The sequence below is a fragment of the Vipera berus genome, assembly GCF_964194415.1.
Source record: "Vipera berus genome assembly, chromosome: 13".
NCBI lineage: Eukaryota > Metazoa > Chordata > Lepidosauria > Squamata > Viperidae > Vipera > Vipera berus.
Window position 1 is genome coordinate 9,037,864 of NC_138216.1, and position 143,862 is coordinate 9,181,725.

Genomic DNA, 143,862 nt, shown 5'->3' on the forward strand with positions numbered 1-143,862 from the left:
TTCTTGCAGCCTCCCTTCAATTTTTTTTAAAAAAAAAATGCAAAAAGAGAAAGAGATTATCCTCTTTTCTACATCCAGGGGAAGAAAATTAAATCCATTAAGTCTCTCTAATTTGTACGTAGGATAATGTCTCCCTCTAGTGGTGATGTGTGGTATATCTTTCTTTAATTCTTATTTGGGCAATGTGATAGGCTTAAAAAAAGAGCCTTGGCTAAGAATCAAGGTAACGGCAGCTTACATAATCTGTGCTGCATTTGGGTGCAAATAAAGATAATGTTTCGGCATCACTACACGACTGTTGTTTGGTTTTTACCTAATGGAGCCATTGGGAAAGGTAAATCTGATACTGTGTCACCAGGGGGCAGTATTAGATCAGGTTTGTCTGCACTCAAGCTAAGCAGGGTCAGTCCTGGTTACAACTTGGATGGGTCTCTAAATAATTCTAGGGCTGTAGGGAAACAGTAAAAGAGCTTGCAAAATGTGAAGAAAAATGGTTTCCCCCCCCCCCAATTTACACAGTCCTCAACTTATAATCGGTTACAGCAATGTTTCAAAGTTATGACAGACCCCCTCCCCCCCAAATTTTGCTTATGACCTGGTTCTGAAGTTCCAATGGCCACACACCTTGTTGTACGTGACAAACTGGCCCCCTTTACGGCCATTTGCAGCATCTTCTAGTCACAGGACCGTAATTTATGATGTTTTATTTCCCCCCAGAAATTGTCAATTGCCCACTCAGGCTAGGAAGCTAGTCCTCAAGAACAGTGATATTTGACTAAAGAAAGGATTTTTAAAAAGCTTCGATTGACCTGCGCTGTAACTGGGGAAGAAAGATGGCTTGTTGGTTTAATTAGTCTTAATTTCACCAAGATTGGAGCAGCTGAGAAGGATGTACAGCAGTGGGATGTAGTGATTGCAGATAAATGACAGCTCACACAAAATCAGACGGCAGGTAGACCATTACACGCATTAGCCAGCCCTTGTCCTAGTAAGAGTTCCAATTGTGATGGAAAAATATTTAAAAATAAATTAAGAGCTGGTCTGGATTGAAGATGGGAAATGTAGATTTCCCTTCATTGACCGTTTTCACCCAGCACAATAAACCACGTCACTTACAACCTCGACGTACAACTGCTCATTTATTGACCAAAGTTACAATGGCGCTGAAAAAAAGGGACTTATGACTGTTTTTCACACTGACTCACATTTATGGCGGTCGCAGTGTCCCGGGGTCATGTGACCCTCTCTTGCGACCTGATGAGCAAAGTCAATGGAGAAGCCAGATTCACTTAAACAACCGTGTTGCTAACTGAACGACAGCAGTGATTCGCTTAACAACTGTGATGAGAAAGGTCGTAACATGGGGGCAAAACGCACTTAACAACTGTCTTGCTTAGCAGCATAAATTTTGGGGCTCAGTTGTGGTTGTAAGTCAAGGGCTGCCTGTAGACGCATTCGGTACGCTTGAGGGGAATTAGTTGCTTTTTGTGTTGTGTGAACCCAACCGGTCTGGTTGGTTTGTAGATCCGAGTTATTGAGAAAGACTCAAAAAAAAATAAATCAGTTAGTTCACTGACTGGGTTAAGCGTGTTGTGTGAACACCACCCCTCTGTGGATTGAAAGGGGCAGCAGTTCATCTGTTCATCTTCCCACCCAGTCCTTGGTTTCTATAACAATATAAGGATGGCTGTGCCTTTGAGGAGGGTCTCTCTCTCTCCTCTGCCTGCTTTCCCTCCCCCCTCAGACCCACCCTAGTCCTGAAACCGGTTGAGCAACTCACAAGTCTTCTTCTCCAGCAGCTCGTAAATCTTCTTGACCCGTTTGTCATTGGCAGTCCGGACATAGCTGTTGGGGTCAAGGACAGCCATGCCATCGTGGACTTCCCCCATGATGATGAGAGGCCCGTCCTCCGTGGTCATGTTGGGACAGGGGCAGTTCCAGTCCATGTCCGTCAAGGTGACTTCCAGATACTTGATGTTGAAGAACCTGAGGCCCATCTTCTCGTCCTTGAGAACGTCGTCCAGGGCAAAGCGGGCGATCCCAGAGTCTTGATCCTCGATGATCTCCATCAGTCGGCCCACGATGGCAAAATCGCTGCGGCAGAGGCTCAACACCATCTTGCTTTTCAGGCGGCAGCTTTTGCACAGCAAGGTCTTGGGGAAGGGACAGGTGTCCTCGCAGCTCTCCTTGCTGTCAAAGTTGTTCTCGTTGCCCTCGCAACCGCCGTAGATGAAGGAATGGCACTGCTTCATCAGGTGGTTGTAGGCCCAGCGAGTTTCCCAGTTCTTACAGGGTCCTTGCACCATGGGGAGAGTACACAGGTTGACCATGTGGCTGACGCAGGCCACTTGGCACTCCTGGTAAGTGTCAAAATGGTTCTGGTTTGCCCCACAATTGCCGTAGCGGAAAGTAACGCAGGAGCCCTTTTTGGAGTCAAAGTGCCAGCTGGTTTGGGAGGTCTCACAATCCTGGGTATCTGGTTCCTTCAAGCATTCGTTGGGTGGGAGCTTCAACGTACTAGAAACTCGTGGCTCTCCTCTGGAGTGCTCCTTCTTGACCACGGAGAGCGGGAAGTCAGCTCGCAGGAGACCAGCAGAATTCCTAGCCGTACACGTGTAGATTCCAGCATCTTCAGGCTGGGCATTGTAGATGACCAACTGGCCAATGTTAGTCACCACCACGTTGCCGTACATCTGGTCGGGCCGCATGATGAAGTTCTCCTGATGGTCACTCTGCTTCTCCCAGGTGATGTCAGGGCGAGGACGCCCGCTCACGTCACAGTGGAAGCTCACGGTGCCTCCCATGTAGACAAGCTGGTGGAAAGGATTGTTGTAGAGAGCCGGTGGGATTGGCAGCTCCGGAGATGCCCCAGGGGTGGGGTGAGTAGTGGTCTCCACTGGCACTGGGCTGGTATTGGGCCACGTAAAGATGTACTTGCAAGGCACCACCGCCAGGCTGATGCCCCGGATACAGGCCTCGGCATCCATGTAGCACTTGTTGTAGTAGGTGAGTCCGTCGGAGGCACAGGTGAAGTTGGGCTCCTTCTCACAGCGGTCCTTGCACTTGCAAACAGCTTGCCCATCCCAAATATCGCAGTCTGAGCCCTGCTGGGTGCAGACAAAACTCTCGCAGGTGGCTTCCTGCACCTGTTCCAACGAAGAGACGCTTCCATCAGTGTAGCGGGCAGCCACACAACTCCGCAAGCCGCAAACATTGGTGCAGCACTTCTCAAAGCCTTCGCAATCCTGTCGGGGAAACAAAGACAGGATGTTCAAATGCAGGCGCGCTTCTTCCTGGGGGGTTCATCGCGCAGGTAGAACACACCTTGTCCCCAGTCAGACAAGAGTCTACCTGTTCTAATGGTTGGGGCAAGCCCATTGTGCTAATCCATAACTGACCAGGTTTACAGGATGCATTAGGCCGGTTTGCACAGCATGCTGGATGTTTCAGACAACACAATAAACAGCAGCATGTTTTGACTTAGCATGTTACACCAATGGAAGAGGATGTGAATGTATACAAGCTGATAAATGTATGAATGTATATAAAAATAAGAGCTAATGCCGCTCCCTTCTAGCACCTAAGATGTTTATTAACGAAATGTCTGCAAACCACCAAGCTCAGGAAGAACCAAGGATGATTCCTCCTCCTCCTCCTCCTCCTCCTCCTCCTCCTCCTCCTCCTCCTCCTCCTCTCCACTCCCTTCTAGCACTGATGATATTCCTTAGTTGGGTCATGAAATGTCTGCAAGAAAACCACCAAGCTCAGAGAGCACTTAGGACCCCACAGTCCTTCTCCTCCTCCTCCTCCTCCTCCTCCTCCTCCTCCTCCTCCTCCTCCTCCTCTCCACTCCCTTCTAGCACTGATGATGTTACCTAGTTTAGTCATGAAACGTCTGCAAGAAAACCACCAAGCTCAGACAGCAGCAAGGACCCCCACAATTCAACCCTGAGCTACAAATACTCTCTTCTGTCAGGGTTTACTAGATTTTTTGAAAGAGGGGTGGAAAGGAGAACCAACCATGTTGCATGAAAGACTGAATGTTAAAATAATAAGGACAGGTATAAGCCAAACATTATTGAATAAATGTAAGAATTGTCACTTTTCTCTCACTGATTTGATAAGAATTGTATTAGTTTAAACAGGAGACAGCAAATACTAAGGGGAAAAGAGAGGAAAAACTTAATGGAACAGCTTGAGACTTGCACTAAAGATCCTTGTCTGTCGTTGTATTATCGATTAACCCAGCCGCCACGCGGCTTTTCAAATACTTAAATGTAAAATTAGAAAATCAATAAAACATTTTTTTTAAAAAACAGACCTGCAGAGCTTTGACGGTGCAGGTAGAATTGCAACCATCTGCGTAGTGACCGTTCAAAGTTACAACGGCGCTAAAAAAGCGACCCAGGACCATTTTTCACACTTAGGACCACTGCAACATTCCCCCTAGTCACATGATCAAAATTCAGATGCTTGGCAACTGGTTCCTACTTATGACGGGCACAGTGTGCTGGGGTCACATGATCCCCTTTCGCGACCCTCTGACAAACTGAGTCAATGGGGAAGCCGGATTCATTTTACGACCGTGTTACTAACTTAACAACCGCAGCGATTCGCTGAGCCATTGTGGCAAGAAAGATCCCGAACTGGGACAAAGCTCACTTAACAAACTGTTCCACTTAGCAACAAAACAGTTAGGCTCCACTGTGGTCGTAAGTTGAGGACAGCCTGTAATCTCAAGCAGTCTTGGTCAACTTTGGCAGTTTGAAGATGGGCGGGCTTCAACGCCCAGAGCTGAAGCCGCATGGCGGGCTGGGGGAATTCTGGGAGTTGAAGTCCACAAGTCTTAAAGCTGGCAAGGTTGGAGACCCCTGCTCTGGGATCGCCAGCTCTTCCCCTAAGCAAATGCCAGATGGATAGGCGAAAGCCCGCAGCCCAGTTTACAACCACACGTCTCTTCTCTGCCTTAACACACCGCTGACAAAAGGTGCATTTTCCTCTTGAGCAGCTGCTGTTGATTACAAGGATCCACCTCACCCCCTGCCCTCCAGCATGGACACGCTCACTTTGGCTCTCCTTTAATTCCCCCTTCCCACCCAATTCAACCAGCTAAAAGATCCGAGCAACTTCTTTTACGCCGGAAATTTGTCTTCCTGTAAAGTTGGGGAAAGGGACGCGGTGGCTCAGTGGGTTAGGACGCTGAGCTTGTCGATCAGAAGGTCGGCAGTTTGGCGGGTCGAATCCCGAGCGCCGTGTTAACAGAGTGAGCGCCTGTTACTCGTCCCAGCTTCTGCCAACCTAGCAGTTTGAAAGCACGTAAAAAATGCAAGTAGAAAAATACGGTGGGAAGGTAACAGCGTTCCGTGCGCCTTTGGCGTCTAGTCATGCCGGCCACATGACCACGGAGACGTCCTCGGACAAGCGCTGGCTCTTCAGCTTTGAAACGGAGATGAGCACCGGACCCTAGAGTCGGAAACGATTAGCACGCATGTGCGGGGGAACCTTTACCTTTAAAGTTGGGAAGGGGTGCAATTTCACCCCATTCCACAACTACACTGTGGTTTGTATGTGTCCTCCAGCTTGCTTGTAATCAGTAGTTTGGGGAGAAGGAATGTGGGAGGGAGATGGGGCTGTAGAAGGAAAGAGGACACCTCTTTGGAGTTGATGGCTGATGACCCCAGGGCCATCGCCTTTGGTAAACCTATTGAAGGTTTTTTGCCAGTGTCTTTTTCCAATTTTTTTTATTCCCGCTTCCCTGCATCCATGGGTGCCAGTCCTTGGCTGGGCAGCTTCAGAAACCAGGCAGTGTATAAAAACTGAAGGGAAAAAAAAGCCCTCTTTTTGTTTAAAATATAACTGCACATCTTTTGGCAGCCAAGAAAACCGCCCTAGCCTTCAACCATGCCGATAAGGAAGCCTGTCTCCAGTACGAGGGTTAGAGAAGAACTTACGAAGGTTACCAAATGGGCTGATTCACTCCAGAGTCCCGTTTCTGCCCTGGGAGCAGAATATTTGCCTGAATGGCTAACAGGAAGACCCAGAATGACCTTACTAAAGGTTTACACACCCCTTGTTCTTAAAAAAAAAAACAACGAGGCTGTGAACGCTTTGGAGGAACCTCAGGGGCAGAAGGTCTCTGAACGTCTTCAAAGCTCTGGTCACCGAATCGGAGCTACAGAATCCCGGTTGCCAGTGAACCACAGCAGGCAGTGGGGGAGATCTACCTAAAAGCTCCTGAAAACTGCGTCCTGGGATCTGTTGACGACCCTTTTGAACTAGGGATGCGCGAGGCTCAGCTGTCCACCTGAGGCGCGCCGAGAAACTTAAAATCCCCCCAAGAGGTCCAACTGGCAAACAATATCTTCACCAGCTGGGCCAAGGACCTCAGGGTGAGAAGCTGCCCTGCTCACCCACCCTGTCATCTCTCTTTACCCCCACCCCCCACCCCAGCCCCTGTTTTCTTCTTTCCCCCCCTCCTTTTTTTTCTGAGAACCACCCCCCCCCCCGATCTTCTGTTCCATCCAGGCTGAAGATGCACCTGGGGGGGGGCAATGGCCGCCGCTACGTCTCACCTGATCGGCTTGGCACTCCCGTTCGCAGGTGCTCTGAGCGTCCACCCAGAGGTTGGGGTTCAGCTGGTTGGGACACATCCCCAGGTGTTTGGTTCTGATTGGCTGGAGGCTGGCCCCTTCTGCCAGGACAGAGAACAGAGAGAGGAGAAGTGAAGGCAGCATGGAGTCCCGAGGCAGCCCTGATCTTCCAAGCTTTCTCAAGCAGCCTGCTGCCTCCGGTCGCTTCCCCGTAGGAGCCCAGAAAAGCATCCGGCTGAGGCAGACTCCTGTATCTGTCTTTCTCCCTCACCCTACCAGGAACAGTCTTCCACTCTGTCCTGTGTGATAGACAAAACAATCACATTTGCAAAGAGAGGAAGGGGGGGGGGGAGAGAGAGAGAAAGAGAGAGAGAGAGAGAGAGAGAGAGAGAGAGAGAGAGAGAGAGAGAGAGAGAGAGAGAGAGAGAGAGAGAGAGAGAGAGAGAGAGAGAGAGGGAGGGAGGAGGTGGCAGTCTGGCAGAGGAGACACCCAAATTAAAAAAAGTGCTTCTTTCTTCTCTCTGGAGAATCTTCTCATCTTCTCAGCATCCTTCAGGGTTAGGGTCCAAGCCAGGCAGCTCCCCGAAGCTCGCCAGGCCTTTCCCAGACCAGCATCCTTGACCCAAGGGTCACCTTTCCCAAGACCTGCCCTCCAGCCGGATGCTCCTGTTTCCAACTTCGCCCAGTCGCGATTCCCTTTGTCTTCTCCGTCTCCGCGTCTCTGTCTCCCCTCACTCAAGAGGGTCTTCTCATGTGCAAGTGGGGGACCTCATTGCTTGAAAAATAACAACAAGGGGGGGCGGTGTTTGCCAGGGAGGAAGGAGGGCTCTTGGATCCGGCTCACCAGCAAACCAAGAGTTGTATTTCGGAAAAACGAAAAAGAAACAACAACAACAACAACAAAAACAATCCTCTCTCTCGTTTTTGTGAGTGGAATTTTTGGAAGCATTGAACCAACACATCAGAAGCTTGGCCAGCTGCTAACAGGGTTATAAAGACCGTGTGTGTGTGTGTGTGTGTGTGTGTGTGTGTGTGTGTGTGTGTGTGTAGGGGGAGAGCAAAGCAGGAGGAAGAGGAGGAGGAGGAGGAGGAGGAGGAGGAGGGGGTCTGTAACCTGAATCTTTCCTCCTCACTCCTGTCTAGGATTTGGGAACAGAGAAGAAGCTGACCTCAGATGCTAACCCTGTCTGGGTTGACCGACTGAGCAAACACGAGCAGAAGATCAAAGTCGGGGGTGTGGGGGGAGGAAGGAACCGTACAGAGCCCTCTGGCTTCCCAAAAAGACAGCAAGACACACACACACACACACACACACACACCAGAGGAATGAATTTTTTCAAGATGAGAGAACACCAGAAGGTCACCTGTCCCTGGGAAAGAAGGCTGACCATAGGAAGGTTTGGGCAAGACTAGGCCTTTTGTACACTACCTGGAGGTATTTTTATATGGAGAAGCAGGAGGAAGATGGCTGCTTCTTCACATTGTTCCTTGGAAGCAAAGACGCCCGAGCCGAGTTGGCGAACACCACTTTCCGCTCCGATGAAAGACATTTAGCTGAGATGGTGGCAGGTGACGTAAACAAGGAATGTCAACTTCCTAACCATCAGGCCACAGGAAACCTTGTTATGGACTCTGGTGGTGATGGTTGTGGAGGAAGGAAGGAAGGAAGGAAGGAAGGAAGGAAGGAAGGAAGGAAGGAAGGAAGGAAGGAAGGAGATGAGTGGGGGAAGGGAGGGAGAAGGAGGAGAAGGAGAAGGAGGAGAAGGAAAAGGAGGAGGAGGAGGAGGAGGAGGAGGAGGAGGAGAACAGATTAAAATGTTTAGGATTAGCACACCATAGAGGCAGATAAAACTAGAGAAATACAGCTAGATTCAAATCCTGGAGAGAAGTCATCAGCCAGGTTTCGCCCTAAGCTACAATGTTGACTTTGTCCCATGGTGTGTGAACCCCAAGCCGACTGTGGCTATCATAAACAATGGTTAAGGAAGTTTGCACGCTGTAGGAACCTAATCAATTAATTCTCTGCCTGTGTGGACAGAAGGATTGCAATTTATTGCAAGTACTAGTTGTGTACTACATGTGACAACCTTCATAGATCTGGGCTGTGGGATAGGTTGGCAAGACCAAAGCTTTTTCGTCTAAAGAAAAGCATCCATGGCCGGCTACATTTTGCAAAAACCTACATTAAGTCTGACAGTTTACCGAAATTCTCGGTCATCCAGGTCCTGGTTGTCCCAAAGCTGCTTCTCTTTGAAGATGTTTCGCTTCTCATCCAAGAAGCTTCCTTCAGCTCTGACTGGATTGGTGGCGTCCTTCCATCCAGTCAGAGCTGAAGAAGCTTCTGGTCTAATATCTAAGGGGCTGCCACAAAGAAGAGGGTGGGGGGTCAAGAGGGGCTCACCAAAGGATTGGGAAATCCTCTTGTGAGTTTGGTTAAGCTTTTCAAAAGCTGTCATGGAAAAAAAAAGTCTAGCACCAGTCAGTACACTGAACAGTTGGTGGAGCTAAAATAAATTGTGTTGCTAGGAAGAAGTATCAGCCAGCAAATTTTGGACCCACAAACCTCATACTGGAGAGATTGGTGCCGTCCGTAACCACATCTTTGCCAGGAAGGGCTAGGAACAAGGACATTTCAGAAGTTCCTACGGATTTCCATTTAATTTAATTTAAATTCCTTACCTGGGAAAAAAGAAAGAGCTATGGAATCAAAAAAAACACACGCGCGCGCAAACACAGCCCACTCTTTGCCACCTTAAGAGAAGCAACTGCAGAATCCCAGCGAACCAGAACAACTTGGTGAACCTATTTATCCGTTCATTGATTATTGATTGGTTGAATTAAAACATTTATGTAGCCAGCGGTCTTCGGGCGGTTCCCAAAGATTTTTTTTTAAAAAAAATATCAAATCATTTTAAAAACTATAAAACACAAATTAAAACAGGACACATTAAAAACAACAAAAACCTGCCGCCGGTCCATACTAACAGACCATCATCTAATCTCCCAATTCTGAGTTGGAGTCTCTGTGTGTGTGTGTGTGTGTGTGTGTGTGTGTGTGTGTGTGTGTGTTTGTGTGCATTCAGAACACTGTATACCTTAGACTTTTATTCCCACAGAGGAAGGGAAGCAAAGTTGTTATACATAAAGGGCTGACTGTAGTGTATAACAGAAGGGGGAAAAACACAATGTGAAACTAGGAAAATAGTCTGTGATCTGCTTTAATTACAGCATCCGTTCCTTTTCTCCTTCCTTGCTATTGTGCGTGTTTCTCAAATTCAGCAACTTAAAAGACACGTAGGCTTCAATTCCCACAATTACCCAGCCAGGACTTCAATTCTGGGAGTTGAAATCCAGGTGTCTAATGGTTACCAACTTTGAGAAATTCTGTTCTAATCCATTAATCTAGTCAAATGTCTATCTCTAAATTACTCCTCAACTTAAATGCCAAGGATTGCTCAGGGCCATGGGGCTAAATTGGACCCGTAAACCAGATGTGTGTCAGCTTTAGACTAAATGACACCCCAGGTGAACAGTCCTTTTCGCACCTCTTCTGTTTGTTCAGCTGTTGACTTCTTGGGAACATAAAATCCTTGAGTGGGAAGGGATCTTGAGGTCTTCTAGTCTATCCGCCTTACCCAGGGCAGGAATCCTAATCCCATATAGGACAAATGGCTGTCTAGTCTTTTCTTGAAAATCTCCAGAAGTCACAACTTCAGAAGGCAGGTTGTTCCATTGCTCCAGAGCTGTCACAGTCCAAAAAAAAATTCTTCCTTTTTTAAGTTTGGATCTCTCAAGGTAAGGTTTTTCATCCCGTAGTTCTTGACTTATCTTCAGCTGCTCTTCCATGTAACTTCCCCTTCATCTATCATGTATCCGGCTGAGTTTTGTTGATTTCACCAAAGCGAAGTTCAATCAAATCAGATTAATACTTGCAATAAACCAAAGCTGTGGAAAGTCAGCCCCCCCCCCCACAGAGAAGGAAATATTAAAAGGGCAGAAAAATATATTTCCTCAAAGGATCTTAAAGAGGCAGAAAAGCATGCCCAGTTTTTCTTAATAGCCCCAAGTCTCCCTCCCCCAAGCAGAAACCAGCTCTGTAAAAATGCAGATGTAAATAATCCATTCAGGAAGGTTGGAGGCCCCCAGCTAGAAGATTAAGAAGACAAAGACCCCTAAAATCTACATACCCCACCCAAACTCTAAGACAGGACGTAATAGGATTAATCCACAGATGCCAAAGGGACACAGGAAATTCAAAGCCTCAGACAGGAACAGGAAACAACTCCACGCAAAAGGCTCCAGAGGGTATAAAAAGCCACTCCCTACATGTGCTCACTCTCTTTTCTTCCAGAGCCATCTTCCTGTCTGGATCCCCTCTTCAATAAACTGCAACCTTCTTCCTAAAGCAGTCGCCATGTTGTTTACTCCCGGCTTGGACTGAACCACGATGAAGACTTTTCCTTCAACAATATCTTTTGTCCCAAACATAGAGATGAAGGCATGAAGATGGCTGCAATCCTGATCTTCCTTCTTCTGCATTGACCCAAACTGCATTTAGTCTGCTGTGTGTCTCTTTGTCACCCCACACAATCTGCAACAGATAATCCATTCAGGAAAGTTGGAGCCCTCCAGCTAGAAGCACAAAGACATCTAAAATCTACATACCCCACCCAAATTCTAAGACAGGACATAATAAGATTAAGCCACAGATGCCAAAGGGGCACACTCAGACTCAGGTCAAAATACATGACACAGGAAATACAAAGCCTCAAACAGGAACAGGAAACAACTCCAAGCAAAAGGCTCCAGAGGGTATAAAAACCCACTCCCTACATGTGCTCACTCTCTTTTCTTCCAGAGCCATCTTCCTGTCTGGATCCCCTCTTCAATAAACTGCAACCTTCTTCCTAAAGCAGTCGCCATGTTGTTTACTCCCGGCTTGGACTGAACCACAATGAAGACTTTTCCTTCAACAACAGGATCCAAGAAACCTTTCAGTGATGGGCCCATTAAAAATCTATCTCAACCTGGAGAATTTCCTTTTTAGTGCGTTGCAGGGTCTGGGGTGTTGATGGGTCTCAGGAAAACTTGATTCAGAAAGCACGTGACCCGAACAGTAGAAGCTGAAAACACTTGAAAAATTCAAATCCGTAGGCCTTGGCTGAGAAGAATTGCCCATCTCCTCCTCTTCCTCTCTTTAGAACATAGAATAACAGAGTTGGAAGGGACCTTGGAGGTCTCCTAGCCCAGGGCTTTTCAACCTTTTCACCCATTGTACCACTTTTAGGATATGGCAACATCCGAGGACCACCAGTCACCTAGCAAGGTGTCAAAAAAAAAAGGAAAAAAAGTGATGAAGTACAGGTAGTCCTCGACTTACAACAGTTCTCTTAGTGACTATTTGAATTTACAATGGCACTGGAAAAAGTGCCCCCCAAGCCACAGCCGAGCAAGACACCTGCCTGCCTGCCCGGCGGCGCTCTTCCTCCTGTCCGAGGTTTTCATTGTTGCGACAATTTCTGTTGAGGATTGGCAGCGAGGGTGGGGTGGGGTGGGGGCGTGTTTGGTTTTTATTCCCCCCATCTGCTGGGTGGCTGCAGCAGGTTTTGGTCACTTCACATGACCCTGGGACACTGGGACCGTCATAAATATGAATCAGTTGCCAAGCATCTGACTGTAAATCACAAGACCCTGGAGATGCTGAAACATTCCAGCTGATCGGCGCTTCTTCTGGGCTCAGCAGAAGTGCCGGGATCAGTGCTGAGCTCCAGCTGGAGCCTGGCACTGATCCTGTTGCTTCCGCTGAGCCCTGACAGCCCCGAAGAAGCACTGATCCTGGCGCTTCCGCTGAGCCCTGACAGACCTGCAGCTCCAGCCGTCTCTCGCTCAGGCTTGTCCGGTGCTGCCACCGGTTCAGCTCATTCCCCTCCCCCGCTACCACTTTTCTAGGATGGTTGCGTACCACCTGCCAGGTGCCAATGTACCACAGGTGGTACCCGTACCACTGGTTGAAAAGCCCTGCTCTAGTCTAACCCCCTGCTCAAGCAGGAGACCCTATACCATCAGAATCTTCATCATCTCCTCCTTCTCCTCCTCCTCCAATGGGATAAGACACTTACTTTTATTGGCAAAACAAGGAGAAGGGGTCCAATTTGCCATTTTTTTTAAAGAAAACAAAATTATTGCTATTACATAAAGGATCAGAGGAAAAATTAATACCAATACCAGTACGAATGCAAAGGAATATAAAATATAGATAATAACAGGGTGTTTTTTTTAAAAAAACAAACAAACCCTCCAATGGGGTTCAAAAAAGTCGAGCCACAGTCATGCCATCAAATTCCCCGTCCCTTTCTTACTCCCATGGTGCCAGGTGTCATGACACGCGTGAAAAAAGGCGGGGCTTCAACGACAATAATTGGAGCCACCGTCTTGACTTTTTTTTTTAACCTCTCCCCATGGACACCCTTAAATCTTATGAATGCCCTGGGCTTGTCTCTCAGTGCCAAGCGAGCTGAATTTCAGAAGGGGCCTTGGGGAAAAAAATAAACAAGGATGCTTTGGATCCTGGCTAAGGAATGCGTTTTCAGGAACAGAAATAAACTCTGCGCCTTCATCGCAGAGCCTGGGTGCCTCCACCTCTGCTGGCTTCATTTCAAAGTGTTGGCTGGTTTGAACAGGAAAATCCCTGCCACATGTCGCTATCATGAAACAACTGGGATTAGAAAACCGCGCAGATATTTCATTAGATCTTTCTGCTCTCCGCCCCTCCCTCCGATAATTTTTTTTTTTTTCAGAGTGAGGGGAATATCTGGAGGGCACATACCCCGAAGAAAGAAAGTCCAGGACAAAACTAAATTTATTTATTTTGTTGTAAATTTTTTAAATTATTATTATTTCCATATAATTCAATAGTGCTTAACCAACAAACATGTTGACTGAGTTTATCATTCACTAATACAAATTTAATTCCGTCCTTTATTCTTTTCTCCAGCCATTGATAAAACACACCCCAAATCTGAGACTATTCTGTTTCTTCTTTTCCTTTTGACCTCATAGTAAGTCTGTCCATTTCTGCACATTCTAATATTTTTTTAAAAATTATTTCTTCTTCTGATGGTAATTCTTCCTTTCTTCCAATATTGTGCAGATAGGATTCTTGCCGCGGTTATCACGTGTAAAATCAAATATATACTTGGTTTATCAATCTTTCCTGGCATAATACTTAATAAAAAAAAAGTTCCGGTTTAAAATCTACGTTTTCCCAACATCTTTTCTAGCCAAGTATGTGTTTTTCCCCCAGTACCTCTTAGTTTTTGTCAGGTTTAACGCATAGGTAGTCCCTGCATTAAGAAAACCAAGATCATGGCATCCGGCCCTCTCAATTCCTGGCAAATAGATGGGGAAGAAATGGAGGTAGTGACAGATTTTATTTTCCTGGGCTCCAAGATCACTGCAGATGGGGACTGTAGCCAAGAAATTAAAAGAGGCTTGCTCCTGGGGAGGAAAGCCATGGCAAATCTAGACAGCACACTAAAAAGCAGAGACATCACCCTGCCAACAAAAGTGCGTATAGTCAAGGCTATGGTCTTCCCAGTTGCAATGTATGGCAGTGAAAGTTGGACCATAAGAAAGGCTGAGTGCCAAAGAATTGAGGCCTTTGAACTATGGTGCTGGAGAAGACTCCTGCGAGTCCCTTGGACTGCAAGGCGATCAAACCGGTCAGTCCTAGAGGAGATCAACCCTGACTGCTCTTTAGAAGGCCAGATCCTGAAGCTAAAACTCAAATACTTTGGCCACCTAATGAGAAGGAAGGACTCACTGGAGAAGAGCCTAATGCTGGGAAAGGTTGAGGGCAAGAGAAGAAGGGGACGACGGAGAAGGAGGTGGCTGGATGGAGTCACTGAAGCAGTAGGCGTGAGCCTAAATGGACTCCAGAAGATGGTAGAGGACAGGAAGGCCTGGAGGAAGGTTGTCCATGGGGTCGCGATGGGTCAGACATGACTTTGCAACTAACAACAAGAAGTCCCTGCTTAACGACCAGTTATTTTAGGACAGTTCAAAGTTACAGCAGCTGTGGTGTGGCTGCTTTGCAGCCCATTAAAAAACTCCTGGCCATCAAAAATTGTCATAGTCTCACCTCTCCCCTACAGTCACATGACTACATGTCCGGTGGGTCAACAGCAGTCCACAGTCACATAATTGTGATTCATCATGTTTTCTTGCCAATGAATGGGTTTACTTAATGACCGCAGTGTTTGTTTAATGATTGCTGCTGCTGCTGCTGCTGCAAAAAAAAGTCAGAAAGCGACTTCTGGTCGCACAGGTGTCTCAATTTACAACCTAATGACTTATGACTGTAATTCCAGGCCAGGTTATGGTCGTAAGTCAAGGAACATAATTAAATATAATTAATGTAGTGCAGTGCAAAAGGTTGCCCTCCCTGCATTGAATTACTTTTAACATTCTGGCCTATCAAAAATTGCAATGGGACATCACAATGAAAGGACACACTGTATATGCTTACAGCAGCGAGAATCAATTTTGCCCAGCACAAGAACAAAGACACAATTTCAACAATATCTGATTGGGAACACAACTTGGAGAATCCACAGCAACGCCAAAATGTTATATATACATAATAAACACAGCAGACGTTTAACCAAATTCAAGCAAGAATAGTTCACGAGTGTGTGTCTGTGTATCTCTCTCTCTTTCTGTGTGTATCTCTGTGTGTGTGTGTGTGTGTGTGTGTGTGTATACTTACTTACTTATCTACCTACCTACCTTTCTATCATCTACCTACCTACCTATCTACTTACCTACCTACCAACCAACTTATCTATCATCTATCTATCATCTATCTATCTATCTATCTATCTATCTATCTATCTATCTATCTATCTATCTATCTATCCCTTCTAATCTATCTCTACTAATCTGTCTATCTGTATTTATTTATCTCTTCTAATCTATCTATCTATCATCTATCTATCATCTATCTATCTATCTATCTATCTATCTATCTATCTATCTATCTATCTATCTATCTATCATCTGTCTGTCTGTCTGTCTGTCTATCATCTATATCTATCTATCTATCTATCTATCTATCTATCTATCTATCTATCTATCTATCTATCTATCTATCTATCTATCTATCTATCTATCATCATCATCTATTTATCTTTCTCTATCATCTCTCTATCTGTCTGTATTTCTCTCATCTCTCTCATCTATCCATTTATCTGTCTAACTATATCTATCTATCTATCATCTATCTATCTATCTATCTATCTATCATCTATCTATCTATCTATCTATCTATCTATCTATCTATCTATCTATCTATCTATCTATCTATCTATCTATCTATCTATCCCTTCTAATCTATCTCTACTAATCTGTCTATCTGTATCTATTTATCTCTTCTAATCTATCTATCTATCTACCTACCTATCTAGTGCATCACACAGCATGGCAAATATAATTATTTAGAATCTGGCTTCTAAGGGGCCCTCAATGTCTGCAAATATTGCAAATTTACAGATGTACAAAAGGGGGGTGACAGAAAGCCAATATTCCTTTATTTTCCCTTTTCTCCCCCCCACCTTTTAGGATTTAAAACTTTTGGTTAAATTAGTTGTTTAACTATTTTTTTCATTTCATTCTCTAAATATGTGTATTTGTCTGTCTCTTTCTCTTTGTGTGTGTGTGTGTGTGTATAATAACTCTGTAGAGATTTAGTAACAATATAGTAGAGATTTTTATATTAAGTAATCTAAAACTGAAACCTATACAACAAATACTTTGAAATGCTTTGATGTGAGTCATAATCACTCTTTTTTCTAATGTCATACTCGATTTTGGATTTAAAAAGCCAAATAATTTTATGCTTCCCATTTTGACATCGTAATTTGTAACTAATATTGATATAATATTAGAGCCTTGGTGGAGCAGTGGGCTAATGCCTCCTTAGGTAACACCAGCTGCCTGCAATTAGTGCAGGTTCGAGTCCCACCAGGCTCAAGGTTGACTCAGCCTTCCAGCCTTCCCAGGTAGGTAAAATGAGGACCCAGATTGTTGGGGGCAATAAGCTGACTTTGTAATAATGCCGCTGGGGTGTGTGTGAAAGCCCTAATAAGCAGGCATAGACATAGAATGAAGGCTACTGCTAAGCTTGTAAGCCGCCCTGAGTCTTCGGAGAAGGGCGGGGTATAAATGGAATTAAAATAAATAAAAAATAAATATTTTTCTTTTTCTGATCTCTTCTCAATATCCAAAGCTATCTAAATAATACAGTGTTAATATTCTTTAATCATATTATATAAACATCGCTGTATTGAAACAATGCAATGTATGGAGACTGACAATAGCTTCCCTGTGTTGAAATGCAAAATGTGTACAAGCACTAAAAACTACCCGGACAGCTCTCCCCATTTGCTTACACAACACAGCCCAGGTTTAAGTCAATAACCAAATACCAGATCAAGAGCAGAATCCTTTAAGATTATTGGAGAGGAAAACAGGAGGACGGCCTCCAGTATGCAATTCCATTTTATAAGGTTTAATATTCTAGGTAGAAAAAAAAGGGGGGGAGAGAATCCATTGCAGACTAGAATATCAGAAGAAGAGTAATCTCACTTTGCCCATGTTGAAATCTTTCTCTCTTTTTTTCCTCTTTTTTGGAGAGTAAATTGCTTTACTTGAGACACAGGTTGATCAGAGAGAGACAGAGAGAGAGAGAGAGAGAGAGAGAGAGGGAGGGAGGGAGGGAGGAAGAAAGAAAGAAAGAGAGGGAGGGAGGGAAGGAAGGAGGAAGAAAGAAAGAAAGAAAGAAAGGAAGGAAGGAAGGAAGGAAGGAAGGAAGGAAGGAAGGAAGGAAGGGAGGGAGGGAGGGAGGGAAGGAAGGAGGAAGAAAGAAAGGAAGGAAGGAAGGAAGGAAGGAAGGAGGAAGAAAGAAAGAAAGAAAGAAAGAAAGAAAGAAAGAAAGAAAGAAAGAAAGAAAGAAAGAAAGGAAGGAAGGAAGGAAGGAAGGAAGGAAGAGAGGGAGGGAGGGAGGGAAGGAAGGAGGAAGAAAGAAAGAAAGAAAGAAAGAAAGAAAGAAAGAAAGAAAGAAAGAAAGAAAGAAAGAAAGAAAGAAAGAAAAAGAAAGAAAGAAAGAAAGAAAGAAAGAAAGAAAAAGAAAGGAAGGAAGAAAGAAAGAAAGAAAGAAAGAAAGAAAGAAAGAAAGAGGAAGAAAGAAAGAAAGAAAGAAAGGAGGAAGGAAGGAAGGAAGAAAGAAAGAAAGAAAGAAAGAAAGAAAGAAGAAAGAAAGAAAGAAAGAAAGAAAGAAAGAAAGAAAGAAAGAAAGAAAGAGAGGGAAGGAAGGAAGAAAGGAAGAAAGAAAGAAAGAAAGGAAGAATGGAGGAAGGAAGGAAGGAAGAAAGAAAGTATGGAGAAAGGAAGAATGGAAGAAAGGAAGGAAGGAAGGAAGGAGGGAGGGAGGGAAGAAAGACAGGAAGAAAGAAACAATGGATGAAGGAAGGAAGGAAGGAACGAAGGAAGGAAGAAAGAAAGAAAGAAAGAAAGAGAGAGAGAGAGAGAGAGAGAAAGAAAGAAAGAAAGAAAGAAAGAAAGAAAGAAAGAAAGAAAGAAAGAAAGAAAGAAAGAAAGAAAGAAAGAAAGAAAGAAAGGGAAGCTTGGCATTTTCCAGATTTTTGACCCATGGCCCTCCAAAGCTTCACCAGGACTGAGAGAGACCCAGATACAACTGTGCGTATTAACACACAAGCAGCTCCGTGACATCCGGCTTCTCCCTGGAGGTTTGAGGGGCGATCCTGGGATGCCTCTCGCTCCTGCCTGGAGATCAAAGGAAGCAAGGAAGCCGGGAGTTGTCAAGGGCAACTTTTGTGTGGAACAGCAGCCCCGGCGTCCCTTGGAGAGGCCCTCTGGCTTCAGGAAGCGGCGGCCGGCTCGGGCATTGATCCCCACGGTCCCCGGTCACCCCTGGGGTGACCCCATCACCCCCAAAGCCAGGAGACTCGCCTGCTTCCCCCAAAAGGGAGCCGGCCAGGCCAGGGGTTGGGGGGGGGTTGGGATCCTCCGGGGGTCTGTATGGTTTCCAGATGGGCTGCATCACAACCTCCGCCATCTCCAGCCAGCCCAGCCGAGATGGGCCGGGGCTGATGGGAAGCGGAGTGCAGCTCATCTGGAAGACATGCACAGGTCGCCCTCGACTTACAACAGTTGCTCTAGTGACTGTTTGACGTTACAACGGCACTGGAAAAAGTGACATACGACCGCTTTCCACCCTTACGACCGTTGCAGCCTCCCCCGTCTCCACGGGATCAAAGTTCATGAGCTTGGCAACGGACTCATATTTATGACGGCTGCAGTGTCCAGGGGCCATTTTGATTGCCGGCCATATTTATTTATCTTATCTATTTAATGTCACCAAGGGGCTGGCTACTCTAGGCAGTTTACAAAATAAAAAGGAAGAAACGAAAAGCGTGCCAATGGAAGTAAAATAATAGAACAATAAAATAATGGAAAAGCATGGGAATACATCAATATGATCACAAAATGATAGGGGAGTGAGGGGTCCTTGGTGCTGTCAGAGCTTGTTTTCTTGCAGAGATTTCATTCCCCAACTAATTAACATCCTCAATGCTAGGATTTGTTCTCTGCTTATAGAGGAGGAGGAGGAGGAGGAGGAGGAGGAGGAGGAGGAGGAGGAGGAGGAGGAGGAGGAGGAGGAGGAGAAGGAGAAGGAGGAGGAGGAGGAGGAGAAGGAGAAGGAGAAGAAGGAGGAGAAGGAGAAGGAGAAGAAGGAGAAGGAGAAGGAGGAGGAGGAGAAGAAGAAGAAGAAGAAGAAGAAGAAGAAGAAGAAGAAGAAGAAGAAGAAGAAGAAGAAGAAGAAGAAGAAGAAGAAGAAGAAGAAGAAGAAGAAGAAGAAGAAGAAGAAGAAGAAGAAGAAGAAGAAGAAGAAGAAGAAGAAGAAACAACTGTGGGGTCCTTGGTGCTCTTGGAGCTTGGCTGTTTTCTTGCAGACGTTTCATTACCCAGCAAGGTAACATTATTAGATGGGTGAGTGGAGTGTGTGTGTTTGTGTGTGTGTGTGTGTGTGTGAGAGAGAGAGAGAGAGAGAGAGACAGACAGACAGACAGACAGACAGACAGACAGACTGCCATCCATCTAGCAGTCACCACCTTCAGTATAGATTCCCAATGGGTTGGGTCCCCAGGTCAATTTACAGAGTCAGCTCTGCAGAAGGATAGGCGCTTGGGGGCAAATTATTACCCTAGGTGTGGTTTGTTCCAAAGGGTGGGCACTGCAGCAGCGGAGAAGGATCTTCTTCTGTTTCCCAAGATTCCTTTGACCGACAGGATCCATAGTAGGCCCTCTCTGCTGGCCCTGAGTAGGACGAGATTACGAATGGCCTGTTAAAACTGAGTAGCTTAAGCTTTAAAGGTAAAGGTAAAGGTTCCCCCGCACATGTGTGCTAGTCGTTTCCGACTCTAGGGGCCGGTGCTCATCTCCGTTTCAAAGCCGAAGAGCCGGCGCTTGTCCGAGGACGTCTCCGTGGTCATGTGGCCGGCATGACTAGACGCCAAAGGCGCACGGAACGCTGTTACCTTCCCACCGTAGTGGTCCCTATTTTTCTACTTGCATTTTTACGTGCTTTCGAACTGCTAGGTTGGCAGAAGCTGGGAGCGCTTCCCAAATTTCACTAGACGGCAAACTGTTCCCCTGGAGGCCCTGAACTTCTGAAAATATCCAAGACTGCCAAACCGCTTGCTTTCTGCGGCAGCTTCGATGGCGAATAAATCAGCGCAAGGAACGGCATAATTAGCAATCGATTCAGTTTCTCTCGCCTGTCTCCTTGCTCTTGCCAAGCAACAGGCCATAATTTGGTTTCTTGCAGCTGGCTTTTTGCAGCCGAGGGAAGGGGAAATGGCTGCATCAAGCAAGGTTTGGAGAAGGGGGAAGAGCGAGCATTCAGCAGCAAAGTTCATCTTTAGATTTATTTATTTTTTAGCTTTAGATTTTCCCCAAGCTCACGACCCCCTTGCACACAGAAACACATCTGCCGGGAAACAGAATGTACAACACCCGTCAGTCATTTTTTTTTTCCCCCCCCCTGCAGTTTGTTTCTCAGTTGCACCTGAAATTATAACCAACGCTTGCCTGGTGTGTTTGGGTTTGGGGCACGGAGAGGAGAGGATTCGTCCAGTGGTTTGTTGATCCTTTCCAATTGTTGGGGTGGGTGTTTTTGTTTTGCTTTGAGAGAAAGAAAACAGGCATGGGAGGGTGTGTTTTTCCCCCTGTATTATTCAATCCCCACTTTGACTTTGCTTTGACCTGACTGATTGGTGGTTACTTAACTAGGAAAGACCAGTTTGATGGATAAAATTCTGTCGGAAGGGAACATATCCGGTTGGCTGGCTTGTTCTCCTTGGGACCCAGCTGATGAGCAGGATCAGAAAAGATCCAGAGGGCGTAGATGACTTCTCTAGGAGACAAAGGTTCACCCCAAAATTGAGCTTGTACGGCAGCGTTGTCCTGTGCAACGGCTGAATGTTGGCAAGGTTTGAAATGTTATCTTGCCGGGTGAAGTGATGGGCGATCTGCAGTCCTCAGAGCACACGGTTCTTCTAGATGTCTTTTTATACAAAACAGGACTCCGAAATGGATTCTAGATTTGTTGTTATCCTGGAACTGATCTAACGAACAATCAGGTCTTTTCAGATGCAACCAACTGAAGGACACTGTGATGTACACAAACATCACACGCTCCCATTCTAGTCTAGCCACGAGGAAGAAATGGGATATCACGGGATCCCATCCAGCTTGTAAATTCGCTTCTTTTTTTGGCCATGTATGCATTCAAACTAGACTGTGATGTTTCTGGGTCATATATGTGTGTGTACGTGGGTATATGCATAATGGTACTTTTTTGGGGGGGGAAGAGCTGAATGCAAGGAAATTTCATTTTAATGTATGCTGATTAGTGTACGTTTAAAGTGACAATAGTTTTTATTCTACTCTCCTCTCCTCTCCACTCCATTATCTTCAAGTCTAAATGCCTGAAATATCTTCCCTTTGAAAATAAATTTGGCCATTTCTGTTGACCCTTCTATAAGGCCTTGAAGATTGGCTGTGCTCACATCCAGGCCGCAAGATGGAGTCTGTCTTTTGGTAGTGTTAAATGTTGGACTGATTTTTATGATTTTCCCCAGTTGCTTTATGATGTGTATGTGTGTTCGTGTGCATGTATTATTATTATTATTATTTTTAATCCCATTTATATCCCGCCCTTCTCCGAAGACTCAGGGAGGCTTACAATTTAAGCACAAATCAATGTGCTTAGCAATAGCCTTCATTCTATGTATATGCCTGCTTATTAGGGCTTCCCCCCCCCAGCGGCATTATTACAAAGTCAGCTTAATTGCCCCCAACAATCTGGGTCCTCATTTTACCTGCCTCGGAAGGATGGAAGGCTGAGTCAACCTTGAGCCTGGTGGGATGCGAACCTGCACTAACTGCAGGCAGCTGGTGTTACTTAAGGAGGCATTAGCCCACTGCTCCACCAAGGCATGATAACTATAAGTAAAAATATTTTGATAAATATCTTAACTGATTGTGTTATAACTAGAAATGTATTAACTTCTATCATTCTTGTTAGCCAGCTAGAGTTCTGCATTTGAGATGGGCCGGCATATAAACATCCTAAATAAGTGAGTAAATGAACTAATAAGCAAATAAACAGAAGTTGTGTCTACCATATTAACCCAGTTTGTTATCTGGGTCATTACATTTTCCAACAATAGGAGCACTGAACGTAGAAATTGAGAAACGCTTTTGAACTTTAAGACTTTTATGATGGGCAAGGTACTGGTCTGTTATCTCAGGTAAGGTTGTGAAATAAAACGAATTGCATTAAAAAAAAACCCTTTATATTAAAGATTCTGCCGGCAGTTCAAATGGAAGACTCCTGAGATTAAAGTACTCTCTGCTCCACTTCAAAACCGTGCTGTATGTCAGTACTGACTGGATAAGCTGGGACATTGCAGGAAATTCAAAATTGTTTTTGAAAACTATTATCTGTCCCTCTTGCTTTGTAAGTCACAACGTCACAATCTTCTCCTGTCTACAAGCAAGCTCCAGTTTGGAAGAGTGACAAAAATATTTTCAAAAATTCAACATCTTGTTTGTAAGATGTGTAGTGTCAGCAGCAATAGATGTTTTACTAAGCAGAGAGATTAAATACTTCATAAATAATGATACAAGCCCAGAGACAGCACAATGCTTCACAGTGCTTTACAGCCCTAAGGGATTTACAGAGTCAGCCTATTGCCCCCCAACAATCTGGGTCCTCATTTTACCGACCTCGGAAGGATGGAAGACTGAGTCAACCTTGTGCCGGTCAGGATCGAACTCCTGGCAGTGGGCAGAATTAGCCTGCAATACTGCATTCTAACCACTGCACCACCACCATTCTTGGTGGGGCTAAGAGGGCCCCGATTAGTAGCCAAAAAGAAAAGTATAGGTAGCTCCTATATATGCTTCTATATGTTCCATGAAAAGATACAGATCTAATTACGAAAAAGTTTTTGCTGAGAGAGTTCTTAAATCTAAAGGGCTACTTTGTCTAGTGGTTAAGGCGCAAGGCTTAAAATCAGGAGACAGTGAGTTCCAGTGCCGCTTAGGCATATAAACCATCTGGGGGACTTTAGATCAGGGGTAGGCAACTATGCCTCTTTAATGACTCGTGGACTTCAACTCCCAGAATTCCTGAGCCATCATGGCTCAGCTTGGAAACCTCTCCCTTTCCCCTCAGCTTCGCTGGCTCAGGAATTCTGGAAGTTGAAGTCCACGAGTCATAAAAGAGCCAAGGTTGCCTATCCCTGCTTTAGATCAATCACTAGATGGTGAGTTCTAGCCCTTCCTTGGGCACAAATGCTAGCTGGGTCTCTTTGGGCCACTCGCCAAGGAAACAGCGAGTTCTAATCTTGCTTTAGGCATGAGAGCTGATTGGACAACTTTAGGCCAGTCCTTCTCTGTCAGCCCAACCAACCTCAGAGGATTGTTGTTGTGGGGAAAATAAGACGACGAAGGGGTATTAAATCTATTTTTGTTCATTTCTCAAATCAAGGCTGTGTGTGTGTGTGTGTGTATATAATGTTTTTGTAGCTTCTCACGGGTGCAGGTTGTAGGTCTTGGTGTATTCAGGTCTTTTCCCGTGTAGGATTGAAGGTGTCTTGGCGACGTTTCAGTGAGGTCACACTTGTCATCTTCAGGCTGGTGCAAAGCTCGCACAAGCACGAAGCCAAAGACACCAGCCTGAAGATGACGAGTGTGACCTCACTGAAACGTCGCCAAGACACCTTCAATCCTACACGGGAAACGACCCGAATACACCAAGACCTACATACATACATGTGTGTATATGTATATATATATGTGTGTGTGTATGTATATATATATATATATATATATATATGTGTGTGTGTGTGTGTGTGTGTGTGTGTGTGTACATATATATGTATATATGCGCCTGTCTATATCTATATCTATCTATCTATGTATCTATGTATCTATCTATCTATCTATCTGCCTGTCTTTTCTCTTCATCAACACAGCAGTTGTAGCACTGGAATAGACGACTTTCTAAGCATGCCTAAAACAGAACGATGTGTTGCATAGGGAGATGAAGGTGTTGCTAACTTTCTCAGGATGTTGTTTGCTGAAAGGTTGCAAATAAAATCTATCTGCAGGACCCAGAAGGGAACTGCAGGCTGGTAGGTGCAAACCCGCCTTGCCTTGGCCAAGTGTGAAGACAAAACACTCCCTTTTGATCCGGCTCTTAAGTCTCTGCCCAAAAGCTCCACTGCTTCAAATGAAGTCGTTAATCAGGGGCCTTCCACTGTTCTCTCCTGGGAATATTGCATCCACGCTGCCTTAATCCCTTTAAATCCGCCCTGCCCATCTTTCCCCCCCCTCCTCCTTGGCCCTCGCCCCGTCCTTCAGCGTCACCCTCTGAATAGCAGCTCATCTCCCCCCCCCCGATAGAAATCCCACAGCCGAAAGGATGGTTTCAAAAGAAAATAATATTTTTTTCCCGTGGTTGTGTTTAATTTATATAAAAACCGTCACTTTTAACATTTGACTGTACAAAGCAATTAAAAACAGGAGGAAGAGCGTCCCACAGCAGCAGAGTTTTAGTGTTTTGATCTTGGATGACATTCTTCGAACGTTCATAAAATCAGGTACGAACAAACCCAGATCGGATCAGCAAGCGTGCTGTAAAAAGGCATCTCTTGCAAAAATCTGACATGATTTTTTTTTTAAACGCACCGGGAAAAGGACCGGGGGTGGGTGGGGGGGAATCTGCAGAGGTGAGGTTGAAACAATCCTCAAGTGATTCAAGAAGAAAAATTAAGAGAGATCGGATGCTGACCTTCCATCTGCAGCATCTTTCGAACTTTCTGGACGGGGAAGCAGCCGTGCCTACCTCTCGGGATCAAAGGAAGACCGCGGGGAGTGCTAAGTGCCAAGCCGCTTGGGAGAGGAAGATTCCCTGTAATTCTTCAAAAGAAAACCACACACAATGCGCATTCTCGGGCTGTTTTAGCAAGGAGCTATTTTAAAACCCAGGGTGGAAAGATGGCTGCCTCCTGCATCACCTGTTCCCCAGGGCCCTCCAGAATGCCAGGCCTTTGAGCCAGCGATTGTGACCTGCTCCATTTGGAGCAGACGGCAACAGGTGGCCAGGGCCAGGCGGACATACCCCACAAATCTCCCGGCTTCTGCGGTCCCTGCCCTCGGCTTGGCACTCGCTTTCTTCACAGGCCAGGAAGAGGCCGCCGGAGGCTTGATTCCCCCCCACCCCCGCCCTTGACCCGTCCCCACCACCTGGCTTGAGCTGGTCCGAGCGCTGGGACTCGCTCGGTCCTGGGTGCCAAGCGATCTCCGAGCAGCCGAGGGAGGCATGGGGAGGGTGGGGTGTGCCAACCAGGTTCTTTGTCCAAAAAAATTTCCGGAACAAAACGGGCGATCAGCCGTGCCCTCAGGCACCGAACAGCATCATGCAGCCCGTTCTGTCCGTGGCACAGTGAAGGGCCAATTCCTCTGTCTGGCGGCTGCAGAGAAGCCATGGGGATTGGAGGAGAGGTGGGTATTGGGTTGGGTCAGGGGTAGGGAACCTTGGCTCTTTTATGACTCGTGGACTTCAACTCCCAGAATTCCTGAGCCAGCTTGGCTGGCTCAGGAATTCTGGGAGTTGAAGTCCACGAGTCATAAAAGAGCCAAGGTTCCCTACCCCTGGGGTTGGGTGAACTAGCTAAAAAGCCCCCCGGAGGACCCCTTGCCCTGGTGCCATCAAAATTCAAGTGCTGCCTGGCTGTCGTCGCTTTTCCTGTTTCCTATCGAGTTCTTTCCACGTCGACCCAGGTTAGAAGGCCTTTAGAAACGGTTTTAAAGACTTGTGGACTTCAACTCCCAGAATTCCTCAGCCGTCATGCCTGGCGGGGGAGCGCTTGGGAGTTTGAAGCCCACAAGTCTTAACATTGCCAAGGTTGGAGAGCCCCTTGCTTTAGAAGACCGTCTAGCCCACGTTAGACGTCGGCAGAGGAAACAGCTGGGCTGGTTTGATGAGACATAAAACCAGCCCAAGCCAACCTCTGGCCAGAGGGCACCAGAAACAGCCCAGAAGCCAGACACACACACACACACACACACACACACACACACACACAAACGGAAAGTTGCAACTTGGTTTGAAGGAAGACTCTGCTGTGGAACTCCTAGAGGACAACACTGAAGGAAGTGGCTTAATGGACAGACACGACCTGGTCGATTAGGGGTTTTTAGGCCGCCTAAAGCTTGAGGGAGGGGTGTCTGAGGCACCTCCTTCCGATGTCCCTTCCAGCTTTCAAGGAATTTACACCTATGCCTGTTCTTAGGGGGGGGGGAAACTCCCACCACCCCAGGGCTTCTTGGCAACAAGACGGAGCTTGGAGAACAATTGCGTTCCTCAAGTGCTAAGGTCATCCCGGAGTCTTCTCCAAACAGACCTGGGTCACAACCCCAAGAGGTTGGAAGACCATCAGTGCAAGCTGCAGTTAGTTGACCAAGCCAATGCCAAAGCATTTCAAATATTTCTGCATGGCCTCGAAAATTTTGCGCCGAGGTGGTTGAATCAGGAACTCTGGGTGGTAACCTTGCCCACCACCTCCCAACTATGCTTAGCCACAGAATCGCAAGGCGGGAGAACTTGCTTGTCCCCTCCCGACCACGATCTTTTTCTGACTGGTGAATTCTGATATATCTGACCCTTTTGCCTTCCTTTTCTTGAAGGCAGGGAGGGCTCCAGCCGTGATCTGCCACTAACCAATTCCAGATGTGGACGGCATTAGGACCACCACCACCCCGCCCCCACAAGCAGGTAATCCCATTTGAGCCTAACTTTTTGCTGTCTGTCTGAGCTGTGCACTTGCTACCAGGAATGTCTGGAAAACTTCATTTTTTTTAAAAAAAAAAGGCAAGGCAAGGCAAATCTTCCCTCTTTCTTCATCTATTAATCTTCCATCTATTCTTTCCTAGAAAAAAAAGGAAGAAAGCTAGCTAGCTCAAGGCTCCTAACAACTCTCCAGAGGGTTAGATCATTTCACCTCCTGACCCCTGCCGGCCCGCCCCCCCCAACCCCTCTGACTTCAATTAGCCCCAGAATTCAAGGCTCAGCGCCCGCTATTTACAAGACATTTCCCTTCCCTCCGTGGCCTTGGCTTAAAAAAACAGACTGGAGGTGCAAGAGTTTGGGGTGGGGTGGGGGACAGCAGGCAGATTTCACATCGTGAGCTAATTTCTTTATAAATAAAGCCGAAAGACATCCAGTGGCCTGCTTTTTCAGGAGCCCCAGGCAACCGTAGTCTTCGTCAGGCCAAAGCGGGACTTTGTCTGGGTCACGGCGGTCCAACCGGGGTCCCATTCATGTGGGGTTTCCTTTCATCACGTAGCACCGGCAATCCCCCTTGGAAAAACCAAGGATTAAAGTGGCAGCACGCCGCCCTCCATTATCAACCCCCCCCAAACCCTTTCCCCCACCCCCCAAAAAAAACCCAGAAGAAGGGGGGGGGAAATCACGCCCTGGAGGCTGCTTGTCCTTCTCCTGTCGGAGAAGGACAAGGAATGCACCTATTGCATTCTGGGAAAGCTAGCGTGGTGCTGCGCCCTTGTCTTTTCCTTTCGCCTGGGGTCCCCGCCACACCGAGCCGGTTCTTTGCAAACCCGTGGCCGATGCGGTGGGCGTGCGGCCGTCGAGGTGACAGAGGAACGGGTGACGTGCGTGTCGACATCGATACATCGGCAAGCAGGTGCGGGTGCATGCGGTGGGAGGAGAGCCCCCCCTCCCGGGGGTGCACCCCCCCTCCGCTAAGAGATCTTGCAGTTGTTCCGCGAGCAGTTCTGCGGCGGGCTCTGGGGTGGGCGGATGGACTTGGAGCGCTTCAGGCTGTTGCCTTTGCTCCCGCTGCCCCCTCCGCTGCTCGCCAGGGAGTAGGAGCGGCCGTGCATCATGACGGCGTTCATGCCGTTGGCCATGGAGAAGGATTTCAGATGGCTCTTGATGGTGACCGGAAGAGGCAGCTTATCGATCAGGTGGACCGGCGTGCAGGAGACGATGGCCCGACAACAGAGGTCTTGGAGGCTGAACACTGGAAAGGGGCGGGGAGGCGGAAAAAGGAGGAGAGAAAATGGAGAACAGTCTCATTCTGAAAGGCTGAACACAAGGAGTCAAGAAGAGAGTCTAGGATGGTCTGGTGGTTAAGGCACCAGGCTAGAAACCAGACGACTGGGAATTCTAGTCCTACTTTAGCCATGAAAGCCAGCTGGGTGACTTTGGACCTATCACCAGGAGATGGTGAGTTCTAGTCCCACCTTAGGCATGAAAGCCAGCTGGGTGACTTTGAACCAATCACTAGGAGATCATGAGTTCTAGTCCCACCCTAGGCATGAAAGCAGGCTGGGTGACTCTGAACCAATCACCAGGAGATGGTGGGTTCTAGTCCCACCTTAGGCATGAAAGCAGGCTGGGTGACTTTGAGCCAATCACCAGGAGATTGTGAGTTCTAGTCCCGCTTTAGCCCTGAAAGACAGCTGGGTGACTTTGGACCAATCACCAGGAGACTGGGAGTTCTACTCCCACCTTAGGCATGAAAGCCGACTTGATGACCTTGGGCCAGTCACTCTGTCTCAGCCCAATTCACTTTGCAGGGTTGCTGTGGCGAAAACAGGAGGAAGAAGCCTCTGGAGAGGACCATTAAAATGGCTTCCCTGGCTGGAGATTGTGAGAGGACCAGCCTAGTTTAGAGGTGTCACGTATGTGAGAATGACCTTAAGGGACGGGGGGGAGGGGCATTAGGGAAGGACCAGGTAAGAGAAGGGGGAGCCCTCCATGGCATATTAGTCAGAGGAAGAAAGCTAGGAGGGACCCGGCCTAATTTAGCAGATGTTGGGAGATTTGTACTATTGGGCTTGCAAGGTTCTGTTAGTTTAGCCTCATAATAAAGTAGAATTAGCTCATCCCGTCTTGTTCCCTGCCCGGTTGACTTGGGAGGGTGACAAGAAGTGAGCAAGACATGAGGTGGGAGGACAGCCCGAGCAGAATGTAGTCCAACTGGACAAGCTCTGGCAACCTCGAGCAAACAACTCTGACCTCCGACCTCTTCCCAACAGCTGGACTGGGCTCTACAAGCAGAAGAGGCCCATAACCACAAGAAATGAAGACCTTGCATTTTCTGGTTCACTCAATGAGCTCAAGGGTCTGTTTCATGAAGCTGGCCTCCCCCTTGAGAGATGGGATGTGTGCCCTGGGGCAGACGTTAAAAGGACGGTTTCTGAGCAGGCTTTATGCCAACATCGAATGCATCATTCCCAAACAAATCTAAAGGAGATCAACTGAAGCCAAATTACTACTAGTGGAGTAGAGATAAATTCACTTCCTTCCCTTCCTCCTCTTCTATGCCCCCTGGACATCCACATTCCTGGATTTACACCTGAGCGGCCAACCCACAGCCACTGTCCTGTTCCCCACTCTTCAATGCGTACTTTGGCCTACGGGCCTCAGAACGGAGGACAGGAGAGAACTTTGCAACCTCCCGAAAAACGGAGGTGCTTTTGCGAATAATAGACTTTCCGTGGACAAGAAATCTGTGTCCAGCCCAGACATTAGGCACTGCCACCTTCTGGTCAAAAGATGAGCTGCACCTTATAAGAAGACAAGCAAGCTAATATTAATATTAAGCTAGCTTGCCAAAGGAACTTTGGCAAAAACGTAAGATGGTCAAAAGGATCACCAAGGCCCAACCGTTCTATGGCTTTAGTTATTTATTAATCAAATCTTATTAGTCACAATTCTTCTTTGCTGTGGGGCCTGCCTTTATGGAACATCCTTCCTCCCTGAAATTAGATTAGCTTCATTTCTTTTGATATTCCGGAAGGACCTCAAGAGACGGTTATGATGTCAGGCCTGGGGCAGCAAAGGGAGATGTTCTTAGGAGTTTCCACTGCTGAGCTGGCTATTTTGATGCCCTCTTTGTTTAGGCACATCTCTTGTTTTTATAATATTTACTGAATACTTGAGTGTGTGTCTCGGGGTCTGCTGTCTCCTAGCTGTTAGCCAACTAAGTGACTCTTGATATATGAAAATCGACTGTCAGACCGCAACTGTGTATCACACTAAATAGTATTTACTGTTAATGTGATTTCTGTATTTATTTATTTTTTATATCCGTGCTTTCGGCTTTAACCGTGTTTTCTGCGTGCCTTTGGTGAGATGGGAACTACAAACGTTTAATTAAGGAACAAGTAGGTAGCTAGCTAGTTAAATGGCTTTAATCTCTTGGAATAATTTGAAATCTCACAGGATGGCTCTTTTCACAAAGGATGCTATCCTTCACAGCAGTCTCCCAATTCAGTTCTTTATGTATGAAGGATTAAGAATTTGTTAAGCCAGTTTCTGCAGCTAAGTGAAAGGGTCAACTTTGCTCCAAGGACATATGGGAAGGACACACGACCTATAAGGCGAAGACACAGTTTCGAATACACAATTTGCTACCAACAGAAGAGAATATTTGCAACTTAGGGCTGAACTGTGGGGTCCCTGGTGCTGAGCTAGGTATTTTTCTTGCGGACGTTTCCTGACCCAACTAGGTAACGTCATCAGTGCTTAGAAAGGAGTCAGGTTTGCTCTCTGTTTGTAGACAAGCGACTTGCCCTGTGTACAACACTCCCAGTGACTTAATGGAGGACTTTGATAGAAATAAGATTTAGAAATGGAACTTGTGAAAGATTGTAGGATAATTAAGATCTAATAATGGTGGATATTTGGGGATGGTATTTACAGTAGATCTTAAAAATTAGTATGTATGTATTTAAATTGTTAAGGGACGTGGTGGCTCAGTGGGTTAGGACGCTGAGCTTGTCGATCAGAAGGTCGGCAGTTTGGCGGGTCGAATCCCGAGTGCCGCGTAGCAGAGTGAGCGCCTGTTACTCGTCCCAGCTTCTGCCAACCTAGCAGTTCGAAAGCACGTAAAAATGCAAGTAGAAAAATAGGGACCACTACGGTGGGAAGGTAACAGTGTTCCGTGCGCCTTTGGCGTCTAGTCATGCCGGCCACATGACCACGGAGATGTCCTCGGACAAGCGCCGGATCTTCGGCTTTGAAACGGAGATGAGCACCGGCCCCTAGAGTTGGAAACGACTAGCACGCATGTGCGGGGGAACCTTTACCTTTACCTTATTTAAATTGTTAAGTCTAAATCTTGAAGATGTGGTTGTGATGATGCAATGTATTATTATGTATGGTTGAACTGTAAAAGATTACCATTTTAAAAGTTAACGTAATTTAGTGGAATATGTAAGATCTTTAAGAAAAAGATATTTATAATTAATAGCTATAGTAGAATTTTTGGTACTGTTATATTGGAAGAAGGTTGATTTGTTTATTATAGAAGAATGGATTTTGAAAGTTTTGAATTAGATAGAAATGGTAGAATTTGGAATATGTGAAGCATATTTGTAATGGAGATATATTATGATGTTTAAGGAGAGTTAAAGCGCGACTGGATTTAAAGTGTAATTATAGTTAGATAGTATATTTTAGATTAAGATTGTGAAAATAATACCCTGTATTCTGCTTTGGGAAGTTGGGGGGGGGGCTGGGGGAGGTAGGGGTATTGGGTAGGTTAGGGTATGGGTTAGGGGTAGGGGGGGATGGGGTTTATGTTCAAAAATGTACTTTAAAACTTTTTAATAATAATAATAAAAAAACCACACTCCCAGCGACAATGACAGGGGCAAGCCAGCCACTTGGATATAAACAGAGAGAAAACTCCGCTCTCTTCTTGCCGTGCTGATGCGAGCTAGTTGGTTAATGAAATGTCTGCAACCTGCGCAGAGAGGGAGGGAAATAGACTTGCTCACCTCTGTTGGGCCTCCAGATCTTCTCCATGCCATGCCTCATCAGCACAATGCGGGACAACTCGGTGAAGGACTCAATCACATTGAAGTTGCACAAGGGACTGACTTCGAAGAAAGTCATGCAATTCTTCTCTGCGTAGGATCGGGCCTGCTCTGTGGGCACCTGCCGCTTGAAGGCCAGGTGAAGGCGGTTGCCAACCAAGATCCGGGGCACGCCAGGGGCATGCTTTAAGAAGACACAGAATAAAGTTATGGACCTGGGCGCTCATGTGCCATCCAAGCTTCCGTCTTGAGCACTCTCGTTTGGCAGTCTACTGTACCCGTCCAGCAGCTCTCTGCAATTTTCATTAAACTTTCCAGTTTGAGAGCCTTGGTGGAGCAGTGGGCTAATGCCTCCTTAAGTAACACCAGCTGCCTGCAATTAGTGCAGGTTCGCATCCCACCAGGCTCAAGGTTGACTCAGCCTTCCATCCTTCCGAGGTAGGTAAAATGAGGACCCAGATTGTTGGGGGCAATTAAGCTGACTTTGTAATAATGCCGCTTGGGGGGGGAAGCCCTAATAAGCAGGCATATACATAGAATGAAGGCTACTGCTAAGCACATTTGATTTGTGCTTAGATTGTAAGCCGCCCTGAGTCTTCGGAGAAGGGCGGGATATAAATGGGATTAAAATTAAATAAATAAACAAACAAACAAACAAACTAACTAACTAACTAACTAACTAACTTCCTGGCTTAATGGAAAGAAGCAGTAGGGCTGACACGACAGCAGGTTTTCCGATATTTGAAGGGCTGCCACAAGCTATTCTCCAAAGCGCCCGAAGGCAGGACAAGAAGCAACGGATGGAAAGTAATCAAGGAGAGAAGCAACCTAGAACTAAGGAGGAATTTCCAGACCGGGAGAAGAATTAATCAGTGGAACAGCTTGCCACAAGAGGTTGTGGATGCTCCCAACACTGGAAGTTTTCAAGGGGAGACTGGGCAACCACTTGTCTGAAATGACACAGGGCTTCCTGCCTGAGCAGGGGGCTGGACTAGATGACCTCCCCTCCAAAGTTATTCTGTTATTCCTGAGAACAATTGAAGTTGAAGGCTTGCCTCCAGAAGTGCTGGGGCTCCATCACTGGATGGAGGTTTTCAAAAATCGACTGCACAGCCGTTTTTCTGGAATGGTAGAGGGTCTCGTGTTTGAAGCGGAGGCTGGACTCTATAAGGTCCCTTCCAACTCTTGTTATTTTGTTAACTTTAATTGAATACATGTCTTAAAATTCCAGGTCCCACTGCTTCGCTAAATTAACAGGCGATTAATGTGGGTTCCTTTATTACTTTATTTTACGTGTTTAGTTATTACCTTCTTGGGACAATTCCACCTGTCTTTTTGTAAAAAAAAAAAAAAAGGGACGAGGTGGACTGGAAAAAACTTCAGACAATATTCAGTGCGCCAATTTAAGAAGAGCACACTGGGTGGTGCCCGGAGCTTAATGTGCTGCTGGATTTGGAAAGAAAGAAAGAAAGAAAGAAAGAAAGAAAGAAAGAAAGAAAGAAAGAAAGAAAGAAAGAAAGAAAGAAAGAAAGAAAGAAAGAAAGAAAGAAAGAAAGAAAGAAAGAAAGAAAGAAAGAAAGAAAGAAAGAAAGAAAGAAAGAAAGTCCAGCCACCTTTTGGAAACCACCTTTGGGGTGATCATTTGCCCCTACAAAAAGATACGGATACAGTTAACGGGACGGGCGTCAACCGGTTTAGCTTTTCATTTTTTACTTCTCCCGTGCCTTTCTTTTCCTTTCCTTAGCTCTCTGTTTCTTACTCCTTTTTTTTTTTACACTTTGCATAAGGTTGCTGACCTCGACATGGAATGGCGTGAGCGTACCAAGGTAAGGTCAGCTTTACTGCATTTAAAAGTATTCAAACCCCACCCCGCCACCCTGGGTCGTAATGGCAGCCCCGTATAAACTCTGTCTTGCTCACCTCGTCGATTTCCTTGATCCATCGGTCTATGCCATCAAAAGACCAGCGATTGGTGATGTCGTACACCAAGAGGATGCCCTGGGTGGAACAAAACACTCCAGTCAGTTCGTTTATCAAATTTATACGGCTGCCCACCTCACGGGAAGTGAGTCTGGGTGGCCTACAGCAGTGGGCCCCCAACCTCTGGGGCACCAGGGACTGATTCCGTGGAGAGACATTGTTTTCACGTGCTGCCTGCATCCCACAGATGGGGCTACACTTGTTTGCGTGGCCTGGTCTCTGGCATGCCACAAAGTGCCGGTCCACGGCCCGAGGAGTGTTGACCCCTGGACTACAGGATGACTTTCTCGTTAAAGGACTGCAGAGATATATATTTTTTTTTGCAAAAACGCCACTTTCTTATCACATCAAAGCATTACACAGCTACAGAGCTTCCTGGAACATTGCTGGAAGCAAGAGGGAATGGATTGGGAGCCCCCCCCTAAATTCTGCCTACTGAAAAAATTATTTTATTTATAGTCCAAAACTAGTAAATACATCAAATACTACAGGATTAGATGGCTGAAACAGTGACATGAGGAAGGCATGTAATGACTTCCAGACGCCAAAGCGACAGGTAGAAATTTTGCAAGCTTCTTGGCGGGATCTGGTAATTGATTTATTTTATTTTTATTTATTTTAATCCCATTTATATCCCGCCCTTCTCCGAAGACTCAGGGCGGCTTACAATTTAAGCACAAACCAATGTGCTTAGCAATAGCCTTCATTCTATGTATATGCCTGCTTATTAGGGCTTTCGCCCCCCCCCCCCCCAAGCGGCATTATTACAAAGTCAGCTTATTGCCCCCAACAATCTGGGTCCTCATTTTACCTACCTCGGAAGGATGGAAGGCTGAGTCAACCTTGAGCCTGGTGGGACTCGAACCTGCACTAATTGCAGGCAGCTGGTGTTACTTAAGGAGGCATTAGCCCACTGCTCCACCAAGGCTCATATGTTTTTTAATTGTTTTGTTTTATAATTTTAGAACTGTAATCCGCCTAGAGTCCCTTGGCCAAGTTGGACAGCTATGAGAAACTGAATCAATCGATAAAATGAACAAACCTAGTAATTTAACCTGCAGGGGGTCTGCCCTGCCAAATGGCGTTGTGTCAAAACGTTTTTGCCTTAAGGGCAGGGATAAAAAGGTAAAGGTAAAGGTTCCCCCGCACATGCGTGCTAGTCGTTTCCGACTCTAGGGGCCGGTGCTCATCTCCATTTCAAAGCCGAAGAGCCAGCGCTTGTCCGAGGACGTCTCCGCGGTCATGTGGCCGGCATGACTAGACGCCAGAGGCGCACGGAACACTGTTACCTTCCCACCATAGTGGTCCCTATTTTTCTACTTGCATTTTTACGTGCTTTCGAACTGCTAGGTTGGCAGAAGCTGGGACGAGTAACAGGCGCTCACTCTGCTACGCGGCACTCGGGATTCGACCCGCCAAACTGCCGACCTTCTGATTGACAAGCTCAGCGTCCTAACCCACTGTGTCTCTTTTAAGGGCAGGGATAGAGACTGTCATTTCCCTGTCATGGGACAGAGGCAGTTTCTTTTAGGGGCTACGCAGGGGAAGTGAACTGTTTACTGCAGAAAGCCAGCTTTTCGTTTGGCTCATTCATAAAGCATTTCCTAGGGGATATTTTGCAGAGGAGGAGGAAAATCCGATCGTTTTGAGCTGAAAAATCGGAGGCATGGGAGTTCCCCCTGGGACCTACTCTGTCTCCTGGTTACAAGTCACAACTATTCTGTGGATTCCTGAGATTTGTCAATATGGGTGTGAAACTTATTACCGTGAGTGGGGGGGGGGGGAGACTACTTAATGAAAGAAGAAATTAAAATATTTCAGAAAACCACTGCCACGTGCTCACGACAATCCCTGACTTGATCCTTCAAGTCTTCCAAAGGTGCCTCCATCATCGCTGTAATTGAATTAAATGCCTCCGGCTTGCTCTTTCCTTCTACCTTTCCCGAGGTTACGAACTTTTCAGTATTATGTGGCTTTGCTGAATAAACAATTATTATGTGCAACCAAGTTCTTAGCAAGCGCCATCGCTGGATCTTCTCCAGGAGGACCTGTCTCTAATTTGGTCCTTCAGGTCTTCTAATGGTGCCCCCATGCTGCTGGTCCTCCTCTTCTAATCTTTCCTTCCACCTTTTCCAGATTTTTTTTTTACCATGACTGATTTTTGTGCCATTAAGTTGTTCTCGGCTTCTGGTGACCGCCTAGGTAAATTTTCTCTATGTTGGTCTCTCCCTAACTTGGTCCTTTAGCTCTTTCAAAGGTGTCCCATCATCTGAGTCCTTCCACCTTGCTGCTGGTCACCTTCTCCTTCCTTCTACCTTTCCCAAGATGTAACTTTGCTGGGTATTTTATGGCTTTCCCAGATAGAAATGTATTATGTGCTACCAACTCAGTTTCTTAGCAAGCACCATCGCTGGATCTTCTCCGGGAGGATATGTCCCTACTTTGGTCCTTCAGGTCTTCTAATGGTGCCCACCATAACTGAGTCTCTCCGCCATGCTGCTGGTCCTCTTCTAATCTTTCCTTCCACCTTTCCCAGAATTGCAGCCTTCTCCAGACAGCTGGGTGTGCAAAGGAAGATATTTTGAATGTCGAACGTTGTGCCTCAAGTGTGAACCCTGGCTTGATTTGCTCTAGGACCCATTTGTTCGTTTTCTTGGCTAACCATGTTACACCACTCCTGCGCGAGCTGCATTGGCTTCCGGTTATCCTCCGAGTGCGATTCAAGGTGTTGGTAATAACCTTTAAAGCCCTGCGTGGCTTAGGCCCGGGGTACCTGCGAGACCACCTGCTGCCATTATCATCCTCCCATCGCCCGGTTCGCTCCCACAGAGTCGGCCTCCTCAGGGTTCCATCAGCCAGGCAATGCCGGCTGGCGACCCCCAGGGGGAAAGCCCCCAGGAGGAGAGCCTTCTCTGTGGGCGCGCCGACCCTCTGGAATGAGTTGCCTCCGGAGCTGCGGACGGCCCCTGATCTTCGGTCCTTCCGCCGTGACCTGAAGATGTGGTTGTTCCAACAAGCGGGCCTGGACTGACTACGGTTTTTAATTAGGCTTTTACTGGGTTAAATTGTTTTGTAATTTTGTATTTATTGTTTAATTCTCTTTTAAATTTTTTACTCTATGTTTTTAAATTTTTATTGTTGTGAGCCGCCCTGAGTCCTCAGGGAGAAGGGCGGCATGTAAATTTAATAAAATGAAATGAAATGAAATGAATAACCGTGGTCTTCTCAGGAGTCTTCTGCAACCCCAACACTGGAAAACGTCAACACTTTTTCTCTCCTGCGTCTTCAAAGTCCATTCATTCCAACGCAGCCCTCAAGATTACATCACAATTAGAAACAGTAGGTCAAAACACTCAAGAGGGCACAAAGTTATCTCTTCTACCCTGAGCTGAAGCATTTTGAGGATCTGAGAGGGAGCTGGGTGATTTAGAAATGGTAAAGATAAATAAAATAAAAATTGTCCCGAAAGAGCCGTCTGCCTTTTTCACTCTTTTCCGTAAAATCCCAGGTATCAAGAAGCTCTTAAGCAGTGATTCCAAGAAGCCTTTTCCTTCAAGCTCTTGTCTATTTCTGAGGAAAAATAGCAGTAGGATTTAATGTTGCTAGTGGGACTCACCTGGGCTCCCCTGGAGTAGGACCGGAAAATAGTACAGAATCTGCCTTGGCCAGATGTGTCCCTGGAATAGAGAGAGAGGGGGGGGGGAGAATCAGAAGCAGAGAAGCTTTGAAAGGTTTCCTCACCCGACAGGATGTGTGAGACAGGTGCACAGCTTGTACATTTGGTTGCGCGCTGGCTAACACTAGAACATATTCACTTGAACATTTATTTTCCGCTTCTAAGGGTCGGTAAGCCATATTTCTTGGCCGAGGGTGGGGTGGGGACTTCTTAAGTAGGAGGGTCCCTCGGTGCTCTCTGAGCTTGGCTGTTTTCCTGCAGATGTTTCATGACCCTAACTAGGTAACAGCATCAGTGCTAGAAGGGAATTGGGGGGGAGGAGGAGGAGGAGGAGGGGGAGGAGGAGGAGGAGGAAGAGGGGAGGAGAATGATTATGGGGTCCTTGGTGCTCTCTAAGCTTGGCTGTTTTCTTGCAGATGTTTCATGACCCTAACTAGGTAACAGCATCACTGCTAGAAGGGAATTGGGGGGGAGGAGGAGAAGGAGGAGGGGGAGGAAGAGGAGGAGGAAGAGGGGGAGGAGGAAGAGGGGGAGGGGAGGAGGAGGAGGAAGAAGAGGAGAAGAGGGAGGAGGAGGAAGAGGGGGAGGAGGATGATTATGGGGGCCTTGGTGCTCTCTAAGCTTGGCTGTTTTCTTGCAGATGTTTCATGACCCTAACTAGGTAACAGCATCACTGCTAGAAGGGAATTGGGGGGGAGGAGGAGAAGGAGGAGGGGGAGGAAGAGGAGGAGGAAGAGGGGGAGGAGGAAGAGGGGGAGGGGAGGAGGAGGAGGAAGAAGAGGAGAAGAGGGAGGAGGAGGAAGAGGGGGAGGAGGAGGAGGATGATTATGGGGGCCTTGGTGCTCTCTGAGCTTGCTTGTTTTCTTGCAGATGTTTCATGACCCTAACTAGGTAACAGCATCAGTGCTAGAAGGGAATTGGGGTGAGGAGAAGGAAGGGGAGGAAGGGGAGGAGGAGGAGGAGGAGAAGGAAGGGGAGGAGGAGGAGGAGGAGGAGGAGAATGATTATGGGGTCCTTGGTGCTCTCTGAGCTTGGCTGTTTTCCTGCAGACGTTTCATTAGCCAAACTAGGTAACATCATCAGTGCTATTAAGGGACTGGGGTTTGCTCTAAGTTTATATTCTAGCGGCTTGCCCTGTCAAAGTTGGTGGGGGTGGTCCTGGGGGACTCTGGCAGCAGAATCAAGCTAACAGCAAATGGCCCAACCAACTGCCCTGGGGGCAGCAGAATCCCCAAGAGCACCCCACTAACACGGACAGGGCAAACCCCGCTCTCTTCTAGCATGGATGTTGTTACCTAGCTGGGCAATGAAACATCTGCAAGAAAACTGCTAAGCTCGGAGAGCCCCTAAGGACCCCTCATTTCAACCCTGACTACAAATATTCTCTTTTATCGGCCTCTTAGATATAAGTATGAGGGGGGGGGATAACAAAGGACAACCTAACCCTATAAAAAACCCTATTCTTTCCTCTCTTGTGTTCTTGCTCCAGACACTGTCATTATACAAGGATCGTACACTGAATTAACAAGTATTTCTTTGAAAATATTTTACAATGCCTGAATATGCCTTTGTACCTTCTAGATGATAGATAAATCGACAGATAGATAGATAGATAGATAGATAGATAGATAGATAGATAGATAGATAGATAGATAGATAGATAGATAGATAGAGATAGACAGACAGACAGACAGATGAATGGATGATAGACCGATGGATAGATAAGATAGATAGATAGATAGATAGATAGATAGATAGATAGATAGATAGATAGATAGATAGATAGATAGATAGATAGATAGATAGATAGATAGATAGATACAGGGCTTTTTTTTCTCATAGAACGCTCAGAACGGAGTTCCGGCACCTTTTTTGGATGGAACCTTGTAGGGTAGGCAAGGCGGGTTGTATGACATGTGTGAGTTCCGGCACCTTTTTCTTTTACAAAAAAAGCACTGGATAGATAGATAGATAGATAGATAGATAGATAGATAGATAGATAGATAGATAGATAGATAGATAGATAGATAGAGACAGACAGACAGACAGATAGATAGATAGATGGATGGATGATAGATGGATGATGATAGCCAAGCCTGGAGAACGTGTGTAAAAAATATCCTATCAGCTTTGGGAGACCTTTAATGCCTGTATCTGGCCATCTACATTAAACCAGGTTTCAGAGTCCACTGACATGTCATTGACCAACGCAGATCACGGTCCCCCCTTGTATTCTTGCCCGCCGTTCTTTCCCACTCTGTCAGAAAAGATACTCAGAATCTCTGCTCGCTGCTTCCTTTTGCAGTTAGACTAGAGAAACCAAGGCTTAAGTCATAAATGGTCCCCAAGCTTTTTTTTTTGTGTTTTTCCCTCCCCTGGGCCTCCTTTTGGAGGTTCGGACAGTACAGAAAGTGCTCTCTGCTTTTGTTTTTTTACAAGTTATAAAAACAAATCTCCTTCTGGGCAGAAAATGGTGGGGCCCAGCCATCAAGGGCGACGGGCCGAGGCCGAGAACACATCACGCGGGGCTTGATGTGTTTACTTACAACCGTGTTTACTTAGGAGCGCGGTGTGCTCTGTAGTAAACAGATGCAGGGGACCAGCTGCCTCCACGGCGCACACATCCATGTTTTTGTCCTGCCTTTGAATTTAACTAAGTAGTGGAGCGCACCAAGGGGTATCGCCAGACATCTGTGAGGTGACGGGGAAGGGCTGTGCGTGTGCAACGTAGCAAGTCCCTAATGCTTGAAATGCAAGCCGAGGTCAGGCTCAGCTCGGCTGTAGATCACCACGTGGTGCTTTGAAGCCCGCTGGGTTTTTGAACCATCTTGGGAGGAGTGCGAAACAAGCCCCGGGAAGCCTCATTAGCTGAATTGCCTACATGGGCTTTCTCTGCCGTCGGATTTCCTGTGCCGCAAAACCGGGGGACCCCGCCAAACTTGTTGGATCGGTGCTCGTTACGGTGGAAGGAGGCATTTCGGCGAACGTTTCCCTAGCAAGGCTCTCCTCTCCGCAGAGGCAGCATTGCATGCAAGCGGGCCTTGACTTAGAAGCATTGGCTTAGTGCAGGGGGTCTTCAGACGTGGCCCTTGGATGACTTGTGGGCTTCAACTCCCAGAATTCCTCAGCCAGGCACGCCGGCTGAGGAATTCTGGGAGTTGAAGTCCACAAGTCAAGGGGGTCTTCAAACGTGGCCCTTGGATGACTTGTGGGCTTCAACTCCCAGAATTCCTCAGCCAGGCACACCAGCTGAGGAATTCTGGGAGTTGAAGTCCACAAGTCAAGGGGGTCTTCAAACGTGGCCCTTGGATGACTTGTGGGCTTCAACTCCCAGAATTCCTCAGCCAGGCACACTGGCTGAGGAATTCTGGGAGTTGAAGTCCACAAGTCAAGGGGGTCTTCAAACGTGGCCCTTGGATGACTTGTGGGCTTCAACTCCCAGAATTCCTCAGCCAGGCACACCGGCTGAGGAATTCTGGGAGTTGAAGTCCACAAGTCAAGGGGGTCTTCAAACGTGGCCCTTGGATGACTTGTGGGCTTCAACTCCCAGAATTCCTAAGCCAGGCACGCCGGCTGAGGAATTCTGGGAGTTGAAGTCCACAAGTCAAGGGGGTCTTCAAACTTGGCCCTTGGATGACTTGTGGGCTTCAACTCCCAGAATTTCTCAGCCAGGCACGCCTCTGGCCTCTATTGTTTAAAAACCAGAGAGACTCAGTATTTCTTCTCTTGAAAAGTTTCTCCTTCTTTTCTTTAGATTATTTATTCAGATATTGTTTAGTGAGCCAGTCTGGTTTAATGTCTCGTCTAGTCTAGCACCAGGCTAGAAACCAGGAGACGGTGAGTTCTACCCCTGCCTTAGCCATGAAAGCCAGCTGAGTGGGCCAATCACCAGGAGATTGTGAGTTCTAGTGCCGCCATAGGCATGAAAGACAGCTGTCTGACTCTGGGCCAATCACCAGGAGACGGGGAGTTCTAGTCCCACCTTAGCCATGAAAGCCAGCTGAGTGACTTTGGGCCAACCACCAGGAGATTGTGAGTTCTTGTGCCGCCATAGGCATGAAAGCCAGCTGGGTGACTCTGGGCCAATCACCAGGAGATGGTGAGTTCTAGTCCCATTTTAGCCATGAAAGCCAGCTGGGTGACTCTGGGCCAATCACCAGGAGATGGTGAGTTCTAGTCCCATTTTAGCCATGAAAGCCAGCTGGGTGACTCTGGGCCAATCACCAGGAGATGGGGAGTTCTAGTCCCACCTTAGGCATGAAAGCCAGCTGGGTGACTCTGGGCCAATCACCAGGAGATGGTGAGTTCTAGTCCCATTTTAGCCATGAAAGCCAGCTGGGTGACTCTGGGCCAATCACCAGGAGATGGGGAGTTCTAGTGCCACCTTAGGCATGAAAGCCAGCTGGGTGACCCTGGGCCAATCACCAGATGGTGAGTTCTAGTTCCACCTTAGCCATGAAATCCAGCTGGGTGACTTTGGGCCAATCACCAGGAGACTGGGAGTTCTAGTCCCACCTTAGGCATGAAAGCCAGCTGGGTGACCCTGGGCCAATCACCAGGAGATGGTGAGTTCTAGTTCCACCTTAGCCATGAAATCCAGCTGGGTGACTTTGGGCCAATCACCAGGAGACTGGGAGTTCTAGTCCCGCCTTAGCCATGAAACCCAGCTGGGTGACTTTGGACCAATCACTCAGTCTCAGTCCAACTCACTTTACAGGAAAATAGATGGAGGAAGAAGTATTAGGCCTGTTCGCTGCCTTGAGTTGTTTATAAAAAAAATAAAAAATAAAGGCAGGACATAAAAAAATAAGATTAACTAGTAAACTTGTGGGTGAGGTTTCACAACTTTTAGTATTTGACATTGCACAAAATCTTGCTTTCTTGTAAGACACCATCCATTATAATAATAATAATGATGATGAAGGGGAGATTCGACATAAGCTAATTCACAAGTTAAACCAATATTACTTCATATGAATGACAGCACAAATGAAACAGAATTTAATAACTACATAAAGTTGCAGATTATCTTAGCGAGTTCAGGTTCTCTGCTCAGGTTTTTCCACGACTTTGAAAGATTTATGTAATTTATCTAGACTCACCAGAGCTCCAGTTTGACCCTTCTGCCATCTAACAGAATTGTCGTGGTTTTGTAATCAATTCCTGCAATGAAAAGATTGGAAGTAGGGTTATATAAATAATAGCAAATGGACATATAGGCTATTAAAAAAAGAATATATGCTATTAGAAAAGAAGGACTGGTGGTGTGTGGGGGGGAGACACACGATAGCAGTATTCCAGTATTTGAGAGGCTGCCACAAGGAGGAGCGGGGTTCAATTTATTTTCCAAAGCATCAGAGGGCAACACAAGAAACAAACTGACCAAGGAGAGAAGCAACCTGAAATTAAGGCGAAACTTCCTCACAGTGAGGACAATTAACCAGTGGAACAGCTTGCCTCCGGAAATCGTGGGCGCTCCATCACTGGAGGTTTTTAAGAAGAGACTGGGCAGTCACTTGACTGAGATGGTGTAGGTTCTCCTGCTTGAGCAGGGGGCTAGACTAGAAGACCTCCAGGGTCCCTTCCAGCTCTATTCTGATTGACAGTTAATACCATGGTGTTATCAGTGAGACGGTACTTTAGTGCTAAGAAGAAGAAAAAATTGCCACCTTGAGAGGCTTACTACCTAACATTTTGCCCAGGAGAAAAAAACTGGAAATAAATAAGAAAATGATATGTAGGTTTTCTCAATTATGTGAAGCTATGCTCTGTAATAGTCCTAGCTACGGTGTTTCCCGCGAAAATAAGTGCCAACTGGAATACAAGCCCTACCGTGATTTTTCAGGATGCTTGTAATATAAGCCCCGTCCCCAAAATAAGCCCGTTAAGATTGGCAGCCAGAAGAATGCATTTTGTACCGTGTTTCCCTGAAAATTAGACCTAGCTGAAAAATAAGCCTTCATGCATCTTTTGGAGCAAACATACAAAACCAGGTCTTAGTTGGAGGGAAACAGGGTATTATAAACAGGTTTCCTTCTTCAAAATTTGGAAGAGGGAAATATTTTGAATAAGTTGGAAACAAGGTTAGATGAGAGGAAGAGAGAAATCTTCGCATGTCTGACCTAAATCTTGCTAAAGGTAAAGGTTCCCCCGCACATGCGTGCTAGTCGTTTCCGACTCTAGGGGCCGGTGCTCATCTCCGTTTCAAAGCCGAAGAGCCGGCGCTTGTCCGAGGACGTCTCTGTGGTCATGTGGCCGGCATGACTAGACGCCAAAGGCGCACGGAACGCTGTTACCTTCCCACCGGAGTGGTCCCTATTTTTCTACTTGCATTTTTACGTGCTTTCGAACTGCTAGGTTGGCAGAAGCTGGGACGAGTAACAGGCGCTCACTCTGTTACGCGGCACTCGGGATTCGACCTGCCAAACTGCCGACCTTCTGATCGACAAGCTCAGCGTCCTAACCCACTGAGCCACCGCGTCTTGCTAGTCATATTCTATTACAGCTTTATATTTAGTACAAGAGTTACATCTCTCTCTCTCTCTGCGTGCATGTGTGTATGTGTGTTTAAAAAGCGAAGTTTCCAGCTTCTACCAGATCTTCAAAAATTAGTGTCCAATTCGTAAAAGCAATGCGTGTTTTTTGCAAGGAGCTAAAGTTTACCACTATCATACATACCCAAATATTTAATAAAATGAGAATGAAGTTATCAACACTAAACCAAAACTTTGAAGTGTCCTGCCACAGAACTGTTTCAGCAATGTTAGAAGCCTGCACATTGTACTAATAGTTTCAACTGGTCATCTCTCTTTCTATCCCTCTGAATATTTAATCTGTATAGTTCTTAGTAGAAACAGGTCTTTATTGGACAGATTCAATATTGGGTTAATTGGCTGCCTCACATTCTGCCTTCCAGGAGGATCAAGAACCATTTCTTTTGACAATTTAAACCTTTCATTAGGTAATGTCCAGTTGGATAAACAAATAACATTTACAGACTCGGTGATTTGATTGGCACTTTGCACCATGCCAAGATAGCCGTGGGCTGCATAACGGTTTGAGGGAATTAAAGGACAAATCACATCTGCTAAGCAAAATAAACAGGTTTCAATATTTTGATTTCAAACCTGAGCTTTTCAACTTGGTGACTCTAAGCTCGTCTTAGCATCTTGCTAGTGCAATTCAGGACATGATCTGCTCACGGGACACACTTAAGTTTATTTTCTATTAGTACAACTACTATGCCCATCCCACGTCAGGAGCTACTATTGTTCAGATTACTAGAAATCAGCCTATGCTTCTGGAGAGTTTCTGGCAGTTCTATCTACCAGTAAAATCCAATAACTATTTTCCATAAAAGCAACCTTTAATATTTTTCTCCCCTACCCCAGGAAGTCCCTGAAAAACCAACAGCTAGTCAGAGGAAAGAAGCTAAGACATTCTAAGCTGCGTTACCACATTCCTGATGTCAACGTTGTTTAATCCACGGCAGCTTTCCTTCACAATCGGCTAGCCACGAGGTTGGCTGTTTCACTTAAAAAGACTCAAAAGTGCATGGTGCTGGATTTGAACGAAGTGGTAAATGCTGCCAGAACTGCACACAGGACAAAAATCCAGGCATTTACAGGCAGTCCCTGTTTTGCGACAACCGAGCCCCAAATTTCTGTTGCTAAAGCAAGACCACCTTTCTTGCCACCGTTTTTCAGTGAATCACTGCAGTTGTTAAGTTAGCAACCCGGTTGTTAAGTGAATCTGGCTTCCCCATTGGCTTTGCGCCTCAGGTGGTCTCAAAAGGGGATCACGTGACCCCGGGACGCTGCGACCGTCATAAATAGGAGTCGGTTGCCAAGCGTCCACATTTTGATCATGTGACCATTAGGAATGCCGCAATGGTCGTTAAGGGTGAAAAAAATGTTCATAGGTCGCTTTTTCCAGTGTCGTTAACTTAGAACAGTCACTAAACGAATGGTTGTTAAGTCGATGACTATATTTTAAGAGCTCCCTGATCAATTCACCCACGCAAAGCAAGGGCTCCGTAAAATTCACTGCAACGCTGAATAACCTTTAAAAAAATCACTTTCCTACTGCTGCAGCAATTCCATTAATCTGACGGAAACGAATTCAAAGTTTTTCATTTTGCCAATGCAGATAGCCTTCTGCAGGGGGTTGAAAACTTGGGACGGCTCACTTGCAGAATAACTGTTAAGGAATTTGTTGTGCAGAGGTCTCCTTGTGCTACCAAAGAGTTGCACAGACAAGGAAGGGTACTGAGAGCAGTAAGAGTCACACACAGGAGTACACTGAGTTGTAAAAGCAAAAAGTATTTTACTTTGAGGTGGTGTAAAAACAAAAATGCACAGTCAAAAATAAACAGTCCAGGTCATACACAATAGCAACAGTCCAAGGAGTAATCCAAACTACAAAGTCTTCTTACCAGTCCAGAGGTCAATACACAGTTCAGGTTTACAACAGTAGTAAACCAACAGCAGAGCAAAAACAGTAATAGTAGAGATCAGTGAATTCAGAGAGAGAAAAAGAAGCTACGTTACTAGCTCCCTCTTATGGCCATGAGAACACTTACACACCCATTGGCCAATTAACTTCTTAAAGACATAACATCATGGTTAATATATTTTCAACCCAACATTGTAGGCTAACACCATATGCCTAACAATAACAAATAACAGAGTTGGAAGGGACCTTGGGGGGGGTCTTCTAGTCAACCCCCCCCGCTCAAGCAGGATACCCTGTATTTGTCATTTCAGACAAATGGTTGTCCAATCTTTTTTTTAAAACCTCCAGAGTTGGAGCATCCACAACTTCTGATTTGTTCCGTTTTATTAATTGTTCTCACTGTCAGGAAATTCCTCCTTAGTTCTAGGTTGCTTCTCCCCGATTAGTTTCCATCCGTTGCTTTTTGTCTGCCTTCAAGTGCTTTGGAGAACAGCTTGACACCCCCCCCCCTCTTCTTTGTGGCAGCCCCTGAGATATTGGAAGGCTGCTGCCGTGTCTTAGTCCTTCTTTTCATTAAACTGGAGACATAGGCAGCTATTTATATTTTCCAAATCCGCAGACGCTTGCTGCAGCCATACCATCAACACCCTGTTTAGGTTAGCCCCACGTATCGCAATAACTGGCAGCTGCAGGAAACATCGCAAAGGGTGTGAAAGCAACTCAGACGTTGTCGCTTTGGCAAGTCTGCACAGTGCTAGCAGGAAAAAAAACCTGACACTTTCAAAAGTCAGATCTCAGGGAAATATGGAAGCTGTTATCCCATTTCACTTTATAGTAGCTTTCCCCCCCCCCCCCAGAAACTTTTCTATATAAGGGACTGGTGCATTTCCTCCCCTCCCCCCCCTTTTTTTTCTTTTTGAATCCTTAACTTTGATACAATCTCCCCAGTGCAGGCAACAGCTCTGCGATTCAAGCTCCCTCCCTTGATGGTTTGCACGCCGCTGCAATTTTAAGATTGCACGGTACCTATTTTAATCCTATTACAAATCAGGGAGCACTTTTCGGCACCGAGTCTTTCATTACAGCTGCTGTTTTTATGTTTGAAAGCCTATCAGGCCAGTTCAGGCAAACTGCCAAAGCGGAAAACTGGGCTGTTCAAACATGCTTGATTAATTAAACCTGACATCGAAGCAAACCAGACAGCTTTGACCTGACTACAACGCTAGAGGGCGCTGCAGCACGAAAAACTTTACCCCTGCAAGTTTGGTTGCTAATATGTGATTGTTCGGTATGTTTATCTTTGGTATTTTTAATTTTGTTATCTTCTTTTTTGGGGTGGGTGGGTGTTCAACTAAAACAAGGAGTGTATTTTATTTTATAACTGTATCCACATTGAAGAGAGCTGTAAGTAGCTTTTTTAAAAAATATTATTTCGGACGGGTTCTGTCCCTTTTTCAACTTCCCATATTGTCCCTCTCTCTCTGTTTTTCCCTTTACGTTGTAATTTTGCACAACTTTTTTATTTCTGAAACTTAATAAAACTCTTTTTTAAAAAAAAATCCCATCGCAAAATACCGCTTCTGCGGGAAAACACAATATGTATACAATTAATATCACACCCTCATAACTTCCCTGATTTTACCTAGCAGGCTAGTCTTGCTCAGCCTAATCCACCCCCCCCAAGGATTTTGGGAGAAAAATGCAAAAAAGAGAGTATTGTACACAATACCCAGATGTAAATAAAATTCTAGACATAGACCTAATGAGAGTTCTTAGATCTAGAATTAAGAATGCCAAATAGCCTGTACAGCTGATTTGCATCTAAGGGGCCTCTGATCAGAATCAAAACTGTAATAATGTTCAAATCTTACTAGCCTTCACTCGGGGTGTAAAACCAATCTCCTTTTTATTGCTTATCTTTCCTCTAACACCAGAATTTAATGCTGGAATTGTGCTTTTAGACAAAAAAATATATATATGTTATTTAGCTATTCTAATATGAGCCAGCAGTGTGCTGCAGCTGCCAAAAAAGCCAACACAGTGCTAGGCTGCATTAACAGGGGGATAGAATCAAGATCACGTGAAGTATTAATACCACTTTACAATGCCTTGGTAAGGCCACACTTGGAATACTGCATCCAGTTTGGGTGCCACAATGTAAAAAAGATGTTGAGACTCTGGAAAGAGTACAGAGAAGAGCAACAAAGATGATTAGAGGTCTGGAGGCTAAATCTTACAAGGAACGGTTGCTGGAACTGGGTATGTCCAGTTTAAAGAAAAGAGGGACTAAGGGGTGACATGATAGCAGTCTTCCAATATCTCAGGGGCTGCCCCAAAGAAGAGGGAGTCGAGCTATTCTCCAAAGTGCCCGAAGGCAGGACAAGAAGAAACGGATGGAAACTAGTCAAGGAGAGAAGCAACCTAGAACTAAGGAGAAATTTCCTAACAGTTAGAACAATTAACCAGAGGAACAACCTGCCTCCAGAAGTTGTGAATGCTCCAACACTGGAAGTTTTTAAGAAGAGACTGGACAACCATTTGTCTAAAATGGTATAGGTTCTCCTGCTTGAGCAGGGGGTTGGACTAGAAGACCTCCAAGGTCCCTTCCAACTCTGTTATTCTGTTCAGTGTTCCAATATCTCAGGGGCTGCCCCAAAGAAGAGGGAGTCAAGCTATTCTCCAAAGTGCCTGAAAGCAGGACAAGAAGCAACGGATGGAAACTAGTCAAGGAGAGAAGCAACCTGGAACTAAGGAGAAACTCCCTGACAGTTAGAACAATTAACCAGTGGAACAACCTGCCTCCAGAAGCTGTGAATGCTCCAACACTGGAATTTTTTAAGAAGCGTCTGGACAGCCATTTTGTCTGAAATAGCATAGGGTTTCCTACCGGAGCAGAGGGTTGGACTAGATGACCTCCAAGGTCCCTTCCAACAACAACTTCTTCTTCTTCTTCTTCTTCTTCTTCTTCTTCTTCTTCTTCTTCTTCTTCTTCTTCTTCTTCTTCTTATTATTATTATTATTATTATTAATTATTATTAATTATTATTATCTAAAAGCCATGGGACAGAACTTGGTAAAGTCATCCTGCCCAACGACTCTTACAACCATTCAACTAATAACCATTTCCCACACTTAGCAGCCATGGCAGCATCCCGGGGGTCACGTGATCAAAATTCTGACGTTTGGCGACTGACACATTTAAGGTCACGTGATCCCCTTTTGCGACCTTCTGGACCAGCCAAGTCAATTGGGAAGAAGCCAGATTCACTTAACAACCACGTTACTAATTTAACCACTGCAGTCACTCACTTAAGAACCGTGGCCAGCAAGGTTGTAAAAATGGGCAAAATTCACTTTTAACAACGGTCCTGCTTAGCAACGGAATGGCTCAACTGTGGTCGTAAATCGAGGACAACCTGTATAAAGCAGGGAATACCTTATAGGTTTTGTACTATTCACCTGTTCTAAATCTGGCGAACCAAAATTGTGCCTGAATCGACATTGTGCTGTGGGAAGTCAGCCCCCCCCACCAAGAGAAGGAAATATTAAAAGGGTAGAAAAATATATTTCCTCAAAGGATCTTAAAGAGGCAGGAAAGCACGCCCAGTTTTTTTCTTAATAGCCCCAAGTCTCCCTCCCCCAAGCAGAAACCAGCTCTGTAAAAATGCAGATGTAAACAATCCATTCAGGAAGGTTGGAGGCTCCCAGCTAGAAGATTAACAAGACAAAGACATCTTAAATCTACATACCCCACCCAAACTCTAAGACAGGACATAATAGGATTAACCCACAGATACCAAAGGGGCACACTCAGACTCAGGTCGAAGTTCATGTCACAGGAACAACTCCAAACAAAAGGCTCCAGAGAGTATAAAAACCCACTCCCTACATGTACTCTCTCTCTCTCTCTCTCTCTCTCTCTCTTTTTTCGTCCAGAGCCATCTTCCTGTCTGGCTCTCCTCTTCAATAAACTGCAACCTTCTTCCTAAAGCAGTCGCCATGTTGTTTATTCCTGGCTTGGACTGAACCACGATGAAGACTTTCCCTTCAACAATATCTTTTGTCCCAAACATAGAGATGAAGGCATGAAGATGGCTGCAATCCTGATCTTCCTTCTTCTGCATTGACCCAAACTGCATTTAGTCTGCTGTGTGTCTCTTTGTCACCCCACACAATCTGCAACAGATAATCCATTCAGGAAAGTTGGAGCCCTCCAGCTAGAAGCACAAAGACATCTAAAATCTACATACCCCACCCAAATTCTAAGACAGGACATAATAAGATTAAGCCACAGATGCCAAAGGGGCACACTCAGACTCAGGTCAAAATACATGACACAGGAAATACAAACCCTCAAACAGGAACAGGAAACAACTCCAAGCAAAAGGCTCCAGAGGGTATAAAAACCCACTCCCTACATGTACTCTCTCTCTCTCTCTCTTTTTTCGTTCAGAGCCATCTTCCTGTCTGGCTCTCCTCTTCAATAAACTGCAACCTTCTTCCTAAAGCAGTCGCCATGTTGTTTATTCCTGGCTTGGACTGAACCACGATGAAGACTTTTCCTTCAACAGTGCTATAAAAAACTCTCCTGCCAATGGCAATTTCCTCATCTTAGGTGTTTAAAAAGATGCCAGAAAAGGAAAGTTGGTTCTTAGATAAACATCAAAGTGATAAAAGTGAACGCTTCAAGAACAAATACATGCTTGCAGAGATGATACTCCTCTGCTAAGAGCTGTTCAGTATTTTAAACATATTATTGAAAATGTTGAGAGAGTTATTTATGGGATAGATAGATTTTAAAGGAGTCAATTACAGCATGATCTTCGTAGAAGAATGAAAGAGTAATTTTCCTGATTCCCAACTATACCCGGTTTATATTTTGACCTCAAACAAATGGCACCTAAGTAATTCATTTTAAAAATCATTGTTGCATGAACACAAGTTATTTGACCCTCTTTAAATCTTGGCAGTGCTTCAGCTCCTGTTTTAAGGGCTACAAGACCTACACAAGCAATGATGGGAAGGGGCTTAATTCTGATCCTAATTATCATGAGAAGCAGACATGAAGGACATTATAATCCTGCCCTGAAAACTGCTGATAAATCTTTCTTTTCTGTTCATGGGTAAAAAAAGGGACATTAATACTTTGGATCAACTCACTGTTAATTAGTCTTTTACAACACTGTTAATTAGTTTTGGATATTTTCCAAAAAGATCTGGGATTTCTTAAAATATGTTCTAGCTTGACAATTTGGACATGACACCTTAGCACTTTTAAATTACTAATATTATTGGGAAAAGTTTTTGAGGTGACTAAATTTGAAGTTATTTTTTTATGTGCAGTGGAAAAATAGTACCAAAACAGAAGAAAAAGCTGCAAGCAATTTGGAACAAAGAGATGGAACATCCTGCTTTAATAAACCCAATAGGCTTGTCTTTTAAGGAATGTCAAATTGATATCCTGTTGTCTTAAGATACAATTAATATAACAAATGGCTATATGGACACCCGGATGGGTGGCAAAGGTTGTGTTTTAACTTCTGTATGTTGGAAAGGTAATATTTTAGAAAGCACAATGACTCAATTACTTCTGCTTTGACTTAGAACAACACTGTTTAACTTCCTATTCGTTAAGTTATTAATAGGGCACTAAAAACAAAGCAAACAAGGGTTAAGCATGGGAATGTATCGTTAAATTATATCCTCCAAAATTGGAATCTATTGAAGAAAATTGGAATTACTGTGGAGGACCAAAGCTAAAAAGACGGTTTAACTGCAGCGGAAAGATATTGAAAATCTAAGATTTAAATCTTTGGAGGGAGGATATGTGTTCATTTTCAACACTGATCAGTCTGATGATCATTACTCTATACGGGTCAATATTAAGCATTAGAAATAGCACTTAAGACTTATATACTGCCCCATAGTGCTTTACAGCACCCTCTGGGTGGTTTACAATTTCAGCAAATTGCCCCCCAACAATCTGGGCCCTCATTTTACCGACCTTGGAAGGATGAAAGGGTGAGTCAACCCACTGCCCCACCGGGGATCTGTATAGAATGAAGGCTATTGCTAAGCACATTGATTTGTGCTTTAAATTGTAAGCCGCCCTGAGTCTTCGGAGAAGGACGGGATATAAATGGGATTAAAATAAAAAATAAATAAAATAATCTGTTGTTTAAAACTTGAGCTTCTGGTTTTACATAGCTTCATTTTAATATTTATTTAGGGTTTACTGTTTTGTTTGCATTTTCATTTTTTCCTCTTGCCTTTTTAAAAAGGCTGCTTCAATCTGCATAGCTTAAATAACACGGAATGTACAGTATAATATCCCAAGACAGCTTAGAGAAAAACAGCCACCCACTAAGGAACCAAAATATCCCACAAAAGGGGGATATTCTCGATACACACACACACACACACACACACACACACACACATATATATATACATACACATATACATACACATATACATACATACATACATACATACATACATATATACATATACATATACATATACATATACATATACATATACATATACATATACATATACATATACATATACATATACATATACATATACATATACATATATATATATATATATATATATATATATATATATATATATATATAGGACTCCTTCATGGCCCTCTTATATATTTTTCATATATATATGAAAACGCAGTAAAATAAATAATAGATGTCTGCTAGCTAGAAAACCAGCAGGTTATGACAATTCTATGTGGTCTTTCAGGTAGAATTGCCATAACCTGCTTGTTTTCAGCATATTTTATTTATTTTACTGCTTTATATATATATATATAGGTGGAGGAAACATCAAACGTAAAACGTTACAAAACAAACGCAAAAGGATGTTGACCATGCCCAGCCTGAGATGCAAGGATGGCAAAGGCTGAAAAACCGGTTTGATCTCTTTTCAACGAATTCCAGCTCTGACTCGCCACGCGAGTTCAGTTTATAATGAAAAGAAACTATTTTGCTATTATTGTCCCTTATAAGAAGCTGTCCACAAACACTGTTATTACCAGTACACAGTTTAGACAAAGGAAACAGATAGAGTGGAAAAGCTGTCGACACATGGACAAAAACACTGTCTTGCCATGGAAATTATTATATCCATTAAACGTCAACTCCAAGGATTATTTCTATTTCCAATTTAACAGGCTCCGTTCTTAATAAGCTTTCAGCCAGGTTGAGATGACCCCTCGGAGTGATCCCCTTGCTTGAGCGCTATTCAAAAGAGTTTTTTGTTTTTCTTTTAATCATCCATCAAAATCCACAGCAAATAATCAGCTGGTTTGGTGCTAACATTATGTTTTATACGCTGGAAGCTGCTGCTGTGTTTCCCGAGGAACAAGTTCAAAGAGGCATTCTCTGGAGATGGTTCACCGCAAGGATTGCGCTAGAATGGAAAACACGAGCAGGATAAAAGGCGTTTGTCTCTTCTGTTTTCCCCCCAACAATAAAGGTAAAATTTATTCAGACTCAACAAGGCCACGGGTACAAACCATTTCTAGCTGGAAGGAACTGAACAACAGCTTGACACAGAACATCTCTTCAGACCGCATTACATATTATTTCCAAGGTTCGAAAATGCCCATGTAAAGAGTTGGTCTAAATCAGGGGGGCGGGCAACCTGGGCTCTTTTATGACTTGTGGACTTCAACTCCCAGAATTCCTGAGCCAGCCATGCTGAGGGGAAATTAAAACTAAATTAAATTAAATTAAAAAATTAAATTAAATTAAATTAAATAATTAAATTAAATTAAATTAAAACTCCGAACAAAAATGTGTAAGTTGGGAAAGTGTTCTGATTTGTTGCTACTATAGACTAACATAGAAAGCCAGTTTGGTGTAGAGCAGGGGTAGGCCACCTTGGCTCTTTGATGACTCGTGGACTTCAACTCCCAGAATTCCTGAGCCAGCCATGCTGAGGGGAAAGGGAGAGGTTTCCAAGCTGAGCCATGCTGGCTCAGGAATTCTGGGAGTTGAAGTCCACAAGTCATGAGGGGGCCAAAGTTTCCCCCACGCTGGCTCAGGAATTCTGGGAGTTGAAGTCCGCAAATCATGAAGGGGCCAAAGTTCCCCCACGCTGGCTGAGGAATTCTGGGAGTTGAAGTCCCACGAGTCCTAAAAGAGCCAAGGTTGCCTAGCCTTGGTCTAAATGCAATGTTTTAGGAATCTTATCAAAGTTGATCCTTTCAGGACTGAGTGGGTGTGGCAACCGTAACTGAGACCAGAATTTCCATTGCTAGGCGAAGTGGTTTTAGTGGGTCACGCCAGGTTTTGGACCTTTATGCCATGGTTATTAAGTGAATCACTGCAGTTGATAAATGAATCACACGGCGGTTAAGTAAACCCAGCTTCCTCCATTGACTTGACGAGTCCTATGTCACTTTTTTCCAGCGCTGTTGTAACTCTGAATGGTTGCTAACGCATGGTTGCTAAGTCAAGGATTACCTGTAGCCCAAAAGGCTTTTGTGGAGTGCAAGATGCTAAGGCCGTGGTGGCGAACCTATGGCACGGGTGCCACAGGCGGCACGCAGAGCCCTCTCTGTGGGCCCGTGCACCGACGCCCCAGTCCTAGGCCTTCAGCTGGGTTTTATAAAAACCTTTTCACTTTAGGCCTCCGCCGCTGTGTGCAAAAAAAAAAAAGGCTCAATCAATCAATTTAACTTCTCGTGGGGAAAAAAAAATCTCGCAAAGTTGGAATTGATTGATTGAACACCGTTACCACTGCAGCCACGCCCACCCAATGGGCCATGCCCACCTGGCACCTGACAATACATAAATGGGTTTTGGGTTGCAGTTTGGGCACTCGGTCTCTAAAAGGTTCGCCATCATTGCGCTAGGTAATACTGGACTTCAAGTGACTGTAAGGCAGGGGTCCCCAACCCCTGGTCCGTGGACCGGTACCGGGCCGTGGCATGCCAGCAACCGGTCCGCACGAACAAGCAAAGCCCTATCCGTGGGATGCAGGCAGCACACAAAACCACGCAGCTTCCGGTCCGCGAAAAAACCCGTCTCCACGGAAACGGTTCCTGGTGCCCAAAAGGTTGGGGATAGTTGCAGTTCTTGTTCACTTCTACGTATTTGTTGTTATTGGGTCGGGCAAGAATTCTGATTGTATCCTGAGAAGTAAATAAGTATGAAGCCAGAAGAGATGATACAATCAGGTTAGAAAATTAATATTAGAAGTCTGGGTGACCACACAAAACTTGTATTCCCACCCACCCACTGGAATTCTTTAAGCAAATCAAAATTCATCCTGCTTGCATGACCAAACCAATCCTATATAAGATTTTATGATGTGGGAAATCTAACTTATTAAATAAAATCTCCCAGTCTATTACCGCATTGTAAGAACTTATTTTGGCTCATGGACTAAAAAAAAAACACCCCAAAGCAGCACGTTTGCCATCTCCTGCCCCTACCCCCAATCCTTCTGGCCATCCTTTTCTGGAGTCCACAATTAAGCAGGCATTTTGAAGAGATTTAGGAATACCAAGCCTGAACCAAGAGACAAAAAGAACCAGCCAGCTTTGAAAGTTCAAATGCATAGAAAAATAACGCTCCATAGATGCTGGGTATGTACCGTAAATATACAGACACGCACAGAAATTCGTCCGTGCACAGAGGAGACAGAGGTCTACTTAAGCTTTTAAAAACTAACAGATTGCTCTTCAAATATGAGAGATAATTAGTCCAAGTTTCACCATTCTCAGAGACTGGAGGGAAAGACAGGATTTGCAGATGGCAGAATATAAAACATCAGAGGTTCATCTACAAAGCCTTTAGAGAATAGCTTTAATGCATTGGGATTTCTGCATTCCCATCTCTCTCTAATAGGTAACCCGGGCAGTTTTGCCCTTATATAATTGCTTGTTTGTATTGCTAAGCAAGGAGGCAAAATGGCCGATAAAGTCATAGAAACACCATGGTCATAAGTACAGCTTATTGAAGTGTCAACAGAATGGAGGACATGGGCCACATAGAGCTGAGTAAGAACGTTGGAAAGATCAGCAAATTAAGGCTTTGCGTAAGCCACCAGAGGAATGACACAGCTTGGGCTGAGGTGTAGTGAATCTGGACGCACAAGGTTATTTCTTGGGTCTACTTTAGAATTGTTATGTCTGAAAGTGCCAGCAGTTCTGAGCAACGCCATCGATTAATGGCATTGCTTTTTGCCAATGGAAACTGCATCGCCCTAACTATGGTTCAGGACCTCAGAGTTAAGAATTCATTTCTTATACATTATTGTAAATCTGGATTTCGAATTGACCAGCTGAGTCATAGGAAATGGTGTGGCAATCTTTATTTTTAATATACATTTCAGGGTGTGTCGTACCCATGCATTAATTATTTCAGACGAGGCACTGTCAGTCAACAGGCTGCAAATTCCAGGAAGGGTGACAAAGCTTTATAGATCCCAGGAAAAGATGCCCACTTGCATTTTAGGGATTTTTTTTTAAAAAAAGTTATTTTGATTTTTTAAGGCCAAGACAAACCGTTGTGAATGATATACGGGCGGCTTCTCTGGCTTGATTTCCAGATCTCTTGATGTGTGATCATAAACAAAAATTAAGACCGTGGTAATTTAAAGGAAGTTCTGATTATCAGTAGAGGGGAACAATCCTATCGAATTATCAACAGGGCTGAAGGCACATTTAAAATGGGTGCTGGGATGGAGAAGGAAAAGAAAATGGAACTGTAATGTGAACCTGGAAGAGGGCACCATTATCACTCAGCTTTTCCAAGTAGAGGGTCCCAAAACATGAGAAGGGATGGAAGAGGCCTGCCCAAGAAATTTGAAGAAGGCTGAAAAGGAAAAGGAAGGTTAAGCGGTGCGGAAGAAACTATGGATTAATGCTGCAAGTCAAACAGCGTATAGAAGGAGTGTCCAACCTTGGCAACCTGTGGACTTCATTTCCCAGGATTCCATGCTGGCTGGGGAATTCTGGGAGTTCAAGTCTGCAGGTCTTAAAGTGGCCAAAGTTGGACACCCCTGGTTTATACTATGTTGTGGCTACACTCGTAATCTTAAACTAATCTGCCGCAGACTGGAGTTCAGTACAGGGTAGACCTGTCCTGTCCAACCTGTGTTTGCCAAGCTTGGGACTCAATAAAACTCAATAAATCTACCAAATCTTGCTACTGCTGGGAAGGAACGGCTGCCAGCACCCCTGCTTCCAAGTCCCACTATACCCATTTTTAAAACTGGTACGGTAATTATGTACTATAGGTTGCTTTGAACTTTTGCAGAAAAGGTGGGGCACCAATGTACTGCACTTCAAGAGCTACATCAAGATGCTCTTCTGATACAAATGCAGATGGAAGAAAGAAGTACAAAAACCATACAAAAATGAATTCGCATCTTTATTACGTATTGCTGAATTTATTTTTGCAGGGAGGGAAAAATGTAAAACGCTAACCTTGTCACCACTGCCATGTTCAAGGCCATTTGTCATGCAAAACCGTGGGAAAAATCATGACGTGATAACCCTAAAAACCAAAAAGGTTAACTAGGTATATCCCATGACCATTCTTATATGTTTAAATCATACATGGTTAGGCATGTACTTCTTTATATTAATACCTACTAGCTATGAGCAAGAATTTTAAAAAAGGAAGAAATATTAGATCAATCTTCCCACACAAGTCTGCTTTGCGACTGTATTTTATCCAGCCATCCGGGAGATATTTTCCCACATAATGAGTGCATTTTTATAAGGAAATGGATGCTTGCAACAGATGAACTATTGAAGAATGCTTGATCTCTGTGGAACGTGAAACAGGATTTACTTACAACAACAGGAAGTTGCTTCTATGTGGAATCTGCACAGGGGCAAATCTGCTCCTTCATTCCAGAGGCAGCTTACGGATCCTTCAAAGATTTTAATTACACATGCCAAGAGATGGTTGATTAATTCTCTCCGCAGCTAGCGTCTATTTTCATACAAAACCATTGATTATGACAATCCACCCACCCTCCCCATTTTAATCACTGGCTCACAGTTCTCTCTGTAACTAGGGGCATAATCATACTTTTAAAAAGATGAAGGGGAATGAAACCTCAATGATCTGGGCAAGCTTTTAATTAGCCAAGAGCACTTGTCAATTGCACACTCGGCTATCGTATTAATTAAGCAACCAAAGCAATTCTGTGACAGGGCAGCAGACTGTTGCAAACACACTTACTATCTCAGTTAAGATGTGGGTATGGCCAATAAAGACCAGGTAAAGAAAGGGCCTGCTCCCATAGCAGGGGAAAATGCTTCAGTGATCTTGAGTTCCTGCAAATTACAGGTAGTCCTCAACTTACATCCATTCATTTAGGGACCATTTGAAATTACGACTGCATCGGGGAAAAAGGGCCTTATGACCGTTTTTCACCCCTATGACCATTGCAGCATCCACACGGTCACTTGATTAAGCCTCCTTGCTCAGCAGCAGAAATTGTGGCCATTAAGCCGAGGGCTACCTGTACAGGTACGCAATTCAGGCCCAGTTTTCTATTGCTAAGTGGCTACGTGAATTCTGCCCCATTTTATGACCTTTCTTGCCACAGACGTTAAGTGAACCGCCCCAGTTAAGTTTGTAACTCGGTTGTTCCGTTGAATCTGGCTTCCCCCATCGACTTTGCTTGCCGGGAGATCACGCCAGAGGGGGGATCACGCTGACCCTGGGATGCTGCTACCGTCATAAGGATGAGTCGGTTGCCAAGCATCCTGGTTTTTTTTTTAATTTTATTTTTATTTTAATTCCATTTATATCCCGCCCTTCTCCGAAGACTCAGGGCGGCTTACAAGCTTAGCAGTAGCCTTCATTCTATGTATATGCCTGCTTATTAGGGCTTTCACACACACACACCCAAGCGGCATTATTACAAAGTCAGCTTAATTGCCCCCAACAATCTGGGTCCTCATTTTACCTACCTCGGAAGGATGGAAGGCTGAGTCAACCTTGACTTATTCACGTGACCGCGAGGATGCTGCAACCGTCTTTAGGTGTGAAAAACAGTCGTCGGTCATTTTGCCGTTGTAACTTTGAATGGTCGCTAAAGGGACTGGGGAGATGGCTGCCAAGTCTTTCTCCTTGAACTGAGCTTTTCCTCCAGACCCGTGGTTGCAGGGAAGGAGGAGTTAAACGGCCCCATCTGGAAAGGGCCTTTACATAATGAACCCCAAGGCTTCTCGATCTTCATTCAGCAGTTATCCACCCCATAGGAGTTCTTCTACTCCAAGCTGTGGAGGTGATTTATATTCCCGGTGCCCACAACTCATATTCCAGGCACAAGGTCCATTTCATCTTTCCATTCCTAATCATCCTGTCTCAGGGGTAGGCAACCTTAGCTCTTTTATGACTCATGGACTTCAACTCCCAGAAATCCTGAGCCAGCCATGCTGGCTCAGGAATTCTGGGAGTTGAAGTCCATGAGTCATAAAAGAGTCGTATGCGGAAGCCCAGTAACTTGACTTCTCTCAGTATTAACTCTTCATTTAACAGCATCTGCCCGTCACTTATAACCGTTCATTTGGTCACCATTTGAAGTTACAATGGTACCGTTTTTCACACACTTAACAACCGTCGCAGCAGCCCCAGGTCACACGATCAAAATTTGGAAGCTTGGCAACTGGCTCATGTTTATGACAGTCGCGGGTGTCCATGTCTTCACCTTTAGCGACCCTTCTGACAAGCAAAGTCAACGGGGAAGGCTCACTTCGTAACCGGGTTAGTAACAGCTGCAGCGATCCACTTTGCAACTGCGGCAGGAAAGGTCGTAAAATGGGTCAAAACTCAATAACTGTCTCACTTAGCAATGGACATTTTGGCCTCAATTGTGGTCGTGAGTCGAGGACTATCTGTGCAGGGCTGAGGCAGGACGGTTCCTGACACTCCCCCCCTTTCTCTGGAAAATAAAGTATATAGAGGAGAGAATTTGCAGGGACAAAGTATAGGTCTATAAACTACTCTTTTGCAGCTCGAATGAAGGTTTGGGAAGCACAAAAGACATCAGTGTAAAGAAATTTATATTGTTTCTGCTGGCAGAATTACCTACTTTTCACCAAAAGCGAAGGGAAAGCCAAAATTACAAAAAAAAAAAAAAGTGAACTTGACAGCAGACATTTACAATCTGGAATAAAAGCGTTGGAAATTGCAGCCTTCAAAATTGCAGTGTTTGAAAGTCAACGAATAACCATTAAATCTGCCACATGACCGCAAAGTGTTTTGTTTCCTCCGAGGTATTTCTTGCCCATTCTTCTCCTTTGTTGGTTGTCTTCAAGGATTCCATTTAGTTTAATCTTGACACGGAGCGATTTTGTAATCAGTCAGAGAAGTAACGTACGGAAAGAGCCCATTTTTAGTTTCCAATTCAAAGTGCCACGAGGAAGGTTTAATAAATAAAATCAAATGCGACATAAAGGAAAAAACGAGAGCGACTGCAAATACGCGGTGCTTTTGATGATAAAAATCTGCTCCCTTCGAGGGCAGGATACAGAATTGTCACACACACACACACACACACCACACACAAACACGCTTACTCCCTTTCAGAGTTCTGCAAGCAACGTTAGAAGAATCCTGAAAATCATAGAAAGTTCTCAGACAGTATTTTCAATGCTGCACGGATTTTATGTAGCTATGTTAAGGAGAGTGTCTAATGCAGAGGTCTCCAATCTGTGGGCCGTGGCGCATTACTGGGCTGTAGCCTGCTGGCCACTGGACCATGGAACAGGCTGGCCAGTGCATGCACGTGTGAGTGCATAGTCACCCCCACTCATGCTAGCGCCACTGCTGCTGTGCAAACGGGGCACCACGTGGCACAAACAGGGTGCTGTGCGGCAAAAATGGGGCACCATGAGGCACAAACAAGGCGCCATCGGCAAAACCAGGGTGAGCGTTGCACAGGTGCTAGCACCACCCCATTTGCGTCACGTGTGCTCACAACCCCATTTGTGTGTGCACGTGCACATGTTTCCTCCTCCTTTTCCTTCCGGTCCACCAAGAAAGGTTGGAGACCTCTGCTCTAATGCACAACAGGTAGTCCTCGACTTATGACCATAACCGAGCTGGAATTATGGCCATAAGTTGTGCTGGCACTTAAGCAGATCACCACCCAATTTTACAACCTTTTTTTTTCTGGTGGTCATTAAGCGAATCACCATAGCTGCTATACGAATGATGCAGTCGCTAAGCAAACGTGTCAGTTGTGAAGTGTCTGCAATGAGTGTAATTTGCCAGAATCGGGAAGTAGTTGCTGATTTACTATTACAACCATCTAGCATCAGCGAAACACACAAACCAACTGAAGCCCTCCAAAATATCCTAAGTAAACCAAAAGACAAAGCAGCCTCAGAAAAAAAAACAAAATGGGGGTCATCTACAACAGGGTCCCCAACCCCTGGCTCCGTGGACCGGGACCGGGCCGCTGCATGCCAGCAACCGGTCTGTACAAACAAGTAAAGCCCCATCCGTGGGATGCAGGCAGCACACAAAACCACGTACTCTCCGGTCCGCAGAAAAACCTTTCTCTGCAGAACCGGTCCCTGGTGCCCCAAAGGTTGGGGACCTCTGATCTACAACAGTGTAAAAAGACGGCAACAGCCACTGTGTATGACAAACAGGCAGAAGGCTAAGGGAAAGCATCCATGAACACCAACTAGCAGTCGGAAGACATGAAGAAAACGCCCTAATTTCACAACATACGGACAGACTTAACCATAGTTTCGACTGGGAAATCATGAGCATCTTAAACCAAGCCAAATCCAAAAATGCTAGAGAACTTCTAGAAGCCGGGTACTCTTGACAAATTAGCCGTCAACAGACACAGAACCATAAACAACTACACACTGTGCGGAAGAGACAATCAACAAGTCAAAAAGAAAACCAGAAAAATCCAAAAGTCCTCCCCGCCAGCAATCAACACCCAGATGAACATAGATTTAATACCAAGATTAACATCAGGCCGACAATCAAGAAATGAACAATACCCCAGTCAAGGAAAACGTCCCACAAGCTAGCAGTAAACACCCCAACCAAAGAACCACGAAGGCCCATTCCCACCAGGGTCTAGGACAATTTGCCGTGGCCAATTCGGCACAGCCAACTCCCCACGGCCAACTCACCGTGAGGCGAGAGTTACACTAATATCAAAGTAACGGTGGAATAGGATCATTAAAGAAAGGATGAAAAAGGAGGGACAGAATGAAATGTGAAATGACAAATATTAAAATAATTTTATTTATTTTAAATCAGGGGTCCCTAACCCCCAGTCTGTGGACCGGTACCGGGCCATGGCATGCCAGCAAACCGTCCGCGCAAACAAGCAAAGCCCCATCCGTGGGATGCAGGCAACACACAAAACCACGCGCCCTCCGGTCCGTGGAAAAACCTCTCTCCACGGAACCGGTCCCTGGTGCCCAAAAGGTTGGGGACCTCTGTTTTAAATAATTAAATTGAATTGTTAAATTGTCCCACGACGAGTTGTCCTGTGGCGAGTTGGCTGTGGTGAGTTTTCCCATTCGGCTCCCACCAACAGTCACAGCGCAATCCACTAAAATATAAACTAAAAGCAAACCCCACTCCCTACCGGCACTGATGATGTTACTAGTTTGGGTAATGAAACGTCTGCAAGAAAACCACCAGGCACAGAGAGCACCAAGGACCCCCTCATTTCTGGATTTGTCCCCCAAAATTCTGGAGGGTCTAAAACAAGTCTCCTCTAAGAGCAAATGCATTCTATATAATGCAAATAATAATATGTGCTCGATTTTGCAGAAATTCTGTTTCTACTTATTGCAGAAGAAAAAGAGGCAGGCAGCACAGAGGGGGGGAAAAACAAACGCCTTCCTTGCCACAAGAAATATTATTGTGACATACTTTGGTTTCTGAAAATGCCATCTAAAATGGTAAGGATTCTCTCATATTCCTCCCTTAAACATAATTAAAGCAAACCATTGCTTCCTTCATTCCTTCCTACTACATTCTTTTGGGTTGCAGTGATAACCGCTCCTTTTTTGATAACAAAAAACCAACGGTAAATAAGTGTGTGCAAATGTTAGCATTGGACTGAATCTGTTTCCAAGCCCTTTTGAAAATCAGCAGGCTGATAAGTGTTCCGGTGATTTTTTTTTTACAGCAAACAGTGACTATCAGGGACACACAGAGGTTAAGGATTAGGAAAGAGTTACAAGACGGTCTCAACCAAAACGAGACAAATTGCTGGGTTGCCAGAAGTTCTCATTTGCACCGGTACAAAGAAAGCAAAAAATACATCTTGCAAAAAAATCTAGTGCTGGGTAAGGCTTTACTTTTGGGGTTCTACCACGGAGGTGTATAGATTTTTATACTCTCAATTATGCAAAAAAAATAAAAATAAGGTAGAATTACGTATTTGATTCTAATGTCAGAACGCGACCCTTTCAGTTCTAATTACTGTGTATAAAAGCAAGGTGGTTATCTTGCTTTAAACAACCTCCTTAACTTGCCGAGAAAACATCTATATATATATATATATATATATATATTTTTAAAAAGGGAGCACTTTTATCTCTTGACTAATTGCAGCTTGTTACATACGAGAAGCTAGAAGCACAAATTTTGAAAGTCAGAAAAACCTAAAAATTGGACCTATCGTGTTGATGCTTTACCACACTCGGCTCAGGTCCTAAACAGGAAATTTCCTGGTGGTGTCATAGCTAAATATCAATTGTAGGTTGTCCTCAACTTACAACAGTTCATTTACCGATCATTCAAAATTACGACAGCACTGAAAAAAGTGATTTTTCAACCAGCCACTCACACTTACCACTTTTGCAGCATCAAAATTTGGGCGCTTGGCAACTAGAAAGTCATTTACGATGGGGTTAGGTAATCACCATTTGTGACCTTCCCAGCTGACTTCCCAAAAGTCAAGTCAATGGGGAAAACCAGATTCACTTAATGACAGCATGATTCACTTAAGAGCTGCAGTGATTTGTGTAACCGTGGCAAAAAAAGGTTGTAAAACGGCGCAAATCACTTAACCACAACCTTGCTTAAAAGCGACAATTCTGATCCCAATTAAGGTTAAGTCGAGGGCTACTGTAATAACAACTGCCCAGCTTCTGAGTCCAGACCAGCTCAATGTACTGTCAGCAAACATTTCCTTTAAAAAAGGTAAAGGTAAAGGTTCCCCCGCACATGCGTGCTAGTCGTTTCCGACTCTAGGGGCCGGTGCTCACCTCCGTTTCAAAGCCAAAGATCCGGCGCTTGTCCGAGGACGTCTCCGTGGTCATGTGGCCGGCATGACTAGACGCCAAAAGCGCACGGAACGCTGTTACCTTCCCACCGTAGTGGTCCCTATTTTTCTACTTGCATTTTTACGTGCTTTCGAACTGCTAGGTTGGCAGAAGCTGGGACGAGTAACAGGCGCTCACTCTGCTACGCGGCACTCGGGATTCGACCCGCCAAACTGCCGACCTTCTGATCGACAAGCTCAGCGTCCTAACCCACTGAGCCACCGCGTCCCTAACATTTCCTTAGGGGTACACAAAATATTTTGAATATTTGTTCTGCAAGATTCAGAGTCTAATTCAAAACTTTGGTCTTTTGAGTCCCTATAATGCGGACGTGTATAATACCCCTTAAGAGTTTGCTGTTCAAAAAGAAGAAATTGCTTTCATGTGTCTATTTCAGGGATGGTTTTAGTGGCATGATTCACAACGTTTTATTGAAACTTACTTAAGAGTCACTTTACAGCTGTTCAGGAACATAAGGGAGAAGATTTTACAATCTTTTGCCCCACCAAAACATAACAAAAAGAGATTTGTATCTTTAAACGTATTTTCTTACAGAGAGATACTAGCTACATCTACCAAACATTTATAATGGGAATATTAACCCACTGTAGTTCTCAAAAAGATTTGCAATTACTATTTATTTTAGCAATATAGGATGTTGTTTATAAAAATATAAGCTAGAGGAACTTTAAAGCAAAAGTTTGGCCTATCAGTAAAGCTGTAGATTCACTCTCTTTCCCAACATTGATTTTTTTTACATAGATAAAATAGAAATTTATTTTAAAGACAACTGTGCCGGCCTTGCATTAATTAAGCCCCTTAAATAAAATCTGGATCTGGCTGTTTGAAGGGGTGTATTCCTTTGTATTAACCTGCCCAATCTCTGTTTAATTTGTTGTTGTTAGCTGCGAAGTCGTGTCCGACCCATTGCGACCCTATGGACAATGTTCCTCCAGGCCTTCCTGCCCTCTACCATCTTCTGGAGTCCATTTAAGCTCACGCCTCCTGCTTCAGTGACTCCATCCAGCCACCTCATTCTCTGTTGTCCCCTTCTTCTCTTGCCCTCCATCTTTCCCAGCATTAGGCTCTTCTCCAGTGAGTCCTTCCTTCTCATTAGGTGGCCAAAGTATTTGAGTTTTAGCTTCAGGATCTGGCCTTCTAAAGAGCACTCAGGGTTGATCTCCTCTAGGACTGATCGGTTTGATCGCCTTGCAGTCCAAGGGACTCGCAGGAGTCTTCTCCAGCACCAGAGTTCAAAGGCCTCAATTCTTTGGCGCTCAGCCTTTTTTATGGCCCAACTTTCACTGCCATACATGGCAACTGGGAAGACCATAGCCTTGACTATAGTCCCCCTTCTGTAAAGGGGGACTTTACAGAAACTCATGTAGACATTCTAGTGGGAGCAGAGAGGAACTTTTTCACTGCGACTGACACGCAGTGCCTTTTAAAATCACAATCGACTTTTAGAGTTAACCCCTCGATTTGCAGCCATAATTGAGCTTGCTATCTTTGGTCTGTAAGTGGTGACGGTCGTAAAGAGGGTCATCGCATGGCTGTAAAGAGGGTCATCACCACCTTATTTTTGGAGTGGCTGTTAAGCGAACGCGGCAGTTAAGTGAACCCAGTGTTCGCCAAGTGGTGGTCTTTTGGTTGGAAACCAGAGATAAATGCCAGTTTCCTGCAAAACTGTAAATCACAGTCAAGTGGCTGTTGGGTGCTGCAAATGGTCAAAAAATGCAAGCTGGCTGCCGAATGCAAAATGTGGTGACGTGATCACAGGGGTGGGTGGGGATGGGGGAAAGCTGATTTTGGAACTCTGAATCTGTGTCATAAATCCCTTTTCCAGGGTTCAGCATGACTTTGAACGGTCGCTAAGACAGTAGTCATAAATCAAGAATTACCTATACATACTAAATGCGAAATGCATTTTACTCGTGTATAAAGAGTAACAATTCCACTGGGATTTTTCCCCAGCCCTTTCTCAATTTTATTTCCACTGGAAAAATATGAGTCCTTAGGGAAGAAAAAGTGTGGTTTCCTTCTGCTTCAGGTTTGCCCATGTGCCATCACACCTCTAGATTGTTTTTGCAGCAGTTACTTAAGAATCACAGCTTTTATCTCCTGTCAATAATCTTAACAACCTGCAACCTCTGAAGCTGCTATTTGCAATTACAAAGTGCAACATATCTGTAAACACTCAGGTAAAGTACGCTGATAGCCCAATCATAAAATTTCCCCTTTTGGCCAATGTTCAATACGAATGGATTTATTTTTTCCCCCCCTTCATATTTGCAGAGCCCTCCATTTTCACGGCATTCCCACCTAAACTCATCTTGTGAAAATAAACGAGAAAAAAAGCAAAGATTCTGTGAGAAGCTTCTCTAGTATAAATTTATTCACGTTGATTCTGAAAATTAAACCCCAAACTGTGCACAGCCATAACCGTGGGTACGACTGAAGGAAGTCACACACAGTCATGCTTTTCGCAGTTTTGATTTGGAAGAATTTTATTTCAGGGGCAGAATTTCTAGTTTGAATCCATCAAGGTCTCTTATGCCAGGGCTTTTCAACCAGTGGTACGGGTACCACCTGTGGTACATTGGCACCTGGCAGGTGGTACGCGACCATCCTAGAAAAGTGGTAGTGGGGGAGGGGAATGAGCTGAACCGGTGGCAGCACCACACACAACCTGAGCGAGAGACGGCTGGAGCTGCAGGGCTGTCAGGGCTCAGCGGAAGTGCCAGGATCAGCACCAGGCTCCAGCTGGAGCTCGGCGCTGATCCTGGCGCTTCTGAGCCCAGATGAAGCGCCGATCAGCTGGAATGTTGCAGCATCTCCAGGGTCTTGTGATTTACATTCAGATGCTTGGCAACTGATTCATATTTATGACGGTCCCAGTGTCCCAGGGTCATGTGAAGTGACCAAAACCTGCTGCAACCACCCAGCAGAAGGGGGGGGGGATAAAAACCAAACACCTGCCACCCCCGCTGCCAATCCTCAACAGAAATGCTCACAACAATGAAAACCTTGGACAGGAGGAAGAGCGCCGCCGGGGGGGGGGGGGGCAGGCAGGTGTCTTGCTCAGCTGTGGCTTGGGGGTCACATTTTTCCGTGCCATTGTAACTTCAGTCACTAAGGGAACTGTTGTAAGTCGAGGACTACCTGTACTTCATCACTATTTTTCCTTTTTTTTTGGTCATCAAGTTTTTGACACCTTGCTAGGCGACTCTGTGGTACTCGGACCATATCCTAAAAGTGGTACAATGGGTGAAAAGGTTGAAAAGCCCTGTCTTGTGCAGCTCTGAAAAGATTGGGGTGTGTGTGTGTGGGGGGGGGTGTTGAGGAAGGATGCGTCGAGCCAAACTCGATTCCTGACGATTTCAGGGACCCATTTATATGCAGTTGTATGGGGGACAATGCAAGCCACCTTAGCAGCAATTTCTCACAAGCAAGAGCAGCTTTTGCCACTAATTCAAATAGAGAAAAATATGTTGAATTCTGCACATGGGGGGGGAAGCACGACATATTATGATCCAGCCGGGAGTGAAGTCCTTCCAAGGTCTCTTTCTGTGGTTGTGTGGTCATTTCTATTTGGTGTGCAACAACCCAGAGACTTGGGCAAGGCTTTCACATGACTCATGTCTTCAGAATGCACACCAAACAGAGTGTTAATCCAACAGAAATCAGATGGATATGATTTACTGCAGTGGCCCGTGTTTAAATGAGAGGGTTGGACTTCAGAACACATCTTGCTGTTCTTTATTAGAGGTAACTAGATTCCGATGAAGGCTCCTGAAGGTCCTGCGAAATACATACGCAGGTAGTCCTCGATTTACGACCACAATTGAGCCCCCAAAATTTATGTCGCTACATGAGACATTTGTTAAGCGAGTTTTACCACCACCCCCTTACCACCTTTCTTGACACGGTTGTTATCTCCCGAAGGACTCAGGGCGGCTAACAACAAAACATATAATAAGTACAGAAATTAAGATAAAAATAAAATTAAAATCATCTGTGCAATAAATTACAATTAAAAATTAAAAATAAATTTAAAATTGTAAATATAATTAAAATGCCTGTCAGTCCAGGTCAGCCAGGTGGAAAAGGAGTGTTTTGAGGCCACGGCGAAAGGACTGGAGATTTTGGGCCATCCAAAGCTCAGGGGGGAGCTGATTCCATAGGACTGGCGCTCCCACAGAGAAGGCCCTTCCCCTGGGGGTCGCCAGCCGACATTGTCTAGCCGACGGTACCCTGAGGAGGCCTTCTCTGTGTGAGCGTACTGGGCGATGGGAATTCGTTCCCGGTAGCAGATGGTCCTGCAAGTATCCCGGGCCTAAGCCATGTAGGGCTTTAAAGGTAAGTACCAGCACCTTAAATCTCACCCGGAGGGCAACCGGTAACCAATGCAGCTCATGGAGCAGAGGTGTTATATGGGAGTATCGGGGAGCTCCCATCACAACCCGTGCAGCCGCACTCTGCACCAGTTGAAGCCTCCGGGTGGTTTTCAAGGGCAGCCCCATGTAGAGAGCATTGCAGTAGTCTATACGGGAGGTAACGAGTGCGTGGGTGACTGTCAGAAGGTCACAAAAGGGGACTCGCACGAGTCTGGAACATTGTAGCCGACATAAAGATGAGCCAGTTGCCAAGCACCTTGAATTTTGATCACGTGACCATGGAGACGCTGCAACGGTCGTAACTGTGAAAAGTGGTCGCAAGTCACTTTTTCCAGTGTTGCAGCAACTACAAGCCATCAGTAAATGAACTGTTGTGGAGGGCGACCTGTATTTTTGAGCATGGGCTAGCTGTTTTGAGATGTCTACTGACAAATCTTCCAACCTGTGAATATTTCATCCAGATTATCTAGCACGGATGAAGCAGTTGAACTCAACTGCTGTTTTTCAGTCCTCCGTGAAATGCAATCCTTCACAGACCTGTTCTAGAACTAAATGATGCAAGTCAAGTATTGCAAGTGTTCTTCCTGATACTTGCGACAGAGCAATGGCTTAAAAGCCACGGAAAGCAATGTGAGTCCTAAGCAGAGAAGAAAGATCACACAAAGCTAGCTCAGAAAACTGCTTTAATATGCTAGGTCCGTTCCTCATTACATCCCATGGCCAGATCAAGAGAAATCAAAGATCAGTTCTGTGCAAAGCGTAATCAATCCATTTCCTAAGAGCTTCTATCTTGCCTTCTCTGGACAAATCCTAAAATGCTTTCTACGTCAGCTGTAACCACCAAACTCATGCAGAAAAAAATATATATCAATTATCAGAATTTATTCTTCACTCTCCTTGCAAGTAAATCTCCCGAATATGCCCCCCCCCAAAAAATAACTGAGCTTTTAAGATATTTTTTTACTTGTCCATCAGGAAAGGAAAGGCTTGTTTCATTCTTAAGGACTGAGAAAATGATTAGAAATTTCACGAGCTGTGGACCTTCTACTGTTTTTACACAATGACCACATAACAGACATCGCAAGTTATCGGATACCTGTGAAAACTAAGGTTTGTCTGTCTTTCAAAAAAGAACAGCATCAAGACATAGATTGCTCCCAGTTCATACTTCCAAAATAAACTTTAGGATTATAGCAATTTTATACTGGAAGAGAGCTGTCTTCAAGAGGACAAATAAATGGCACCCTGGAGCATCTGTTTAAAATGGGAACTAGAACTGTTTCAAGTGTGAACTGTAGTGGTTTCCAGGTTTTGCAAAAGACCCTCAGCATAACGTTTCAGTTTTGTGGTCTGGTGGCAACTTCACAGCTTCTCAAGCTCAGAAGAAAATTGAACATTTCACTTTCGGGTTACTTGTTCAAACTCCATGATTATAAATACTGCAAAGCAGTGTTTCTCAACCTTGGCAATTTTAAGATGGGTGGACTTCCTGCTGGCTGGGGCATTCTGGGAACTGAAGCCCACCCATTTTAAAGTTGCCAGGGTTGAGAGACAATGTGATAAAGTCTTAAGGTAAATATTATTATTTAGTAAACTTGTTTGCCAGCCCTCTCACTACAATGCCCCAAACCAGGGTATTTAATTTCTCATGGTGACTAACAACCTGCCCTTAGAAACTCCAATAAAGGGGCATAAGAAAAACTTTCTTCTCAACTATGCCAGGGTTGAGAGACAATGTGATAAAGTCTTAAGGTAAATATTATTATTTAGTAAACTTGTTTGCCAGCCCTCTCACTACAATGCCCCAAACCAGGGTATTTAATTTCTCATGGTGACTAACAACCTGCCCTTAGAAACTCCAATAAAGGGGCATAAGAAAAACTTTCTTCTCAACTATGACCACGCAGAGGCATTGTTTTACCAAATCTGGAGGCAAAGTATATCCAATGTGATTGACGCTATTGACAAGATATTCTGTGCAGCTGGTGAAACGAGCTGCACCAACAAAAGCGTATGACTTTTAACAAAATGTGTGAAGTCAGGAAAAGTGCCATCACGCTTCTCTCCCACTAAGAGTAACAAATGGACAAGTATGAAAAGTCACGCCGTCTCTGCATTTTCACTTTTTCAAGCCAGTTTTTTTTTCTAGAGAATCTAAATTCCGCGGAAAATCTGACTGCCTGAGGCTCAGCCAAATTCAGCTGCCTAATCTGCAGCGTGCTAACCAAATATATATAAATGCGATAAAACGCTTTTGCATCCAAAAATTATTTAAGTGCTCCTTTATCCCAATATGATTCATACTATGGAATGCAAATTTTTAAGATCGTGGAGTCCAAACACATGTCAAGAATGAGGCATTTTTGCTGGCCGGCTGGGAGTAAAGAAAGTAAAGAAACTTTTTGATATGCTAAGTGAAGAATATGAGAATCAAGTCTTGATAAAGACAGTCCTCGACTTCCGACCACAATCGAGCCCAAAATTTATGTTGCTAAATGAGATGTTTGTTAAGCGAATTTTGCCCCATTTCATGACCTTTCTTGCCACAGTTGTTAAGTGAATCACTGTAGTTGTTAAGTTAGTAACACGGTTGTTAAGTGAATCTGGCTTCCTCCATTGACTTTGCTTGTCAGAAGGTCGCAAAAGGGGATCACGTGACCCTCCAGGATGTTGCAACCATTGTAAATATGAACTAGTTGCCGAGCGTCTGAATTTTGATCATGTGACCATGCTGCAACGATTGTCCCTTTTTCACTGCCGTTGTAACTTTGAACTGTCACCAAATGCAGTGTTGTAGGTTGAGGACTACCTGTACATCGACAGTCATAAACAAACAAATCTGCTTCTCTTATATTTAGCTTGAGCTCTCTAACTTTGCTATCAGTGTAGGCAGTGTCAATCAGAATAGAGCTGGAAGGGACCTCGGAGGTCATCTAGTCCAGCCCCCTGCTCAAGCAGGAGACCCTGTACTATTTCAGACAAGTGGCTGTCCAGCCTCTTCTTAAAAACCTCCAGTGATGGAGCACCCACAACGTCTGAAGGCAAGCCGTTCCACTGGTTAATTCTCCTCGGTGTTAGGAAGCGTCTCCTTAATTCCAGGTTGCTTCTCTCCTTGATTAGTTTCCACCCTGCCCTCTGGTGCTTTGGAAAATAAGATGACCCCTTTCCTCTTTCTGGCAGCCCCTCAAATACTGGAATATGGCTATCATGTCCCCCCTCGTCCTTCTTTTCTCTAGACTAGCCAAACCCAACCGTTCTTCGTATGTTTTTGCCTCCAGGCCTTTAAAAGTCAGTTGCCAACCATTCGATCCAAACCTGGTAGAAGAACTGGCGTTTTATCTGTCAAGGGTCCTTACAGCCGTCGCACAGAATTTTAAAGGGCCAGAGCTAGGACAGCTTGCAAAGACACAACACGACACAGCCCCGACTAGACAGCATTTACGTTTTAACTACCGTGGAAAGACACAGGGGAAAGCGCGAGGCTGCGTCTTCGCTCTTAATTACAGTCTCTCCAGCTTTTCATTAAAAAAAAAAAGCTTAGCGGTGCAGAAGGAAACCAGATTTACCTCGGCCCTCCTTGTACCCCCCGACTCTGGAAAAGAAATACAATTGAGCTAATCCTGCTATTATCTGCACGCGCACTTCTGAATTGCATGCACAAGACGCTTACCGTTGCTGTAGGCATAAGGCGATTCCGATGCCCCGTCTTGAAGACTCTCCAGGATTTCTCCTTTGCCCACGTCGCTGTCACCAACCAACAAAAACTTCAGCAGATAATCGTAGCTTTTTACAGGGCTGCCCTGGGTTCCCATTCTCCCTCTCATTAGCGAAGGTGCACAGTTTGCATGCTAAGCACCCGGTCAGACTGATAATGATGCTGGAGACGCCAATCTTGCAAGGGGTGATCTTGAGAGAATTAGCACGATCCTGCTTTTTCCCCAAAAGAGGAAAGAGCAACTCAAAAGAATTGTTCTTCTCACAAGAGTCTCGTCATTCTTTGTCAATGAAGGGCTGCTGTCAAAATATGTCAGGATTCTGTGGGGGGGGGGGAGAGAGAGAGAAGGGAAGAAGATGACCTACTTACTTTGTTCCAAGAGTTGCAAAGTACAAAGCAAGCTTTAAAAAGTCTCTAAGCTACCAAGAAGGATATTAACGACAGCCAGATTGGTAACTCTTCCACATCTGCGTACAAAATAAGAGAGAAGATCCATTCACTGTCACGTTAGCCACAAGCTAATCTAGCAAGAAAAAAAAGGGACTTCTGATAACATGAAATTATTGGATATATAGGCAGCTAGGTAAAGGTAAAGGTTCCCCCGCACATGCGTGCTAGTCGTTTCCAACTCTAGCCGAAGAGCCAGCGCTTGTCTGAGGATGCCTCCGTGGTCATGTGGCCGGCATGACTAGACACCAAAGGCGCACGGAACGCTGTTACCTTCCCACCGGAGTGGTCCCTATTTTTCTACTTGCATTTTTACGTGCTCTGGGACGAGTAACAGGCGCTCACTCTGTTACGCGGCACTCAGGATTCGACCCGCTAAACTGCCGACCTTCTGATCAACAAGCTCAGCGTCCTAACCCAGTGAGCCACCGTGTCCCTTATATCGGCAACTACCCTGTTATAAAGGAAGAGACTGTTCCTAGATCAATTCATTGGATACTATTTATTTACACAAAAACACGCATAGATTTTAGATTTCTTGCCGGGCCCTTCCTTTCTCCCATCCACACACCCAACATCTTTCGACTGTCCTGTAAAAGAAATCAAGTGTGTTTCATTTGACTTGTACAATTACGATTAATACGGTGCCCTGCAATATTCGTATTTTTACAGTGCTGACAATTCCCTTACTCTACCTACTTTTTCTTTAAGGGATATTATTATTTTTTGCCCTTCCTAATCTTTTCCAGGGCTAACTGCAGCTGGATCAGGATATTCTGAAACAAACGGATATTCCAGAAGGAAGCAATAATAAACTATAATCGCTCTCTCTCTTTCGTGTTTATAAACAAGAGTTAATTTGTAATAAAAAAGGAGCAAATTGTTTTTCTTTCAGGATATGCTTCCCCCAGAATTGTGAGCTAATAAATCATGTCAACCGTTGCAATTACAGAAAGAGGGGGGTGGCTGAATATTAATTAACAAGGAACAGAAGGTTGCAAAACCCCGTATGGGGAGAAGTCCAGAAAAGGACAAGAATAACGATGAGATATGAACACAAAGGTATAAAACCATGGTGACTGGAAAGAGTGTAAGGAGGAGAGTGACAGCAAAGGAAGCCAGGATATTAGGCATTAGACAAGAATGGAGAAAAGGGGGAAAATAAATGGGGCAATGAAGAAAGAGGGCCTAAGGGAGTCATACAAGAGATAGTATCTTCAAGTCAGTTAACTATTTATTCACATTATCCACCTACAGAGAAGAAATGTGTGGTCTCTTCCTTCAATTGCATTAGGGTTTTTTTTACAAGAAAGGTCCAGATTAGAGAACTAATATGAACAGAAATTAAACCTCGTGTTAACAGTGACAGCTGACAAAAGATTTAGTCGTGAACAAGCAGGTCTGTGAAAGACAACCCAGGTTGATTTAGGGTCTGTAGAAAGGAAATTCTTCCAGAAAAAATTACATTCCTTTGCATTAAAGAAGTCTAGTTAATAAACAAACATACCAGAAAAGAAAAAATCAAAGCTAGAAGGTGGGCTACCTACAGCCCTTATATTACTTGGCATTCTTTGGTGGCTTTTAAATGTTCAAGCCTAACACCCCCCCCCCCCCCCGTTAAGACTTGGGGATTGGAGGACAACAAGAGCATTTACCATTTTTGACCAAAACACAAGACTGCAGGTACTGTCAAACCTATCAGTCTGTTCAATTTTATTTCTATCAGGGGCGAACGCTGGAACAAAAACGCAGGACTCAAGTTTCCTAGCCAGCCCAGCCCTGATTCAAAGATATGAGACAATGCTAGGTCCAACCCGCAAAATGCCCCAGGTTGGTTTTGGACTGTTCAAATGGACTCTGTTGCGATGTCTGTGGAGATTCTCCATCATCCAGGTCAGGACTGTCCCAAAGGTGCTTTTTCCAAAAGGCAACTGGATGTTTCTTGATTCCCCCCCCCCCCGCACCTTGAACTGAAGAAGCTTCTTGGATGAGAAGCAAAATGTTTTCAAGGGAACCCCCCCACACACACACACACCGGAAAGGCCAGTTGCCTTTTGGAAAAAGCAGCTTTGGGGGACTCTGTTGAGATGCAGACACCAGGCTGGGATGTGCACATCCGAAGAGCGCACCCTCGTGCACATCCGTACCCACACCCCAGCTCCCCCTTGTTTTAGACTCCCCTAGATGTCTGGTCCCTGTCATCTGCCTGTCGATCCTTTCCCCTCCCCAATCCTTCCCTATACAAGCATTGCTCCTGTGTGCATTGTTCGGAGGTGCACATCCCAGCCTGGCGTTTGCATCTCAAGAGAGTCCCAAAGCTGCTTTTTTCCCCCAAAAGGCAACTGGACTTTCTTGGGTGGTTGTTTTTTTTCCTTGAAAAAAAAAACACGTTTTGCTTCTCTTCTCATCCAAGAAGCTTCTTTGGTTTAAGGGGGGGGGGGGGTTTAAAAAATCTTGACTGACACCATAAAAGCAGCGAATCAATCCAATGGACGGCTTGGATGTGGGTGGATGGAGGGGACCAGGAGGAGAAGAAGCCGTAGCAGGATGGGTAAGGCAGGAGAGACCCAGATTGAGGTCCCCTTTCAGACATGGACCCGGAGGGGGTGAATTTGGGCTCTCTCCCTTTCAGAGGAGCCCACCCTACAGGGATGTTGTAGTGGGATAAGATGGGGAGACCTCCCCTCCTCCGCTGACATTGTCCTCAGCTTCCAGAGTAAGGGTTGGGATAGAATAATAATAATAATAATAATAATAATAATAATAATAATAATAATAATAATAATAATAGTATAAATGATGATGGTGGTGGTAATGTATGAGGAGGAGGAGGCAGAGAACTTGGGGAGGCAGCGCATGCCTAAACACGGGTTTCAGATATTATTATTATTATTATTATTATTATTATTATTATTATTATTATTATTATTATTATCTCAAACCCGTGTTTAGGCATGCGCTGCCTCCCCAAGTTCTCTGCCTCCTCCTCCTCATATATTACCACCACCATCATCATCATTTATACTACTACTACTACTACTACTATTATGATGATGATGAAGAAGAAGAAGAACAACAACAAGAAGAAGAACAACAACAGACTAGATAGGTAGACAAAAATGCCAAATCCAGTCTGAACATTTGGCTGACTGTGTGATGATCAATAACAACAACAACAACAACAACAATAGTAATGGTAATGTATGAGGAGGCGGCAGAGGACTTGGGGAGGCAGGGCATGCCTAAACACGGGTTTGAGACAATTCCCACGGTCCAGCCAGCCGCCCTCGCCTCCCAGGGAGGCGAGAGAGGCTAAAGCACGCCCTGCGTAACCATCCGCACGTGTGAAGTGGCCCCGACACGTGTCAAGGGGGACAAGCGGGTTTGAAAAGAGGGTGGGGATGGCAGGGACCCCCGCCCGAGGACCGACTTCGGAGCGAGCCGCGACGGCCACCCCCCCCCTCTGGCCCCGGGTAGCGTGGCCAGCCCAGACTCACCTCCCTCAGGCCGCTGAGGCCGCCTGTCCCGGGCTCGGCAGCCCCGTCAACGCCGCCGCCGCTCGTCGACAAACTGCGCTCCGCCGCCGCCAGCCAGCCAGGCCTCCCGCTCGCCCAGCGACAGCGCCGCCGCCGCGCCACTGGCTCCCCGCCGCGTCAATCCTCCTTCCGCCTCGCCCATTTGCCGCCGCCCCCTCCGTTCTGTCCGCCTCGTCCAGGAGAAGCGACCTATCGGGAGGGAGGGGCGGGGAAAAGCTCTCGGGACGCTTCCTCTCTCTTTTCGAGACCTTTACATAAAGAAAGGGAGGGACCACAGCTCCCGGCGTGCCTTGCGCCGGCTGCCTTCGTCCGCGGCCACGGCCGAGTGGCCGCCGGGGAGGCTGGGAGTGGTAGTTAGAGGCGTGTGGGCGTGGGACTCGTAGCGATGCTGGCTCATTTCTTTTGCATTTGCAGCTAGGTTAATTGGAGAGAAAAAAACGGGGCTGTAAGGATGCGTTATAGGGGACGACGGCACAGGCACAGCGTGAAAAGCTTATGAAAAGTACATAAATTCTGCTTTGATTACTAGAAGAGTCTTGACTGATCCTTCAGTTGTGTCAAGACATTCGGGGATCACTTTCCTGCGCACACTTATATTTGTACATTTAGTTATTTATATTGCTTAGTTAGATTTTCAGATTTAGTTACACGGGGTGGTCTCGATTCGTGCACATAATAAAACCCAGTAATGGGGGCATTATTCGAAATGATCTTTCTACAGAAAACAGGATAATTGGTTCCAGTTCACCAGAAACTGGCAATGAAAATTTTAAAACGTCCATTTGTATGAAATACTGTCAAAGAAAAAGAGACTTATCTCCTGTAGCAGATACAACCCATATCTTAAAACAGATCTGCAATCTCCTGTATTTTGCTAGAGATCTTTAAAAGGAGCATCTCTTTTTTTTATTTCTTTCCTTTTCTCCATTTTGCACGAACAATGATGGGCGTCTCAAATCCAAACAGCAATTGTGCATGCCTTCCTTAATCTCCACCGCACAAGTGCCAGCTTTGCATTAATGTGAGAGCCTTGTGGCTCGTATTAAAACACAACCTGGTATCAGTTTATAAGACTCAAGAAATCGATTTTTACACTATCCGAACCCCGTGCTAATCGCGCCCTATCTGCATCAAATCTCGGAAGAGCCATGAATGTCTAAAAGAACTACAAGTTGTCTGCAACGTACGACCACAATGGAGCCCAAACTTTCTGTTGCTAAGTAAGACGGTTAAGTGAACCTTGCCCCATTTTACCCTCTTTTTTGCCACAGTTGCTAGGTGAATCACTGCTGTCCTTAAGTGAGTAACATGGTTGTTAAGTGAATCTGGCTTCCCCATTGACTTTGCTTCTCAGAAGGTCACAAAAGGGGGATCGCGTGACCTCCGGGACACGGTCACCGTCGTAAATACGAGTCAGTGGGCAAGCGTCTGAATTTGAATCACATGATATGGGGATGCTGCAACTGTGGTAAGTGTGAAAAATGGTCATAAGCAGGGCTTTTTTTCTCATAGAACACTCAGAACGGAGTTCCGGCACCTTTTTTGGATGGGACCTTGTAGGGTAGGCGAGGCGGGTTGTATGACATGTGTGAGTTCCGGCACCTTTTTCTTTTACAAAAAAAAGCACTGGTCATAAGTCACTTTTTCCAAGGCTATTGAAACTTCAGATGGCCACTAAACGAACTGTTGTAGATGGGGGACTTGCTGTAGAGCTGACATTCTCCTCCCCAACTCCTTTTTACCTTTTTCAGATCTCTCCCACCAAACAAGGCAGATGACAGGCAAATCCTGCCTATTGGACGGAAAAGACTCTTGCTTACGGTTTCCAGTCTCCAAGACTCGCATGGCATTGCTGGATAAAGGTGATTAGGACACCAGGAAACACCCCCTGGCAGACGGGTGCCAAATGGCCCTGGCATGTCAAAAGAAAGTCAAAAGAAAGAGGAAGCCATTCATTACGGCCTCTCCCAATTGAGAGGGATCTAAAAGGACCGGGTCCGTCTTCCATGAGGTGTGAAGGTTGATTAAAGTTTTAATAACAATAATAACAACAATAACAATAACAATAATAATAATAATAATAATAATAATAATAATAATAAAAGTTGGAAGGGACCTTGGAGGTCATCTAGTCCAACCCCCTGCTCAGGCAGGAAACCCTATACCATTTCAGGCAAATGGCTGTCCAGTCTCTTCTTAAAAACTTCCAGTGTTGGAGCATTCACCGCTTCTGGAGGCAAGTTGTTCCACTGGTTAATTGTTCTCACTGTCAGGAAGTTTCTCCTTTGTTCCAGGTTGCTTCTCTCCTTGACTAGTTTCCATCTGTTGCTTCTTGTCCTGCCTTCTGGTGCTTTGGAGAATAGCTTGACTCCCTCTTCTTTGGGGCAGCCCCTGAGATTTTGTATAGGTAGAAAATTTCTACCTAGGCTTACTTTTGGACAGGTACTTTTCTCTAAACCAATGGTTCAACAGTCTTGGCAACTTTTAAGTTGTGCAGACTTCAAATTTCCCAGCCAACATTGCTGTTACCTTCCCACCGGAGTGGTCCCTATTTTTCTACTTGCATTTTTACGTTCTTTCGAACTGCTAGGTTGGCAGAAGCTGGGACGAGTAACAGGCGCTCACTCTGTTACGCGGCACTCGGGATTCGACCCGCCAAACTGCCGACCTTCTGATCGACAAGCTCAGCGTCTTAACCCACTGAGCCACCACGTCCCTCATATATACATACACACACACACACACCACACACAGACACACACACATATATATATACTGTACTATGCACAAATAGAATATACAAAATATATTACATCTATCGTAGATAGAATTAAATACAGTAGATTAAAATCATATTAAGAGCATTAAGGGAATCGAGGAGATAATTCTCTCCTATTTGTGCCAGCCTAGATAATTCATTTATGCAAGCTTCTCCTTCCGCCCACTCACTCACAGGGTACGCAATGTTATAATGAGCCTTGATTCTGCATCATTTATGACTAGATAAATACATATTTTTGGAAAAGAAGGAATACCTCTATTAACATGGCCATCTGTGACCTGCTGTGCTGCAAAATACTTTAGAAAATATATTAGACATAATATGTATATTAGATATAACATATAAATATTAAAGCGTTGATTGGTTTTGCATATCGTACGCACTGAGCTATCTCATTAAGCTGTATCTCTGCTTCATTTCTTTGAACATGGCGGGCTATACAAAGATATCGGTTGTATTTTGCTTATGGCTTTGTGCTATCTGCACTAATATACCTAGAGCAGGGCTTTTCAACCTTTTCAGCCATTGTACCACTTTTAGGATACGGCAACATCCGAGGACCACCAGTCGCCTAGCAAGGTGTCAAAAACTTGATGAAAAAAAAAGGAAAAAAGTGATGAAGTACAGGTAGTCCTCGACTTACAACAGTTCGCTTAGTGACTGTTCGAAGTTACCATGGCACTGAAAAAAGTGCCCCCCCCAAGCCACAGCCGAGCAAGACGCCTGCCTGCCGGCACGGCGGCACTCTTCCTCCTGTCCAAGGTTTTCATTGTTGTGAGCGTTTCTGTTGAGGACTGGCAGCGGGGGTGAGGTGGGGGGGTTGGTTTTTATTCCCCCCATCTGCTGGGTGGTTGCAGCCGGTTTCGGTCACTTCACATGACCCTGCAACACTGTGACCGTCATAAATATGAATAAGTTGCCAAGCATCTGGATGTAAATCACAAGACCCTGGAGATGCTGCAATATTCCAGCTGACTGGCGCTTCTTTTGGTCTCAGAAGCGCCAGGATCAGCACCGAGCTCCAGTTGGATCCTGGTGCTAATCCTGGCACTTCCACTGACCCCTGACAGCCCTGTAGCTCCAGCCGTCTCTCCGCTCAGGCTTGTGCGGTGCTGCCACCGGTTCAGCTCATTCCCCTCCCCCACTACCACTTTTCTAGGATGGTCGCCTACCACCTGCCAGGTGCCCATGGACCACGGGTGGTACCCATACCACTGGTTGAAAAGCCCTGGACTAGAGTTGTTGTGATTCAGGGTCAGCCTGTGGGTTCGGCAGTTGGGTCAGACGAATCAGAGGAGGAGGGGGGTGTTGAAGACCTTGCTGATGATAGCCCTCAGCCAGGCCCCTCCCACTTGGTCACCATGGAGACCCAGCTGTGTGAGCCTGACAGTGTAGATGAAGATGACCCAAAGCTGGCCCTGTTCAAGGACGCCCGACGCAGGAGGCAGTCAAGTAGGAGTAAACAGAGGAAGGCTGTGGGACTTCTCGGAAGGAGGCAAAGAGAGGCCACGCCCTGAACTCTTTATAAAGGGAATGTTTGGGGAGGGCTGGTTTGCTGAAAGCAACCGCTCAGATAGTGTTTCAAAGCTCCTGAATCTTGGTTCGTGTCTTGTTTGTTTTTTGTAGTAATAAATTTGGCAGACGTCATTCCAGCCTCTTGCCGTTTATAAAGGGGTTGCCTTTTCTGCAGGGCCGGTAGCAGGCTGGTACAGAACAAGAGTATCCCATGCTTTGCCATCATTCTTCGTCCATTAAAATCTAAAGAGGAGCTGAGAGAAAACCCCAAATACTTCAATTCAGGGGGGGGGGAGTCTAGTAGCAAATTAGAAGTCTTTCCTGACTCACAAATTTTAGTAAAAGGCATCAACTTGCATGAGCTGGAACTCACATCGTTGGATGCATCGAGACAAAAATAGGTTAGAATGGGGCCACTTTATGCATCTAAGGAAGCTACAACTCACCAAATAAAAACATTAAAAAAATAAATTAAAACTCCAAAGAAAAATGTGTAAGTTGGGAAAGTGTTCTGATTTGTTGCTACTATAGACTAACATAGAAAGCCAGTTTGGTGTAGAGCAGGGGTAGGCAACCTTGGCTCTTTGATGACTCGTGGACTTCAACTCCCAGAATTCCTGAGCCAGCCATGCTGAGGGGAAAGAGAGAGGATTCCAAGCTGAGCCATGTTGGCTGAGGAATTCTGGGAGTTGAAGTCCACGAGTCATGAAGGGGCCAAAGTTTCCCTCGTGCTGGCTCAGGAATTCTGGGAGTTGAAGTCCACGAGTCATAAAAGAGCCAAGGTTGCCTACCCCTGGTGTAGAGGTTAAGGCATCAGCCTAGAAACCAGGAGGTCATGAGTTCTAGTCCCACCTTAGGCCAGATCCGTTCTCTCAGCCCTAGGAAAGAGGCAATGGGACATCCCTCCTGAAAAACCTTGCCAAGAAAATTGCAAGACTTGTCCAGGCGTTCCCTGAGAAACAGACATGAACGTAAGAAAAAGAAAATGGACTTTTAACATGGTCTCCTCCTACCATGCCCCAAATGCTGAACTGATTCTTGGGAACATAGGATAACGGATTAATTTCTTGCCTTGATTGTCCTCGTTGCAAATTTGAACCCAAATTTTAGCTAAAGGCTCGTCCGAGACCCAGATTAAAAAAAAAAAAGTTGAGAATCAAATGTCTTCAGAGATTCTCAATCATCCAGGTCACGGTTGTCCCAAAAGTGCTTTTCAAAAGGCAGCGGAACTTTTCTTGTGTTTTTTTTTCCCTTGAAAACATTTTGCTTCTCATCAAAGAAGCTTCTTCTGTTCTGTTCAGTTTAGTTCAGAACCGAAGAAGCTTCTTGGTTGAGAAGTAAAACATTTTCAAGGGGGGGAAAAAAACACCAAGAAATTCCAATTGCCTTTTGGGGAAAAAAGCAGCTTTGGTTCACCGTCTGCAAGCAGAATAGTGACCAAATCATCCAGGAGCCCCAAAGTTTTTCACCACAAGAAGCCAATTGAATTTTAACCGCCAAGCAACGGGACGATTTGGCTTCACTTATGGAAATGCAACAAATGGTTTAACCCCCAAATTTCCCCCTCCTGGAGGAACTCCGCTGGGCAGACAAAACTTCCTGTTCCCAACAGAATGAAGCAGCTCAATTGCTCCTGGGGTCTTGGCCTTCATTTCCATCTCAATATTCAGGCAAGTTGTTTTGCCATCCAAGAATCTCACAGGAAGGCTGTTGTTTCTGTGGCGGTGGGAAGGTCTCTCCATCTGGTGAATGCTGAGAAGGCCTGCATTGTCTCATCTTGGCAAGGCCCAGCTAGAATTCGGGTTGGGATCAGCTGCAACCTGAAGCTGTCCAGAAATCCATGGAGAGTTGTCCGGATGTTTGGAAAGGGGGACCACACATCGGCATAAGAGGCCGTATCCCTCCAGATTGAAGGGATGAAACACCAAGCTGTTTTTCCCTCTTTCGGCTGATGTCCTCATCTCCACGTCTCAATGCCTACTGCAGCTTTTCCCCAGCCTGACCATCTTCAGACAGGCGAGAGCAACCATGCCCCATGACTCCCAGCCTGTGCTGGTGATTGTCTGGATGGCCCAATAGGAACGGTGGCGGACCAGATGGAAGAGACGTTTTCTTTCTTGTTTTGCTTGGCAAGCAAAAGCCAGCATTCAGTGGCTTGGCATGGGACGTTTCCAAAAAGAGCGGAAGACACGCCAGGCTGAAATTTGGGACAACAGCTGTAAGTCAATGTTGACAATTCGGAGTTGGCTGGTGTGACTTACAAGGAGCAGCCAGTTGGGTGGCACTTTTTCAGACTGACACATCTTATTAAAGGCAGAAGGTTTTGTGAGTTGACTTTTGATTTCGGGCTGCTGTAGTTTAACCCACTTTTCCTCCTATGCATGTTGTGCAATATCTCTCTCTCTCTCTCTCTCTCTCTCTCTCTCTCTCTCTCTCTCTCTCTCCTTTCTCATACAATGGTTAGATGGCCTAGACATTGTTTTTGAGCATAGATCTTTTTAACATTTATGTTAGTATATATTGCTAATCCATGTATGATATGCCATACGCTAAATCAATCTATGATAGCAGTGTTCCAATATCTCAGGGGCTGCCCCAAAGCAGAGGCAGTCAAGCTATTCTCCAAAGCACCTGAAAGCAGGACAAGAAGCAACGGATGGAAACTAGTCAAGGAGAGAAGCAACCTAGAACTAAGGAGAAACTTCCTGACAGTTAGAACAACTAACCAGTGGAACAACCTGCCTCCAGAAGCGGTGAATGCTCCAACACTGGAGGTTTTTAAGAAGAGATTGGACAGCCATTTGTCTGAAATGGTATAGGGTTTTCTGCCTGAGCAGGGGGTTGGACTAGATGACCTCCAAGGTCCCTTCCAACTACTACTACTTCTTCTTCTTCTTCTTCTTCTTCTTCTTCTTCTTCTTCTTCTTCTTATTATTATTATTATTATTATTATTATTATTATTATTATTATTATTATTATTAATTATTATTATTATTATTATTATTATTATTATTATTATTATTATTATCTATCTATCTATCTATCTATCTATCTATCTATCTATCTTCTATCTAATCTATCTACTGCTTCTCCCCAGAACAATTCACAAGATAAAGTATTGCAATAAATGGAAACAGCCTTAAAAAGACATGACTTGCAACTTAGCACAAGCCAGTCATATTGTGGTTATTCAACAAACTATATCACTTAAACATTCATGGCTTTGTACTGGACAAAGCTGCCTGCTCCTGGAAATGAATTCAGTGGGAGCCCTACTTACAAGATGCCCCAGAGCAGATGCAGAGGGCTAAAAGAATACGGAGTAATGAAGGAGTAACATTTATTTATATTTACTTGTATCCCACTGTTATTATTTTTACAAATAACTCAAGGCGGCAAACATCTTCCGCTTCCTATTTTCCCCACCACAATCCTGTGAGGTGGGTGACAATGACTGACCCAAAGGCTGGCTTTCACGGCTAAGGCGGGTCTTGAACTCACAGTCTCCCACATTCTAGCCTGGCGCCTTAACCACTAGACCGAACTGCCTCTCAATTTATCTGATTCAACTTTTTGTTTAATTGAGGAACGGTTAGCTATCAAGGAAGGCTCACAGGCCTTTTCAAATTTGATGCAGACAATTTGTTCAGAAATTTTATTTATTTTAATTGCATTTATATCCCGCCCTTCTCCGAAGACTCAGGGCGGCTTACAAACTTAGCAGAAATGCAGAGAGCTTGTATCTAAAGTATATCTCCAAAATCGCTCTGATATGAAGTAAGTGTCATATCACTTTGCATAAAGTATAGGCAATTTTTAAATATATTCTTCCCGTGTGGGACGCACACAGAGAGGGTTGGTGAAAAAAACCAAGGCCCACCCCTATCCTTCAGATGGTCCAAGAAGAGTGGCTGGACTGGGATAGTTGATTTGAAACTGGGTCAAAATCCAGCTGGACCGTCTTCCCCCTCCCAACTCTGCAGCACTCTGTAATATGAAAAATCTGCAGTCTGGTGTCTGGAGCCAAAATGCAAGGACAGCCTCAGTGCAAGACATCTGCACGGCACAAATTTATTCTCACTGCAGCAGGACACAAATTGTGCCCACCCTTCGCGCCGGTGTCCATAACATCACAGCTTATTGAAACAGAATGTATTCTTACGGCAACGCTCCGTCCTACAGCCAGGATCGCGGCCAAGGAAAGACACTGAATTTCACCCCGATAAAATTGAATAGAATACCTTATTTGGCCAAGTGTGATTAAACACACTGGTGCAGAAGCACTCAGTGTACCAGCAAAACAATATAATAATAATAATAACAACAATTGTACAACAACAACAACAATTCTAACAAAGGGAATCCTCGGCTTACAACCACAATTAAGCCCAAAATTTTTGTCTTTAAGTAAGGCAGTTGCTAAGTGACTTTTGCCCCATTTTAAGACCTTTGTTGCCACCATTGTGAAACGAATCACGGCAGTTGTTCAGTTAATATCACAGTTAAGTGCATCTGGCTTCCCCATTGACGTTGCTTGTCAGAAGGTGGCAAAAGCGGATCGCGTGGGACGCTGCAACCGTCATAAATATGAGTCAGCTGCTAAGCGTCTTGAATTTTGATCGCATGACCACAGCGAGGCGACAATGGTCGTTAAGTGTGAAAACCGATCATAAGTCACTTTTTTCAGTGCCATTGTAACTTTGGTCACGAAATGAACTGTTGTAAGTGGAGGACTGGACTAGAAGACCTCCAAGGTCCCTTCCAGCTTCTATTCTATTCTATTCTATTCTATTCTATTCTATTCTATTCTATTCTATTCTATTCTATTCTATTCTATTCTATTCTATTCTATCCTATCCTATCCTATCCTATCCTATCCTATCCTATCCTATCCTATCCTATCCTGATTAAACATTTTCACTGTCAGGAGATTTCTCTTTAGTTCTAGGCTGGATTTGTCTTTAACAAACTTCCACCCATTACTTCTTGTCCTGCCCTCAGATGTTTTGGAGAATAAGTCAACCCCCTCTTCTCTGTGACAGCCCTTCAAATACTGGAAGACAGTTAGAATGTCCCCCCTAAACCTTCTCTTTTTTAGGTTAGACACACCTAGTTCCGCAACCCTTCGTCGTCGTGTGGTTTAGCCCCCAGACCCCTTATCATCTTTGTTAGCTTTCTCTGCACTCTCTCTAGAGTCTAGGCCATGGGTAGGTAACCTTGGCTCTTTTACGACTCATGGACTTCAACTCCCAGAATTCCTGAGCCAGCATGGCTCAGATTGGAAACCTCTCTCTTTCCCCTCAACATGGCTGGCTCAGGAATTCTGGGAGTTGAAGTCCACGAGTCATAAAAGAGCCAAGGTTGCCAACCTCTGGTAGGGTCTCAGCGTCTTTGGTGTACGGTGGGGACCAGAACAGGATGCGGTATTCCAGGTGTGGCCTCAGTAGTGAGGTATAAAGCGATATGATCACTTCTTGTGATCTTGTTGATGCAGAGCGGTTAAAAATAAATAAATAAACCACCATCTCTAGCCAATCCATTTCTCCCACAGCAATCCTTAATTTAACACCTCCCCACACACACACTTTCAAGGGATCCCTGCTTCTTCTTGTCCTAGTCCTCATGATGACCCTCAAATTCTACAAGGCAAGTTTCTGCTGGGGCAACCCCACCCCACTCCCGAATACACACACACACACACACACACACACACACACACACACACACACACGGGGGAGGGTGGGGAGAAATTTAACATGCTTTGAGTTCGGTCTCCTTGAATAATTCAACCCCCTTGAGCTTTTCCACTCTAAGGCTTTCGCTGGAAGATGTCAGCCCCCGTTGGCGTTCAGAACGCCAAGGGAACTATGATCAAACGGGAATCGGGGTTTCGAGGAAGAATTTCTTGCATGGAGGAGAAGGCAAAGAAAGGAAATTGAGCTTCCTGGTTTAGCAATTCTGCCTTGAGGTCTCCATTGAAGATGGAAAGGTAGAGATCAGGAAAATGAGCAAAAAGAGAACTTTCCCTTTAATCTCTGTGTTTTGGTCCCTCCTTTAGGGACTGTGGAGATCTGCTGTCCTACTTTTGCCTCTGTCTGTCTGTCTGTCTGTCTGTCTGTCTGTCTGTCTGTCTGTCCGTCCGTCCGTCCATCCGTCCGTCCATGCATCCATGCATCCATGCATCCATCTCATCTATCTATCTATCTATCTATCTATCTATCTATCTATCTATCTATCTATCTATCTATCTATCTATCTATCTATCTATCTATCTATCTATCTAATCCATCCTTCTATCTATCTATCTATCTATCTATCTATCTATCTATCTATCTATCTATCTATCTATCTATCTATCTATCTATCTATCTATATCTCATCTCTATCTTCTCTCTCATCTATCTGATCTATCCTCTTTCATCTATCTGTCTGTCTGTCTATCTATCTATCATCTATCTATCTATCTATCTATCTATCTATCTATCTATCTATCTAATCCATCCTTCTATCTATCTATCATCTATCTATCTATCTATCTATCTATCTATCATCTATCTATCTATCTATCTATCTATCTATCTATCTATCTATCTATCTATCTATCTATCTATCTAATCCATCCTTCCATCTATCTATCTATCATCTATCTATCTATCTATCTATCTATCTATCTATCTATCTATCTATCTATCTATCTATCTATCTATCTATCTATCTATATCTCATCTCTATCTTCTCTCTCATCTATCTGATCTATCCTCTTTCATCTATCTGTCTGTCTGTCTGTCTGTCTGTCTGTCTATCTATCTATCTATCTATCTATCTATCTATCTATCTATCTATCTAATCCATCCTTCCATCTATCTATCTATCTATCTATCTATCTATCTATCTATCTATCTATCTATCTATCTATCTATCATCTATCTATCTATCTATCTATCTATCTATCTATCTATCTATCTATCTATCTATCTATCTATCTATCTAATCCTTCCATCTATCTATCTATCTATCTATCTATCTATCTATCTATCTATCTCTCATCTCTATCTTCTCTCATCTATCTGATCTATCCTCTTTCATCTGTCTGTCTGTCTGTCTGTCTGTCTGTCTGTCTATCTATCTATATCTATCTATCTATCTATCTATCTATCTATCTATCTATCTATCTATCTATCTATCTATCTATCTAATCCATCCTTCCATCTATCTATCTATCTATCTATCTATCTATCTATCTATCTATCTATCTATCATCTATCTATCTATCTATCTATCTATCTATCTATCTATCTATCTATCTATCATCTATCTATCTATCTAATCCATCCTTCCATCTATCTATCTATCTATCTATCTATCTATCTATCTATCTATCTATCTATCTATCTATCTATCTATCTATCATCTATCTATCTATCTATCTATCTATCTATCTATCTATCTATCTATCTATCTATATCTCATCTCTATCTTCTCTCTCATCTATCTGATCTATCCTCTTTCATCTGTCTGTCTGTCTGTCTGTCTGTCTGTCTGTCTATCTATCTATCTATCTATCTATCTATCTATCTATCTATCTATCTAATCTCTCTCATCTATCTATCAAAGAAGGAGGGAGGGAGGGTAGGAGGGAGGGAAGGAAGGACAAGACAAGGAGGAAGGATGGTGCTGATGTAAGTAAAGAATAAAAGAGTAAAATATAAATGTTAAGTAAATAAACACAGGATCTAAACAAGCATCATTGTGTTTACAGTTTCTGAATATGCCATTACAGTAGTTACTTGTGATAGTATAGCAACCACTAAGGATGCTTAACCTAGTATAATCACAAACTCAAATTGCATGTATATCGCTTATACCCTTAATTAAAACCGTAACACCCAGCCCTATTTTGTCTAGGGGCTCTGCATTTGGGAGGGGGGGGCGTTCCCAAGCTTGGATTTTAAAGTCCTACCTTGATGGCATCATTGCCCCAAAGTTTCTGTGGGGCAGCTTGTGTGATGGTTACATTATGCTGAAATGAACATTCTTCTCCCACAAGCTTCCATTTATTTATTTGTTTGTTTGTTTATCTGTGATAATTGCTTTAATTGCTGGTTGTATGCCACCCAGGTCATGTTCGGGGAGAAAGGTGGGCATATTAAGAGAGAGAGATGATGGGTGGATGGATGGATAGATAGATACATATAGATGGATGGAGAGACAGACAGACAGATACAGATGGATGGACGGATGGACAGACAGACAGACAATGATAGATGGACAGACCTAGACATGAGATAGAGGGAGAGGACAGAGAAACAGAGACTATATGTGTGTGTGTGTGTGTGTGTGTGTGTGTGTGTGTGTGTGTGTGTACTATATATATCACTATATCTATATATCATCTATATCTATCATCTATCTCTATCTATCTATCTATCTATCTATCTATCTATCTATCTATCTATCTATCTATCTATAGAGAGAGACCAATTCAGAAATTGTTACAATAATTTGAATATATCTCAGCATAAAGGGAAGACTGATGACTCAAAAGCCCTTCTCCATCCTGTCCAGACTCTTGATGGATGTTTTCCACGGGCTTCTTCTTAATTAAACAACAGCTGCCACCAGCCACATTAATTCACCTTTGACAGAACTTGTGGGAATTTAGATCTGCAGGGTTATTGTTTGTTGGCAGAGGAGGAAGAAATGTTCCGGCTCTCTTGAAGGAAGCACATAATTTTTCACCCCGGCAACCAGGACGTGAGCAAAACTATAATGACATCCTTTCTTTGGCCAGTTCCAGGTTTCTAATGCAAGAGTTGTACTAAAGAATGCTTGCAACTTCAAATGGGACACTAAATGAATGACTGTAAGTGAAGGACTACCTGTGGCCAGTTGGCTAATGATCTGCCCCATGAATATATTTGTCTCCCCCTCCAGGGGTTGGGGAAAAACAATCCCCCAGAGAAATTGGCTGTAGTATTTATGAAGGTAGGCAAAGAAATATTGATATTAGCTTTTATATTCTCTTTTAGTTTGGATGTAAGAGACTGAAGGTCAGTCGAAGCCCACCTCATTTTAATCTTATCTTAATTTCTGTTATATGTTATTGTTGTTAGCCGCCCCGAGTCCTTCGGGAGATAGGGCGGGATATAAGTCCCCTTAATAAATAAATAAATAAATTTCGGTAGCTTTTTTTTTTCCTTTTTTTTTGGAAAAAAAAGCAAAAGTAATCAGGTTAAGTCCTCTTCTAGGTTTATCATGTACCAAAATGCTTCCTTTCTCCCCCAAGGTGCCACCCTATCAAAGCGTTGCCAAAATGTATAGCTTGACCACTTGGCGCGAGGTCAACTTATCAAAAGCTTTGCTCTCTGCAGATTCTGGAGATTACATTCTGCCATTCCCTGAACTAGAAAAACACCCATGTGAAAAAAAAGTATGATACACCTCCAGAAACGATTATATTGGTATGTTCACGGAGAAGAAGGATTAGCCATAGTTCTGTTCTGGGCTCAAATACGATAACATGTGTGAAATGCTCTCTGTTTTGGGATATTATACTCATTGCTGGTGGAAAGAATCCCACAAAGACACGCTAGGAATGTTGGAAGACACTGCTGCCAAATTTATGCTGCTCCACATAAGCCAGGGGCCCAAATTATCTGCCCTAAAACAACATCAGCTCTGTGGTAGGATTGACAAAAGAAAAATTAAAAAAGAGCAGCTTCCTGGCTGGGATCATCTCCTTTTGCCGTTTCTTTTTGCCCAGCCGCCTTCTTCTTGCTAAAAGCTTTTCTTTCTTGTTAAAAGCTATAGGGTTGTAGAAGAAAAGGCTGCAACGGATAATACTGCCAGTGATGTATGACAGAAGGGAGCAGGGGAGAGCAAGAAGCCCAAAGAATGCAGAAGACAGACAGAGGGAAAGAGAGAGAGAGAGAGAGAGAGAGAGAGAGAGAGAACGAGAGAGAACGAGAGAGAGAGAAAGAGATAGAGACAGAGAGATAGAAAGACAGAGAAATAGACAGAGAAAGAGATAGAGATAGAGAGACAGAGACAGAGAAAAAGAGAGAGAGAAACAGAGAGAGATAGACAGACAGAGAGAGAAAGAAAAAGAGAGAAAGAGATAGAGACAGAGAGAGATAGAAAGAGTCAGAGACAGAGAAAGAGATAGAGACAGAGAACGAGATACACACACACACACACACAGAGACAGAGAGAGAGAGAGAAAGAGACAGAGAAATAGAGAGAGATAGACAGAGAGACAGAGAGAGAGGAGAGATAGAGAGAAACAGAGAAAGAGATAGAAAGAGACAGAGAAAGAGAGAGAGACTGAGAAAGAGAGATAGAGATAGAGACAGAGAAAGAGAGATAGAAACAGACAGAGAAAGAGAGAGAGAGAGAGAGAGAGAGAGAGAGAGAGAGAGAGAGAGAAAGAGAGAGAGAGAGAGAGAGGGAGAGATCTGGGGAAAGCAGTGGAAAAGGAAGAGGGTTTAAAGCAGACACCTTCCCACCCACCTCCCAATATTACGTTAGAGAGCTGGCAATAAAAGGGGAGTGGGAAGACTTTGATCAAGTTGGCAAGATTTCTTTCCTCTTAAAGGATACTGAGAAATTCGGCGTGCAAATCCCGCCCTCCCCACTTGTCCCCCGATGCAAGGAATGGGGATAGAATTTTTACAAGGACAAAGGGAACATCTCCACTTTTCGGTGGGTTGAAGTTGCAAATTTAATGTGTGCTGAAACAAGGTCTGGCTGTGTTCGTATCACATGCCAGTTTACCGTGGACCGAATAAACCACGACTGATTGGGTTCACACAACATGGGCTGGTGATGATAGAGGAAGAGGGGAATTCCTGACCGCGAGAGCAATTAACCAGTGGAAATGCTGGCCTCCAGAAGTTGTGGGTGCTTCAACACTGGAGGTTTTTTATTTTTTAAAGGAGAGACTGGACAGCTATTTCTCTGGCATGGTGTAGGGACTCCTGCTTGGCCAAGAGACTGGATTAGAAGACTTCCAAGCCTTTCCGACTCCGTTATTCTGTATTCTTATATCAGAATACTGATCCTTCTCCTCCGTGAGCCACGCTACGTGTATCGTGACTTCCATGCCGTTTACATAAAAGCAAAGCTGCATGGGTGTTCCAACACGGGGGGGGGGGGTGTCTCCAAGCTTGGCCATTTTAATACCTGTGGACGTCAACTCTCAGCATGTCTGTCTTGGGAATTCTGGGAGTTGGAAGTTCACAAATCTTAAAGCTGCCGAGTTTGGAGACCCCTGTTCAAACGCATGAGGTCACCATGGCTTCTAACACTCATCTCCTTTGGCAGGCCCGATAAGCTTTGTTCCTCTTCCTGTCCTGACTAGCCTGGAGCCTTCGGGGAAGGGAATCTTTTCACATCCCTTGCCAAGGAGACACTTTTCCCAGGAGAGGCCCAGGCCTGGTTTTGCTTGCACGCAAGGCAGGTATCCTGCCCTTCTCTTATTAGAGACCCTTACTGAGCAAGGGAAGGGGCAAATGGAAGGCTAATGCCATTTTCCCCCCCCAAACGGTATTTAAAATTAGCCAAGGGGCGAAGCAAACCCGACTGTGAAACTGGATCCACCTTTGATCCAAGCAAGGAATTCTTTTGACAGCAATGCTCTACGTAGCCCTGAACAGCCCAAGGTTAGGAAATAGGAAGAACATTTAAAATTGCAGTTGGCTCCAGGAGGGGAGGGAAGGGGAAGGGAGGGGAGAAGATGAATGGATGGGGAAGGGGAGAGAAGGAGAGGGGAGGAGAGGAGAGGGAGGTGAAAAGATGGGGAAGAGAAGGAGAGGGGGAAGGAAGAGATAAAGAGAGGTGAATGGATGAGGAAGGGAAGGGGGCATTGTTTATTTTATTTATTTTTATTTATTTTAATTCCATTTATATCCCGCCCTTCTCCGAAGACTCAGGGCGGCTTACAAGCTTAGCAGCTATATATATATGTGTGTGTGTGTATATATATGTGTGTGTGTGTGTGCGCGTGTGTGTGTGTGTGTTTTCTGAGGTTTTCGCGGGTGTTTGTATGTAGATCTTTGGTCATTCGGGTTTTCCCCACGTAGAATTGGAGGTATCAGGGCAACGTTTCGACGAAATCTCATCCGTCATCCTCAGGCTGGTGACTTCAGCTTCGTTCTTCTGGGAGAAGAGCCTTGGTGGAGCAGTGGGCTGATGCCTCCTTAAGTAACACCAGCTGCCTGCAATTAGTGCAGGTTCGCATCCCACCAGGCTCAAGGTTGACTCAGCCTTCCATCCTTCCCAGGTAGGTCAAATGAGGACCCAGATTGTTGGGGGCAATAAGCTGACTTTGTAATAATGCCGCTTGGGGTGTGTGTGTGAAAGCCCTAATAAGCAGGCATAGACATAGAATGAAGGCTACTGCTAAGCTTGTAAGCCGCCCTGAGTCTTCGGAGAAGGGCGGGGTATAAATGGAATTAAAATAAAAAAAAATAAAAAAAATAAAGCTGAAGTCACCAGCCTGAGGAGATGACGGATGAGATTTCGTCGAAACGTTGCCCTGATACCTCCAATTCTACGTGGGGAAAAACTTGAATGACCAAAGATCTACATATATATATATATATATATATATATATATATATATATATATATATATATATATATATATATATATATATATATATATATATATATATATATATATATATATATATATATATATATATATATATATATATATATATATATATATATATATATATATATATATATATATATATATATATATATATATATATATATATATATATATATATATATATATATATATATATATATATATATATATCCATGTCCAGCTGAGAAGTTCCAATCTCTCTAAGTCTGGACCATTCCTGCCATTTTTTTTCCTCCCCTAGCTCCCGTTGTTATCTTACGGGCAATGCTAACTTTCTCAGCCCTTTTCCTCTGTAGCAGAAAAACATCAGGACAATGAACTCCGACCCGTCAGCCAAGATGGAATAGCTCGGTGAACTGTTAAAAGCCAAGTAACACTTTATACCCTGCCTGGGGAAAAAAAAGGTCTCCTCTTTATCTGGCACCGGAGTGACATTTAAAAACAACAACAAACAAACTCCTTTTCATGCCTCCACGAAAGTCTTTAGCTTAAGCCTTGGCAGCTCCGCAGCCATTGAATTGATCGGATGTCACACTGACTGAAGACCGTCCAAAATGGCTCCATTGACAGGGCGGGGTGGGGGGGGAAGACCACTCTTGAGAGACCCAAGGACCACAGAAGAATGAATGAGGGATGACATTGCCATCTCTATTTTTCTCTTCTTCCCAAACCTGGAAGTGTGTAGAGACTCCGGAAGCTTTGTGCATTTCTAGAAAGTATTGGAAAGACACAGTAGGGTGCAAGAAACTGAACTAAGATCTGAATTCAAATTCAACCCAGAGAGAGACAGGCAGGCGGACAAAAGTCTTGGTACTGCTTCCACTGGGGCTGAGCAGGCATTTGCTTGTTGGTTGGTCTCCTGCCTTTATTATTTTTACAAATAACTCAAGGTGGCAAACATATCCAACACACCGTCCTCCTCCTATTTTCCCCACAACAACAACAACCCTGTGAGGTGAGTTGGGCTGAGAGGGTGGCCCAAAGTCACCCAGCCAGTTTTCCTTCCTAAGGCAGGACTAGAACTCACCATCTCCTGGTGATTGGCCCAAAGGCACCTAGCTGCCATTCCTGCAAGGCAGGACTAGAACTCATCATCTCCTGAAGATTGGCCCAAAGACATCTAGCTGCCATTCATGCCTAAGGCGGGCGTAGAACTCGCTATGTCCTGGCGATTGGCCCAAAGGCATCCAGCTGGCTTTCAAGGCTAAGGCAGGACTTGAACTCACAATCTCCCTGTCGTAGCCTGATGGCTTAACCATGAAACCAAACTGGCAAATAACTAGGTAATTAGGTAACTTGCAGGTAGGTATCCAGCCTGCAAGATCTACTTTAAGTTCACTCGTCACTCAAAGATACCAAATGAATTGGGTTCAAGACGGTGGCTGTGTGTGGAAGGGAGATGAAAAAGCTGTTTCGTGACTTGGAACCAGCTAACAACTGCAAAAAGTTAAGGGACAGCCTTTAATGGCCTTAATATATCAGCTCCACAGATACGGTGATGGGGGGGAGAGGGGGAACTCTGCAACATGCCAAGTGCCGAGTATAGCGCACCAGTTTGCACCTGTATTACCTTCCGCGTGATTATTACCTTCGGATAATCCAGAGGAAAATGAAAGATATCGGGCAAAGTTCCCAGTCATACCACAGGGAAGTTTGGGGGCAGGTCCCAGATCCTGTCTCAGTAGAAAAGGTCTTGTAAATAAAGACGGAAGGGGGGAAGAAAAAAAAAAAAAGACAAGAGCCGGGGCTGGGGTTTGGCCAAAGATAATTCAACAATGGGCATTCTGCAGGCTGAGACCGAACCGCGAATTGGCTGCCTCTTTCAATTCTGCAGAGCCAGCTTTGGCACATGGAAGATGTTGCGCTCAGAATGAAAATGCAAGTCGGAAAGCGACATTAGCGGGAGAAAAGCATTTGGTCGTGCCTCCAAATGGCTTTGCCAGTGCGCGGCTCGCCCACAATAGGGCTTTGTCCCCTGGGAAAGATGCTGCGTTGCATCCTCCTGATGGAGCTGTTTCCTCCAGGCCCTTCCCCAAGAAAGAAGCAGGGAGGCCCAATAATCCTATTCACGGTCAAGAAGGCTGAGGGCCTCCTGCATTCAGGAATTCACCCAGCTGGGATGCAGGATCAGGAAGTTTCTTCACCTTTTGTTTTTAACACAGGGTCTCCCCGTGCCGCACCAGCTCAGAAACGTGGTCTGTGCAAGTGTGTGCATCTGATGAATGAAGGCAAATACAATACGTGTCCCAGGATAATGTTGCATGATCCAGTCTGGTTTGGTCTCCGGGACCAGCAATTTAGTCTTCCGAGCTTTCGTGCCAATTATTTTGGGAACATCTCTCTACCAGGTGTGTGCTATATGCTTAGAATTGCCCATAGCACACGTTCTGGCAGAGAGAAGTATTGGATCCTGGGTCAATCTGCTTGTTTGTTTGTTTGTGTGTGTTTGTGTCTGTGTGTGCATGTGCGTGTGTATCACAGACCAGTTTTTTTCCAATGGCGTAGAAGGATGACCTTAAGCGTTCAAATCTAGGTACAAGGACATGAATGCAGAAGCAGAATGCCAAGTCAGAGGTGACGATCTGTGTTTATTGATCGCTTCGTTCGATATGGCATCACCCGATTCCAGAATGGAATACACTGGGCACAATAGAACAAACGGAGTAAAATACATATAAATCATACGAATGGGAAGAGTCAAGGTCATTTGTAAGCGAAAAGCCATCAAGTGGAATACAGGAGAGAAGCAAGACATTAAAAAACTGAGGGCCCATTTCTGAACCCTGCAGCCATTCAGTCCTGTGGGCAGCCAAGACACAAAGAATTGGTTATTTGCGACTTCCCCTAGAATAAAGGTAAAGGTAAAGGTTCCCCCGCACATGCGTGCTAGTCGTTTCTGACTCTAAGGGGCCGGTGCTCATCTCCGTTTCAAAGCCGAAGAGCCAGTGCTTGTCCGAGGACGTCTCCGTGGCCATGTGGCCGGCATGACTAGACGCCAAAGGCGCACGGAACACTGTTACCTTCCCACCATAGTGGTCCCTATTTTTCTACTTGCATTTTTACGTGCTTTCGAACTGCTAGGTTGGCAGAAGCTGGGACGTGTAACAGGCGCTCACTCTTGTTACGCGGCACTCGGGATTCGACCTGCCAAACTGCCGACCTTCTGATCGACAGGCTCAGCGTCCTGAGCCACCGCGTCCCTCCCCTAGAATAGCGGTCCCCAACCTCTCTGGCTTGGCGGACTGGCGGGGGTGGGTGGGGTGGGACGGGACCCCTGCCCTAACACTGATTGCAAACACCATGTTCTTTGTCCAAGCATCGACGCCCAAGCTGTGCACAAGAATGGCTCCCTAATGAAGTGTTTCTCAACCTGGCTGGCTGAGGAATTCTGGGAGTTGAAGTCCACTTGCCGAGCTTGAGAAAAAAAACAGCTCTGGACCGCCAACCACACCTTCACGGAAGGAGCTGCAGAAAACGGCGTGTTAGTGCAGGGCAGGCAGAGGCTCTTGAGAAACAGAACTGTGCGCTGGATACCACAAAGGGCGTGTGTGCGTGCGTGCACCTTGCAGAATCACCCCAGGCCCCCGAACCCTTGAAGGCACAGCTGGCGATTCCGTATCCCGATGTTTCCAGAGAAGCAGTTCTAAGGGCAGGTTAAATCAGATGACGGGATCAAAAAAAAAAAAAAAAGAACGGCTGGCGGTGGCGACGGTGGCAACAGCTGAGTGAGGAATTTGCTTGTCTCTGTAGAAACTTCTCACCCTCCAGTTCTTGCCAACGGAAGTCAAAAACAAGGTACGGTTGGCAAGAGCTGCTTCCAGCCCTGCTGAGCTGCCCAAGTTGGTCTTAGGGCTCTTCGGAGTTTCTCTCGGTCGCGCCCCTCAGTCTTGCTTCTCCTCCTTATGCTTCCAAGGGTAAATGAGTTCTCCGACAAACAGCTTCTTGCACAGTGAAGCCCAGGAGTCTTTGGGGTAGCAGCTGTAGGTGGGAAGCCTGTAGAGCTGCACCACGCGGCCGTACGGGAGAGGGTTGATCTGGCAGGTTGAGAAGACGGAGGAAAAGACATGCACGGTGAGTAAACCAGGAGCGGGCAAAATGGTGTACAGGCAGTCCGCGACTTACCGCAGTCCATTCAGGGACCGTTCCCAGTTACAACGGCACTGAAATAAAGGGTGACTTAACGACCATTTTTCACACCCACGGCTCTTGCAGCATCTCCACGGCCACGCGATCCAAATTCAGACACTTAGCAACGGACTCGTGTTTTATGACAGGGTTGACGTGTCCCTTTTGGCGACCTTTTCTGACGAGCAAAATCGACGGGGAAGCCAGATCCGCTTAACCGCCACGTTACTTCACTTCACAACCGCGGGGATTCATTTAAACCAGAGGTCCCCATCCTTTGGGGCACCAGGGACCGGTTCCGCGGAGAGAGGTTTTTCCGTGGACCAGAGGGTGCGTGCTGCCTGCATCCTGTGGGTGGGGCTTTGCTTGTTTGTGCGGACTGGTTGCTGGTATGCCGTGGCCTGGTACTGGTCCACAGCCCTGGGATTGGGGACCCCTGGTTTAAACCACCTGGGTGAAGAAAGGTGGTAAAATGGGGCAAAATTTTCACTCAACCGATGAAGTGAATTTAGCGGCAGAAAGTTTGGGCTCGAACCGCGGTCCGTAAGTCGGGGACTACCTGTACAACAAAAATCACAATGCAGCTTGTGTGGCTTGATCAAGAGGCGTGATTGTGGTTATGGCCTTTCCTATATAAAGAGGGTCTGCTTTGAGAATCTGCTCCCAAGCCAGCCTTTAAATCAAGATATTTCTTAACCGTTTGATGATTCACCTTCCCACTCTTAGAAAAAGAAGACCAATTGACGCAACAGTACCAAAACGCACAAATAAAAATAGTAACTCAAGTAAGCCTTGTATTATAACTCCGCAAGAAAGAAAGTCTTATGTGTGTCAGCGATAAAAATGTGATTTTTATAGGAGGAGTTTACTAAAAGCAGCCCAAAGAGGCTTCCTTTGAGGACACGGCACTCAGCAGATTAATATCTCTACAAAACCGAAATGTTTACTGTTTGCAGTTCTATTAGCGCCCCCCCCCCCCACACAAACACACAGACACACAATATGGTATATTTTCTGGCCCCAATCCAGCAAACCACTTCCATATAAGCTTGGCTCAGCATTTGAGAACTGAGCTGTGCTCAAATTGAACGCAATCCAAAAATAATGCAGCCGGACCTGTTTCTTCTTGCCTCTCCCAAGCGCGTTGTAACCTAATAATTTATCCAAAGAAGCGGATTTCAGATGGCAGGCCGGTCAAACTGCAGAGAAATCTGGAAATAGCTGCCCGTGCAGTTTCACAGAAGGCCACTTGATCCAATGAAGTATCTCCTCATTCTTTCGGATTAATCTGGCAATTGCCCTGGCAGTGAAACATTTGTGCACGTGTGGCTTCTTTTTAAAGATGTCCGGTTTGAAAGCCAGCAACCAGTTTTGTACATTTATTTTCCAGTTGATTTTTGAATCAGAAAAAAAAAAATAGGTGGAAAATTTTTCAAGGAAATATCTGTTCAACTTGACAGGACCACCTACCACAGGGGTGTCAAACTCAATTTCATTGAGGGCCGCATCAGCATTGCGGTTGCCCTCAGGGGGCCGGGTGGGCGTGGCCAGGGTGGGCGTGGTCTACTGGGTGGGCGTGGCTAGAGTGCGTATGGCCTACTGGGTGAGAGTGGCCAGCTCTACATCGTTGGCATCAAGGGTGCCTATGGGGGCCTGGGCAGGAGTGGGACAGATCTGAGGGTCTCTGGCAGAAGGAGGGTCTCTGGGCCAGGGCCAAGGCAGTGGGGGCCGTTCCCTCACTGTTTCCAGGATGGCTTTGCGGGCCACATGAAACCACTTCGCGGGCCGGATCCGGCCCCCGGGCCTTGTGTTTGACATGTCTGACCTACCGGCTAGACGTCCTTGTTAATATGGTGCCCTCAATGTATAACAGGTAAGAGGAGAAATACCCGTATTGGCTTCAGTAACATACACTACTGTTTAATTAAATACTATGCAACCTATCGATACAATATCTTGAGATTGAGGCAGCGCTTCTCAACCTTGGCAACTTTAAGTAAGGTGTGGACTTCAACTCCCAGAATTCCCCACCATTGCTGGCTCCTTGCTTCTGCCTAACGGTCAGGCAAATTCTTACAGTCCAATTGTGACAGCCCTACTTAATGGAAACAATGCAGCAGTCTTTCCATGATTATTCCACTGAGCCCCAGAAGGATAGCAATAGCAGTAGCACTTAGACTTATATACCGCTTCGCACTGCTTTTACAGCCCTCTCTCAGAAGTTTATTGCCCCGCCAACAGTCTGGCTCCTCATTTTGCCGACCTCAGAAGGATGGAAGGCTGAGTCAAACCTGAACCGGTCAGGGTTGAACTGCTGGCAGTCGGCAGAATTTTGCCTGCAATGCTGCATTTTAACCACTGTGCCACCATGGCTCATATTACTAGGATACTAGTAATAGTAAATGAAGTGTGAGCATGTGTTGATGGTAGGAGAGGGCTGCAAGGTATTCTGAATATGAGCACATTCTCCAAAGAATCCACGAAAAACAACGAGGATTTACCTGCATTAGAAGTCGAAGAGGTTTGCCAGCTTCTTGCTCCAGAACTCTGAATTTGACACCAGCTGAAAACACACAAAATAAAAGCAGGGGTGGGAAGGAACAGGTTTTATTGACTGACCACTGTGATGAGCTGGAGGAATTTTGTAAAAGGAGTCAAATTTGGATTTTAAAAAGACAGAACAACTTGGGAGATAAAAAGCTAGCCACCCCACAGGAGGTTTAGATGCATCAAGGTTTGTTTATATCCCAAATGCTGCTTATATGTTACCTGATCATCAGTGACACGCGACCTATGGGTAGTCCTTGACTTATGACCACAACTGAGCTCCAAATTTCCATCCCCAACGGTGGCAAGGAAGGTTGTAAACTTTCTTAACAACTTAATAACTGTCTCGCTTAGCAAAGGAAAGTTTGGGCTTTATTGCGACCGTAAGTCGAGGACTGCCTATAGCAGTGATGGCGAACCTTTTGGAGACCGAGTGCCCAAACTGCAACCCAAAATCCACTTATGTATCGTCGGGTGCTGGGTTGGCATGGCCCATTGGGTGGGCGTGGCTGCGGTGGTGACGGCAGACTGGGCGGGACTAAAAAGTTCAATCAATAAATTTCAACTTTGCGAGATCTTTTTTTTCCCCGAGTTGAAATTGCTTGATTGATTGAACCCTTTTTTTTTTTTGCACACGGCGGTGGAGGCCTAAAGCAAAACTGTTTTATAAAATCCAGCTGAAGGCCCAGGACTGGGGCAATGGCACGCGTGCCCACAGAGAGGGCTCTGTGTGCCACCTCTGGCACGCGTGCCATAGGTTTGCCACCACAGTGAGTTGGAATTTACAGGACTTACCTGTCAGCCGGTAGCAAGTTAATGCTCTGTCCAATTTATCCTGTATATATTTATGGGCCACCAATTCCTGATTTTAAGTGTAGATGACCAACATAAACAGAAAACTCTGGGCACAATTTACTTGTTACCACAACAATATGGTTTATAGAGCTTACATGCGAGTCTGTAGCCTCGGCAGAGTCGAAGAAAAATGGCATAAAGGGGCAGTGAGTTGATGAGGTCGACCAGCAGATGGATAACGCCTTGCACAAGAACCACCAGGAGACGAAGCTAAGAAGAAAGATTTCTTTCGGTTAGTGGCGGCATTCGTTGGCCAGCACTTGGCCAGTATAAAAGTTGCCATCTGTTCTGTACTTCTTCTACCATGTCTAGATTGTGCTTTAAACTGCCAGAATAAAGCCACCTTTTTGGCTTTGCTCTTGGCCAAAAATTGTTGGTAGATGCTTCTGGTAGTAGCCGACATATCACCAGATGGGCTGGGCTCTGTGTCCGTCCACATTCACACAGCGTGTTGCTATCCATTAAGAGCCTCCACTTGAGCATGTTGGTTTTACATTTAGGCCCTCCAACTCTCAACCTATTCAAGGTCCCCCAAGTAGTATAAAGGAGGTCAGATCCTTCAGCTGTAGTTCTGTACTGCTGATCTAGGTTGCTACCTATCGGCCAGTTTCCCCTCGCGCCCTTAAATTTTGCCTCCTCTCCTCCAGATAGATGCCGTCGTGAAAGACGAGCGAGTTAGGGATTGGAATCTGTTTGCAACCAAACATCACCTCAACACTGCTGGGCAATACTAGATTTGAAACAAGGGGATGTCTAATAAGATGGCGCAACAATTTTGAAAGAACAAAAAAGGTGCTTTTGTGGGCACATGATGGACGTAAAGCATGAGTCTGCAAGTCCTTAAATCAAATCCAATTTTTCCTGGGGTGCAGAGCCCAGTCAGACAAGCCTAGAAAAAAAGATGCCATTTTTCAAAGGAGATGCAGACACACGGTAAACGAATGCTCCAAAGCACCATTTGGGCTTTGAATTCAAGGCCCGCCATGCCTCTGTCAATCATCTGAACGGGCTATTTAATTCCGTTGATGTGACCTTCCTTTTAACCATCCTTCCCAACTTTTTACGTTGCTTTGAACACAAACCATCTTAGTGGGGCATTACTTCAGGAAAAGCAGACTCACCAAAGTAAAAACCAAGTAGTACAATGCAGTTGTGGGCAGCAGAAACAGCAAGATGGTGAACAGCAAAGTGCCAATGAATAGCTAGGGGAGGAGAAAAGACAAGTAAAATTAGCAGAGATTAACAATAAACAGTACTTTTGGAAATGGTAATAGAAATTTACCCACCTGAGTCACATACAAAACCCCTAATATTAAGATTAATTATTTTGACATGGGTATGTTTTGATATGATCTAGATTTAATGCTAAAGGGCTCAGATTCCATGATTGTAATATTATTCACTAAGAGTAACAGATCTTTTTTCCCTCGTTTATCTCTGTTCGCTTCTGTTGCCATTATTCCTTTTGATTGTATGCATGTATTCAAATTTGTTGGCTGCCCAACTCCAGGTTTATCACTGTGTTTTTTAATATGTTTTTTTTTACTGTTTAGTTATGGCTTTTGTTTGGCAAGGGGGAGAAATGATTCTCTATCGGAGGACACCGACCCAGAGTTCTTACTCTGAGGCACAAATGGCCAGCCTCAAAATATCCTATTTTTGGATATATTATGGGAAGCCCAGCTTTCTGGAGAAGGCTCAAATGCTAGGAAAGGTGGAAGAAAAGAAGAGAAGGATTGGTAGCAAGAAGGATGGTCTCAATTACAGGGGTGATGGAAGCATCATTGGAAGAGCTGAAAGACCAACTTAGGGGTAGAGGCTCTTGAAGAACAACCATCTAGGTCCGTGGTGGCCAACCTTTCAGAGACCGAGTGCCCAAACTACAACCCAAAATCCACTTATGTATCGTGGGGTGCCGGGTGGGCGTGGCCCATTGGGTGGGCGTGGCCCATTGGGTGGGTGTGGCTGCGGTGGTAACGGCAGACTGGGTAGGACTAAAAAGTTCAATCAATTCCAACTTTGTGAGATCTTTTTTTTTCCCTGTGAGAAGTTGAAATTGATTGATTGAACTTTTTCTCTTTTTTTGCACACGGCGGCAGAGGCCTAAAGCGAAAAGGTTTTATAAAACCCAGCTGAAGGCCTGGGGCGACGGCGTGCGTGCCCACAGAGAGGGCTCTGCGTGCCACCTGTGGCACGCGTGCCATAGGTTCGCCACCACGGATCTAGGTTATCTCTAGGAATGGAAAATGACTTGATGACACACAGTCAATCAATCAGTCAATGATATGGGAAGTAGTTGGTCAAGAGGGGAAAAAAAGCCCCTTGTTTAGGTGATTTTTTAAAACTGGTAAAGTATTAAATCAATGAATACCCCCAATAGCTATGTATTCTCTCGCAAAAAAAGCCAGAATCTAACCTCTGGTGTAGGGATGCGGTGGCTCAGTGGGTTAGGACACTGAGCTTGTCAATTAGAAGGTCGGCTCTTTGGCGGGTCGAATCCCGAGTGCCGCGTAACAGAGTGAGCGCCTGTTACTCGTCCCAGCTTCTGCCAACCTAGCAGTTCGAAAGCACGTCAAAATGCAAGTAGAAAAATAGGGACCACTACGGTGGGAAGGTAACAGCGTTCCCTGCGCCTTTGGCGTCTAGTCATGCCAGCCACATGACCACGGAGACGTCCTCGGACAAGCGCCGGCTCTTCGGCTTTGAAACGGAGATGAGCACCGGCCCCTAGAGTCGGAAACGACTAGCACGCATGTGCGGGGGAACCTTTACCTTTACCTTTTTAACCTCTGGTAGGAGAAGGGAGTTTTAGCAATGTTATGGTTTTGGAGATGCGACATACGTTGTGGAGACAAGCAAACAAAAGTTTTGCCATCGAAAAAGCCCAGGAGCTTCACGAAGATCACCACAAATGGTCAACAGCTGGGAAATACGTTTCGAATGTAGCTCTGGTGACCCCACTCCTTGGCCAGGGGATTCTCTTTCAGAGAAGATCGATCCAAGCCCCTTGAAAGAGTTGCAGAGAAAAGCTGGAGGAGACCAGATCCCCATCTGCCCGTTTGCTCTTCTCGCGATCTCTGTCTATAGGGTGAGCAAAAGAACAAGAGCCTGGGGCCCGGAGATTCTTCTGAGACTTTGACCTCCCTTCCTTTTTCTTTCGAGAAACTTCACGGAGTTGGGAGCCTAGCTGCTGATCAGGCCCGTTGCCTTGACGTCTCAACACGGGGTGGGGGGAAAAAAAGCCAGGACTTTTGTCAGAAAGAAATGTCATCCTCCCCACCATCCTGTGGGAAACGTGTGTGGGCCCAGCTGCCTTCCAAAAACCCATGAAATGGGGGGGGGGGACTTTTAATAGAAACACAAATCAGCAGGTAACTATGACAACGCTGCTGGGTACGGCTGTAATTATTTGGTGTCTGACTCAAATCGCCTCCTTCCCTGCCGCCAACTCATTACCACGTAGCACGGGGCACCTGCTGCAAGGGGGGGGGTGTCTCTTAAGACTAAGCCCCCCACTTCCGCTACAATTGCCTGAAAATGGGCCAGGAGAGCACAGTGACGTGCAGGGCCTGAACCGGCACATTCCCGACATTCCCAATGCTTAAAAAGATGTTCGATGCCTCCCTCTCACTCATGGAGACCGTACAGGCAGTCCTCCACTTATGGCCACAGTTGAGCCCCCCCCCAAATTTCTCTTGCTAAGCGAGGCACTGATTGAGCGGCTCCCCCCCCCATTGTACACCCTTAGTTGTGAAGTGAATCGCTGCAGTTGTAAAATTAGGAACGCGGTCGTTACGTGAATCTGCCCCCCCCCCACCCACAGACACACTCCCCACTGACTTTGCTTGTCACGACGGTCGCAAAAGGGGATCCCTGTGACCCCCGGAGAGTGTAAACGCCATAAATACGAACCGGTTGGCAAGTGTCTGAACTTTAAATCACGTGGACGGGGGGGGGGGGATGCCACCATGGCTGTAAAGATGGGGGAAACCGTCCCTTTTTTTCCGTCAGGTTGTAACTTTGAACGATCGCTAAATGAACTGTTATAAGTCGAGGACCGCCTACACGGAGATTGTAATTGTGTCTGTTTTTTGTTTTTTGTTTCTCCCAGCCTGGATACATCCGTAACTCTGCAGGTTCACGGTTATCGCTGGCAATAAAAGCAAATTCAAGCTTTTCCCCAATGCACCCGGAAGCGTGTTGGTGAACACCCCGTCGCTCCCGCTCTGCCGGTGTTGCCCCTGCCGCATCTCTACCTGGTCCAGGTCGTAGGAGCAGGAATCTACACGCTGCCTCAAGACATTCCACTTCTTCCCTCGGAACAAGCGCCACAGAGATGACAGGCCGTAAATCTTGAAGCAGTACAGCCTAGGTCCAGAGAAGGAAAAACAGAAAGTCAAGATTGCCCCTGAAATGAAACTCCGGACTTCTAATTCAGACTCGTTTCTAGTGGGGTCCGTTCAAATAACAAGGGCTGCGTCAGGAACGAGCAACCAGAACAGCTATCAGAATGGGTCAGATAGGTTTCTTTACTGTAGACTAGAGACCCCCCAACCTTTTGGGCACCAGGGGCCGGTTCCGTGGAGAGGGGTTTCTCCGTGGACAGGAGGGTGTGTTTGTGTGCTGCCTGCATTTCACGGATGGGGCTTAGCTTGTTTGTGTGGACCGGTTGCTGGCATGCCACGGACCGGTACTGGTCCACGGACCTGGGGGTTGGGGACCCCTGAACTAGGCAATGCCAGGGCGTTAAACCATCCTTCAATTGCTAGCTTAGTGTTAAGGGCAAACGCAGCAAATAGTTACAATAGCCACGCTTGGAAAGCAGAGGTTCCCCAAGCTTTTGGGCACCAGGGACCGGCTGCGTGAAGAGAGGTTTTTCCGTGGACCGGAGGAGGCGTGGTACCGGTCCACGGACCGGGGGTTGGGGACCCCTGTTGTAGACAACCAGTTTACAAGAATCTCGCCAGACCGCCTTGCTCTGGCTTGGGAAACAACAGATATAGCCCAAAGGGTTTGACCTCAAAATTTTCCTCCCCCAAAATGGACTCTTAAGCTGCAATCCTCTCCGCCACAGCCCCCCCCCCTTCGCATTCCTGCAAAATATCACAGGTACTCCTCGACTTAACAGTCGCAACTGAGCCCCAGATTTCTGTTGCTAAGCGAAAAGAGTTGTGAAGTCAGCTTGGCCACATTTTACCACCTTTCTCCCCACAGGTATTATGTGAATCACTGCGCTTAAGTTAGGGACAAGCTTCTGAAGTGAATCTGGCTCCCCGCCCCATTGACTTAGCTTGTCAGAAGGTTGCAAAAGGGGATCACGGAACACCGCAGCCGTCATAAATGTGAGTCAGTTGCCGAGTGCCTGAATTAGGAAGGCCTGACCCTGGGGGGAATGCTGCCCCAGCTGTAAGTGTGAAAAACGGTCGTCGCTTTCTTCAGTGCCGTGGTAACTTTGAACGGTCACTAAATGAACCGTTGTAAGTTGAGGACTGCCTGTATATATGAGGCTGCCTTGGAAGTTGCTCTGGAAATTTCAGTTGGTGCAAGATAACGCAAAAAGCTTCAAAAGGAGCCTGGGTGATAAGAGCATCTGAGGTCAGTCTAAAACAGGCAGACCTCGACTTACGAGCTAATGGAACATGGAACTTCCAACGTAGGTCATGACGGTCATAAGTCAAGGCACCTACGTGACCGACTGGATCTTACTATCTTTTTTTTTTTGCGGCGGTCGTAAGACAAATGTGGCAGCCACAAAGCGAGGGAATGCATTCCTATGGGTGCTTTTTGGTCAGAAATTGGCCAGATAGGTATGAAACTGGCATAAGTCATAATCCCAGTGATGTGTCCGCAGAACCTTAGAAGTTGTGGGTGCCGCATCACTGGCAGTTTTTAAGAAAGAGACTGGGCAGCCATTTGTCCGAAATGGTAATGGGTCTTCTGCTTGAGCAGGGGGTTGGACTAGAAGACCTCCAAGGTCCCTTCCAACTCTGCAATAATTCGGTGAGTCACGTGACCAGTGCCGCTGCTGGAACTCCCGAATTGGGACATGAGTATCTTTTGAGGGGAACCTGTTGTAACCCCCAGATGCCCGGCTGCAGAATTTAGGTGACGCTCTGGATGCCGGCCACATGGGCGATCAGGGTTAGGATCAGCCCACCCTTGTAAGAGGTGGCTGGGTGGGTTCAGTACTTGCAAGAGGATAGGAATGTTTGGCTTAAGAGACCCAGCCACAGTCTGAATAGGATAGCAATAACCTTTCTTATACAAATATATGGAAAATGGGAAAATTGTGTGGGTTGGCTGCTGGACCTAGCGAGGGTAATACGAGATCCTGAGGTCAGGGCAATGGGGAAAAAGACGGTCTGAGAACGGAGAAAAATTCCCACATGTAAAAGTGGCCGAAGAATGCGATTCCTGTGACTTCCTATGCTTTCCCAAAGAGAGGGTCTGGCTTTTTATTTTGGTTCTTGCTACTTGGAAGGAAAAAAAAGAAAGTCTTTTCAAGTGGAAATCAACCCTCAAAGCGCGTTTGCTAACGAAGGGATGGGGAACGGAATGCACTGGCAACTTTTCGCTTGTTTCTTTGCTATTTTTGTATTTTGGTGAGCATAAGCCTGCTGGAGGCACTCAAATGTTTGGGACATTTTAAATTCTGCTAGGGGGCATCTAGGAAATATATCGTCTGGATCTGGTTTTGTCTGTCTGTCTGTCTGCCTGTTTGCTTTGGATTTATCAATAAGTTACAAATGCTATCTTTCATCAGTACTATCCTCCTCACTCATTATCTGTCTGCCCATCTCCCTTAATTTCTTTCTGACCCGCTTTCCATAATAAGAAATTGGGTTGGTTGTTGTTGTTTTTTTTCCAATCTCTTATGATTTATTTTGTGCAAGTTTGTTTTAGTTTTTGGCTATCATTCCGGGAACATTTTTTTTTAAAGGAAACCAGGTTTTGGTTCCTTTCTCTAACGTTTACATCCAAAATACATTTTTTCTAGATCGGAAGTCAAATGGTTTAATCAAACTGAAACTATTAATAACACAATAGCGGAGTGGGAAGGGGTCTTGGAGTCCGGCCCCCTTGCTCAAGCAGGAAACCTTACACCATTTCAAGGCAAGTGGTTGTCCAATCTCTTCTTAATTCTGTTTTTAATAGAATTAACACGGATGTTGTTGTTAGTTGCGAAGTGGTGTCCGACCCATCGTGACCCTATGGACAACGTTCCTCCAGGCTTTCCTGTCCTCTACCATCTTCTGGAGTCCATTTAAGTTCACGCCTCCTGCTTCAGTGACTCCATCCAGCCACCTCCTTCTCTGTCGTCCCCTTCTTCTCTTGCCCTCAACCTTTCCCAGCATTAGGCTCTTCTCCAGTGAGTCCAGACATGTCAAACACAAGGTCCGGGGGCCGGATCCGGCCCGCGAAGTGGTTTCATGCGGCCCGCGAAGCCATCCTGGAAACAGTGAGGGAATGGCCCCCACTGCCTTGGCCCTGGCCCAGAGACCCTCCTTCTGCCAGAGACCCTCAGATCTGTCCCACTCCTGCCCAGGCCCCCATAGGCACCCTTGATGCGAACGATGTAGAGCTGGCCACGCCCACCCAGTAGGCCATACGCACTCTAGCCACGCCCACCCAGTAGGCCACGCCCACCCAGGCCACACCCACCCGGCCCCCTGAGGGCAACCGCAATGCTGATGTGGCCCTCAATGAAATTGAGTTTGACACCCCTGAGTGAGTCCTTCCTTCTCATGAGGTGGCCAAAGTATTTGAGTTTGAACTTCAGGATCTGGCCTTCTAAAGAGCAGTCGGGGTTGATCTCGCAGGAGTCTTGATAGAATCCTTAATTCTACTGAATTAAGGCACAGGAGAGAAGGAGCAGGAGGAGCTGTAATCCGTCTGAGAAACCTTAATTGATGAGACGCAGGCTGATGTCTTGTTTTTGTCCACAGTTACAAAACACAATTATTCCCCCATTTAATACAAGATAAGCAGAAGGTGAGAACTTCTTCAACAGAATAAGAAAGGAGCTTGGAGGTCTTCTACTCCAACTCCTTGCCCAAGCAGGAAAACCTATAGCATTTCAGACAAATGGTTGTCCTATCTCCTCTTAAAAACCTCCAGTGATGGAGCACCCGCAACTTCTGGGAGGCAAGTCGTTCCACTGTTTGTTTGCCTGGTAACCCAGTGAACGTAGCACACCCACCTGGCTCCATAGACATAAAAACAGTAGATGTGGAATGTCAGGAGTGCAATGATGTCGGAGAGGATGGAAAGGGCCACGGTCAAGCCAAGGCAAGCTGACAAGCCAACATACCACAAGATCTTCTCAATGAATGGAGACATCAGATGGATGTAGCCTGAACAAGAAAACACAGCAGCACTTAAAAACAGCAACCATCTCTCTTCAGTGAGAGTTATCACAAATAACAGAACAGAATAATAGAGTTGGAAGGGGACCTTGGAGGTCTTCCAGCTCAACCCCCTCTCAAGCAGGAGACCCTCCACCATTCCAGAGATATGGCTCTCCAGTCAATTCTAAAAAGCCTCCAGTGATGGTGCGCTCACAACGTCTGGAGGCAAGCCGTTCCACTGGCTAATTGTTCCCACTGTCAGGAAATTTCTCCTTAGTCCTAGGTTGCTTCTCTCCTTGATTGGTTTCCATCCGTTGCTTCTTGTTCAGCCTTCAGGTGCTTTGGAGAATAGGTTTCTGGCAGCCCCTCAACCTCCAATTGTTCTTGCAAATAGCCCCCAAACTTTGTGTCCCCACCAACCTAAAGATCAAATCTCTTACAAAACAATAGTGAGAATGATGCCCATCAAGATTGTAGCATGGAATCTGCTATCTGAATAAATCCTTTGCCTGCCTGTCAAGAACAGATTGTTCAGGTGTTGTGACCTCAGGTTGCCTCCTGCAAGCCCTAAACATGAAGCTAAAACCTAGAAATGTTGGGTGCATCATGCCAAGGTAAGAGTCAATGGAGATGATCCCCACGCTTAGTAAATGGAAAAAGAGACGGAGAGAAAAAAGATGGTTGGATACCACCACTGATGACCCATGTCTGAGCCTATAACACTGTAAAGGAACAGTCATACAGACCTGATCAAACAGTGGCCATCAAAAATTTGGAATTACCGAACAATGACAAGAATAAACAAAACAGAGCCTTAAAATGACGACGCCTTTGTACGTATCTCCCCAACAGTCCAAAGAACAAACAAGCATGAGCTCGGTAAGAGCGTCGAGTGTGCTTGTTGGGTATCAAAGACAGTTGCATAGCAACAGGGACAAGGATGGGACACACAACTCTAAGGTGTCGTGTCCTAGTCTCAAATCTCAGGTCCCGGGTTCCAGAACACAGCTTATAGAACCTGTGGAAGAGGTGCATCCTTCAACCACACATTCGGATGTGCGCAGTTCTTGCTTTCTCCAGCCTGGTGCCTGCCAGCCACGAAAGTCAAGGGGGATAGGATTTCTAGTCTAAAATGATCGATGTGGCATCAGCCGGTTTTCTTTGACTGGCACAAAAGAGCTTGTCACGTGTCACACACAAAGGAAGATAAGGGCACTTACTAAGCCAGAGGTGGATGTGGTAAAGGAAAAAGCGACCCAGGACTTGGTCCAAAGCTCTGTTCATTTTTAGACCAGCTGGCACACCCATCAGCCACTGCAGGAGGTTCTGGAGCTGCTGGGCGATATACTGCCAAAAAGGAAGAAATTAGCAGCATCAGTGGAAAATAACTCATAAAGGATAAAGAGTGATTTCCAAAAAAAAAAAAGCTAAGCTATCCTGAATGATTTTATTCCCTTTTTACTCATGGAAAGAAAACGCATTGGAAGCATCAAATACAGTGTTTCTCAACCATGGCAACTTCAAGATAGGCGGACTTCAACTCCCAGAATCCCCCAAACAGCCATATCTTAAAGTTGCGAAGGTTTAAGAAACACTGGCCGATGTTATTTTAAACCCCACTGTGATCTTCGCCGGCCAGATTTTGTTTTCTGCATACGTACATGTATACAGGACTAGCCACCATTAAACCACGATGGCAAATCAGGATGCCGTTTCTCAGCCTGGATTGGGGGAAGAGTGACTTTCGCGCCCAGTGGCTTGGGGCTAAGGAGCGTTAATGGGAACGGAAACTTAAAGAGGCAGGGGGATGGAGAGCAAAGGAATGCAATTTTACACGAGGGATGTAATTTTTTTTTAATATCAGCATTTGGCTACGGATCACAAGTTCTTATGATTTATGGACTGAAAGGTCTTGTATGTATTTGCCACAGGGCTTTTAGCAATCAAAAGCTGCAAGAATTTATTATGGGAATAACAACAAATCTTCTTCTCTCTGGTGGCTGGCCGGGCTCTAAGTTAATTCAATATCATGGCCAACTTCCATCAGAGAGGGGTTTTTTTTGCTTAAAATGGGTAGTGGTGATGCTTTTATAAAACAACGAACAATGTAAAGCGGCTTGAGAGAAGCATTTTTGTGGTAGGATTCAGGGCTTTTTTTCTCATAGAACGCTCAGAACGGAGTTCCGGCATCTTTTTGGGATGGAACCTTGTAGGGTAGGCAAGGCGGGTTGTATGACAGGTTTTGAGTTCCGGCACCTTTTTCTTTTACAAAAAAAGCACTGGGTAGGAACATTCTGAAATTCCTGATGGCTGCGGCTCTGCGTGTTGCTCACGCAGGCTTTGGATGCAATCCAGGAGAAATATTTGGTCCTGGATCAGAGCGAAAGAAATCTGAAGTAGTTCGGGCTTTTATCTGCAATGATGAAGTGGATCTGACGTCGAAAGAAAAGGTCCAAGGTGGAAACCAAATGGAAGTTCCGGCTAATGGGACACAAGCTATTAGAAAGTTCTCCTACCCATGCTCCACTGAAGAGAAGGGCGGGAGGCGGGAAGGAGCCTATGTCTTTGAACCAGCATCCAAGTCATGATTGCTTACTAGATAAGAAAGCTCGTGCGCTCTCCGCTGCACCTCTTCCACCAAGGATAGTCAGAAGGCAGCAAAGACTGGGAGGATGAGTGAGTCAACAACACACCCATCTGGAGTGGACACTAACTGCATGCACATATGTTAAGCCAGGGAGAATTTAAATCAAAATTTGTTAGGCAAGATGCAGTGGCCTAGTTCCTAGGGTCAGACCTACAGTATAACCGAGCCACAGGATGGTTCAGCTGAGTGTGTAAACCAGGCTGCTGCTTCATTTTTAAGAGACCTCCCAACATATAGGTCCGGGGTGGTGAACCTATGGCGCCTGTGCCCTCTCTGCGGGCACGCACGCCATCACCCCAGTCCTATGCCTTCAGCTGGGTTTTATGAAACCTTTTCACTTTAGGCCTCCGCCGCCATGTGCAAAAAAAAAAAAGGTTCAATCAATCTACTTCTACTTCTCGCGAGAAAAAAAAAAGATCTCGCAAAGTTGGAATTGATTGATTGAACTTTTTAGTCCCACCCAGTCTGCCATTCCCACCGCAGCCACGCCCACCCAATGGGTCATGCCCACCCAATGGGCCACGCCCACCCAGCACCCAATGATACATAAGTGGGTTTTGGGTTGTAGTTTGGGCACTCGGTCTCTAAAAGGTTCGCCATCACTGATATAGGTAGTCCTCGACTTAACAATCATTCGTTTCGTGACCGTTCAAAGTTACAACGGCATTGGAAAAAGTGACTTATGACCAGCTTTCACACTTACGGCCATTGCAGCGTCCCCACTATCGCAGGATCCAAATTCAGACGTTTGGCAACTGGCTGATATTTGTGACGGCCGCAGTGTCATGGGGGTGGGGGTCACCTGACCCGCTTTTGCGATCTCCTAGCGATCAAAGTCAATGGGAAAGCCAGATTCACTTAACCACCGTGTTACAAAGTTAACAGCCGCGGTGATTCACTTAAAGAGTGTGGCAAGAACAGTTGTCGAATGGGGAAAAGCTGGCTTAACAGCTGTCTGACTTAGCAATGAAACTTTTGGGCTTGATGATTGTGGCCGTAAGTCGAGGACTACCTGTACACCACCACCCAGTTGAGTTAAACTTCAGCGTTATGACGCTCAAAGAAAACTTACATCTGCCATCGGGAGGAGGCCGCTGGCGAGGTAACCGATCCAGTTCATTTGATATAACCAGGACATGAGCAGGACACCCAGAGCCACATCAACGAGGAGAGAGACAAAGATGTTGGCTTTTCTGCATTGGGAAAACATTGTTTGCCATGTCAGGTAGAGTTAAACGTTCCTCCAAATTCAGACACCACATTCAAGCTTTTCTTGTAGGAGGAGAACCGAGTTTACACGTTACACGCACCATCGGTTTGTTGAGTAAGTGTCAAGCAGCAGGGAAATCATGAGATCCAGGCGGTTCAAATGCATATCAAGGTTTATTTTAAGCTTGAGCTCTCTACAAGAATCTGAACTACTCACAGCCAAGGGAAATTAGCAGGGGATAAAAATAAAAGGAATTCAAAGGGAGCTGGACTTAGATCTCTCGTGGGCGCGCAGGGATTCATGACTGATGATGCGTTTGACTCCTCCATCGGGCTGAGCCGGGTCATCTACAATAAGACGCCATCAGCTAGATTTTTCCAAACATGCCTGACCACAGCTGTGGGGATACTACGATGGCTGCAACTGTAAGGAACAGAGGCAAGTCACCTTTCTCAGTGCCGCTGTAACTCTGAACGTCACTAAACGAATAGTGATAAGTCAAGGGCTACCTGTAAATGGAAAAAGTAGAATCCAGGAGCTTTTCAAAGGCATCTGAGGCTTCTGCAACCATGGAGGGGCAGGTGCTGTACAGCTATTCTCTACAGCCGTGCCAGGGTTGGCATGCCAGCCTGTTTCCTGGGCAACTCTCTCTTGCTAGATAGAAATGGAAGTTGTGTGGGCAGTGGTTGGTACGGGGGCAGCAGCAGCATGGGGGGGAAAAGCCCCCAATTTTCAGTCCAGTGTGAGTCTTTCAGGTGCGGCGTCATAAAATATAAACACAATGGAACAGAATGTTTTCAGAAACAATGAGAAGCGTGCCCACACGCACAACTGTATTTTGGGAAACAGAATGTTCTGTCCTCACTTATAAAAAACCTTCTCACTCCCTCCCTTACACACACACACACACACACACACACACAAAGGCAATACCCCAGGTAGCTCTCTGCATATAAACCTACTGGGACACCAAAATGCCCACTCTGTGTTTTTCTCTCTCTCTCTCTCTCTCTCTCTCTCTCTTTCTCCCTCCCTCCCTCCCTCCCTCCCTCCCTCCCTCCCCCTCCCTCTTTCCCTCCTCTTGTACTAACATAACAAGGAACCTGACATTTTCTCCCTATGGCTTTTTATCCAAACCACCGTTTCTTGTTACAGCTGGAAACAAAGGCATGCAATTTCTTCAAATAAGCCAGGAGCGAATCTTATTTTTAGACGCCAACCGACAGTTTAGCAGTTCCCGCTTGCGTCAGATATGGAGGTCTTTGCAAAGTGGCCTTCACCCTCCCTGCGAGTGGAAAGAAAGGGAGGGGGCACCCCAAACTCAAGACTCATGCCATCAGAGTAAGGTAACGGGAAACCATGGCTTCTCGTGCAACCTGAATTGGCTTATATGGTGAGGAATCCCTGCAAGTTAAGTGTTTCAAAAAAACACATTCCAGTTAGGTTTGGGGTGTGTGTGCTTAACCAGGCTTGTTGCATTTTTTTTTTGAGTTGATGAAACCAAATGTTTCCTTAGCTTGCTGACTAAGAGAATTCTTGGGAACTGAAGTCCACACGTCTTAAAGCTGGCCAGGTTGAGAAGAAACAGCTGCCCTCTCTCAGTTTATTTAAGCCAGGGGTCTTCCAACCTGTCCCTTTGATGACTTGTGGACTTCAACTCCCAGAATTCCTCAGCTGGCTGAGGAATTCTGGGAGTTGAAGTCCACAAGTCATCAAAGGGACAGGTTGGAAGACCCCTGGGTCTAAGCACCCCAAAAAATGGAGGGGTGGGGGAGACGACGGCCCTTTGGATATTTCAGAGTAGCTTTTTGGATCTCCACGGTCCTAATGCTAGCAAGTGGAATAAATAGTGGCCCCTGATGCAAATATCATACAGGTAGTCCTTAAGTTACAACCGTTCATTTAGCGACCGTTCAGCGTTGCAATGGCACTGGAAAAGGGAACTTACGACTGCTCCTTGCACTTAGGATTGGTGCAGCATCCCCGGGACCACGTGATCAAAAGTCAGGCGCTTATTTCCACGGCTGCGGCACCCCAGGGCCACGTGATGGCCACTTGTGACCTTCCCAGCTGCGCAAAGTCAATGGGGGGGGGGAAGATGGATTGGCTTACCGAGCGTGTGATTCACTTAACAACTGCAACGATCCACTTAATAACCCGCAGCAAAAAAAAGACAATAAAACCGGGATGAGTCCCTTGACAATCGCCTTGTTTAGCAATGGAAGTTCGGAGCCCAACCGTGGTTCGTAACTGAAAGGTTACCGGTAATATCTTTGGATATTAGTCGTGCAACCTGCCAGGATGGGGAATTCTTCATTTCGCGCTGAGGAATTTCTTACCTCATCACCTGCGCCTGATCCGAAGCTGCCTTCTCGCTGCTGATGACCTGGAGATGCTGGAAGCGATGCCTCAACTGCTCGTACGTTGAAAGTTTGCTCCAGACGAAAGACAGGGGCCAAAATGTCAGTGCCCTGGAGAAAAGACAGATGGGCACCCCAATAAAACCATCTGGCTGCTAAGGAAACATCAGCCTACCTCTCATAACTTCTGCTTCTCAGAAAGCAACAGAGTAGTAGTAATAATCATAATAAAGTTGGAAGGGACCAACTTGTCACAGATGGAAACTAATCAAAGGGAGAAGCAACCTAGAACTAAGGAGGAATTTCCTGACAATTAACCAGTGGAACAACCTGCCTCCAGAAGTGGTGAATGCTCCAACACTGGAAGTTTCTAAGAAGAGACTGGACAGCCATTTGTCTGAAATGGGATAGGGTTTCCTGCCTGAGCAGGGGGTTGGACTAGATGACCTCCAAGGTCCCTTCCAACAACAACTACTAACTACTAACTACTAACTACTATCTTCTTCTTCTTCTTCTTCTTCTTCTTCTTCTTATTATTATTATTATTATTTATTATTATTATTATTATTATTATTATTATTATTATTATTATTATTATTATTATTATTATTATTATTATTATTATTATCTAGAGCTGGCTGTAACAAACTAATGCCTAAATCAAAACTTTACTCCCCGACATGCTAGCTTTCCACAGGCTGGGAATTTTGGCCCGGAAGACTGATTAAAATATGCCATTGCTCACTTGGACAATAAGCTGGCATAGTTCTGACAGTTCAATTCCATATGACATTTCAAAATTAACGACGCACTTTTACAGGCATCAGGGTGTCATCTCCTGAAGGCTAATTGCAAAGGGGCTATTTCCTCCCAAACCTTTCTAATAAATTATGTCCACAAGTGTAATAAAGAGCAACTGCTGGAGCTAAAATCAGTGCTTGGAAGTGACGAGTGCAGCCTCTTCATTAACACATTTTCAAGGATCTAGTATTTAATATCAGGAGACAGGAACAGAGATGCTGGATAAAACGCTGCGGTCGGTAAAATCAAATTACACAAGATGTATACAAAGCAATTAGAAGATGTACTTTGCTTCCAAAGAACTCAATGGATTGCTGCAGGATATATACACTGCAATAAACACATGTATATAATAAGCTTTGCATGCAAAGGTATCGCCGTCCCTTGTTCAATCCACCCTCCGTATTCTTCAATCCAATTTCAAAGAACAAGGACTGCAACAGTTCCAGAGTCCAGATATTCCCACTGGGATTTTGTGCAGAAAAGAGAACAAAGATGATTAGGGGACTGGGGGTTAAGACATACGAAGAACGGTTGCTGGAATTGAGTTTAACTTGGGTTGAAACTAAACATTAAGAAAACCAAGATCATGGCATCTGGCCCTCTCAATTCCTGGCAAATAGATGGGGAAGAAATGGAGGTAGTGACAGATTTTATTTTCCTGGGCTCCAAGATCACTGCAGATGGGGACTGTAGCCAAGAAATTAAAAGACGCTTGCTCCTCGGGAGGAAAGCCATGGCAAATCTAGACAGCACACTAAAAAGCAGAGACATCACCCTGTCAACAAAAGTGCGTATAGTCAAGGCTATGGTCTTCCCAGTTGCAATGTATGGCTGTGAAAGTTGGATCATAAGAAAGGCTGAGCGCCAAAGAATTGAGGCCTTTGAACTGTGGTGCTGGAGAAGACTCCTGCGAGTTCCTTGGACTGCAAGGCGATCAAACCGGTCAGTCCTAGAGGAGATCAACCCTGACTGCTCTTTAGAAGGCCAGATCCTGAAGCTAAAACTCAAATACTTTGGCCACCTAATGAGAAGGAAGGACTCACTGGAGAAGAGCCTAATGCTGGGAAAGATTGAGGGCAATAGAAGAAGGGGACGACAGAGAATGAGGTGGCTGGATGGAATCACTGAAGCAGGAGGCGTGAGCCTAGATGGACTCCAGAAGATGGTAGAGGACAGGAAGGCCTGGAGGAACATTGTCCATAGGGTCGTGATGGGTCAGACACGACTTCGCAACTAACAACAAACAACAAAGTCTAGAACTAGGGGTGACACGATGGCAGTGTTCCAACAGTTGAGGGGCTGCCACAAAGGAGAGGGGGACAACCTATTTTTCAAAGCACCCGAAGGCAGAACAAGAAGCAATGGATGGAAATTAATCAACCTAGAACTAGGGAGAAATTTCCAGACAGGCGAGAACAATTAACCCGTGGAACGGTTTGCCTTCAGAAGTTGTGGGTGGTCCAACACTGGAGGTTTTTAAGAAGAGACTGGACAGCTGCTTGTCTAGAGTGGCATAGGCAGGGTCTCCTATTTGAGTAGGGGGTTGCACTAGAAGACCCCAAGGTCCCTTCCAACTCTATGATTCTGTTATCTCCTTCTGTTATTACCTATCATTCAACCTACAAAGCCAGGAGCATCCAGATGATAGACTGGTGCAGAGTGCCAACTACTGCAAGTGTCTTCAACAGTCATGCTTTCTAGTTGTCACCTGGTCAGTGCTGCGTCTATCAAAATTAAAGCCAATGGTGGCGCAGTGGTTAGAATGCGGTATTGCGGGCTAACTCTGCATTCCAAACTCCAGGAGTTCTATCCTGACCAGCTCAAGGTTGACTCGGCTTTCTGTCCTTCCACGGTCGATAAAATGAGGACCCAGAGTGTTGGGGGGGGGGGCAACAGGCTGACTCTGCAAACTGCTTAGAGAGGGCTGTAAAGCGCTACGAAGCGATGTGTAAGTCTAAGTGTTACTGCTATTGCTATCACTCGGAAGCATCAGTAATTAAAGGTAAAGGTAAAGGTTCCCCCGCACATGCGTGCTAGTCGTTTCCGACTCTAGGGGCCGGTGCTCATCTCCGTTTCAAAGCCGAAGAGCCAGCGCTTGTCCGAGGATGTCTCCGTGGTCATGTGGCCGGCATGACTAGATGCCAAAGGCACACGGAACGCTGTTACCTTCCCACCGTAGTGGTCCCTATTTTTCTACTTGCATTTTTACGTGCTTTCGAACTGCTAGGTTGGCAGAAGCTGGGACGAGTAACAGGCGCTCACTCTGTTACGCGGCACTCGGGATTCGACCTGCCAAACGGCCGACCTTCTGATCCACGAGCTCAGCGTCCTAACCCACTGAGCCACCGTGTCCCTCATCAGTAATTACCATGCAGTAATAACCATGCAGTTGGTGAAGAATCAGAGAGACCTGTCCAGGCCAGCCCTCTGGGGCTTTATACATTTTATAAAAGGTTGTTTGCAGGTTAAAACCCAATTCCACACAACCTCTCTTCCTCTTATCCAATAAACAATCCTTGTCAAATGCAATGGAGTGACGTTTTTTTTTCCCTCAGCTTAGCAGCTTGTCCGAGTAATCCCAGGAGGTTGCTGGTAACCTCTCAGGAGCAAAATGAACACTCTGCTACGGAACCCAAAGTGACAGAGGAAAGCTCATTTGAGCCAGCAGCCCATCCTGGAAAAGTGAACTAAAGAGACTCGCCGGAGATGCTGTTTCCTTTCATCTCTTATTTTGGAATTCACAAGGGGAATTTATAGGAAGAGAGTTGCGTTAGGTCTACAGTGGCAAGAAATCAGAAAGAATCTGACAGACATGTTTGACTACAAGGCATCAGCTTTTGTAGGCTCGTTCTGACGGTAAATAATGGGACTGTATCTCATTCTAGGGACGCGGTGGCACAGTGGGTTAGGATGCTGAGCTTGTCGATCAGAAGGTCGGCAGTTTGGCGGGTCGAATCCCGAGTGCCGCGTAACAGAGCGAGCGCCTGTTATTCGTCCCAGCTTCTGCCAACCTAGCAGTTCGAAAGCTCGTAAAAATGCAAGTAGAAAAATAGGGACCACTGCGGTGGGAAGGTAACAGCGTTCCGTGCGCCTTTGGCGTCTAGTCATGCCAGCCACATGACCACGGAGACGTCCTTGGACAAGTGCTGGCTCTTCGGCTTTGAAACGGAGATGAGCACCGGCCCCTAGAGTCGGAAACGATTAGCATGCATATGCGGGGGAACCTTTACCTTTACCTTTTACCTTATCTCAGTCTAATAAAAATTTAAAGCACTGAGTAGCACGCCTGCCTTCTATTTCACTAGCGGCTAGAACTGTAGGAAGACGTTCTTTCTTTTTAATTGCCGAAGGTCTTGAAACTGTTAGATCTATTCAAGATTTTTTTTTAATAGAAGGGCATCCTGATTGGTTGATTAAAGAAATAGTCAATCTTTCAGTTGATAAATACAGTGAAGTAAGTGGGAGGGTTTTTCAAACTCAGCCAGGCCAAACCTAATCACCATACAATGACAATGTTGGATTCAGTTCCAGTCCATCGTCAGCTGCAGAAGCTTCCTGAATAATTTTGGACCAGGCACTCTGTTAGCCTGGCCTACCTTGCAGGATTGGGGGTTGGTTTTTTTTGGGGGGGGAGGGGGAAACAGGAGAGAACGGTATGCATGCCACTTGAGCTCCCAAATGAAAGGTGGGATATAAATGTTCTGAATTGGTTGCCATTTTCTTCTAAGCCAGTTTGGGATAGCGGTGAAGGTGCTGCCCTAAAAGCTAGAAGACTGGGAATTCTAGTCCGGCCTTAGGCATGCAAGATGGCTGGGTGACTTTGGGCCTGTCCCTCACCCCTCACAGCACGTACGTGTGTGTGTGTGTGTGTGTGTGCGCGCGCGCGCGCACAATAAAATAATACTGTAATGATAATAAAAATAATAACAAAAATAAAAATAATGTGAGAAATGGTGCCTACGGAGGAGGAGCTGGTACGATGGACTACAGCGAAGGGGCTGTTTCCCAGGAAGGAAGGAATATATTCCAGAAAACGGGAGTGCGACAAGAGGCAGAAACTGGATCAGAGACAAAGGAAGAGAGTCAGGATAGCCACTCCCTAGAATATCCCAGGGTAAATATCTGTTAGATTTAGTCTGGCAAGATTCTGTCGACTGGGTGTAAGTAAATAAAGAACTGAATTCTGGCTGAATTGCTCTTTGTCATTCTTGGGCTTAGCCTGAGAAATAACAAGAGTTTCCTGACTGGTTCGACATACGACGTTTAAACATTCTTAAATATAGTAACACGCCTGCAAATTCTAGTGTGATGTCGCCTGTGGCTCCTTGTTGGCTTAGGGGGCCTGACTCTTGATACACCCTTTGTACATACATACACCCTTCAAATATGTATATATACGCACACTGAAGTCTTATTTCTATTACTTCCTGACAGTGAGGACAATCAGCCAGTGGAACAGCTTGCTACCAGAAATCGTGGGCGCTCCATCACTGGAGATTTTAAAGAGGAGACTGGACATTCACCTGTCTGAGATGGTATAGGTTCTCCTGCTTGAGCAGGGGGCTGGACTAGAAGACCTCCAAGGTCCTATTCTATTCTATTCTATTCTATTCTATTCTATTCTATTCTATTCTATTCTATTCTATTCTATTCTATTCTATTCTATTCTATTCTATTCTATTCCTATTCCTATTCCTATTCCATTCTTTTCTGTTCCGTTCCATTTTCTGTTCTATTCTATTCTATTCTATTCTATTCTATTCTATTCTATTCTATTCTATTCTATTCTATTCTATTATTCTATTCTATTCTATTCTAATTTTATGCTACTTGAAGATATGGTAATAATGAAACAGCAGAAAGTTTACAGGTAAAAATATAAGGCAAAGAGGCCACAGCGAACGTTATCCTTCCAATATGGCATTGCCTAGCTACCAAGCACAACCTCCCCAGATAGAATCCCTAGGAAATTGGCAGAAGGAATAAAAAACAAGTTAATTTTGAGGAATGGCTGCTTACGCGCAATGTGTGACCTCAAGTTCATGTGGCTTGCATTTCTCTCTTCAGCTTGATGGGATTTCATTTCCTGTTATTATTCTATTTCTGGGTTGAATACAAGTGTTCCAAATGCAAAGGCAGGATATAAATTAAGCCAGGCTGAAATGGCTCCATATTCCATTGAACGTGACACGTGCTGCTTATGTAAAATATACCTGCTGCATATTATAGCTCCAGTGACTCCTTTGCTGACCAGTTTGTCAAAATCAGGCGAGAACCATTTTAGCTTTTAATCTCCCTGTCCCAGTCACTGCTACTGGGAAGGAACAGTTAAGGAATGTAATGGATCAGATAATATTTTCAGGGTTTTATTTTGTATGCCTCCAGCCTATGAATCAGCAAAAAGTAAACAATTTTATGCCCAAACCACTAAAAAAAACCCACACACTAGCATATGCTGGAACCATTTGTTTCTTCGAATGGCTAATTCCAATTTCCATAGACGTCTACTATTTTTATGAAAGAATATATCAATCCTATATTCATGGGTGAAAGACTGCAGAGGCAAAAAAACCCTTTATACGGTTGGAATCATTTATTTTTGCTTAAGACTGTCAGTGAAAAAAAATGACAATCCTTTCTCTTTAATAAAGCACTTGAGCATTGTCGACTTTCTGCAAAACTGTGTGGGATTTTTGTCACTCAAGGATTGTTAAGTGAACACTACCTGTATGTTCTTAAGAACTCATTTCAAATTTTTTTTGCTGTTGAATGCATTTGAACAAAATTAACCACAAACCCGTCCCCCCCCGCCCAATGGAGATCATTAGGTATCTAAAATGCACGGATCCAGAGGGTTTACCAGTCTGCGGGATTTCAGAAATATAACAAAATCTCTATACAAGAAACCATTCTAAAAAAAGAGAGAAAGAAACGGGCTCAAAAGTGAATGAACAAGAATTCCGATAAACACAGGAAAGATTGTGTACCAAATACACAAAGCAGTTCCCAGTTAGCACACCAGTGTAACGTCCTGTTGCAGATTTTGTCTACCCCAAAATAGCTTTATGGTGTGGTTGCCTGTATCCCTGTGCAAGTATGTTTATCCGATGTGCTCCTTTTAAGCAACTTCTGACCCACAAGGTGAATGTAAGATTAAGGCACGTGACGCTGTAATGTTTGATGACACTTACAAGAAAACGTTAAAGGACTAAGAGTTGAAAACATCACACTAGAGAAGCCAGACTGATTTCTCCTATTTTGTCCCTTTCACAAGTTGTGCTCTCTTTCCTTCAACCTGCACCCAAAGCACGAGCGGCAAAGTGATAGCCTTTTAGCACACATCCTGATATAGGCCTATTGGCCACAAAAAACGTGCCTGTGCATGCTCAGCAGGGAAGATCACAAGCAAGCTTACTCTTTTAAAAAACAGAGACATGAAGTAAACCCTTACTGACCAAGAGATGGTGCTAAAGAACAAACCAAGAAACCTCGTCGCTCTTCCTTAAATGTACAATGACGGCAACCGCCTCCCTCGCACGCATTATCGCTCTTTGTAGCCTGAACGATCAAACTTACATTTTTCCCACTTCGGTTCAATCGTGTCCGATTCTCAGGGATTGCCTGGGCAAGTCCCTGCACTTTCCTTGGCAAGGTTTTTCAGAAGTGGCTTGCGCCATTCCCCTCTTCCTAGGGCTGAGAGAAAGTGACTGGCCCAAGATAACCTAGCTCAGAGTCCCCCCCCCGCAACCTTCCTGGTGAGGAAGGGGGGGGGGAAAGAGGAGATGGCTCTGTGTGAGCAGCCGGCAAGTGTGCGCCCACGCCGCTCCAATTGTGCCAGCGGCATGCAAACACACCCGCTGCTCACTTTAATGGACCACGCGCACGCACACGCTCCCCGATGCTTGTGCAAGTGAAATTGCATCTTGCATGCACGCACGCACGCGCGCTTGCCGGTCGTTTCCGCAGCCCAGTTGCAAACCCCTCCCGGTCCACAGTCCACAGGTCGGGGACCCCTGACCTAGCTGGTTTCATGCCAAAGATGGGGCTAGAACTGATGCCTTAACCACGTCAAACTGACGTTCAAAACACACAACACTTTGAATATAAACTGACATCCATTTGCAATGCTCGTTCTTCTAATTTTATTGGCAAAGCTCTATTACCTCCCACAGAAAAATGGGTAGGATGCAGCTTTGATTAAAGAATCGAGGTATCTTGTGCAGACAGCACAGAACTGCCTTACTGTAGGTTACAGAATTTGACACAGCCCCCCCCCCCCCTGCAACCCCCAAGCCAATGTGGGGCCAGGCCTCATCTTCAACAGGCTGGCTGGAGAATTCTGGGAGTTGAAGTCCACACCTTTTAAAGTTGACTGGGGAATTCTGGGAGTACTGGCTAGGGCAGGGGTAAGCAACCTTGGCTCTTTTGTGACTCGTGGACTTCAACTCCCAGAATTCCTGAGCCAGCCATGGCTCAGTATGGAAACTTCTCCATTTCTCCTCAGCATGGCCGGCTCAGGAATTCTGGGAGTTGAAGTCCACCCCTTTTAAAGTTGTTGAGGTTTTGTCTCTCCCAGCATGCTTTCCCTGACTTCATCTCAGGAAAAAGTCACTAGTCCCCGTCGTCCTTTAGAAGAGGATCCAAGATTCCCTGCGTCTCAGCGAGAATTCTAAAGATTTGAACAGCATTCAGCCGGCTTCTTTAGCAGCTTGACAATCTGACTTTCAATGAATGCTTCGCAAATAACCATGGATTAGCTCAACAGCAAATGCTTTAAACCAGGCTGATGTGAGTCATCTGTATGCACAAGACTGTAGTTTTCTAACGGTCTTTGGCTCCCCGCAGGCATTTCAAATGCATGTGAAAGCTAGTAGGCTTCTACTTCCCACAGATAGTATGAATACCTTAGCTGTAATCTTTTACGACAGTATTACTCCATTGGAAACCTGTCCATGGTTTCTGTTTTCATAGCCCGAGGCGGCCCTGACGAAGGTTTGCTCGTGAATGGCTGAGAAGCTACTCTCCGAATGGAATTAATCCAGTTGCCCTTTGCCAGCTTGGAAACAAAACTTCAATCCCCTTTCCCTCTCGGCAGTACAATGAGATCCCCTACTCAGGTCTAAAGTATAAGCTTTTAATTTCACACCCACTCAGGATTACAGGTGGGAAGTTTGCATTTTGGGAATCTTCCAGGATTTCCCATTCGAAACACTGGGGAGGACTTAGCCTGGATGGAAAGTTGACAACACGGGGCTTTGCGACTGCTAAACTCCCGCTTCTGAGTCCACAGAAGTTGACTTTCTCAACTTCTGAGAGCCAGTGTGTCTAGTGGTGAAGGCACTAGGCTACAAACTAGGAGACAGTGAGTTCTAGTCCCGCCTTAGGCATGAAAGCTGGCTAGGTGACTTTGGGTCAACCACCAGGAGATAGTAAGTTCTAGTCCTGCTTTAGGCATGAAAGCTGGCTAGGTGATTCTGGGTCAACCACCAGGAGACAGTGAGTTCTAGTCCTGTCTTAGGCATGAAAGCTGGCTAGGTGACTTTGGGTAATCCACCAGGAGATAGTAAGTTCTAGTCCTGCTTTAGGCATGAAAGCTGGCTAGGTGATTCTGGGTCAACCACCAGGAGACAGTGAGTTCTAGTCCTGTCTTAGGCATGAAAGCTGGCTAGGTGACTTTGGGTCAACCACCAGGAGATAATAAGTTCTAGTCCTGCTTTAGGCATGAAAGCTGGCTAGGTGACTTTGGGTCATCCACCAGGAGATAGTAAGTTCTAGTCCTGCTTTAGGCATGAAAGCTGGCTAGGTGATTCTGGGTCAACCACCAGGAGACAGTGAGTTCTAGTCCTGTCTTAGGCATGAAAGCTGGCTAGGTGACTTTGGGTCAACCACCAGGAGACAGTGAGTTCTAGTACTGCCTTAGGCATGAAAGATAGCTAGGTGACTCTGGGTCAACCACCAGGAGACAGTGAGTTCTAGTCCTGCCTTAGGCATGAAAGATAGCTACTGTAGGTGACTTTGGGCCAATCACCAGGAGACTGGGAGTTTTAGTCCCGCCTTAGGCCTGAAAGATAGCTAGGTTACTTTGGGTTAACAAACCAGAAGACAGTGAGTTCTAGTCCTGCCTTAGGCATGAAAGATAGCTAGGTGACTCTGGGTAAACCACCAGGAGACAGTGAGTTCTAGTCCTGTCTTAGGCATAAAAGCTGGCTAGGTGACTTTGGGTCAACCACCAGGAGATAATAAGTTCTAGTCCTGCTTTAGGCATGAAAGCTGGCTAGGTGACTTTGGGTCATCCACCAGGAGATAGTAAGTTCTAGTCCTGCTTTAGGCATGAAAGCTGGCTAGGTGATTCTGGGTCAACCACCAGGAGACAGTGAGTTCTAGTCCTGTCTTAGGCATGAAAGCTGGCTAGGTGACTTTGGGTCAACCACCAGGAGACAGTGAGTTCTAGTACTGCCTTAGGCATGAAAGATAGCTAGGTGACTCTGGGTCAACCACCAGGAAACAGTGAGTTCTAGTCCTGCCTTAGGCATGAAAGATAGCTAGGTGACTTTGGGCCAATCACCAGGAGACTGGGAGTTTTAGTCCCGCCTTAGGCCTGAAAGATAGCTAGGTTACTTTGGGTTAACAAACCAGAAGACAGTGAGTTCTAGTCCTGCTTTAGGCATGAAAGCTGGCTAGGTGACTCTGGGTAAACCACCAGGAGACAGTAAGTTCTAGTCCTGCTTTAGGCATGAAAGCTGGCTAGGCGACTCTGGATCAACCACCAGGAGACAGTGAGTTCTAGTCCTGCCTTAGGCCTGAAAGATAGCTAGGTGACTTTGGGTCAACAAACCAGAAGACAGTGAGTTCTAGTCCTACCTTAAGCATGAAAGATAGTTAGGTGACTCTGGATCAACCACCAGGAGACTGTGAGTTCTACTCCTGCCTTAGGCATGAGATAGCTAGGTGACTTTGAGCCAATCACCAGGAGACTGGGAGTTCTAGTCCCGCCTTAGGCCTGAAAGCCAACTGGGTGACTCTGGGCCAATCACCAGGAGACTGTGAGTTCTACTCCTGCCTTAGGCATGAAAGATAGCTAGGTGACTTTGGGCCAATCACCAGGAGACTGGGAGTTCTAGTCCCGCCTTAGGCCTGAAAGCCAACTGGGTGACTCTGGGCCAATCACCAGGAGACTGTGAGTTCTAGTCCTGCCTTAGGCATGAAAGATAGCTAGGTGACTTTGGGCCAATCACCAGGAGCCTGGGAGTTCTAGTCCCGCCTTAGGCCTGAAAGCCAACTGGGTGACTCTGGGCCAATCACCAGGAGACTGTGAGTTCTAGTCCCGACTTAGGCATGAAAGATAGCTAGGTGACTTTGGGTCAACAAATCAGGAGATGGTGAGTTCTGCCTTAGGCATGAAAGACAGCTAGGCGACTTTGGGCCAGTCACTCTCTTTCAGCCCAAGTCAACTCACAGGGTTGTTGTCGTGGGGAAAATAGGGGAAGGGCTTTTGTGTGTTCGCCACCTTGAGGTATTAGTGAAAATAATAAAAGTGAGATGTAGACGAACAAGCAACCCCTGTTGTTGCAAAAGTCCATTTCGCACCTGGGATTTCGGTGCTGCAGGAAAGGAATGATCAAGCCTGATTTGAAGAGCGCTGTTTTAAGTCGTCCGTTCATAGGAAAGAATGGAGAATTAGGGTGGGGACAAGATCCAGCCCTTGTTCTTCCTTCGAGACACTTGCTACGGGAACCCCTGATGTTTCAACAGCAAGGGAAGAGGCACCGTGTCGCCTTCTACCACACGTGAGCTCGCTGTCACTAGGAGACGGTTCCCAGCCTCTGAATTCTGTCATCTCCCCATCATTTCTTCCCGTTCGACCCACCTACCTGCTTTTGCAGACGCCAGACACGAGAGAGAGGAGGAGGCTGACCAGCACACAGGCAGGGGCAGAGACCTGTTTCAGCAGCTCTACGATAATGCTGGCCTCCACCCCTTCGGACTGCCAGTGGGTCAGCCTGATGGGGCCCTCGTCATACTGGTCCTGCACGAACAGCACTTTGCTTTTCGCGACACTGTCGAACACGGCAGCCAGCCTGGAAGCGTCGGCTGCCTTGGGATCGGAAGGAACCCCGTGCTTGTTAGGAGGAGGATGAAGCTGCGACAGCATCACTTTACGCTGGTCGTAATAGATCACGATGGTTTCTTCGACGTCTCTGCTGCTGCCGCTGCTGCTGCTGCTGCTGGATTCCTTCCAGTTGGCCAGACAGTTCCAAAACCTGCTGCCTTTGGGCCTGCTGAGCTGGATCCAGGGGCCCTGGGAAAAGATGGCGCCCAGGTCTTCCAGGAACCTTTGCAAGTTCTCTTTTTCTTGGCTGTTAGTCCAAGAGCCCAACACCGACAGTCGGACCTGGGTGGCGTGTTGCATTTTGGAGAGATACTGCTTCACCTGAGCAGGAATCAACGGGAAATGGACCACAGCCAGGACAACGATGGAGTTCTGTTCTGGGATCCATCGTCCAATCAGAAGGCCACTTTCGGCCGAAGCGCAGCAAAGAGGGAAAAAGACTTTAAACACCATGATGTGGAAATCGGAGATTTATAAGTCCTAGAGAAGAAACAGAGACAGAAAAACAAAATCAATGAGCTGCTTCTGAATTCACGCACTGGAGCGAATTAAGAGATGAAGCCTTAAACTGAAGGAAATAACTTTTGTTGCTGTTTCGCAGGAGAACAGCTGGATTATTCAAAAACCGGGAGGATAAACGAAAGATCAAAAGAAAAGTACCCTGAAATCTTACTAAGGACAGCTGAAAGATTTGGTATGTTTAGCTGGAAGTAACAGTAACAACTCCCAAAATATAAATGGCCAACACACAAAAGTTGGGGCAGAGTTTTCCCTTGCTCTGTGGCTCAGAATTCTGTCTGAAAAATTAAGACAGGATATTTCACCTAAACAGGAGAAGCTTCCTAAGGAAAAGAGCTAATTAAATGTGGGACAGATTGCTGCGTGCCCTGGTGAACTTTTCTTTACTGAGTATTCGAAGCATAGGTTAAATATGAGAGCCAGATTGAGGTAGACAATTACAATACTGGATTACAGTGCTGGATACAGTCCAGGAGGTTGTGAGTTCGAGTCCTTCCTGAGACAAACCACACAGTGATTTTGAGTCAGTCACTCTGTCTCAATCCAACCCACCTTACAAGGTTGTTTGTGGGCAAAAGAGGAGGCAGGAACATTACGTACGCTTTCTCGAGTTGTACAAAAATAAAAGATGGAATATAAATAGAATAAATAGGTTAGACAGTCGTCTCTCAGTTAATCACCCATTACAAAGGGGAGCTAAAGGCTCTCCCAACTATTTTTTCCCCCCTCCAACTATGAAATGCGGATAAAATGGCATTTCTTTATACAGCTGCCATGGGAACAATTAAGTTAATTAATCAGATGATTAAACTAACAAGCACAAGGACTGCCACAGCGGATTAGATTAATGAATTGGCTCAAAAGCCAGTTGCAATCTATGGTTCAGAACTGGGGTTCTCCGAAAGAAAGAACTGGGTGGTCTAATTAATTAAAAGCAAGCATTTCAGCTGAGGTGTTAAGTCCAATACTGGTTTGACTCCAAAGGCATTTAAAATCACGATGCTGGGGTCGCCCTCAAAAACGAGGAATGCAGGTTCCCTTCTACACCCCAGGATAATGTGGGGTGTTGTGTAACCACGTTTTTGCAGTTAAAAGATAATTGAGTTCTTAATGGGAAGTTTCTATAGAGCGCCCAGCTGGAGTACCCAGCACTGAGCTGTGGTGGCACAGTGGTTACAATGCAGTATTGCAGGCTGACTCTGCCAACGGCCAGGAGTTCGATCCTGACCGGCTCAAGGTTGACTCAGCCTTCCATCCTTCCGAGGTTGGTAAAATGAGGACCTAGATTGTTGGGGGGGGCAATAGACTGACTCTGTCAACCCCTTAGAGAGGGCTGTAAAGTGTACTGTGAAGCGGTATATAAATCTACGTGCTATTGCTGTTGCTATTCTTGTGTCCTGCCCATTAGTGATCCCTCTATCAAACAACCTGATTTTATCCTGCCTTGTTCTGTGTGGTTGAAATTGAACAGAATTAGGTGTGATACTGGAGGAAGTCCCTCTGCCCTTGTTGCGATTGTGCTGCTGATATGCAAACTGTTAAGCGTATTGTGCAAGACTGCCCACTATGTGCATTCTCTGGTTCCCCAGAAGATCTACGTGATGCAGTGCCAGAGGTGATCGACTGGAAAGCTGACTTGGAGATCCAGGTATGGGGCCAGTACTGTACCCGCATAGAAGGTTTGTGTATCATTACTTGGATTGCTGACTCTGTAAACCACTTAGAGAGGGCTCTAAAGCACTGTGAAGTGGTATATAAGTCAAAGTGCTATTGCTATTTAATCTTACAGGGCTCCAGTGTCTTTAGCAATAGCCTGACACACACACACACACACACACACACACCCTTCCACCCCCACAAATAGTAGTTTAAGCTCTTTCATTATCACCAGCTTAATTTCATCAATACAGTCCCACAGAGAAGGTACAAAACAGCAGTCAAAAAATTTCTCAAGGCTAGCTTTTGTATTCTCCTAGTTTTAGCAGCAAGCCAGTATTTTTGCTTTTCTTGCTGGGAGATCCAGCAGCTGGAATATACAGACTATTTAGCCGGGATGAGTTCATGTTGCCTGGGACGCGCAACGAGGAGATTGCACCCACTACATTATATAGGTTTAGCCACCCCAGTAATTGCTCATATATACCGTATATACTTGAGTATAAGCCGAATTTTTCAGCCCACTTTTTGGGCTGAAAAATCCACTTCGGCTTATACTCCATGAACAAAAAAAAAAAGAACTTCCACCCCCCAGTTTGGAGAGCTGCTGCTTTCGTCAAACATGGACGAAGGCAGCAGCTCTCCAAACGGGCGGCGGCGGTTTGGAGAGCTGCGTGCGCAGCTCCGCCGCCACCTCTGCAAGCCTCCGCTGAGAGAATGGGGCGGTGGAAGCTTGCCACCCATTTTCTCGGCGAAGACTTCTTTCGGGGGATCCAGCCTCTGCCGCCCCTTTCTCTCAGCTGCCCAGCTGAGAGAAGGGGGTGACAGAGGCTGGATCCCCCGAAAGAAGTCTCCGCTGAGACGAGAGAATGAGGCGGTGGAGCGCTCCGCGAAGTATGGGGCGGTGGAAGCTTGCCGCCCATTTTCTCGGCGAAGACTTCTTTTGGGGGATCCAGCCTCTGCTGCCCCTTTCTCTCAGCTGCCCAGCTGAGAGAAGGGGGTGACAGAGGCTGGATCCCCCAAAAGAAGTCTCCGCTGAGACGAGAGAATGAGGCGGTGGAGGCTTGCCGCCCATTTTCTCGGCGGAGACTTCTTTCGAGGGATGCAGCCTCTGCCGCCCCCGAAAGAAGTCTCCGCTGAAATGAGAGCGCTCCGCCGAGAGAATGGGATGGTGGAGGCTTGCCACCCATTCTCTCGGCAGAGACTTCTTTCGGGGGATCCAGCCTCTGCCACGCCGCACCGTGCCAACAGCAAGCCACCCCATTCTCTCGGCGGAGCGCTCCACTGCCCCATTCTCTCAGCGGCTTGCTGCCCCATTCTCTCGTCTCAGCAGAGCCCAGCTGAGAAAAGGGGGTGACAGAGGCTGGATCCCCCGAAAGAAGTCTCCACCGAGATGAGAGAACGGGGTGGCAAGCCGCCGAGAGAGTGGGGCGGTGGAGTGCTCCACCGAGAGAATGGGGCGGCTTGCTGTTTTCTCGGTGCAGCACGGCAGAGGCTGGATCTCCCGAAAGACGTCTCTGCTGAGATGAGAGAACGGGGTGGCAAGCTGCCGAGAGAATGGGGCGGTGGAGCGCTCCGCTGAGAGAATGGGGTGGTGGAGGCTTGCCGCCCATTCTCTCGGCAGAGACTTCTTTCGCGAGATCCAGCCTCTGCCGTGCTGCACCGAGAGAACAGCAAGCCGCCCCATTCTCTCGGCGGAGCACTCCACCGCCCCATTCTCTCGGCGGCTTGCCACCCCGTTCTCTCATCTCAGCAGAGACGTCTTTCGGGGGATCCAGCCTCCAGCTGCTGCATTTCCCAGCCTTGGCTTATACTCGAGTCAATAACTTTTTCCCAGTTTTTTGGGGTAAAATTAGGGGTCTCGGCTTATACTCGAGTCGTAATTTAATTTTTATACCCAATTGTATACAACGCTCATGCTGTGTGTTTTTTTAAATAGTGTGTTTTATATTGTAAGACATTGCGAGTGCTGTTTTTGAGAATTTTTTGGCGTCTTGATGTCGTGTTCTGTTACACTATATAGGTAGTCCTCAACTTACAACATTTCATTTAGTGACTGTCTGAAGTTACAGCACTGAGAAAAGTGGCTTAAGGCTACTGTTCACACAACCACTGCAGCCTCCCCATGGTCATGTGACCAAAATTCAGATGTTTGGCAACTGGTTCCCATTTATGACGGGTGTAGGTTCCCGGAGTTATATGCTTTTGCGACCTTCTGACAAGCAAAATCAATGAGGAAGCCAGATTCACTTAATTCCCCGTGTGACTCACCTATCAAATGCAGTGATTCACCTAACAACGTTTTGGGCTGAAATGTGGTCATAAGTCGAGGACTACCTGTACAAAATAAATAAAATAAGCAGCAGTCCAACACCAGTGCACTTAGCAAGTGATGCTGGTCCCGTTACTTACCTCCATTCTAACAAATGATTTGTCTTTTAGGTCTCTGCATCAGAAGAACAAAAAGAGAGCAAAAAAAAGCTAGCATTTCTTCCTGTGGCATGTAGGAGATTCTACGAAGGACTAAGGTTCTACATTTAGGCAAGAAAAACCAAATGCACAGGTATAGTATAGGGGATACCTTGCTCAATAGTAGTAACTGTGAGAGGGATCTCGGAGTCCTAGTGGACAATCACTTCAATATGAGCCAGCAGTGTGCTGCAGCTGCCAAAAAAGCCAACACAGTGCTAGGCTGCATTAACAGAGGGGCAGAATCAAGATCACGTGAAGTACTAATACCACTTTACAAGGCCTTGGTAAGGCCACACCTGGAATACTGCATCCAGTTTTGGTCACCACGATGTAAAAAAGATGTCGAGACTCTAGAAAGGGTACAGAGAAGAGCAACAAAGATGATTGGGGGACTGGAGGCTATAACATATAAGGAACGGCTGCTGGAATTGGGTATGTCTAGTTTAATGAAGAGAAGGATGAAGAGTGACATGATAGCAGTGTTCCAGTATCTCAGGGGCTGCCCCAAAGAAGAGGGAGTCAAGCTATTCTCCAAAGCGCCTGAAGGCAGGACAAGAAGCAACGGATGGAAACTAGTCAAGGAGAGAAGCAACCTAGAACTAAGGAGAAAATTCCTGACAGTTAGAACAATTAACCAGTGGAACAACCTGCCTCCAGAAGTGGTGAATGCTCCAACACTGGAAGTTTTTAAGAAGAGATTGGACATTCACCTGTCTGAGATGGTATAGGTTCTCCTGCTTGAGCAGGGGGCTGGACTAGAAGACCTCCAAGGTCCCTTCCAACTGTACTATTATGTTTATGATTGTGACTGCAAAATTTCCTCGGTGGAAGGCACAAAGGAGGGAAAATATCACTTTATTTGGATTATCCACCCCGGTCTTTCTGTTTTCACTCTAAAATCCAAGGTGACCTCAAAATGTGTGACACATGAGCTTGGCACTAACAAATTCTTATCTTTTTAAGTAACTTAATAAATATTAAACTCAAACGTTACAGTAAACTAAGACCAGTTTACATCATCCAGCGTCTGCTGTCCTTCAGCACCTTTCCCAAGGTTTTCAGGCAAAATCCCTTGGGCTGTGTCCTCCGTTGATAGGTCCAATTAGCAGAATGCAAATGTTGGATTACAGCAGGTGGATTGGAAAGGATATCTGAAGGGAAGGAAGTCTCTGCTGACCCTAATCCAGGGGTAGGCAACCTCGGCTCTTTTATGACTCATGGACTTCAACTCCCAGAATTCCTGAGTCAGCTGACTCAGGAATTCTGGGAGTTGAAGTCCATGAGTCATAAAAGAGCCGAGGTTGCCTACCCCTGCCCTAACCCTAACCCTGGGAAAGGGGGCGATTCATTTGCACTGAAAATGCTTTGACTTATCCAGAAAAAAAAAGAAAAAGAAAGTCAACCTGTCAAATGGTGTTGCAGGAGGCAATCTCTGTTTATGGATGAATTCCCAGTCTCTTGAGGCAGAAAAGTGGTGTCTGGCTGATACATGCTCTTTATCAGAATGTGGGGTTTATAAGAAGAGAAGGCTTACAGTTCCTGGGATGGGGTTATTTCCTCATCAGCCCTTTCACTTAGGAATGTGGGGCAGTTGTCAGTGAGGGTAAATGTTAGGGGTCAATTGATCTCCTGGCTTAGGAGGAAAAACAGGAATAAGATTCATACTGTGGTAACATTCCCACTGGCAACTAAAGCTTCCAAGACAGGAAGATATTGTGTGTGTGTGGGGGGGGGGGAATGGACATTTGACACATTTGTGCTCCACAAAACTGTTTCCTGCCAAGTTTGCAACAGGACTATTTTTCTGGAAAATATTGGTACTTAAGCACATTAGTTCTTAAGCATGTGAGCATTAATGTTGGTTCTTAATTAACAGCCTTGGTGGAGCAGTGGGCTAATGCCTCCTTAAGGAACACCAGCTGCCTGCAATTAGTGCAGGTTCGCATCCCACCAGGCTCAAGGTTGACTCAGCCTTCCATCCTTCCGAGGTAGGTAAAATGAGGACCCAGATTGTTGGGGGCAATTAAGCTGACTTTGTAATAATGCCGCTTGTAGGGGGTGTGTGAAAGCCCTAATAAGCAGGCATATACATAGAATGAAGGCTACTGCTAAGCTTGTAAGCCGCCCTGAGTCTTCGGAGAAGGGCGGGATATAAATGGAATTAAAATAAAATAAAAATAAATAATTCTATCCAAACCTAACCCATATTTACTGCACTGAATCCCCCAGTCTCCTTTTTTCCCCAGCTATCACACATATATGCAAGGAGAAAGCAAGCGAGCGAACAGATAAAAACAGGTCACTGTTCACCAAGTCTTATTGTAGAAATGCCTCGATTACACCTTATTAGAAAAAAAAAACAAGGAGCTGGGTATCTTACATTTTGCTGGTAATGTGAGCTTTAAAATTTTAAATAAGTAATAATGCTCAAAGAGGGAGCATTGACAAAATGCATAGAAAGAGAGAAAATTGTTGCAAAAAATGCACACAAATGTGAGAGAATAATAGGACCAGAACATATTAGGAAACCATAGAACAATTTCTTAGCAACCACATAGCCCTGAAAAGTTTGAGACTTTCTTTCTCAATGTAGATTTTTCTAGAGTAGCCAAAAAGATCTGTTGATAGACAGGCTAGATTTAATGGTTAGATAGCGAGGCCTTAATTTTTTCTACAGCATTCAAACAATAATACATAACACATTTCCCCAATAATGTGAAGACTATTAATGTGGGCAGAAATCTTTATAGGTTGACAGGTACTCAATTTTAAAGCTCAATCATTGGCTAATTCCTTACACTGATGACCCATATTAGATGTTGCCACTTGCCCTTGTTTCCTCTTTATGTTTCTCAACAATATTTCATTAAATATGCCACATGTCATTGTACTAGGTGTTTTCTTTGAGATATTTTCCAATAAAATGACAGCAAGTTTGCAACATTCATCATCTTTAAATGTTAGTTTTTTAAAAAACGAGACAGAAGACATTTGGAAGATGCTTGGTTTTGGGGATGCCATTAGCCATTCCCTGTCATCTGCTTACACCTCAGACCAAGTAACCACAACTCTAACAGTTATAAATTCAAATTACTGGAGTGGAATCATGGAGACAAAACAAAATGGTATAGAACAGCAAAAGTCATGCTGTGTTTAGCTGTAGTTTTTTTATAAAAATGATTCCTAATGAAGAATTATCAATTCCTAATAATAATAAAAAAGTGGAGAAGATAACAAAAATGCAAAGACCTGCAAATGGTCACCACGATGTAAAAAAGATGTCGAGACTCTAGAAAGAGTACAGAGAAGAGCAACAAAGATGATTGGGGGACTGGAGGCTAAAACATATAGGGAACGGTTGCTGGAATTGGGTATGTGTAGTTTAATGAAGAGAAGGGTGAGGGGTGACATGATAGCAGTGTTCCAATATCTCAGGGGCTGCCCCAAAGAAGAGGGAGCCAAGCTATTCTCCAAAGCACCTGAAAGCAGGACAAGAAGCAATGGATGAAAACTAGTCAAGGAGAGAAGCAACCTAGAACTAAGGAGAAACTTCCTGACAGTTAGAACAACTAACCAGTGGAACAACCTGCCTCCAGAAGTGGTGAATGCTCCAACACTGGAAGTTTTTAAGAAGAGACTGGACAGCCATTTGTCTGAAATGGTATAGGGTTTCCTGCCTTAGCAGGGGGTTGGACTAGATGACCTCCAAGGTCCCTTCCAACTTCTTCTTCTTCTTCTTCTTCTTCTTCTTATTATTATTATTATTATTATTATTATTATCATTATTAAATAGAAATAGAACAACTGTGGCAAAAGAAAGCAAAGGTAGTACCAATAGTCATAGGCACCTTGGCTGCAATCCTGAAACAACTGGAGCACCACTTGAACACCATCGGCATTGACAAAATCACCATCAGTCAATTGCAAAAGGCAGTTTTACTCAGAGCAGCTTACATCCTGTGACAACACCTTTAACACCATCAAACATTGACATCTATCTATCCCAGATCCTTAGGAAGGACTCAATAGGTGGATAAAATGGCCAAATCCAGTCTGAACATCTGGCCAACTATGCAACAAACTTTAATGTGTTGGGAACAACTCCAAAATATCTCAAGCATCACTGAACACCTATGCCACTGACAAAATTATCATTAATTGCTAAAGGCAGCTTTGCTCGGAACAGGTTGCACCCTGTGACAAGACCTTTAACACCATTAAACAACATCTGCCTATCCCAGTTCTTTGAGAAGGACTCTATAGGTGGATAAAAATGGCAAATATAGCCTAAGCTTCCGACTGATTGTGCTACAAACCATAATAAGTGAAGTTTTTTTTTTAAAAAAGTAAAAGGACAGGTTTCTAAAAAGCTAAAGGGAAGTTGAGCAGATCTGAAGGATAATATTTTATCCTTTACTTAGTAGTTGAAGAATGAACATCTGTGAAGAGTCCATTTGCCTAACCTTCATATAGGGAAGACATTAATAGAGTCCTGACTGTTGGACCAGGGTGCTTGGAGGACCCCAGTGGGAGCTAGATGGTCCCCCCCGTTTCCGGGGGGGGAACCATCTAGCTCCCACTGGGGTCCTCCAAGCACCCTGGTCCAACAGTCAGGACTCTATTAATGTCTTCCCTATATGAAGCCCAAAGATTCTCGGCTAAAGAATCCACCCCAATATCCTCATCAAAGACTCCATGCCAAAGGCTCTCCCCTGAAGACCCCACCCCAAACATCTTCCCCCAAAGATCTTCTCCCACAACGAACCCAATTCCAAAATCCACCCCAAATTCCCTCCACAAACAATGCCCTCCAAAGATCCCAGGACAGAGAACCCCTACTCCAAATATCCTAACCCCCAAACACTCACCAATGACTTTCTCTCCCCAAGACAGCAATCCCAAGCGTCTTCTCCCCAAAAGACCCCCACCCCAGTTTGGCTTAACCCAAGGCAGACCCCAGCCCTTTTGCAATCTTCCCCTACTACAGAGTCCCTTCCGACCAAACAGGCGACTCTCCTCGCCCAGCTGCTGCCCATGAAGGCGCTTCCAGGACTCAACTCGGGAACCCCGGGTGGCCCAATTCACACCACCCCTTCCCCCACCCCCACCCCTGGGTTTGATGCCTGAGACAGGCGCCCCACCCACCGGGGTTCCAGGCCGGTGAAAGGCCCACAACCCCAGAGGGACCCCTCCCATCGTGGTTTATTCAGCAAACTCAGCTTAAGCGTGCCTCTGCTTCGACCGCTGCAAGGACGCTAGGCAAAAAAAGGGCTACCGTCTCCCCCTTTGCCCCCGTTTCAGGGAAGAGCTCTCCCGACTGTTCCCCAAACTTACCCCCCGCTCGCTTTTGCTGCCCGCAGAAACGCGGAAGAGGGAGAAAAAGAGCCCGCGCCGCTTGACATTCAACTCACTTCCGGGTGCTACTGGTCGGTTTCTAGGAGACGCGGTCCGCCCCTTCAGAAACGTCCGTGAAGTCCTTGCCTAATAGTCTTCCGGCGACCTCCCGCGCTCGCCTACATTGAGTTCCGCCTCGCCGCGCTTCTCTTTGGCGGAAAGGAATTTTCGCCGCAATTCGTGCTTTTTTTGAAACCGATCCCGCTATTTATTTCAGATTTTTTTTACTACTCCTTCTTCGCTCTCACGAGCAGTTCGACATATTTTTATGGCCAAAAAAAGCTGCTCTTTTAGTTTTGTTCAATCAGGAGTCTCCCCCCACCCCGCCTTTATTGTTATTGGTTGACAATATCAATAACAATAAAGTTAAACCATAACAATAATAAAAAGTTAAACCGTAACAATAAAGGCGGATCGTTCTTCTGCAAATGCTGAGCTTCCCACACGTTGCCCCTCGGAAACAAATCCACTCAGAGCAAATAAAGAAGTGGAAGTTTGTGCCTTTTGGAGCCGGTCAAATGCAGTGTTTCTCAAATTTGGCAACTTGAATAGGTGTGGACTACAACTCCCAGAATTCCACAGCACAAGGTCGCTAGCTGGGGAATTCTGGGAGTTCAGGTCCATAGTCAAGTTTCAGAAAGACTGAAATAGAAGACCAGTAATAGAAAAGCAGTACTAGATTATTCAAATTGGTTAAAAAAAATATCTGAAAATTCTCAGACGTTTTCTTACATCCTACAAGTACAGAACCACCTATTAAAACATTTTACTTTACATTTTTTTTACCATAGATAAAGTAAGAAACAAACTGTGACTTTGCTCTAAAGCAACTTGGTTTTGGCTTCTATGATCTTTTGTAGCTTATTAAATTCACGTACGCATTAATTACACCCATGCACACAACCATAGAATAGAACTTGCAAGTTTATCCTTGTACAGCATACAATTAGATGCCACAATACAAGCACTACAGCCACAAAATTTCACTAACAATCTACACACATACAAAATGCGGTTTGTTTAGACCAGGCATGAATTTGGCTTTTGTTTCATACTGACCTGAATAAATGTACAGTAATGCAGAAAAGTGGAAGGTCAGGTAGCAAGCTTTCAAATTGCCAAATGGTCTCTCCTTACTGCAGTAAGAACATTTCCCCCGCCAAGCGAAATTAACTGTTGCTGCCCACACCCTGGGCAGAACACACAGCTTCCTTTCAACGCAGGGCCTGCATCTTCCATTTTCCTGATAAGCTTCATGCCATCTCAACTGATATCTCATTACAGATTCGCCTTGTCTGCTTCCAAAACATTTTGTTGGAAGCTGATAACTCTACAAAATGGCTCAGAATCTTCCCGTATGCAATTCCCTCTTTAATATCTGTCTTTGGTCCTGTGACCATGTCTTTTATTATAAAAAGACAGACCTTCATTACAGAAAGTTATCCTTTAGATTTGTTTATTTTTATTTATTTTTCAAAAACTCACTTTTGCCCTTTATTGTGGTCATTTTACTGGACAAATGGCACTGTGTAGTCTGACTGCAGAAATCCTTTTTAATCCTTGCTCCTTATAATTTCGTAGCTTATTAAGCTTTTTATTTTTATTAGAATATGCATTTTTGTAGAGGTTTTCTTGGTTTTGCTCTTGAATTTTCCTTTGTAAAGCAAAGTTATAAACAAATATTCCTTTTATACTTATGTACCTCTTTCAGATTTGCTCCTTCTTCAGGTTTGCCCCTAATTTTTTTTGCAAGAAAATATGCTTGCTATACTTTGGGGAGAAAACAAAATGTTAACAGTGTATTTATATCAAACTTTGCTGGGCGGAAGCATTGAATCTTTGGGATGAAAGACAAAAACTTTTCTTTATATTAGCCAGATTCATATTATATTAACTTTTGTTTGTATGTTTAAATTTATATAGCTGCCTATCTCACTTGTGAGACTCTGTGCAGTTTACAAGTTGAAAACAGCAAAAAATAAACTGGCATAAATAACATGAAAAACAATTAAAACAACAAATCAGCAGATAAAAACATAGAAGAATATCTTACACACTTACAAACAAGGCAGCCACTTTCAGCCTTACTATATTTATTTATGCTTCAATGCTGGCTTACTCAAACAAGTGGCTTACAATACAACTCTTACAATATTTTTTTTAACAAAATACAGGTACAATGCAAATCACATTCAACGCTGGCTGAGGAATTCTGGGAGTTGAAGTCCACTCATCTGAAAACTGTCAAGGTTGAGAAACATTGTGTCAAGCTCAAGGCGCACATATGATGTTGCCACCATTATTGCTTCTCAGTTTGCCAACCCACTAGGGGGGAGGAGAAGGAAAAATGGAATGCAGGCTCCAGACAACAAGAAATCAGCCTGTGTGAGCCAAGGACGTTTCAGCAGGTGTTGGCAAACACACAGAGACACTTTCTCATAACAATATTTTGACACTCAATTGGACCATGTGACCTGCACTAATAGGGGGAGGGAGGATTCTATACTTTAATTATAGTGGTTTGCACGAGAAATAACCAGAGCTGGTTTTGCTTTCACCTGTGCCAAAATGATGTACTCAATAAAGTTTTGCATTAAGAAATTGGATTGTCTCGATGGTGCTTGCTCAGTTGGGTTCGTCAGTCGGAACCTAAAAGCTCAAAATTGGGCATGCTCTCTTTTTCCAGGTCAAAATACTCTCATCAGTGCCAGGTTAAAAAATAAAAAAAATAGTCTGCTCATCATCCACCCTCATTCTCCCATGGTCTGTCTCTTCTGACATTTCTCTTGCTACAAAAAAGTAAGAAAAAGTTAATTATTGGACAAATTGTCCATTTAGCACCAGTTTCAGATTCTCCCCTTTCGGGTGCCATTTGCTGAAGTTGCTTTCTTTGTTTGGGCTGGGTCTTCTCTATGACAAAGGAAGCACTGCACTTTATATTTCCTCACTAGAGTAGGTTGATGTACTGTTGGACAAGTGAGTGCAGATTTGATGAGGTAATGTGGCAAAGAAATTGATGCTTTGTAAAAGTAACACAGGTAGTTCTCGACTTTCAACCCTTTGTTTAGTGAGCGTTCAAAGTTACAACGGCACTGAAAAAAGCGCCTTATGACCATTTTCCACACTTACGACGTTTGCAGCATCCCCCTGGTCACATGATCAAAATTCAGGTGCTTGGCAACTAGTTCATATTTATAATGGTTGCAGCATCCGTGTGTGTGTGTGTGTGTGTGTGTGTGATGTGATCCCCTTTTGTGACCTTCTGACAACGGGGGAAGCCAGATTCGCTTAAGCGTGTTACTAACTTAACCATTGCAGTGACTCACTTAACAACCGTGGCAAGAAAGGTCGTGAAATGGGTCAAAATTCACTTAACAACTGTCTCACTTAGCAACAGAAATTTTGGGCTCAATTGTGGTCATAGGTTGAGGACTACCTGTGTAGAGGACAGTGGAGGATCCTATCCTGCCTTCCCTCGAGGTGAATAACTTGGATTGTCCCCAGGTATAATGTCAGGGTTGTAATGGGGCCTCACACGATATCTGAAGACTTTGACATCGTTCTCCCCACTGTCGGTGACCAAAAGTGACCCCTCGGTGGAACAGGCAATGCCAGTCGGTCTCAGAAGACCTTTAGAAACGAGACAGATTGGAGAGCCGTTCTTTGGAAAGAGATGCACTTTCTGACGCTGCTCGTCCGCAACGATAATATTGCCTTCCTTATCGGCGCAGATGCCAGCAGGGTTGCCAAACTGGTGCCCGTATTTGCTGCCGATGGAGGAAACCAGCTTGTGGCTGCTGTCGAAGACCTTGACTTCGCCACATTCTTCACTCACAGCAAAGCCCCCGTCAGGGATCATACACACGTAGCGTGGACCACTTAAGCTGGGGACAGAATGAGCGCTCCGCATCTTGAAAGCTCGGTCCAGGGCGAAGGTGTGGACTTTTCCTTCGGTGTAGTCAGCCACCAGTATCCTTCCTGATGCTTCAACTGCAATCCCTCTGGGGGAGCAAAAGTTCCCAATTCTTAGCCACTCCCCCCTGGAGAACGTGGAGCGGTCATTGAAGATGTGGACGGTTCCGTTCAACATGTCTGTGACAGCCACCATCCCAGCTCTGGTGATGGTCACGTCCTCGGGTAAAAAAAACGCCTTCTTCCATTCCACGCATGAGATGGATCGGAATGCCTGGCCGGAGCGGTTAAGAATGTCTACTCTGGGTGCATTCTCAGTAGTAATGTAGACCACTCCATCTGGGGAGCAATGAATGCCACACACCGGTCCATAGTGGCTCCTGTTGGGATTTGAGATCCTCTGAACCAGGTCATCTTGCCGATAATAAAGGTGGTTTTTGATATTGTCGAGGTCATGGCAGATGACCCTAGCTTTCTCCACCAGCTGGTGAACTTGGTGGTCAGTCACCATGCCCATGCCTGGATGGTTGGTCAGGAGAGGACTGGCTTTCTGAAAAGTGGAATCTGATTTGACTTGGAGGGTGTAAACAGTCTTCAGAAGTTTCTCCTTGCGTTGCGTGTCTTCCAGGGTATAATCCATCCTTTCCAAAAACAAAAACAAAAATGAGGAAAAAAAACCATCATCACAAATATACAGTCTGGGAAGGGTTTTGGGGGTGGGTGGGCGGGGGAGATATTTCTGAAGACTACATTGAGAGTGGGTAGAGGGCACAGTTTTAGATGCAGAAGATTCCAAGTAAATGAAATTTTCCACTAAGATGGCATGTACTTCAAGCCAAAGGGGTCTTTGGTGTTCTGAGAGCTCGGTTGTTGTCTTGCAGATCTTCCATTACTAATTAGGTAACATCATCAGTGATAAAGGGAGAGGGGGCTGCTTCCTGTTTATGTGCTCCCTGTTAAGGCAAGCCACTTCTATATGAAAAGAAAGCAAAACCCACTCCCTTCTAGCACTGATGCTGTTACCTAGTTGGGTAATGAAACGTCTGCAAGAAAACCGCCAAGCTCAGAGAGGAACAAGGTCCCCACAATCCTCCTCCTGCTCTTCTCATTCTCCTCCTCCTCCAGTCTGCCAATGCCACTCCCTTCTAGCACTGATGTCGTTGCCTATGTGGTTAATGAAATGTCTGCAAGAAAACAACCAAGCTCAGACAGCACCAAGGACCCCTCTCCTCCTCCTCTCCACAAACACCACTCCCTTCAAGCACTGATGATGTTACCTAGTTTAGTAATGAAAGGTCTGCAAGAGAACCACCAAGGACCCCACAGTCCTCCTCCTTCTTCTTCTCCTCTTCCTCCTCCTCTTCCTCCTCCTCCTCCTCTCCACAGACCCCACTTCCTTCTAGGACTGATGATGTTCCCTACATGGCTAATGAAATGTCTGCAAGAGAACCACCAAGCTCAGAGAGCACCAAGGACCCCACAGTCTTCCTCCTCCTCCTCCTCCTCCTCCTCCTCCTCCTCCTCCTCCTCTCCACAGACCCCACTTCCTTCTAGGACTGATGATGTTCCCTACATGGCTAACAAAACATCTTCAAGGAAACAACCAAGCTCAGAGAGCACCAAGGACCCCACAGTTCAACCCTGAGCTACAAATATCCCCCTCTATCATTACTTAAAAACTAACCCATCATCCCTCCTTCGCTTCCCATCCTTGGCCTTTACTTGCTAGACAGAATCTGAAACCTAAGCTAGCATAGAGGTAGTCCTTGACTTATAACGATTTGTACAGCAACTGCCCAAAGTTACCATGCTGCTGGAAAAAAAATGATTTAGAAACGGTCTCTGCATTTATGACCATCACAGCCTCTCTGCCGTCACACACTCACAATTCATCTGCTTGGCAACAGTTGGGCTTTTACGAAAGTTGCAGCATCCAGCAGTCACAGCATCACCCTTTGAGAATCTACTTGGCAGACGTCTGACGCGCAAACTCAATGGAGAAGCCACCAGGGAGCGTCACAAGTCATCATCCTGTGATGCTTCACTTAATGACTGTGCTACTTAACAACAAAATTCCCAGTGCTTATTACAGATATACGTCAAGGATTACTTGGAGAATTGTCCTAAAATCTGAGTGATTCCCATGCTGGTGAACAGTCTTTCTTCACCACCCCTTTACCACCTGCATAACACCAGTTTGAGGAATTAGAAAAGGATTTTACACAAATGGGCTTCACATCAAACAATACCGTTGTCTATGTGATCACCCAGTTGCCCACCTCTTCCAGCGAGAGTTTCAAAAAGCAAGTAGCCCAACTTTAACCAAGCAAGCATTCCCA

General features: G+C 45.3%; 4 protein-coding genes across 7 annotated transcripts in view; 1 reads left to right on the plus strand and 3 right to left on the minus strand.

Annotated features, from left to right (window-relative positions):
* The window catches only part of METTL26 (methyltransferase like 26), a 10,330-nt gene extending 10,043 nt beyond the window's left edge, over positions 1-287 (plus strand). For all 3 annotated transcript variants that reach the window (XR_014027801.1, XM_081338291.1, XM_081338292.1), the window contains one exon: positions 1-287. This exon is cut by the window's left edge. The gene's annotated coding sequence lies outside the window, so the exon portion shown is untranslated.
* Positions 288-1,751: 1,464 nt separating this feature from the next.
* On the minus strand, positions 1,752-6,734 carry WFIKKN1 (WAP, follistatin/kazal, immunoglobulin, kunitz and netrin domain containing 1; the record flags this gene model as incomplete). Its single annotated transcript, XM_081337856.1, has 2 exons — positions 1,752-3,245; positions 6,573-6,734. The coding sequence occupies 2 exons, from the start codon at positions 6,732-6,734 to the stop codon at positions 1,752-1,754; spliced, it is 1,656 nt and encodes a 551-aa protein (XP_081193982.1).
* A 20,372-nt stretch (positions 6,735-27,106) lies between these two features.
* RAB40C (RAB40C, member RAS oncogene family) lies at positions 27,107-76,774 on the minus strand. Its single transcript, XM_081338379.1, has 7 exons — positions 76,573-76,774; positions 72,584-72,948; positions 42,852-42,912; positions 37,690-37,750; positions 34,014-34,091; positions 32,055-32,277; positions 27,107-28,285 (listed from the first exon to the last, which is right to left on the minus strand). Exons 2-7 carry the CDS (start codon positions 72,735-72,737, stop codon positions 28,005-28,007), a joined length of 858 nt encoding a protein of 285 aa, XP_081194505.1. The 5' UTR covers positions 72,738-72,948; positions 76,573-76,774; the 3' UTR covers positions 27,107-28,004.
* A 19,358-nt stretch (positions 76,775-96,132) lies between these two features.
* On the minus strand, positions 96,133-137,584 carry PIGQ (phosphatidylinositol glycan anchor biosynthesis class Q). Of its 2 annotated transcripts, none has more exons than XM_081338377.1 (11): positions 137,552-137,584; positions 127,332-128,050; positions 115,636-115,767; positions 113,159-113,279; positions 110,660-110,786; positions 109,292-109,445; positions 105,348-105,459; positions 102,213-102,293; positions 101,187-101,301; positions 100,191-100,252; positions 96,133-97,598 (listed from the first exon to the last, which is right to left on the minus strand). In XM_081338377.1, the coding sequence occupies exons 2-11, from the start codon at positions 128,021-128,023 to the stop codon at positions 97,446-97,448; spliced, it is 1,749 nt and encodes a 582-aa protein (XP_081194503.1). In that variant the 5' UTR covers positions 128,024-128,050; positions 137,552-137,584; the 3' UTR covers positions 96,133-97,445. The 2 variants fall into 2 exon arrangements, with proteins under 2 accessions (XP_081194503.1, XP_081194504.1); XM_081338378.1 differs by lacking the exon at positions 137,552-137,584 and adding an exon at positions 128,642-128,753.
* Between the last annotated feature and the right edge of the window lie 6,278 nt (positions 137,585-143,862).

Bases quoted from the DNA above. Each gene is read 5' to 3' on its own strand.
- PIGQ (XM_081338377.1), bottom strand. From the start codon at position 128,023: ATGGTGTTTAAAGTCTTTTTCCCTCTTTGCTGCGCTTCGGCCGAAAGT. The intron at 105,460-109,291 runs GTGGGTGTGCTA...CTCTGGACCTAG, and splicing joins TTTTATGTCTATGGAGCCAG to GCTGTACTGCTTCAAGATTT. The intron at 100,253-101,186 runs GTAAGCTCTATA...GTGTGTTTTCAG, and splicing joins CCGAGGCTACAGACTCGCAT to CTGGTGTCAAATTCAGAGTT.
- RAB40C (XM_081338379.1), bottom strand. From the start codon at position 72,737: ATGAGAGGGAGAATGGGAACCCAGGGCAGCCCTGTAAAAAGCTACGAT. The intron at 34,092-37,689 runs GTGAGTCCCACT...TGTTCCACCCAG, and splicing joins CCTACTCCAGGGGAGCCCAG to GGCATCCTCTTGGTGTACGA. The intron at 32,278-34,013 runs GTGAGCAAGACA...GTCTTCTTAAAG, and splicing joins GGATCAAGGAAATCGACGAG to CATGCCCCTGGCGTGCCCCG.